At 44.9% G+C, this 141,568-nt stretch overlaps 4 protein-coding genes, 3 long non-coding RNA genes and 3 gene segments (V, D, J or C); 4 read left to right on the top strand and 6 right to left on the bottom strand.

Annotated features, from left to right (window-relative positions):
- LOC132323272 (T cell receptor beta constant 2-like) overlaps positions 1-1,273 on the bottom strand; it is a 5,834-nt gene extending 4,561 nt beyond the window's left edge. The window contains 1 exon segment of the C gene segment in view: positions 1,142-1,273. Within this exon segment, the coding sequence occupies positions 1,142-1,157 (16 nt within the window).
- A 6,742-nt stretch (positions 1,274-8,015) lies between these two features.
- LOC132323273 (T cell receptor beta constant 2-like) lies at positions 8,016-13,772 on the bottom strand. The segment is given in 5 exon segments: positions 8,016-8,338; positions 9,894-10,000; positions 11,131-11,148; positions 11,528-11,863; positions 13,622-13,772. Coding segments are annotated over 5 exon segments (504 nt in total).
- Positions 13,773-20,534: 6,762 nt separating this feature from the next.
- Positions 20,535-33,326, bottom strand: LOC132323274 (T cell receptor beta constant 2-like). The segment is given in 7 exon segments: positions 20,535-20,857; positions 22,413-22,519; positions 23,635-23,652; positions 24,033-24,368; positions 27,193-27,256; positions 32,804-33,114; positions 33,239-33,326. Coding segments are annotated over 7 exon segments (894 nt in total).
- Positions 33,327-44,466: 11,140 nt separating this feature from the next.
- LOC132323268 (trypsin I-P1-like) lies at positions 44,467-85,263 on the top strand. Of its 3 annotated transcripts, none has more exons than XM_059838297.1 (5): positions 44,467-44,622; positions 45,329-45,497; positions 46,107-46,360; positions 46,978-47,114; positions 47,511-47,766. In XM_059838297.1, the coding sequence occupies exons 1-5, from the start codon at positions 44,583-44,585 to the stop codon at positions 47,658-47,660; spliced, it is 750 nt and encodes a 249-aa protein (XP_059694280.1). In that variant the 5' UTR covers positions 44,467-44,582; the 3' UTR covers positions 47,661-47,766. The 3 variants fall into 3 exon arrangements, with proteins under 3 accessions (XP_059694280.1, XP_059694282.1, XP_059694281.1); XM_059838299.1 differs by lacking the exons at positions 45,329-45,497; positions 46,107-46,360; positions 46,978-47,114; positions 47,511-47,766 and adding exons at positions 82,827-82,995; positions 83,603-83,856; positions 84,475-84,611; positions 85,008-85,263 and having other exon boundaries at positions 44,568-44,622; XM_059838298.1 differs by lacking the exons at positions 44,467-44,622; positions 45,329-45,497; positions 46,107-46,360; positions 46,978-47,114; positions 47,511-47,766 and adding exons at positions 81,991-82,123; positions 82,827-82,995; positions 83,603-83,856; positions 84,475-84,611; positions 85,008-85,263.
- Positions 45,377-46,984, bottom strand: LOC132323277 (uncharacterized). Its single transcript, XR_009485305.1, has 2 exons — positions 46,581-46,984; positions 45,377-45,701 (listed from the first exon to the last, which is right to left on the bottom strand). It is a non-coding gene; the product is annotated as an uncharacterized LOC132323277 (long non-coding RNA).
- Positions 52,207-53,715, bottom strand: LOC132324232 (uncharacterized). Its single transcript, XM_059840334.1, has 2 exons — positions 53,567-53,715; positions 52,207-53,150 (listed from the first exon to the last, which is right to left on the bottom strand). Exons 1-2 carry the CDS (start codon positions 53,697-53,699, stop codon positions 52,207-52,209), a joined length of 1,077 nt encoding a protein of 358 aa, XP_059696317.1. The 5' UTR covers positions 53,700-53,715.
- LOC132323276 (uncharacterized) lies at positions 57,983-65,658 on the top strand. The gene is made up of 2 exons (XR_009485304.1): positions 57,983-59,567; positions 62,477-65,658. It is a non-coding gene; the product is annotated as an uncharacterized LOC132323276 (long non-coding RNA).
- LOC132323275 (uncharacterized) lies at positions 85,078-87,466 on the bottom strand. Its single transcript, XR_009485303.1, has 2 exons — positions 87,077-87,466; positions 85,078-86,637 (listed from the first exon to the last, which is right to left on the bottom strand). It is a non-coding gene; the product is annotated as an uncharacterized LOC132323275 (long non-coding RNA).
- A 19,823-nt stretch (positions 87,467-107,289) lies between these two features.
- LOC132323269 (trypsin I-P1-like) lies at positions 107,290-110,579 on the top strand. Its single transcript, XM_059838300.1, has 5 exons — positions 107,290-107,437; positions 108,142-108,310; positions 108,919-109,172; positions 109,791-109,927; positions 110,324-110,579. The coding sequence occupies exons 1-5, from the start codon at positions 107,398-107,400 to the stop codon at positions 110,471-110,473; spliced, it is 750 nt and encodes a 249-aa protein (XP_059694283.1). The 5' UTR covers positions 107,290-107,397; the 3' UTR covers positions 110,474-110,579.
- A 22,397-nt stretch (positions 110,580-132,976) lies between these two features.
- LOC132323270 (trypsin I-P1-like) lies at positions 132,977-136,249 on the top strand. Its single transcript, XM_059838302.1, has 5 exons — positions 132,977-133,107; positions 133,812-133,980; positions 134,589-134,842; positions 135,461-135,597; positions 135,994-136,249. Exons 1-5 carry the CDS (start codon positions 133,068-133,070, stop codon positions 136,141-136,143), a joined length of 750 nt encoding a protein of 249 aa, XP_059694285.1. The 5' UTR covers positions 132,977-133,067; the 3' UTR covers positions 136,144-136,249.
- The last annotated feature ends 5,319 nt before the right edge of the window (positions 136,250-141,568 follow it).

Below are 141,568 nucleotides of genomic sequence, written 5' to 3' on the forward strand. Positions count from 1 at the left end.
CATTTTTAAGAACATGAAACATGACTTTATGTAATGTAATTTGTAGGTTATTGTAGGTATGAGAAGCTCTGATCCTAGGCTACACGCCTTCCCAGAGTGATGCCAGATCCCATACACTTGCAAATCAAAAGTTCACTTTCCTAAAGTGTTTGATACCTACTTGTAAGATTAATGAGAACAAACTTCAGTCAAAAGGATGTACAAGGCAGACAGGAGAAATTACTCAGAAGCCAAGCAGAGACCCTAAAAGACAGGGGGGCTTCCATATACTATATCAAAATGCCTTTTGGACTCATCTAGTATGAGAAACCCATGAGGTCTGTAGAGTGCTGCTGGAAAAAGGAATGTAGGGAAAACTGTGGAGCCAAAGAGAAAATTATTACTCTGGGCTGGGTTTTTCTGTATGTAGGCACTATGAATTGTGGATGTTCTTCCCGATCACTCTCTCTTTTGCAGAGGAGGAGAGATAGCAGAATGAGCAGAAATTAATATCTTGCAGAGATCTTGTCGCCTAAGCCCTCGTGTTTGCGCTCAAATGATGTCTTAATTGTGTCCACCAGTGTTTGCTCTGCAAAGGTCCCTGGGCTGCTTCTGCATGAGCTTGTACAGACTTTAGACAACCTGGATATTTAACAGAGCTAACTCCCTGGAAAGTTTAGCTCTGCTCTGCTTTCCTTTTAGCAGGTATGAAGAGAGGTTGTTCGCTTCTACTTCTCCCGTACAGCATTTGGCGTTATGATTTTTTTCCTATCCTAGAAGTATCTCTGACAAATTCTTCAGCTCATTGCCTTATTGGCTAATGAGTGAAGATATAGAAACTGATAGGAGAACAAAATAAAAAGGAGAAATTTAATTGACTAACGAAAGAAAGGAACAACTAAAAAGCGGAAGGTAGGTGAAAAAGAGAAACAGAATGAAAGAATCATAAAACTACTGAAACTACTGGAAAGACAAAGAAAATCAGAAATTTAGCATGCCTGAAATGGAATAAAGGGATTGGCAAAAGCAAGAACTGGAACAAAAAGTCTGATCAGCAGCCCCTTGTGTTCTGGTCTTCCTTTCTGCTCATGGTAGACACTGAGCCAAAGCTCGATCACTTCCATGCATAAAACTCATTCCCTGTCACACAGACTTCACCCACCTGAGAGAAGAAGCATCTTAGTTCCTCCATTCCCTTCATCGCAAGGTCAGTTTCCTAATTTCTTGTTATCTTTCACTCCTACTCTCATTTTAAAATCATCTGTCTATAGGCTACATTTCATGAACACAGGGGCAATTTTCCAGTGTCCTCCACCCTGAGCACTTGGGTTAACAACAGCTCCTTACCTATGACTCTGAGCACAGTGCCGACTCCGAAGTGAAGCTGCTGGTTTGCACAGCTGTACAAAGTCAGGCTGTAACCCCCAGTGTCATTATGCTCTTCCTGCCAGCCACATAGCTCCTTAAAATGGTACTGTTTAAAGGAGCAGGCACCAGTGAGGATTTCTACAGTTTGCTATCAGATGGGGAAGGAGCCGATGGAAAAAGTTACTTTGCCCTGTGATTCCAACATGCCCTGATATAGGTGATGTTAAATCCTTTGCTGGGATGGGAGAAAACAGACAAAGAAAATGGAGAAAAAGAAAAAGAACAGAGGAAAAAAAGTATGCCGAGAGAAAAATAATACAGTCCTTGCTGAGCTGTAGATGTTATGCAAAGCATTGTTTGCAGAAGCCAGCATCCCAAAGCAACTTTAGACAGACTGCAAACCATCTGTGGAGAGGCAAGGAAAGTGCCAGCGAGATTGCTCCTTCCCTCCATGGTTCAGCACACAACGGGAATCCAGACTCTACGTCCAAAATGCTGCTGCTTTGGATCATTACACAGATAAACTGCAAAAGCCTGCAGACCAGAGAAGCATTTTTCATTCCCAACCTCTATAACATTTCCTTGAAAGACAGGTGAAAAAAAAAATTATTTATTCCCTTCTCCCTACATGAAGTTCCCAGAAATTAAAGACAAAGGCTGCAGACACGAGGACTTCAACATTTGTGCCTATAAATCTTTCGCTTCCATAATGGCACGTCTCATTTTAATTAGCAACCAATAAAGCATTAATCCTGTTCTCATGGCTGTATGAAAAATTATCATTAGCAAAATTTTAATTAAGAATGTTCTTGCCCCCTAAACCCGTATCACATGGATCACAGAGATCGGACTTACTTACCTATGACCGTAAGTTTTGTCCCACTGCCAAAGTACAGTCTACTATTATTCACACCATTTTTCAGCTGCAGAAAAACCTCTCCTCTACTCCCAGATCTCTGAGCCAAGCCTGTGGACTAACCCTGCCCGCATGTGGTACCAGCAAAAGAAGAAATACGGAGTATATTTCTCTCAGATCTCCAAGAAAACAGGTCTGTAAGGAAAACCACCAAATCTGTGTCTAAACAGCTCAATATCAGAAATACCCTGTCCAGTGCACTTCAATCAGCTGTTGGAGGTTCCACCATTTCTTTGGATGATATTTATCTATTTATCTAGGTGTCATATTAGAATATTAGAAAATATTTCCTATATGTCGACATTCCATAAGATCTCTTTCTCTTTGAATTGAACCATGTATTATTTTCCTGTGGTTTTCAGTGGTTTTTAGCACCTGTTCTGGAATAGTAAGACCATTGTCCTTTGTGATCTTTCTATCACCATCTTGGTGAGCCTGTTCAGTGCAAAGAAACTGGCTGTGCTGTGGAGAGCTACTTTCTGTAACAACAAGGACTTAAAAAGCTGCAGAGAGATTACAATATTGCTTAATATGTAGTTAGGTATATATTAGTGCCTTCTTTTATACAAATTAAAAATTCTAGCATTATTTTTCCCGGTCATCAGAGACAACACATTATTTAAATAATCCTTGGAAGATCAAAGGAAATTTAAGCTTATATCTTCGTGATTTTGTTTTCTAGACCCCTTCAAAGTGTAACTCCAAGTCAGTTCTCTTTCCAGACAGATAGACAGTTTTCCATTGACTTGTCCTTAATCATCTCTAGTCCCAGCAGAATCAGCGTTAAAGAGAGTCGCTATACTATTGAGGAATATTTTGCATGTGTTGATTCATTAGGACTTTTTTTTTACATCATACACACATTTTTTATCCCATTCCTTATCTTCATTCTTTCTAGGGACAGCTTTTTCTTTATTGAAAACACATTCATTGCGCTCTCCATACCTAGAGGACCCAGCTTCTACTATTCTCTGAAGTAGACAGGGTTACTAGCATACAGCAGTGTAATAAAGATAGGGAGGCTAATGATGATGTTCTCTAAAGAGAAGACATGGCATTTGAGGTGAATTAAAAGAAAAAACAAAAATTTCTTACCTATTACTGTAAACTTTGTGCCACTGCCAAAACGCATATCATCACTGCTCACAGTGACAAAGTGATGTATCATAAGCTAAGAGAAGGCATGTACTGCAGCTGCCTTACTATAAGCACAAGCTTTACAAACCATGACTCTTTTTGGAATCCCAAACATGACTCATTCTTTATTTGAGGTGGTTTGCCTTTGGCAGGGAACTAAAACAAATCCCATGGTTTTCCATTCCATGGCAGGCCAGCTGTCTGGAATAGTCTTTCAGGATCCCGTTCAGTTTTCTGACAGGTTAAAATGATCCACACAAGGAGAGCCCAGAAGAATCTGTAGACTGGTCGCAGACAAACCCTTCGTAGCCTTTAGGAAGAACTGCAGTGAGACAGCGGGAATAGGGATTACAGGCAACCTTTGTTCTCAGAGGGATGAGGCACTCAGCAGATATTGGAGGATTATTTAGGAGAGAAAAGCCCAGTGCCTTTTATGTAGTGCCTCTGAGAGATAACTGCTATATGTCAGAATTCTTTCTCTAACACTTGTATCATTTTAAAAAAGAACGATTTTGCCATCTATTGCAAACATTGGTGCATCAGGAAAAAAACAGTAATTCCAGCTTTGCACGGCTTTAGGTGCATCTGCAGTCACAGTTTGGTTTGGTGAAAATTAATTTTGATATCTCAGAATTTCCTAGCTTGCTTGCCACAGAGGGCAGGCTCAGTTCTCAGATGAGGAAAGTAAGTCCCAGCATGGAAGGTCTGTGAAGAGAAACCAAGGCAGAACCCGTCTGCTCTGCTGCAGGATTCTATGCAGCTGCCTGCACATGCTCTGCCACAGGCTCATGCACCCATGGGGTTTTTGTAAAGGCTTCCTGGGGGAATGTATCAACGTGGTCCCCCCCCGACTCTGCCACAATGATATAACCTGGTACAAAAACAATCCCACCAATGACTTCACCCCCTCTTTTTGTCACGCAGTCATGGAAGGAGAGTCATGATTACCTGTGCTGCTTTGGACTGTGGTACTGCTGGACTGTGGTTCAAAGTAATTTTCTTGAAAGAGGTTACAGTGGAGATGTGCTTTGGGCTTGTTCTGCAAATACTGTTAACATGAGAGAAATGTTTTTGTTATTCCTGAGCAGTGCTTACACAGCATTCAAGGGCTTTTCTGCTTCTCATACCACCAGGCTGGCAAGGAGGCTGATGGTGCATGGGAACTTGGAAGGAGGGACGGCAGGGAGAGCTGATCCCAAATGATCCAAGGGATATTCCATATCCCATGGTATCATGTTCAGCATGTGAAAGGGGCAAGTAGGGGAAAGAAGAAGGAAGAGAGAGATATTGGAAGAGATGGTGTTTGTCTTCCCAAGCACTGTTAAGTGTGATGGGGCCCATCCTTCCTGGGAATGGCTGAACACCTGCCGGCCCATGGGAAGTGGGGAATGAATTCCTTGTTGTCATTTGCTCGTGTGCAGAGTTTTTGCTTCACCTCTTAAACTGTCTTTATCTCAAGCCATGAGATTTTCACTTGTGTTTTCCCAATTCTCTCCCCAGTCCTGCTGGTGGGGAGTGAGCAAGCAGCTGCATGGGGCTTGATCCTGGCTGGGGCTAAACCATGACACAACCCCAGACCACATCCTTCCTTTGCCATTGCTGTTTCTATGTGATAGTCAAATTACCTCTCAGTGTATCCATTATCGCTCAATTTATAATCTCAAGATTTTGTTCTTATACTCAATAAGGTAACACTTTTTATTCTTTTATTGGTTGGCTTTAAATGCAGTAATTTTTCACTTGGTAGTGCCATACCAGTGTTCATGCTGCTTTCCTTTCTACTCTCTCTCCTGGCCCAGGATGACAAAAAACTTCAAGCTCACAGTTTGCAATTTTTGGTTTGCAAAGAGTAATTTTCTTATTATGGGCTGGTGTTTGTCTCTGCAGCTTGGTGTTGATGGAGAGCATCCTCCCAGGGCTTGTGACTCTGCCTATGAGAAGGCTTCATCTAGGAGGAAGAGCAAGCCTTCATTTTGCAGACTGTCTGAAGGGATGGGAACTGATGGGGAGAGGTAACAGGCTACATTTATCTCCCTCCCTTGTATGTAAGAGGGGCAGACTTGTCTCACAAAGTTTCAACACATAGTTAGCAACCGAACCTAAACCTGTTTTTCATATTGCTCTTTAAGAGCTTTGCTTGAATCTTTCTTTATATGAAAAATAGACAACAAAGCACAGAACACAATCCCTCAAAACAAAGTCATTCTGCTAGGAAAATAACTTTTTTTTTTCCTATTCTTTTCAGGTATCCCAGTTCTTCTGCATCCAAATTTACACTACCACTCCTCTACATTAGACTGTGTTATTCCTACATCTGTGCAGGAAACATTTATACATAAAGTGTATGGCACCATTCTTCATTTAGTCCTGTGTGTGCTACCACTGAACTACCAATGGTTTTACTTGAGGTATGGGGAAATAATGAGATGCAAAGTGGATGAAAGATCCCCAGAGAGACTCTCCACATTTACAAAGCCCTTAGGTTTATACTTTATGGAGCACAGAAAAGGTCACCACAAACACAGTTTTACAGAAACACACTCTGGTTCCCTTTGCTTCTCATCCACTACAGCACAGATTCTCTTCCCTATCTCTCAATTGTATTCTTTTTTCCTAATCTCTGAGTTGTGTCTTTTTTTTCATCCTTGGTTTGCTTTTCTTAGTCTTTATTTCCTTGTCTTCTTCCTCTCCCTAATTTTCGTTTTTGCTCCTTTCTGTAAAAGTTCAACACAAGTTTATCATACTTCATGCATTGTCAAGTGCACCTGGCATACTCTCCTTCTTTTTGCCTAAAATCCTCCACTTTATTCTCACAAGCTGGTTCTCTTCAAAACTCTAAGAGATACAGTCTAATTGTAGAGAAGTGGACCTACATAAATATCACCCTGAAGACATTACTTTGTCCAAAGAGATCTCCTGTGTGGCTAGAAGGAGTGACAACAAATGGGTGCAGAGCAGAATTGTGCTTCTCTCCTTGGACCTAAGCATCAGCCCCATCACAAACACCCTCTGTACAAAACACTCTTGGTGGACAAAAGCTTTCCTTTAAACATACTTCAATTAAAAAGAAAAAAAAAACAAAGGAGATATTATATGAACCCAGATATGTGTGTGTCTCTCTTTTAAAGTGCTGTCTTTGCACAATCCCCTGTAAAATAGCAGGAGTGTGTGGGAATGAGAATTACATGGCTTTTAGCAAGCTTGGAAAAGAACAGGATTGGATTGCTGACCTTGGTCTCAATTTCAGCGACTGAGAGAGATGAATTCAGTGGGGGAAAATACTTCTTATTCCAGAGTCTAAAGCAAAGTCTCTGTCATTTGCCAAATTATTTACTTAAATAGAATTGCTTAATTATGTCCCGCCTTACCATCACAGCTTGTCTGCTCCAAAATTCCTATGCCCAATTTTATCCTCTGCTCATTTTGACCAAGTTCTGCCATGACCACTCTGAAAGTCTCTGTGTGTGAGGACAAAATTAATCTGGGGTTTTTTCCTGACAGCCCTGAAAAATGCAGCCATTTTCACCAAATGTCCTAATAAATTACATTCATCTTAATGTGTTTCAGGCTGAGCTGGAATTATTTTTCAATACTCCATTCTGCTGTGCTCCAGTCTATTCTAACTTCACAGAGCACGAATAATGGGGCACCTTGGGAGAAGAGCCCATCATCAGAATCAAAAGATGCGTCTGTTTATCTTTGTTATGCCCCGGAAATGTGCCCCTTTGTACAACCTTCTCACAATTCCCATTGGCTGAGAACTGTTCCTTTTCTTTCTTCTTCTATGAGGAAGGGGACACCTATTCCTAGACCACGTAGTCCACATCTTGTGAATGTAAGACCCCTTGAAGCACTTTTGTAAAAAGTATTTTTCAGGAAAGAGTTCTCTGTTTTGTTTGAATCAGCCATGAGACTACTAAAGTAATTTCTGTTCTCCATATAAACAGAACACCAAAAAAATCTCTTGGTTCAGTAAGATATTTTCTCCTCTTCTGAAGTGATCTGAGGAGATTAAAAGAGTGACAAATGCAAAGCAGGAGAAGCAACTGCATTTAAAAGCATTATACCCATCTGTCCCCTAGCACTAAGATGCAGCTTTTTTCTTTAATGACATAGAGGTATGACAGATTCCTCTCAAGTATGACATCAGATCCCTTTGAAACAAATGGATTAAATGTTAGGTGACTCTTCATCTATTCACCAAATTTTTCTTCACTGCCACAGTGCATCTGGTGTCTTCACCAAGATAATCCCCCAAAAGAACTGAGTGAGAGAAAAGGCAGCTCTCATGCCTCTCCCAAGAGAATGGCACTTCTCATCTGGCTGGAGTGCTGTTTCCTTCTCTACCATCTTTGAAGTATGCAGCTGTTCGGGCTCAAAATCAGCCCCTAGCAAGGGCAAGCCTCCACAGCCTGCAGCCCTGCTCCGCTTCTTGGTACACAGTGGAAGTAGTGGATGAGTCGCTGCTGTTCCCATAACAGATAAGTTATTACTTACAGGGATTGTCAGTGAATGATCTTTAATGAGAGTTCCTCATGGCTCTATTCATCATTGAAAGTTGTGTGGTAGGACATTATCACTACAGAAGACCAAATTTAAATACAACTACTCATGCTTTTCAAAGGAAAAGAAGCAAAACCTTTATTCCTAAATCAAGGAGATGAGTTCTCAGCCTGTGTGCATTGAGAAGGTGCTACGTTTAAAGATGTGTTACAATGAAATATTATACATTAAATATGATATGGAAATACAGGGAAAGCTCAGCAGTGATTACAAAATAAAGAAGAACAGGATGGCAAAAGATAATGACAAAAAAATTATTTTCAGAAGTTTGTAGGAGAACAGATTTTTGCTGTGGAACGGTAGCGAACTTGTCATGTTCCTGCTGATGTGATGACAAGGGCTCTTCATTTATTCTCTAGATAACTTGACACCAGTCTAATTGAAAACAAAATGGGATAAAATTAGAAGAACAATAAAAGAGTATAGATAGCAACTACAACCACCAAACAACAGAAACAAATGCAGGAATTGGCTGGATGACCTTGCCCAAAGAGTTACCATCCATGCTTGGATGTCCAAGTGGCAGTCAGTCATGAACAGTTTCCCTCAAGGGTCTGTACTGGGGCCAAAAGCATTGTTTCAAATTTCATCAGTGTGTCTGTGTCACTGGGATCAAATGCACCCTCAGCAAGCCCACGGATGGCACAAAGCTGTGTGGCCATGGTGTGTTTGAGGGAAGGGATGCCAACCACAGGGACCTGGGCAGGAGACTCAGAGAGCGGGCCCATGTGAACCCCCCCAGTCCCACCTGCACTTCTGTGTCCAGCTCCGGAGACCCCAGCCCAGGAAACTCATGGCCATGCCGGAGCAGGTCCCGAGGAGGCCCACACAAACCAGCCACAGGGGCTCAGGGTGGGCAGACAGGCTGAGAGAACAACCCCTCTGGAGAGGGGAGAAGAGAAGCCTCCGGAGAGGCCTTCCCATGTACAGCAGTGGGGGACGTTTATGGAAAACAGAGATGTTTACCAAGGCCAGCAGTGACAGGATGAAGAGCCCTGGTTTTAAACTGAGACAGGGTAGCTTCAGATTAAAGGAAGACACTGGTTCTGGTGGGGATGCTGGGACAGTGGAACAGGTTTCCCAGAGAAGCCGCGCATGTCCCAGCCCAGGAAGAGTTTGAGGCCTGGCTGCAGGCGGCTTTCAGCGAGCTGGTCTAATGAAGGATATCCCTGCCCATTTCAGGGTGGGATGAAGCTAGGTAATCTCTAAATGTTCTTCCTAACTGAAACCATTCTGTGATTCTTTGTCTATGATCCAGAAATGGACAAATCTACCCCTTCCAGTATATCCTTGCAAAAGGACCAAAAATACAGGTGAGATTGTCCTCATCCTTGTCCCCAACTCTACCAGGTCACTTTTCAAATACATCTCCCTGTTCTGCTTTTATAGACTCAAGTGCTGAGACTTCTGCTGCCCTCATTACGTGGATGTTCCCGCCACAGGAAAAACCTACTGATAAAATGCATTTCCTAGCAGTTAGTCTAATTTATCCCATTAGTTCAGATTGATCCCACTCTCCATTATAAATCTTTGTAAATATTTGACCAGATTTATCTCCTGCCTCACCTCAAAAACCTGCTTAATATTTTCCCTGCAGATGTAAGCCCCTTTACAATTGTTAAACAACTGCATGATATATCTGCTATTTCCCTTATTTACTTTCTAGGCAACTTGTCCCTAATTCTCATTGTTTTCATGTGTTTTACCAGGATTGTGAGAAGGAATTTCTCTGCTAGATAGCATTGGTTTTATTTACGTTCTGGAACACAGAAAGAGGAAACCCATCCTTTGTGATTTTTCAAGCTGAACTGCACAAAGCCTGGCAGAGCACCTGCTGAACTGCCACACCTCTGCGAAGAGGTTTAGCCTGCCTCCACTGATCCTTGACTAGTGAGTAAAAGGCCAGCCTTCCAGGGCCACTCTGACTTACCTTGGCTGTCCACACCAGACCACTCACCAAAACTGCATAGACCAAGGCTTTGCCACAGAGGATGAGGTAAGTGAGCTTCAGGGAATTTCCATACCGCAAGTACGACTCTGCAAGTCAAACACCCATTTGTATTTGTGCATTCAGTTTTCATCATCATCATCATTACAAGATGGTGGCTCTAATGGAGCTTCCATCAAATGAGAACCTTTGAAATCTTTAGCTAAGTAACATAAAGGCACTAGAGCCAAACGAGTGGCTCAGTTGAGACCAGAGAACCAAGGAAGGGACAGAACACTGGGACTCAAAGAACCTAAAGAGAAAGCAAGTCAAGGAAAGACAGAGATTGGCTTTATGCTGGGAAAGTACTGAGTTCCACACCTACTGATGAACTGGGCTGTTCATCTCAGTTCCCCGTCAGGAATGCAAAATAGGCTGAATCAAAAGATACCAATGTTTTATTTTGTCTCCTAATCGTCAGAGGCCTTATGAGTGCTGCTGATGTATCAGGAAAGTTTTACAAAGCCCAGAATAACATGGCTTCTAGAAGTTTTATTCTTGAATATTTTTCCCTCTTACGGAGTTGCCCTGGAATTGAGATACAAGATCTGACTTGGTTCAGCCTTCAGATTCCTGAAGCCTTGAAGAAGTTCTGGAAAAACAAGAGTGTGCAAACGTGCATACAAAAAGGAAAAAGAAATGTAATTTGCAATATGGAAATTCTCCATACAGGACAGCAGTGTGGAGCGGAATGTGACTTGTCATGGGAATTTATTTGAGTTTGATATTGAGAAATATTATGAATATCATATGCTGAATATTGGTGTCAGAACCACTTAGATAATCATGGATCCTTTCTTTCCTTCCTGAGCAAGAACATTCCCAATGGAAGTCAGTTTCTAGGACTGGAGGATACGATAAAAAGTAAATTACAGTCTACAGGAAGGTATCATGATTTCTTCTATTTTCAAAATGGAATCATAAGGGAAAGCTAAACCCCAAAGTTGAGCTACATACAATATGCATAAACAGCCCTCCAAAAAAGTTTTCTTCTTTTGCTTTTGTTTTTGTTTGCTTAAGATCACATACAAATAACTTACAGGAGAAAGTAGAAGCTATTCCTACAGCAGATATCTCCCACACGTTGTACTTAATGTCAGTAAAAGTGGCATTAAAATGCACACTGATAATCGCCTGAGAGAAGAGGCAAAATTCCCTTTACGTGAGAAGCCGCACGTACCTTCTGTGAGTGCACAACCTGAAAGACAAAAATGAGCTGAAAGTCACATTTGTCTTCAGAGCAAACAGAATACAGATTTTAGAAGTGTCACTTTATAAAACAGTGCCTCATTCTTCCTACTACACTTGGTGTTTTATGATACTGTGCAGTTTACTCTACTACAGAGATTTCTCATTGGAAAGCCTGAAGAAATCTAGGTGTAGAATGGTAACGCAGGGACAAAGGCCCAGCAGTGGGAAGAGACCTATGCTAATACCTAGATATTGAGGTATGTATTTCTGCCAGAAGAACACCTTGTATGGAAGCTATATATAGATGTGGTTCATAGCATAGCACTTGCTCTTTTGATTTCTGCTTTCTCTCTTCTACAGCATGGTAAGAGATGTTTCTTACTCACCAGCATCACCATGGATAAATTTGTTAATTGATGCTGTTGTTCCATTCTGAAAAAAACTGGCAACACACTCGAAGCGATTCAGAGGGTTGAACCACTCCCAGGCTGGCATCCTCAGTCGGCTGGTCAGGGAGTAGGTGCTCCCATTCTGGGTGGAGGACTCGTCTGTGCCCACCCCTTCGGTCCTTTTCACACCATTCACCCTCCACACCAGAGTCAGGTGGTCAGGGTAGAAACCAGAGGCCAGGCACACCAGCGTGGCCTTGCTCTTCTGCTGGATCTCCTGCTTTGATGGGGAAAAGATGGCCACAGCTGGCGGGATGATTTCGTCATTCTTCCCTGAAACACAAAGCAACATGGTCCAGAGCCTGCCTCCCTTGTTCCAATCAGAAGCCCCTGGAAATGGTCCTGAGTTTGTGCCATGTTACTCCTGAAATACCTGCCCTTTTAACTGCTGTCTATTGGGCAATTACTGTCTATTGGATATGACACTCCTGGAAAGGGGAAGGATTTCTTTTCACTCATCACACAGAAACATAAAGGGTCTGGCCACAGAAATGCACAAGCACATGAATTTCTTCTATTGCCTCTGTCAGAAGAAGACAAAGCTGCAAAGAAACTGAGCAAACAGATGGGCAAAAAGTCCCCAGTTTTGCTGTATGTAAGGGCTGTATTTGTAATAGTGTATTAATAGTTAAGGGCGTCTCTTATAAGGCACAAACATCTTCAGCAAACTGGGTTGCATTCTTGGAGAGGGAGTTAAGACGTGGTGGTCATTGCAGTGTTCAGAATTACACTGTCATGGGATGCCCTACTTTGCCCCCCATGTGTGAGATGACCGGGAAGGAAGGAAGGAAACAAGGAAGGAGCTGTTCCTTCTCAATGTCTGAAGTGAATCAAAGCAGGTATCCTGGATCTGACAGGGATGGGTTTTGCCTTGGGTCTTAACCAAGCCATTTTTAACAATATTAGACATGACTTTATGCAATGTAATTTGTAGGTTATTGTAGGTATGAGAAGTTCTGATCCTAGGCTACACGCCTTCCCAGAATGATGCAAGATCCCATACACTTGCAAATCAAAAGTTCGCTTTCCTAAAGTGTTTGATACCTACTTGTAAGATTAATGAGTACAAACTTCAGTCAAAAGGATGTACAAGGCAGACAGGAGAAATTACTCAGAAGCCAAGCAGAGACCCTAAAAGACAGGGGGGCTTCCATATACTATATCAAAATGCCTTTTGGACTCATCTAGTAGGAGAAACCCATGAGGTCTGTAGAGTGCTGCTGGAAAAAGGAATGTAGGGAAAACTATGGAGCCAAAGAGAAAATTATTACTCTGGGCTGGTTTTTTTGTATGTAGGCACAATGAATTGTGGATGTTCTTCCTGATCACTCTCTCCTTTGCAGTGGAAGAGAGGTAGCAGAATGAGCAGAAATTAATATCTTGCAGAGATCTTGTCACCTAAGCCCTCGTGTTTGCGCTCAAATGATGTCTTAATTGTGTCCATCAGTGTTTGCTCTGCAAAGGTCCCTGGGCTGCTTCTGCATGAGCTTGTACAGACTTTAGACAACCTGGATATTTAACAGAGCTAACTCCCTGGAAAGTTTAGCACTGCTCTGCTTTCCTTTTAGCAGGTATGAAGAGAGGTTGTTCGCTTCTACTTCTCCTGTACAGCATTTGGCGTTATGATTTTTTTCCTATCCTAGAAGTATCTCTGACAAATTCTTCAGCTCATTGCCTTATCGGCTAATGAGTGAAGTGATGGAAACCGATAGGAGAACAAAATAAAAAGGAGAAATTTAATTGACTAACGAAAGAAAGGAACAACTAAAAAGCGGAAGGTAGGTGAAAAAGAGAGACAGAATGAAAGAATCATAAAACTACTGAAACTACTGGAAAGACAAAGAAAATCAGAAATTTAGCATGCCTGAAATGGAATAAAGGGATTGGCAAAAGTAAGAACTGGAACAAAAAGTCTGATCAGCAGCCCCTTGTGTTCTGGTCTTCCTTTCTGCTCATGGTAGACACTGAGCCAAAGCTCGATCACTTCCATGCACAAAACTTATTCCCTTCATCACAACAGACTTCACCCACCTGAGAGAAGAAGCATCTTAGTTCCTCCATTCCCATCATCGCAAGGTCAGTTTCCTAATTTCTTGTTATCTTTCACTCCTACTCTCATTTTAAAATCATCTGTCTATAGGCTACATTTCATGAACACAGGGGCAATTTTCCAGTGTCCTCCACCCTGAGCACTTGGGTTAACAACAGCTCCTTACCTATGACTCTGAGCACAGTGCCGACTCCGAAGTGAAGCTGCTGGTTTGCACAGCTGTACAAAGTCAGGCTGTAACCCCCAGTGTCATTATGCTCTTCCTGCCAGCCACATAGCTCCTTAAAATGGTACTGTTTAAAGGAGCAGGCACCAGTGAGGATTTCTACAGTTTGCTATCAGATGGGGAAGGAGCTGATGGAAAAATTACTTTGCCCTGTGATTCCAACATGCCCTGATATAGGTGATGTTAAATCCTTTGCTGGGATGGGAGAAAACAGACAAAGAAAATGGAGAAAAAGAAAAAGAACAGAGGAAAAAAAGTATGCCGAGAGAAAAATAATACAGTCCTTGCTGAGCTGTAGATGTTGTGCAAAGGATTGTTTGCAGAAGCCAGCATCCCAAAGCAACTTTTGAGAGACTGCAAACCATCTGTGGAGAGGCAAGGAAAGTGCCAGTGAGATTACTCCTTCCCTCCATGGTTCAGCACACAACGGGAATCCAGACTCTACCTCCAAAATGCTGCTGCTTTGGATCATTACACAGATAAACTGGCAAAAGCCTGCAGACCAGAGAAGCATTTTTCATTCCCAACCTCTATAACATTTCCTTGAAAGATGGGTGAAAATAAAATTATTTATTCCCTTCTCCCTACATGAAGTTCCCAGAAATTAAAGACAAAGGCTGCAGACACAAGGACCTCAGCATTTGTGCCTGTAAATCTTTCATTTCCATAATGGCACGACTCATTTTAATAAGCAACCAATAAAGCATTAATCCTGTTCTCATGGCTGTATGAAAAATTATCATTAGTAAGCTTTTAATTAAGAATGTTCTTTTCCCCTAAACCCGTATCACATAGATCACAGAGATCGGACTTACTTACCTATGACCGTAAGTTTTGTCCCACTGCCAAAGTACAGTCTACTATTATTCACACCATTTTTCAGCTGCAGAAAAACCTCTCCTCTACTCCCAGATCTCTGAGCCAAGCCTGTGGACTAACCCTCCCCTCATGTGGTACCAGCAAAAGAAGAAATACGGAGTACATTTCTCTCAGATCTCCAAGAAAACAGGTCTGTAAGGAAAACCACCAAATCTGTGTCTAAACAGCTCAATATCAGAAATGCCCAGTTCAGAGCCCTTTTGCTTCAGGCTCAATCAGCAGTTGGAGGTTCCACCATTTCTTTGGATGATATTTATCTATTTATCTAGGTGTCATATTAGAATATTAGAAAATATTTCCTATATGTCGACATTCCATAAGATCTCTTTCTCTTTGAATTGAACCATGTATTATTTTCCTGTGGTTTTCAGTGGTTTTTAGCACCTGTTCTGGAATAGTAAGACCATTGTCCTTTGTGATCTTTCTATCACCATCTTGGTGATCCTGTTCAGTGCAAAGAAACTGGCTGTGCTGTGGAGAGCTACTTTCTGTAACAACAAGGACTTTAAAAGCTGCAGAGAGATTATAGTATTGCTTAATATGTAGTTAGGTATATATAAGTGCCTTCTTTTTTATAACTTAAAAAATGCTAGCACATGTGTTCTTCCCGGTCATCAGACACAACACATTCTTTAATTTACCCTGGGAAGATCAAAGGTAATTTAATCTTGCATAATCTTGAATTTATTTTCTGGGCCCCTTCAAAGTGTAACACCAAGTCAGTTCTCTTTCCTGACAGATAGACAGTTTTCAGTTGACTTGTCCTTAATCATCTCTAGCCCCTGCAGAACCAGCGTTAAAGAGAGTCGCTATACTTTTGGGGTATTATTTGTATCTGGGGATTCACTAGGACAACTTTTATTACATCATACGCACATTTTTTATCCCATGCCTCATCTTCATTCTTTCTAGGGATAGCTTTTTCTTTATTGAAAACTCATTCATTGCATTCTCCAAAATGAAAGGTGTGTCCCGACTTAGAGGACCCAGCTGAAGTAGACAGGGTTACTAGCATACAGCAGTTTAGTAATGATAGGGAGGTTAAGGACGATGCCCTCTTAAGAGAAGACATGGCATTTGAAGTGATTTAAAAGAGGAAAGAAAAATTTCTTACCAATTACTGTAAGTTTTGTGCCACTGCCAAAATGCATTTCAGCACTGCTCACAGTGACAAAGTGATGTATCATAAGCTAAGAGAAGGCATGTACTGCAGCTGCCTTACTATAAGCACAAGCTTTACAAACATGACTCTTTTTGGAATCCCAAACATGACTCATTCTTTATTTGAGGTGGCTTGCCTTTGGCAGGGAACTAAAACAAATCCCATGGTTTTCCATTCCATGGCAGGCCAGCTGTCTGGAATAGTCTTTCAGGATCCCGTTCAGTTTTCTGATAGGCTAAAATGATCCACACAAGGAGGGCCCAGAAGAATCTGTAGACTGGTCGCAGACAAACCCTTTGTAGCCATTAGGAAGAACTGCAGTGAGACAGCGGGAATAGGGATTACAGGCAACCTTTGTTCTCAGAGGGATGAGGCGGTCAGCAGATATTGGAGGATTATTTAGGAGAGAAAAGCCCAGTGCCTTTTATGTAGTGCCTCTGAGAGATAACTGCTACATGTCACAATTCTTTCTCTAACACTTGTAGAATTTTAAGAAGGAACCATTTTGCAATCTATTGCAAACATTGGTGAATCTGGAAACAATAGTAATTCCAGCTTTGCATGGTTGATAGGCTTTAGGTGCATCTGCAGTCACAGTTTGGTTTGGTGAAAATTAATTTTGATATCTCGGAATTTCCTAGCTTGCTTGCCACAGAGGGCAGGCGCAGTTCTCAGATGAGGAAAGTAAGTCCCAGCATAGAAGGTCTGTGAAGAGAAACCAAGGCAGAACCCGCCTGCTCTGCTGCAGGATTCTATGCAGCTGCCTGCACATGCTCTGCCACAGGGCTCATGCACCCATGGGGTTTTTGTAAAGGCTTCCTGGGGGAATGTATCTTCGTGGCTCCCCTGCTGTTTGCCACAATGATATAACCTGGTACAAAAACAATCCCACCAATGACTCCACCCCCTCTTTTTGTCACGCAGTCATGGAATGACTGTCATGATTACCTGTGCTGGTTTGGACTGTGGTACTGCTGGACTGTGGTTCAAAGTATTTTTCTTGAAAGAGGTTACAGTGGAGATGTGCTTTGGGCTTGTTCTGCAAACATTGTTAACATGAGAGAAATGTGTTTGTTATTCCTGAGCAGTGCTTACACAGCATTCAAGGGCTTTTCTGCTTCTCATACCACCAGGCTGGAAAGGAGGCTGATGGTGCATGGGAACTTGGGAGGAGGGACGGCAGGGAGAGCTGATCCCATATGATCCAAGGGATATTCCATATCCCATGGTATCATGTTCAGCATGTGAAAGGGGCAAGTAGGGGGAAGAAGAAGAAAGAGAGAGATATTGGAAGAGATGGTGTTTGTCTTCCCAAGCACTGTTAAGTGTGATGGGGATGGGGCCCAGCCTTCCTGGGAATGGCTGAACACCTGCCGGCCCATGGGAAGTGGGGAATGAATTCCTTGTTGTCATTTGCTCGTGTGCACAGTTTTTGCATCACCTCTTAAACTGTCTTTATCTCAAGCCATGAGTTTTTCACTTGTGCTTTTCCAATTCTCTCCCCAGTCCTGCTGCTGGGGAGTGAGCAAGCAGCTGCATGGGGCTTGATCCTGGCTGGGGCTAAACCATGACCCAACCCCAGACCACATCCTTCCTTTGCCATTGCTGTTTCTATGTGATAGTCAAATTACCTCTCAGTGTATCCATTATCGCTCAATTTATAATCTCAAGATTTTGTTCTTATACTCAATAAGGTAACACTTTTTATTCTTTTATTGGTTGGCTTTAAATGCAGTAATTTTTCACTTGGTAGTGTCATACCAGTGTTCATGCTGCTTTCCTTTCTACTCTCTCTCCTGGCCCAGGATGACAAAAAACTTCAAGCTCACAGTTTGCAATTTTTGGTTTGCAAAGAGTAATTTTCTTATTATGGGCTGGTGTTTGTCTCTGCAGCTTGGTGTTGATGGAGAGCATCCTCCCAGGGCTTGTGACTCTGCCTATGAGAAGGCTTCATCTAGGAGTAAGATCAAGCCTTCATTTTGCAGACTGTCTGAAGGGATGGGAACTGATGGGGAGAGGTAACAGGCTACATTTATCTCCCTCCCTTGTATGTAAGAGGGGCAGACTTGTCTCACAAAGTTTCAACACATAGTTAGCAACCGAACCTAAACCTGTTTTTCATATTGCTCTTTAAGAGCTTTGCTTGAATCTTTCTTTATATGAAAAATAGACAACAAAGCACAGAACAAAATCCCTCAAAACAAAGTCATTCTGCTAGGAAAATAACTTTTTTTTTTCCTATTCTTTTCAGGTATCCCAGTTCTTCTGCATCCAAATTTACACTACCGCTCCTCTACATTAGACTGTGTTTTTCCTACATCTGTGCAGGAAACATTTATACATAAAGTGTATGGCACCATTCTTCTTTTAGTCCTGTGTGCGATTCCACTGAACTACCAATGGTTTTACTTGAGGTATGGGGAAATAATGAGATGCAAAGTGGATGAAAGATCCCCAGAGAGACTCTCCACATTTACAAAGCCCTTAGGTTTATACTTTATGGAGCACAGAAAAGGTCACCACAAACACAGTTTTACAGAAACACACTCTGGTTCCCTTTGCTTCTCATCCACTACAGCTTAGATTCTCTTCCCTATCTCTCAATTGTATTCTTTTTTCCTAATCTCTGAGTTGTGTCTTTTTTTTTCATCCTTGGTTTGCTTTTCTTAGTCTTTATTTCCTTGTCTTCTTCCTCTCCCTAATTTTCGTTTTTGCTCCTTTCTGTAAAAGTTCAACACAAGTTTATCATACTTCATGCATTGTCAAGTGCACCTGGCATACTCTCCTTCTTTTTGCCTAAAATCCTCCATCTTATTCTCACAAGCTGGTTCTCTTCAAAACTCTAAGAGATACAGTCTAATTGTAGAGAAGTGGACCTACATAAATATCACCCTGAAGACATCACTTTGTCCAAAGAGATCTCCTGTGTGGCTAGAAGGAGTGACAACAAATGGGTGCAGAGCAGAATTCTTCTTCTCTCCTTGGACCTAAGCATCAGCCCCATCACAAACACCTTCTATAAAAAAGACTCTTGATGGACAAAAGCTTTCCTTTAAACATACTTCAATTAAAAAGAAAAAAAATACAAAGGAGATATTTTATGAACCCAGATGTGTGTGTGTCTCTCTTTTAAAGTGCTCTCTTTGCACAATCCCCTGTAAAATAGCAGGAGTGTGTGGGAATGAGAATTACATGGCATTTAGCAAGCTTGGAAAAGAACAGGATTGGATTGCTGACCTTGGTCTCAATTTCAGCGACTGAGAGATATGAATTCAGTGGGGGAACATACTTCTTATTCCAGAGTCTAAAGCAAAGTCTCTGTCATTTGCCAAATTATTTACTTAAATAGAATTGCTTAATTATGTCCCGCCTTACCATCACAGCTTGTCTGCTCCAAAATTCCTATGCCCAAGTTTGTTCTCTGTTAACTTTGACCAAGTTCTGCCATGACCACTCTGAAAGTCTCTGTGTGTGAGGACAAGATTGATCTGGGGTTCTTCTGACAGCCCTGAAACATGCAGCCATTTTCACCAAATGTCCTAATAAATTATATTCATCTTAATGTGTTTCAGGCTGAGCTGGAATTATTTTTCAATACTCCATTCTGCTCTGCTCCAGTCTATTCTAACTTCACAGAGCACGAATAATGGGGCACCTTGGGAGAAGAGCCCATCATCAGAATCAAAAGATGTGTCTGTTTGTTTATCTTTGTTATGCCCCCGGAAATGTGCCCCTTTGTACAACCTTCTCACAATTCCCATTGGCTGAGAACTGTTCCTTTTCTTTCTTCTCCTAAGAGGAAGGGGACACCTATTCCTAGACCACATAGTCCACATCTTGTGAATGAAAGACCCCTTGAAGCACTTTTGTAAATGTATTTTTCAGGAAACAGTTCTCTGTTTTGTTTGAATCAGCCATGAGACTACTAAAGTAATTTCTGTTCTCCATATAAACAGAACACCAAAAAAATCTCTTGGTTCAGTAAGATATTTTCTCCTCTTCTGAAGTGATCTGAGGAGATTAAAAGAGTGACAAACACAGAGCAGGAGTAGTGACTGCATTTAAAAGCATTATACCCATCTGTCCCCTAGCACTAAGATGCAGCTTTTTTCTTTAATGACATGAATAGAGGTATGACAGATTCCTCTCAAGTATGACATCAGATCCCTTTGAAACAAATGGATTAAATGTTAGGTGACTCTTCATCTATTCACCAAATTTTTCTTCACTGCCACAGTGCATCTGGTGTCTTCACCAAGATAATCCCGCAAGAGAACTGAGTGAGAGAAAAGGCAGCTCTCATGCCTCTCCCAAGAGGATGGCACTTCTCATCTGGCTGGAGTGCTGTTTCCTTCTCTACCACCTTTGAAGTATGCAGCTGTTCTGGCTCAAAATCAGCCCCTAGCAAGGGCAAGCCTCCAAAGCCTGCAGCCCTGCTCCGCTTCTTGGTACACAGTGGAAGTAGTGGATGAGTCGCTGCTGTTCCCATAACAGATAAGTTATTACTACAGGGATTGTCAGTGAATGATCTTTAATGAGAGTTCCTCATGGCTCTATTCATCATTGAAAGTTGTGTGGTAGGACATTATCACTACAGAAGACCAAATTTAAATACAACTACTCATGCTTTTCAAAGGAAAAGAAGCAAAACCTTTATTCCTAAATCAAGAAGATGAGTTCTCAGCCTATGTGCATTGAGAAGGTGCTACGTTTAAAGATGTGTTACAATGAAATATGATACATTAAATATGATATGGAAATACAGGGAAAGCTCAGCAGTGATTACAAAATAGAGAAGAACAGGATGGCAAAAGATAATGACAAAAAAATTATTTTCAGAAGTTTGTGGGAGAACAGATTTTTGCTGTGGAACGGTAGCGAACTTGTCATGTTCCTGCTGATGTGATGACAAGGGCTCTTCATTTATTCTCTAGATAACTTGACACCAGTCTAATTGAAAACAAAATGGGATAAAATTAGAAGAACAATAAAATAGTATAGATAGCAACTACAACCGCCAAACAACAGAAACAAATGCAGGAATTGGCTGGATGACCTTGCCCAAAGAGTTACCATCCATGCTTGGATGTTCAAGTGGCAGTCAGTCATGAACAGTTTCCCTCAAGGGTCTGTACTGGGGCCAAAAGCACTGTTTCAAATTTCATCAGTGTGTCTGTGTCACTGGGATCAAGTGCACCCTCAGCAAGCTCACGGATGGCACAAAGCTGTGTGGCCATGGTGTGTTTGAGGGAAGGGATGCCAACCACAGGGACCTGGACAGGAGACTCAGAGAGCGGGCCCATGTGAACCCCCCCAGTCCCACCTGCACTTCTGTGTCCAGCTCCGGAGACCCCAGCCCAGGAAACTCATGGCCATGCCGGAGCAGGTCCCGAGGAGGCCCAGACACACCAGTCACAGGGGCTCAGGGTGGGCAGACAGGCTGAGAGAACAACCCCTCTGGAGAGGGGAGAAGAGAAGCCTCCGGAGAGGCCTTCCCATGTACAGCAGTGGGGGACGTTTATGGAAAACAGAGATGTTTACCAAGGCCAGCAGTGACAGGATGAAGAACCCTGGTTTTAAACTGAGACAGGGTAGCTTCAGATTAAAGGAAGACACTGGTTCTGGTGAGGGTGCTGGGACAGTGGAACAGGTTTCCCAGAGAAGCCGTGCATGTCCCAGCCCAGGAAGAGTTTGAGGCCTGGCTGCAGGCGGCTTTGAGCGAGCTGGTCTAATGAAGGATATCCCTGCCCATTTCAGGGTGGGATGAAGCTAGGTAATCTCTAAATGTTCTTCCTAACTTTAACCACTCTGTGATTCTAGGATTATGATCCAGAAATGGACAAATCTAACCCCTTCAGTATATCCTTGCAAAAGGACCAAAAATACAGGTGAGATTGTCCTCATCCTTGTCCCCAACTCTACCAGGTCACTTTTCAAATACATCTCCCTGTTCTGCTTTTATAGACTCAAGTGCTGAGACTTCTGCTGCCCTCATTACGTGGATGTTCCCGCCACAGAAAAAACCTACTGATAAAAAGCATTTCCTAGCAGTTAGTCTAATTTATCCCATTTGTTCAGATTGATCCCACTCTCCATTATAAATCTTTGTAAATATTTGACCAGATTTATCGCCTGCCTCACCTCAAAAACCTGATTAATATTTTCCCTGCAGATGTAAGCCCCTTTACAATTGTTAAACAACTGCATGATATATCTGCTATTTACCTTATTTACTTTCTAGGCAACTTGTCCCTAATTCTCATTGTTTTCATGTGTTTTACCAGGATTGTGAGAAGGAATTTCTCTGCTAGATAGCATTGGTTTTATTTACATTCTGGAACACAGAAAGAGGAAACCCATCCTTTGTGATTTTTCAAGCTGAACTGCACAAAGCCTGGCAGAGCACCTGCTGAACTGCCACACTTCTGAGAAGAGGTTTAGCCTGCCTCCACTGATCCTTGACTAGTGAGTAAAAGGCCAGCCTTCCAGGGCCACTCTGACTTACCTTGGCTGTCCACACCAGACCACTCACCAAAACTGCATAGACCAAGGCTTTGCCACAGAGGATGAGGTAAGTGAGCTTCAGGGAATTTCCATACCGCAAGTACGACTCTGCAAGTCAAACACCCATTTGTATTTGTGCATTCAGTTTTCATCATCATCATCATTACAAGATGGTGGCTCTAATGGAGCTTCCATCAAATGAGAACCTTTGAAATCTTTAGCTAAGTAACATAAAGGCACTAGAGCCAAACGAGTGGCTCAGTTGAGACCAGAGAACCAAGGAAGGGACAGAACACTGGGACTCAAAGAACCTAAAGAGAAAGCAAGTCGAGGAAAGACAGAGATTGGCTTTATGCTGGGAAAGTACTGAGTTCCACACCTACTGATGAACTGGGCTGTTCATCTCAGTTCCCTGTTAGGAATGCAAAATAGGCTGAATCAAAAGATACCAATGTTTTATTTTGTCAGAGACCTTATGAGTGCTGCTGATGTATCAGGAAAGTTTTACAAAGCCCAGAATAACATGGCTTCTAGAAGTTTTATTCTTGAAGATTTTTCCCTCTTAAGGGGTTGCCCTGGAATTGAGATACAAGATCTGACTTGGTTCAGCCTTCAGATACCTGAAGCCTTGAAGAAGTTCTGGAAAAACAAGACTGTGCAAACATACAAAAAGGAAAAAGAAATGTAATTTGCAATATGGAAATTCTCCATACAGGACAGCAGTGTGGAGCGGAATGTGACTTGTCATGGGAATTTAGTTGAGTTTGATATTGAGAAATATTATGAATATCATATGCTGAATATTGATGTCAGAACCACTTAGATAATCATGGATCATTTCTTTCCTTCCTGAGCAAGAACATTCCCAATGGAAGTCAGTTTCTAGGACTGGAGGAGACGATAAAGAGTAAATTACAGTCTACAGGAAGGTATCATGATTTCTTCTATTTTCAAAATGGAATCATAAGGGAAAGCTAAGCCCCAAAGCTGAGCTACATACAATATGCATAAACAGCCCTCCAAAAAAGTTTTCTTCTTTTGCTTTTGTTTTCGTTTGTTTAAGATCACATACAAATAACTTACAGGAGAAAGTAGAAGCTATTCCTACAGCAGATATCTCCCACACGTTGTACTTAATGTCAGTAAAAGTGGCATTAAAATGCACACTGATAATCGCCTGAGAGAAGAGGCAAAATTCCCTTTACGTGAGAAGCCGCACGTACCTTCTGTGAGTGCACAACCTGAAAGACAAAAATGAGCTGAAAGTCACATTTGTCTTCAGAGCAAACAGAATACAGATTTTAGAAGTGTCACTTTATAAAACAGTGCCTCATTCTTCCTACTACACTTGGTGTTTTATGATACTGTGCAGTTTACTCTACTACAGAGATTTCTCATTGGAAAGCCTGAAGAAACTCTAGATGTAGAATGGTAACGCAGGGACAAAGGCCCAGCAGTGGGAAGAGACCTATGCTAATACCTAGATATTGAGGTATGTATTTCTGCCAGAAGAACACCTTGTATGGAAGCTATATATAGATGTGGTTCATAGCATAGCACTTGCTCTTTTGATTTCTGCTTTCTCTCTTCTACAGCATGGTAAGAGATGTTTCTTACTCACCAGCATCACCATGGATAAATTTGTTAATTGATGCTGTTGTTCCATTCTGAAAAAAACTGGCAACACACTCGAAGCGATTCAGAGGGTTGAACCACTCCCAGGCTGGCATCCTCAGTCGGCTGGTCAGGGAGTAGGTGCTCCCATTCTGGGTGGAGGACTCGTCTGTGCCCACCCCTTCGGTCCTTTTCACACCATTCACCCTCCACACCAGAGTCAGGTGGTCAGGGTAGAAACCAGAGGCCAGGCACACCAGCGTGGCCTTGCTCTTCTGCTGGATCTCCTGCTTTGATGGGGAAAAGATGGCCACAGCTGGCGGGATGATTTCGTCATTCTTCCCTGAAACACAAAGCAACATGGTCCAGAGCCTGCCTCCCTTGTTCCAATCAGAAGCCCCTGGAAATGGTCCTGAGTTTGTGCCATGTTACTCCTGAAATACCTGCCCTTTTAACTGCTGTCTATTGGGCAATTACTGTCTATTGGATATGACACTCCTGGAAAGGGGAAGGATTTCTTTTCACTCATCACACAGAAACATAAAGGGTCTGGCCACAGAAATGCACAAGAACATGAATTTCTTCTATTGCCTCTGTCAGAAGAAGACAAAGCTGCAAAGAAACTGAGCAAACAGATAGGCAGGAAAGTCCCCAGTTTTGCTGTATGTAAGGGCTGTATTTGTAATAGTGTATTAATAGTTAAGGGTGTCTCTTACAAGGCACAAACATCTTCAGCAAACTGAGTTGCATTCTTGGAGAGGGAGTTAAGACATGGTGGTCATTGCAGTGTTCAGAATTACACTGTCATGGGATGCCCTACTTGGCCCCCCATGTGTGAGATGACCGGGAAGGAAGGAAGGAAAAAAGGAAGGAGCAGTTCCTTCTCAATGGTTGCAGTGAAAAACAATTAAGGCAGGTAACATGAATCTGCCAGGCATGGGTTTTGCCTTGGGTCTTAACCAAGCCATTTTTAAGAAAATTAGACATGACTTTATGCAATGTAATTTTTAGATTATTTTGGGCATGAGAAGCTCTGATCCTAGGCTACACGCCTTCCCAGAATGATGCAAGATCCCATACACTAGCAGATCAAGTGTTGTTCCCTGTACTAAAGTGTTTAATACCTACTTGTAATATTGGTGAGAACAAACTTCAGTCAAAAGGATGTACAAGGCAGACAGGAGAAGTTACTCAGAAGCCAAGCAGAGACCCTAAAAGACAGGGGGGCTTCCATATACTATATCAAAATGCCTTTTGGACTCATCTAGTTTGAGAAACCCATGAGGTCTGTAGAGTGCTGCTGGAAAAAGGAATGTAGGGAAAACTATGGAGCCAAAGAGAAAATTATTACTCTGGGCTGTTCTTTTGGAAGTAGGCACTATGAATTGTGGATGTTCTTCCTGATCACTCTCTCCTTTTCAGAGGAGGAGAGGTAGCAGAATGAGCAGAAATTAATATCTTGCAGAGATCTTGTCACCTAAGCCCTCGTGTTTGCGCTCAAATGATGTCTTAATTGTGTCCATCAGTGTTTGCTCTGCAAAGGTCCCTGGACTGCTTCTGTATGAGCTTGTACAGACTTTAGACAACCTGGATATTTAACAGAGCTAACTCCCTGGAAAGTTTAGCACTGCTCTGCTTTCCTTTTAGCAGGTATGAAGAGAGGTTGTTCGCTTCTACTTCTCCTGTACAGCATTTGGCGTTATGATTTTTTTCCTATCCTAGAAGTATCTCTGACAAATTCTTCAGCTCATTGCCTTATTGGCTAAGGAGTGAAGAGATGGAAACCGATAGGAGAACAAAATAAAAAGGAAAAATTTAATTGACTAACGAAAGAAAGGAACAACTAAAAAGCAGAAGGTAGGTGAAAAAGAGAGACAGAATGAAAGAATCATAAATCTACTGAAACTACTGGAAAGACAAAGAAAGTCAGAAAGTTAGCATGCCTGAAATGGAATAAAGGGATTGGCAAAAGTAAGAACTAGAACAAAAAGTCTGATCAGCAGCCCCTTGTGTTCTGGTCTTCCTTTCTGCTCATGGTAGACACTGAGCCAAAGCTCGATCACTTCTATGCATAAAACTTATTCCCTGTCACACAGACTTCGCCCACCTGAGAGAAGAAGCATCTTAGTTCCTCCATTCCCATCATCGCAAGGTCAGTTTCCTAATTTCTTGTTATCTTTCACTCCTACTCTCATTTTAAAATCATCTGTCCATAGGCTACATTTCATGAACACAGGGGCAATTTTCCAGTGTCCTCCACCCTGAGCACTTGGGTTAACAACAGCTCCTTACCTATGACTCTGAGCACAGTGCCGACTCCGAAGTGAAGCTGCTGGATTGCACAGCTGTACAAAGTCAGGCTGTAACCCCCAGTGTCATAATGCTCTTCCTGCCAGCCACATAGCTCCTTAAAATGGTACTGTTTAAAGGAGCAGGCACCAGTGAGGATTTCTACAGTTTGCTATCAGATGGGGAAGGAGCCGATGGAAAAAGTTACTTTGCCCTGTGATTCCAACATGCCCTGATATAGGTGATGTTAAATCCTTTGCTGGGATGGGAGAAAACAGGCAAAGAAAATGGAGATAAAGAAAAAGAACAGAGGAAAAAAAGTATGCCGAGAGAAAAATAATACAGTCCTTGCTGAGCTGTAGATGTTTTGCAAAGGATTATTTGCAGAAGCCAGCATCCCAAAGCAACTTTAGACAGACTGCAAACCATCTGTGTAGAGGCAAGGAAAGTGCCAGCGAGATTGCTCCTTCCCTCCATGGTTCAGCACACAACGGGAATCCAGACTCTACGTCCAAAATGCTGCTGCTTTGGTTCATTACACAGATAAACTGCAAAAGCCTGCAGACCAGAGAAGCATTTTTCATTCCCAACCTCTATAACATTTCCTTGAAAGATGGGTGAAAATAAAATTATTTATTCCCTTCTCCCTACATGAAGTTCCCAGAAATTAAAGACAAAGGCTGCAGACACGAGGACCTCAGCATTTGTGCCTGGAAATCCTTCACTTCCATAATGGCACGTCTCATTTTAATAAGCAACCAATAAAGCATTAATCCTGTTCTCATGGCTGTATGAAAAATTATCATTAGTAAGCTTTTAATTAAGAATGTTCTTTTCCCCTAAACCCGTATCACATAGATCACAGAGATCAGACTTACCTATGACCGTAAGTTTTGTCCCACTGCCAAAGGACAATTGCTCATTATTCACACCGTTTTTCAGCTGCAGAAAAATCTCTCCTCTACTCCCAGATCTCTGAGCCAAGCCTGTGGACTAACCCTCCCCTCATGTGGTACCAGCAAAAGAAGAAACAGAAAGTACTGAGGTCCCCTAAAAAAATAGCTTGTTAAGGGAACACCACGAAATCTGTGTCTAAACAGCTGTGATGAACATCAGATATACCCTCTCCAGAGCGCTTTTGCATTGGGCATAGGTGAATCAGTTATTGGAGTTTCTACCATTTCTTTAGAGGACATTTATCTATTTATCTAGGTGTCATATTACAATATTAGAAATTATTTCCCATATGCAGGCTGAGTAATTTCATTTTCTCAGCTAAGTGGCCACATTTGCTTTAAATTTTGTTCAGCATTCTGAATATTTTTCACTTATAAGATAAATGCTATTTTTAAACACGCAAAATAATTTTTAATATATAGCATAGTGCCCTGGTCCACTCTGCCCTTCTTAGAAGTTCCTAAACCTTCCCCCTTTGCCTTTCTTTTCCCCCTTCCCTTTCTCTGGAAGGCTTTCCTTGAAAGGAAGTCTCTGCTTTTATTCTCTGTCCTCCCTTGGTTATGATTATTTACATTTGCTGCATAAATGCCTATGGTCAATGAGGGGTCAGCATATTCATTTTTACCAGCTCAGGCACCTAAGATAAACTCTGGATTTCAAAAAATGTGCTGATCATTTTTTCCTATGGAGATTGAATTTCACCATTTGTTATCAATTAATTCTGTAGTGGCACAACGTGGCACAAATATCTGAGGCATCAATTATTTGAACTCCAGGAGCAACACAAGGAGTAGAAGAGATCACCATCATTTATCAGTGTCTGAGCAGCAGCCTTCTTTTCCCCACATCTGGACAATCCAAATGCATTAATGTGGCTCAGAAAGAAATATTCTCTGAGAGCTCCTTCCCCTTGAAATGAATAATATATTCTTCTTCTGTGGTTTTCAGTGGCTGTTTATCATCTATTCTGAAATAGTGAGACCATTGTCCTTAATGATCTTTTTATCATCATCCTGACAAGCCTGTTCAGTGGAAAAAAACTTTCTTTAGCAACAAGGACTTATAAAGCTGCAGAGAGATTTTAGTATTGCTTTTTATAAAGTTAAGCATTCATTTTTGCCTTCTGTTTTATCAACCAAAAATGCTAGCACACATGTTTTCCCCAGTTGTCTGAGACAACACATTATTTAATTTACCCTGGAAAGACGCAGGGAACTTTGAGTTTGTATCATCGTGATTTTGTTTCCTAGACCCCTTCAAATGTAACTCCAAGTCAGTTCTCTTTCCAGACAGATAGACAGCTTTTCACTGACTTGTCCTTAATCATCTCTAGCCCCAGCAGAACCAGCGTTATAGAGAGTAACTATACTTTTCAGGAAATTTTTGCATGTGTTGATTCATTAGGACAAATTTTTTATGTCATGCACTCATTATTTGTCCTGTTCCTTATGCTCGTTCTTTCTAGGGACAGCTTTTTCTTTACTGAAACACATTCATTGCATTCTCCAAAATGAAAGGTGTGTCCCTACCAAGAGGACACAACTTATTCTATTCTCTGAAGTAGACAGGGTTACTAGTACACCAGGAGAACACCAGTGTAATAATGTTAGGGAGGATAATAATGAAATTCTCTAAAGAGAAACCATGGCATTTGAAGTGAATCAAAAGAGGAAACAAAAATTTCTTACCTATTACTGTTAGTTTTGTGCCACTGCCGAAAGAGAACCCAGAGGTGTACACAGTGACAAAGTGATGTATCATAAGCTAAGAGAAGGGATGCACTACAGCTGCCTTACTATAAGATAAGCCTAAGAAATCATATTGGCATTTGGAATTCCAAACATCATTTAATCTTTGTCTAAAGGGATATGGCAGAAAACCAGCTTGAAATCAGTTGTATAGTGTGTAGAATTCATAAAAGCACTTTCCAGATTTGTTTGATAATTTGTCTACATTTCACCCCAAGTTGTCTTTGCAAACTTTCTCCATTCTCCATGTTACGTCAATGATTTTATCTGCTATTCTCAATTTGCAAATCTCGAAAATAGGCAGACACACCCAAAGGCTGTCACAGTCTAGGAAAAGAACCTTTCGACACTTAGCATTTCCTCACTGTAAGTCTTGCATTCAAAGCATTGCGACACCTTCTTTTCTATAACTTGTGAAGTTGTAAATAAAACATACGTGCTTTGTGGTTTGCATAGTCAAATGCAGGTGGTTTGCCTTTGGCAGGGAACTAAAACAAATCCCATTGTTTCCCTTTCCATGGCAGGCCAGCTGTCTGGAATAGTCTTTCATTAGGAAGAACTGCAGTGAGACAGCGGGAATAGGGATTACAGGCAACCTTTGTTCTCAGAGGGATGAGGCACTCAGCAGATATTCATGGAATATTTATGAGAGAAAGGCCCAGTGCATTTTATGTAGTGCCTCTGAGAGATACCTGCTACATGTCAGAATTGATTTCTAACACTAGTATCACTTTAGGAAAGAAACATTTTGTCATCTATTGCAATCATTGGTGCATCAGGAAAAAAACAGTAATTCCAGCTTTGCATGGTTGATAGGCTTTAGGTGCATCTGCAGTCACAGTTTGGTTTGGTGAAAATTAATTTTGATATCTCAGAATTTCCTAGCTTGCTTGCCACTGAGGGCAGGCTCAGTTCTCAGATGAGTAAAGTAAGTCCCAGCATGGAAGGTCTGTGAAGAGAAACCAAGGCAGAACCCGCCTGCTCTGCTGCAGGATTCTATGCAGCTGCCTGCACATGCTCTGCCACAGGCTCATGCAACCATGGGGTTTTTGTAAAGGCTTCCTGGGGGAATGTATCATCGTGGATCCCCCTGTCCCCACAATGATACAATCTCCTACAAAAACCGTCCCACCCATGACTCCACCCCCTCTTTTTGTCACCTAGGAATGATTGCCATGACTACCTGTGCTGGTTTGGACTGTTGTACCGTTAATTTCCTTCATGGTAGCTATGGTGAGGTTGTGTTTGGGCTTGTTCTGCAAATACTGTTAACATGAGAGAAATGTTTTTGTTATTGCTAAAGTCCTTACACAGCATTCAAGGGCTTTTCTGCTTTGCATACCCCCATGCTTGCAAGGCGGCTGGTGGTTTATGGGAACTTGGGAGGAGGGACAGCAGGGAGAGCTGATTCCAAATGATCCAAGGAATATTCCATATCCCATGGTATCATGTTCAGCATGTGAAAGGGGCAAGTAGGGGGAAGAAGAAGAAAGAGAGAGATATTGGAAGAGATGGTGTTTGTCTTCCCAAGTACTGTTAAATGTATGATGGGGCCCTGCCTTCCTGGGAATGCCTGAAGACCTGCCAGCCCAGTGGAAGTGGGGAATGAATTCCTTGGGTTCATTTGCTCGTGTGCACAGTTTTTGCTTCACTTCTTAAATCTCTTTATCTCAAGCCATGAGTTTTTCTCTCTCAAGTCCTGCTGGTGGGGAGTGAGCAAGCAGCTGCTGAGGCTTGATCCTGGCTGGGGCTAAACCATGACCCAACCCCAGACCACATCCTTCCTTTGCCATTGCTCTTCCTATGTGATAGTCCAATTACCTTTCAGTGTACCCATTATTGCTCAATTTATAATCTCAAGATTTTGTTCTGATACTCAATAAGGTAACACTTTTTATTCTTTTATTGGTTGGCTTTAAATGCAGTAATTTTTCACTTGGCAGTGCCATGGCAGTATTCATGCTGCTTTCCTTTCTACTCTTTCTCTCTTTTTCCCCCAGGATGAGAAGCAAACCTCAAGCTCACAGTTTGCAGGTTTTGGTTTGCAATGGGAATAATTTTCTTACTATGGGCTGGTGTTTGTCTCTGCAGCTTGGTGTTGCTTGAGAGCATCTTCCCAAGGCTTGTGACTCTGCCTATGAGAAGGCTTCATCTAGGAGTAAGAGCAAGCCTTCATTTTGCAGACTGTCTGAAGGGATGGGAACTGATGGGGAGAGGTTACAGGCTACATTTATCTCCCTCCCTTGTATGTAAGAGGTGCAGACTTGTCTCACAAAGTTTCACCACATAGTTAGACACCTGACCAAGTACCTGTAGTAAACCAGTTTTTCATATTGCTCTTTTGTGGCTTCCTTTGAGTCTGTCTGGATATAAAAAATAGACTGGAAATCACAGGACAAAATCCCTCAAAACAAGGTCATTCTACTAGGAAAATGACAAAATATTTTTTCTATTCTTTTCACATATCAGAGAAGAACCCATAATTTCTGATACAGCCTGTTTAGCTGGGAAGAGGTGTGAGTGTCCTAGAGAAGGGAATGAGAAACATAGACTAAGATGTAACATCTAGGACCAGGAGATAGGACTACAGAACATGAGGTATCAGGCTGGTCATCTCAGCATGCTTCTGGATTGTTCTCCCTTCTACAACAGTGAACAGAGTTCTTAGTCACTAATTATGTCTGTTTGTACAGAACTTCTGTTTGTATGTATTGAATTCTTCCATAAAATACATTTAGGATTCTTTTTGGCTGTCACTGCCTAAACAGTAAAACCAATAGTGGAATATTATTTTCCTACCTTGGTCTTAGTATGTCTGTGATCTTAACACTATTTATTCAGGGTCTTAACCCATTGGACTAAAATTCATTTAAAATCATTCTGCTGCATCTCCAGACTAGAGCTCCATTAGTGTCCTTACTGTCACGTAGAGGCTGTCTTCCATGAGGTGTCTTTCATTTAAAAAGAAGGAAGTCACCTCTCCACTAGTTTTGAAGGAGTATGTGGTGCTGGCAGCTCCTCAGGTCATGTTCAAAAGGCAATTTCCAAGACATGCCAGCAGAGACCAGTCTTGTTGCACCTTACTGTTCCTTTGGAACCTGTCAAAAGGACAGGACTTGCAGGCCAAGAATGCAAATAAATGTGAGTGACAGAACACAGGGGAGGGAGATCCTTGATTTTTATTTCCAAGTCTTTCAAAAGAGGCTTTTTGAGCTTTGGAGGCTATGCTGCCTAATACTTCAGACAAGGAAAAACAAGAATGTGTCAGGAAGAAACATTTAGAGATGTATTTTCTAACAATGATATTCTTTTGGTGGGAGAATTTCACAGGAAACTAGAGCTTGCAGCAGTCATACCTGTCCTGCATTCTTGGGAGTTTACAGAAGAAGCAGGTGCAAAGAAGCAGGCCATACTGCAGAGACTCCCTGAGCTTTACAGATTTGTTTTAGAGAACTAGGATGCTTCTCATTAATACCCAATGCTTTTGACCACAACCCCCTAAAGTTAAGCAACAGCTCTTCTTCAGGACGTATCTGTGCACTGAAAAGATATGATGGTGGAAGGAGGGATCTGATTAATAATTTGGCATTGAAGACCGAGGCTGCTGCACTGCTCTGTTGCTCTCCAGTTCAAACCATCCTGGGTCCATTGCCCCAGCCTCTACAGAGTCTTCTTTCTGCTCTTCCTCTTCCCCTCTCCTGACTGTCTCACATTTTTCAAAGACTCCATCTCTCACTCAGAGAAGGTGGGGATTTTATCTTGATGTTCAACCCCGTCGCTACACCGTGCGATCGCTCGCAGCACAGAAATATGTGGCTTCATCCTGGGGTGTCACATTCTTGATTGTCATCAGAGAGTAATCAGTATTCTGTCTGGTTACTTCAAACTTGGCCTCAGAGTAACCATCCTCATAAGAGTTATGACTCCATGTACTACTGCTGACAATTAACTTCAAACCAGTTCTTGGAGGCTGCTGGTACCAGAACATATAAGCAAGGTTACTGTAATTCTGGTAGCAGGAGATGGTCAAAGAGCCTCCAGGTCTCAGAAGGGTTTTGTCAGGCCACTGAGCAATGTAAGCTCCAATCCCAACACCTGCATTAATAAGAGATAACAAGAGAGAGTGATGAGCAGGAGTACAGATGGAGTTCACTACCTAGCAGTAGCCCTGCATGGCCTGGATGAGGGCCCTGCTGCAGATGGATCTGTTGTCTCTCACCAGGTAAAAGAGCAAGCACCACAGCCAGCATGGCCCTCCAGCTCTCCCAGGACAGTGTGCTCCTGCTCACTGTGAGACAAGAGCTAAGAGAGACCCATGCCCCTCCCCTTGCCCTGATTTGTCTCTCAAGTTTGGGCAGGGAAGAGAGAAGGGCCTGTCCAGCTGTCCTACTTTCTTTGGTGAGCCAGTAAAAGCAAAGCTAAATATTATTCACGGGGCACCAAGGCCTGCTTCAGCTTTTCCACAAGTCAGTGTTCTGAGCTGCTGACACAAATGTGCAATTTCTCACAGACCGGTTTATTGCTGGCTGAATGCTGAGCTGTCATTCCATGATTGAGAGAGTCTGGGTGTTGGAGGCCCGACAGGAACCTAGGATCAGTGGATTCATAAATAAATTATTTTTTTGACCCATTTACATCAGTGGATATAACTTGGGCCCTCTTTACAGAAGGATTTCCAGCAAAAGTACACCTGTATTGCTTCATTCTGAAGTGTTGTTCTTAATATCTGGAGCACGGCATTTCACAACTTGAATCTTGTTAGTCAGAAGCAATGATGATAGATCAAGATAGCAAAGGCACAAAAATTTTGTTTAATCATATCTTAATTTCTTCAGTTTTATAGACAGGGATGCATGTTCCATGCTGGTTAATCTTCCTGGGAGCTCAAATTTACTTTTACAAAACTCAGGACATCACCACCAGCTGTTTTTTTCTCAAAAAAAAAACTGTAGTTAAACATAAATCTCATGAACACTCTGTTTGTTTCTAGCCTCCCAGATACATCCTAGTTAGCCTATTCCATATATAGAATATATTCTCTACTATTTTATACAGCTCTATAAATAGAACCTACGCCACTCTCCATTCTTTTCTGAATATATAGGATTCAAAATTGTATTGCAACTGCTTCTTTTCTCCCTTGTACTTTTAAAGAAATACATGCATTTAATTCTAATGACGATATTGCATCTTGCAAATAATCGGGATACTTCTGGGGTTCTGTCTTCCTCTCTTTTTTCTCTTTTTCTTAATTTTTCTTTTTAGGCTCTTTTAATGCACTGAAAAGATAAGATAATTGAAGGAAGAATCTGGTTAATGATCTGAACAAATCTGAGGACAAGCAATGAGACAAGAAGGAGAGTAGCTGTTTCATGAGAAACTTTGTAGAATTGTGGCTTTTTGAGCCGATGCAATCCAGGGTGGCCAAAGAAGTACTGCATGGGAGAAAAATGTCCCTTAGAGCTGGAAGAGGGAACTGTAACCACAGATTTCACAATGGCAATGAACCTAGAGATCTCTGTGGTTTGCTATTGCCACTTGGAAATTGCACAGCTGTGAGCACTCAACAGCCATCTCATTAAACTGCTGTATGTTGAAGGTAACTGATAAGTTTGTTATCACAAGGCCTAAAAATTGATTTTGCCACTCAAAACTAAAAGTGCTCTGGAGGTGAGAAGTAAAAAGGACCCCTCCTCTGTTGTATTACCAGAGTTGAAAAGGTGGTTTGCAGTGCTTATGAAAAAGGTCTGAGCTAGGACTGTAACATGATTTTCAGGAATGGGTAACGTATTAAAACAGATCTTAGAAAAAAAAAAACCAAAACCCAAGAAAAAACTAAAAAATAAAAAATCACCCCAAAGTCTCCACCATAGTGTTTATATTTCTTCATGATTCCACCATGAACTAGTTTTCCTGAAACTTTCACAGGGAATTTGGATCAGCAGCAATAATTCAGTAATTCCAGACAGCACCAGCGTGAACATATTTTACAAAGATGATCTCTATGAAAAAGATAAGAGGCTGAAGAAAAAAGGAACTCAGTATGTCTCTGCTATGTGAGAGACAACACTTTCCTGTGCTTCCCTGATGTTTGTCTGTAGCCTGACATGAACAGGGAGGAGATCATGGACCTGAGGGTGTTCTGAGGAACAGAGGAGCACTCCTTGAGAGCAAGGAGTGGAGCGTTATGTTTGCTGCTGAGCAGTCCTTGAAGTCAGGAGAACATTGGCTCCAAGGGTGTCACACATCTGGATTTCCTGAGCTCAGAACAGTTTACTTTCTTTCAGAGCACAGGTAGGTTTATGTAGTGTGGTTGATCAGAAGACTTGGATGCTGCCATGAAACTCAGTGAACCATCTTGGAACTGCAGGAGTCTTCCAGCAATGCTGGTGACATGGAGCATGAGGATCTTTTACAGTACACGCTCCCAGCTGATTCCTGCTCCTTGCTCTCACCAGCTATTCTTATCACCTCCCATTCCTTTTCTTGCTGTGATCACACAGTGTGTGTCACTTCATCATATCCATATCCAGCTTTGCCACATCATGGAGCAGCACATTTGCTACGTGTGCTAGCCAAATGTTTCATATTCCATGCCCTCCACATGAGCACATGAGACAGTCAATTGGTTCATGCTCAGTGGTAGGTATGCAGACTGTCAGGGCCACAGCCTAAAAACAAAACCCAAAATACACAGGGTGTAGCCACACTTTCTTAAAAACACCTTTTGCTCTTTTATGGGCTGTTTGCCTTCCTTTGGAGAAAAGGTAAGCCCTAGGTTATGCAATAAAAGCAAGAGCATGGACAAGCAATGGCAGGTGAGGGAACCCTAATAACACCCTACCCTCAGCTTTCCAGGTCTATCACAGAAGAGCAATTAGTTCATCAAAAGTTCAGCTCTGCAAGCAATGGAGACAGAGGCACAATGGGAGGAAATTTCTGCCTTCAGCTGTTTCTCACAAGTAACAGCAGCTCTTTGTGGTTTCTCTTATCAGCCGATGAGGTTCTGCCCTGAAGGGATGACTGGGTCCAGCTCAGAACTGTATGCATTCCTGTGGCAAGGGAAGAAAGGGATCCTGCAATTAAGTAGCATATGAAGCAGGTGAATGAAATGCTGCAGTGCACACTGTTGCTTGTAAAGATGCCAAGGGACTGTTCCTTCCACAATGGGCAGGTATGCCTGGTACCCTGGGTATGTTTTCCTCCACTGTTACTGGCCGCATCATCCTAAGTCCATAATCAGGGGCTAAGCTCTTCTCACACACCAGTCAGTTACGCACTGGGAACCTCAGTTCTGTGTGGATCATGACTATGGGGAAGAACTTTGAATTCTTCTGCTGGTCTGTATTCTTTTACTGGTGCTGTGGGAGTATCTGTGGGGAACCAGTGCCCTGGGACATGACTGTGCTTCTGGAGTACGAATCATCAGAAATATCTGCTGCTTTATCTAACCATACCAGCCGTGCCTCAGTTCTCTAAGTAGATCTATAGGTTTGTATTTCTGATTGTCTTTGCCTCAAAAGAGAGAGGCTGCTGCACTGCTCTATCTCTCTCCAATTCAAAACATCTTGGGTCCATTGCCCCAGCCTCTACAGAGTCTTCTTTCTACTCTTCCTCTTCCCCTCTCCTGACAGTCTCACATTTTTCAAAGACTCCATCTCTCACTCAGAGAAGGTGGGGATTTTATCTTGGTGTTCAACCCCGTCGCTACACCGTGTGACCGCTCGCAGCACAGAAATACGTGGCTTCATCCTGGGGTGTCACATTCTTGATTGTCATCAGAGAGTAATTACTACTCTCTCTGATTACTTCAAACTTGGCCTCAGAGTAACCATCCTCATAAGAGTGATACTTCCAAGAAGTGCTGCTGACTATTAACTTCAAACCAGTTCTTGGAGGCTGCTGGTACCAGAACATATAAGCAAGGTTATTGTAATTCTGGTAGCAGGAGATGGTCAAAGAGCCTCCAGGTGTCAGAAGGGTTTTGTCAGGCCACTGAGCAATGTAAGCTCCAATCCCAACACCTGCATTAATAAGAGATAACAAGAGAGAGTGATGAGCAGGAGTACAGATGATGGCCAAAGGAGTTCCCTACCTAACAGTAGCCCTGCATGGCCTGTGTGAGGGCCCTGCTGCAGATGGATCTGTTGTCTCTCACCAGGTAAAAGAGCAAGCACAACAGCCAGCATGGCCCTCCAGCTCTCCCAGGACAGTGTGCTCCTGCTCACTGTGAGACAAGAGCTAAGAGAGACCCATGCCCCTCCCCTTGCCCTGATTTGTCTCTCAAGTTTGGGCAGGGAAGAGAGAAGGGCCTGTCCAGCTGTCCTACTTTCTTTGGTGAGCCAGTAAAAGCAAAGCTAAATATTATTCACGGGGCACCAAGGCCTGCTTCAGCTTTTCCACAAGTCAGTGTTCTGAGCTGCTGACACAAATGTGCAATTTCTCACAGACCAGTTTATTGCTGGCTGAATGCTGAGCTTTCATTCCATGTTTGAGAGAGTCTGGGTGTTGGAGGCCCGACAGGAACCTAGGATCAGTGGATTCATCAATAAATTGTTTTTTTGACCCATTTACATCAGTGGATATAACTTGGGCCCTCTTTGCAGAAGGATTTCCAGCAAAAGTACACCTGTATTGCTTCATTCTGAAGAGTTGTTCTTAATATCTGGAGCACGGCATTTCACAACTTGAATCTTGTTAGTCAGAAGCAATGATGATAGATCAAGATAGCAAAGGCACAAAAATTTTGTTTAATCATATCTTAATTTCTTCAGTTTTCTAGACAAGGATGCATATTCCATGCTGGTTAATCTTCCTGGGAGCTCTAATTCACTTTTACAAAACTCAAGACATCACCACCAGCTGTTTTTTCTCAAAAAAAAAAAACTGTAGTTAAACATAAACCTCATGAACACTCTGTTTGTTTCTAGCCTCCCAGATACATCCTAGTTAGCCTATTCCATATATGCAATGTATTCTATTCAGTTATATACAGCTCTACATATACAACCAAAAACACTCTCCATTCTTTTCTGAATGTATAAAATTCAAAATTGTTATTTCCACTGTTTCTTTTCTCCCTAGTACTTTTAATGAAATACACATATTTAATTCCAATGACCTTCAGTAATCCTGATATTGCAGATTCAAAACACTGTGGGATACTTCTGAGGTCTTCTCTTCTTCTTCACATTTTGTTGCTATCCCCTCTCCCATATTTGCTTGGTGCTCTAGAGAGATTTATATCTTCACTAGGCCTCTAGACATTTCTATAAAAGGCATGATTTTTCTATGAGCCTGGTAATATTGTACTTTCTTAGAGCCTGAGGCCTAGTTCCTGAATCCTCCGGGATTCAGAGCAGCAGAAATCTAAGAAATTTTGTACTGAATGTTCCCTTTCTCACTTTTTAAATCCTTCTTTTTAAGGGAGTTACCAGAAATTTTCTGAGAAGTTATAGCTTCATCCTAGTCAGGAATGAAAATGCATTTCATATGATATGTAAAAGTTATGTATTATCTCTAGTGTTGTGAACACTTTGCATCTAAGAAATAGGGGTTCTGCCAGTTCGTGGGTTTCTCAGAAGAAATTATTCCATACCTGGGCTGCCATGAGGTTGAACCCTGTGCTGGAGATATTACAGTTTCAGTGACTTGACAAGGAATTGCAAATGATTTGGACCTTTCTTTTGGTTTTTTTTTTAAAGATTTCTATTCAGATGAGCTTTTCTGTCTCAGGAAACAAAAGATGATTGCAGACTCTCCAAAGGAAGCAAGCAACTCGAAGATGTAACTCAGGACCTCTAGTGTGTCTCTTGGGAAATGCTTAATATGTTACTGCCTTTTGAGGAGTAGCTAAACTGACAGCCCTTTCATTTTTCAGTTTAAAATGTCTAATTCTCTCAGTCCGTTTTCTTTCAGGATTAAAGATGAAACAAGGGAAAACAAAAAAGTACCAAGATAATGGCAGGTATGGTCAAACTTCCCAAGTAAGACCCTGAACTGCTGTACTCAGGGAAGAGTAGATGCAGAAAAGTGGAGGAATACAGTTATAAAGTGGGCCATTCACAGGTAAACAGGACGCTAGTGAGTATGCTTGTCTGGCTATGCTTTGTACTGACTTAGCTCAGTCTTACTAAGCCCTGTCTTACTAAGTTCCATTTGTAAGTATTCACCTGAGGGAGGAACTGTCTATTCTATGTGCATGTGTTTTGTGTCTGGACATCTACAGGCTAGGAACTGGAGTCAGAGCACAGGCACCAGCAGCTGGAGAGAGCAGACTAGGTGAACTTAAGCAGCAGAGACTGGAGTAGGGCCCCAGGCTGTAGGGGCCAGGTGTTCCCTGTGGAGAGGGAGGGTGTGCAAGTGTGTCATCACTCCTGAATGTGAAGCCAGACTACCTGGCAGGTAGGTGAGGTGACCTGGGCTCCAGGTGTGTGTCTCTAATGGCAAGAACAGTGAGAGGTGGCAACAAGAGGAAGCAGGGGAGTCACAGGCATTTTTGGAGAAGGGGCTGTGTGAGAGGCGCGTGTGTGGACATAACGGCAACTGGACTGCAGTGCCGGGGGACTCAGAGGTCCAAGGGCTGGCACATGTGGCTGGCATCCAGTGACAGCCACTGGACTCAGTATCTCAGCACAGAAACTTGTGAAAAGCTTGCACACTGTTCATGTGGATACATATATTTCCCACTATTGAACCCTTGTCTAGAACCCTGATTTCCCACTGTGAACCCCAGCCAGAGAGGGACAAAAGATGAGGCCATCGGTGCTGTTCTGTGGCTGCATCTATGGTGATCCATGTGTTCACCTGTGTATAGATGAATGTATGCTTGGTATTTATTGGTACAAATACTGGGGAGACATTCTCATTCTTACTGCCAGCTGGGCCAGGGGGCCTGGAGCTGTGGTAGCTTCCCCTCTGTCAGCACAGCCTAACAGTGAGTCTTGGGGGAAAACTGTGAGATCTCCTCCCTAAGGGTAAAAGAGACCATAGAAGAATTATGACAATGAGGAAAGGGCTGAGGTACGCTGCCCATATGGAAGAGAACCAAGGGAATAAGGAAAAGATTCCTACTGAAGAGTGTTTAACATACACTGGAAACAGTAAGTACTGGCTTAGCAGAGGTTTGTGCTGGATTTGGAAACCAATGTCATGAAACAGAGCATCAGGCAAAGGTGGTCTTCCCTATCCCAAATGTTAGAGAAAAATGCCTACTGCAAAGCAAGGAAAGCACTGGAAACCCATTATCCGACCCACATGTAGGCTTAGTGCCTAAGGTCTGGACTAGAATTGCATCCAAGACAGTGGTGACTGTGAGCATCAGATGGCTCTGTAGTTTTAGGGGATTTAAGGCATCTTAGGCCAGTCCATTTCAGTAGTCTACACCAGTACAGGAAGGTCCTCCAGGGCCAATTCTTTGCAGACAATTCTTGGAGGACTCCTTCCTCCTCACACTTGTCATCCTTGCTCAGTTCGACCCATGTTGCTCCTTTCTTTACAGCTCTCACCCCCAAACAGTTCACTCAAATTCTGTTTCTAAGGGAAGAAGCTTTTCCTGCTTATTTGGTGAAAGTTCCATTTCCTCATCCATTCTATTTCACTGTGCCAGCCTTGCTTGCTGCCACCTCTAAGATTCTTCCCAAGTTTTTCAGACCATCAGACTTTCCACGTCACTACCTCTACAATTTTCCCAGTCCTGCCTTGTCTTCCTTTTTGTTTCCTAAACTCTCCATCCCATCTTTTCATAGCAAAGTGTGCGCTTCCAGGTTTAGAGATGTTAAGATTGCCCAGTTTGGATAGGCTTGGGGTACACAGACCCTCCAGGGAAGGTTCTTCAGCTCTTCTGCTCTCTTGCAGATCATGTGCTGGATGAGATGAATTAAATAAATATTGTATTTACCGGGACTCCCAACAAAGGCAGGAAGGATGCATCTGACTCCATGTTCTCAGAAGGCTAATTTATTACTTTATTATACTATATTCTGTTAAAGAATACTCTACTACACTCTACTAAAGAATACAGAAGAGATACTTACTCAATGCTAAAAAGACAATAATGAAAACTCCTGACTCTTTCCAGAGTCCCAACACAGCTTGGCCAATGAGTCAAAACAACTCACACCAGAATCCAAGCAGGCAATCACCTTTGGGTAAACAATCTCCAAACACATTCCACACATGAGCTCAACACAGGAGAAGCAAATGAGATAAGAACTGTTTTCCTTTTCTCTGAGGCCTCTCAACTTCCCAGGAGAAAAATCCTGGGCAAAAGAATTTTTCAGAGAATGTGAATGCCAAAAATAAATACTTGCAAATCTGATGTCTCCTTCTGCTATGTCCTTTCAAGGCTCTTCCTTCCTGGTCCAGACATTTGCTGAAGATTACTGGGATACAGTCTGTTTCCAACCTCAGAGGCTGAGGCTTTATATCCACATCTGGCTCAATGTGGGACCCCTGTTCATAGGATTTTCCTACCCTTCTTCCTAGTACCATGCTATTTTCCTCCTTTTTTATTCCCTCAGTGCCTCTGGCCACAGTCATCCAGAATTCCTTCCCAGTTCCTGAGCTCAGGCACGCTGAAAGAAGTTATAACTTTCCTTCTTCACCCTCCCTAAACTTAACAAAAACCAGAATGGCTTCAAGGTAGTGAAGAAATCAGAGAGGACATGAAGGCTCTGCAGAACTGGACACTTTTGGACACTGGATGTTATAGCAAAATGTAAGAAACCCCATGTGAAATACTCTCTGACAGTACTAGAACAGAGTTCTCCAAAAATTCTTCAATATACACCCCTTTTAGGGAAGTGTTTTTAAACCCATACACCCAGTATATGTACATTTAGTAGCTGATCATTAGATATGGGTAACACTAAAGTTCTAATGCTTCCACCTCACACCTCACTGCCCCATCTTGCACCCCACTTGGAAGACTTCTGCACAGGAACATCATAAGGCAGCAGCCTTCACTGAATATGGACTTCAGATGCAAAGTCTAGAAGATGCACAGCCCTTTACCAAACACTCTCCTGATCCCCAGCAAGTGTGGAGCTGACATTCCAAATCCTAGGGGTGCCTGTCCAGGAACACTTCACTGGCAGAAGATACAGGGGAAGAGAGGAGCAATTGCTCCTCCACCACAAAGCTCTGTGAGATCACAGAATCACAGAATATTCTGAGGTGGAAGGGACCCACAAGGATCAAGTTCAACTCCTAAGTGAATGGCTCATACAGGGATCAAAGCCATGACTGAGATGTAAAATGACTAAGCTCAGAAACTTCATGTTTTATGCTCATGGGAAGCTTTACCTCTGTCAGCCCAGAGTTTCAACAGGTTTCTCTTTCCCAGGATCTTGCATCAGCCTGGACAAACATATTTCCTTTATCCGAGTCCTGTGATGACACAGCTGACCAAAATACTTGAGCTAGGAACATGGAGTTCCAGAAAAACAAGCTGCCATTGCTTGTCCATTGGTAATATCTAACACAGCTACCCTTCAGTCACCATCCCTCCCCCTTCCTGCACCCCCAGGAGCCACCAGCTTTCTACTGCAGCATTACTGCCTGAAATGAGACACTTGTTTGCAGCAATGGATGAATATAAAAAATACAAAGAATACACCCTTGAGTGTATTCTTTGAAGGATACTACAAACATCTTTCAATTGGTTTGTAGGATGCTCAGCACCACTGGGCAGAAGGAGTTATTTATGTTTCAGACAGGGATTATTTCTCCAAAAGAAAGAAAGAAAGGAGGGTCATCAGAGGGTGTTCTAATTTCAGCTGTAATTCAAAGGGGTCTGTTCATCCTCCACAGTTCTCATGGAAAGACCTGAAGGGCTGCTCTGAGACTGCTTGCTGGATGACAGCTGAATCATCATGGTGTCAGGAAACACCATTTGCCTTCATTTGACATCAGTTTGCCCCATGAGCAGAACACCATGGAGTTCTGGGCTTTTTGGGAGCCTCTAGAAAGAGTGTCAGAGAGGCTGTTAGGAGAATGAGAGGGGCTTGGGTGAGGTATGTTCACTAGATACCTGCCATCAAAGACTTAGAAACACAAGAGCCACAGGAGCTATGATCCAGACCTTTGGCTGTGAGCTTTAGCAGTAGCCTAAGACAGATCAAATGAAACCCTTTTGTAAACTGGAAGTTTTTCTTGCTCCACTTAGTTAAGATGGGATTGGATAGCTTCTGTGATTTTTGACACTCTTAGTCCTGAGAATATTATCCTTTCCCAAAGGAAGCTTCTAATCCTTCTTTCTTTCACAGGATACAACAAGCTTGTAAGAAAGCTGTGCACTAACACCAGTTTAAAGCCCAACAGAATTCATACGCCACCCGGAAGAGGCTCTGGCTTTCCACTTCTACTTCAACATGAAGGAAAATTTCCCTCTAGACAGTGACACTGTGCGTATCAGTCCTCCAGGACCCACAAAAAAATTAATCAAGAGGAAGAGTATTCCTATTGAGTAAGAGTATGGAGAGGAAGAGTATTCCTGTTTAGTGTCTCAAGCTATTCCAGCAATTCCATACATAAGGCTTCTCTTAAATGCCTCTGGAGAGCATCCTGTGTCTTTCAGGAGCTAACATGATGAAGTTGGCAGCTGCTTGGAGAATGAACATGTTTGTTCATCAAAGCATTAAGCTTCAGTAAACTTTGTGTCATGACAGAAATCCCCACTCCTGCAGAGAGGGATTTCAGAAGATCTCACTATTTGTGTTCACAGCATTGTTGCTCATCTACATTACACTCATAACCATCAGCATTGTACAGAAATTCTGGTGTGGCAAAAATGAGTCTGTAGAACATTCCAAAGATGAATAAAAGCATGGTTTGGTACATAGGCAGATATTTTAGTACAGGTTAGGAGAGAGAAATTAGAAAAAGGAGATGCTGAGCATTCCCACATTTGAACTATTTAACTTGGGAAACAGCAGGGGACACAGGATCATTTTTCTGTCCTCCCTTTTGAAATTACAATGGAGGAACTTGATTTAGGAAAACACTGTCTTGCATATGATAAAAACAGACATTATTTAAGAAAAGGAATCTGCTAAAATAAATTCAACAAAGTAAACTACTGGGTTTGCTGGAGTTTTTGGGTTTTTTTACCCCAAAAAATACAGTGTATCTTTTTGTCCACGATCTAAAATATGCAACCTTGGGTAAAAACATGCATTTTTAAGAAAGATACCATCAGCACACACAGGAATCTGAAGAGGTTTGAAAGTTGTTATTCCTGTTATACAGGTGCTGTGTATAAGAATGAGACAGACAAACAACTACACTATCTTCCAAAACCAAGAGGTATTTTTAGATTGAAGGCTACCTCACAGAAAAATTAAAATAGCTCTCTATCTTAGCAGAGGTTTATGATTAACCTGTATGACATTTGTACAGTCTACCAATGCCTGTTAATGGCCACATTTGGATCTTCAAATTTTCCACTGTGTCCTTTTGCCTGGAGAAAACCTTGGACTAAAGATAAGACCATCACCAGAAACGTATTTCTAGCAGCTCCCACGTCCAGTCAGCCAGTCTGGGTTTGAGATCGAATCAAGACCATGAAGTGCCTGCTGCTTCTCGCCTTTATTGGGGTGGCTGGTGAGTATATCTTCTATTTCTCTTTCTGTCAATTTACAGGAAGCTGAGTTTCTGAGCAAAACTGCAAGGTAACCTGTTGTGGGAATGCCAAGTGCAGTTTTGACTTGCACAAGTCAGAGCCCGGAAACTTCCATCTTCTCTCTGCTAATAATGCCATGTGCCACAAGCTTGGGAATGAACACTTCATAGGGGTTCCCAACCCAGCTATAGAGATGTGGCCACAGCTTCAGAAAAAGGCTGCCTCCTCCTTCGGGACCAAGGAGTGCACAGGGAATAGCTCTGGCCCAGGAAGTCCTAAGGCAATTGCAAAATTTTGGACACTTGGTGGGTTCTCCAAGAAGATATCACTGCACAGTAGTTTTTGCTTTTTCCCTCAGTCAACCATTGACTGTTTCAGTAGATGGGAATCAGGGAAAGACACATCCATGATCTGACCCAACAAGAACATTTCTGTGTCCCTATGTTCCCTCAGGGAGTAGCCAGCAGGGCTTTAGTTGCAGATACGTGAGGCTCCTGTGTAAGTCTGATCCCCTTCTTTGAGGGTGCAGCAAACGCCTGTGCCTTAGACCTGCCCAGCAGCACTGACCTGAGTGTCCATAGAAGGGGAACCTACAAGTGAGGGGCTTCAGGCAGGCAGTCACAGGGCAGATTACAGGCCACATTACTTTAGGCCAGCTGTTGACACATGGCACTTCTTGTCCCCCAGTTGCCTTCCCCACCTTTGCTGAAGACGATGATGACAAGATTGTGGGAGGCTACACCTGTGCAAGGAACTCTGTGCCCTATCAGGTGTCCCTGAATTCTGGATATCACTTCTGTGGAGGTTCCCTCATCAGCAGCCAGTGGGTCCTGTCAGCTGCTCACTGCTACAAATCGTGAGTGGAAAAACTACATCTTTCTATAACCCACTTCTGTCTTCCAGTTCACTTCTAGCAGGAATTCTGAGCTATCAGATAGAAATATTTAAGTGCCTCCATTCTCACTAGAGATAGCCAAGGGATGGGTGGATCATTCAGGAAGCCAGGCATCCTCAAGGGCTTTCCACTTCTGCAAATGTTCCTGTGAATGACGAGCATTTTCTGGAAAAAAAAAAATGGGAAAATCAAGCAGAGAGTTCAGGGCCGTGATTCCTTATCAATGGCATGATTCTTGCTCAAGCATTCTCCCTGGAGAACAGGAAGAGGATCGAGGTCTGGCTGGAGCCGTTTGCCTTGTCCCAGAATATTTGTATCCAGTGCTGCTCTGTATTCAACTGCTGTCATGTATTCACAAACCCACACCCCCATGGGTGGTATTTACCACCCATGCATGGAGTGGGTTAAGATCTCAGTGTGGATCACCACGGCTCCCTGCAGGACAAGAAAGATCCCCTGCCCCAAAAGGTTCTGTGGCAGTGATGTTGGAGCGAGTGCACTCAGTGACAGGGAGGTTTCTCTCAGCCTGCCCATAGCACTAAAGGACACACTGTGCCTTCTCTTTTCCAGTCGCATCCAAGTGCGTCTTGGGAAACACAACCTGGAGCTCTCTGAATCCACACAGCAGTATATCAACTCTGCTAAAGTCATCCGCCACTCTGGCTTCAGCTCCTCCACCCTGAACAATGACATCATGCTCATCAAGCTGGCCACCCCAGCCAAGCTCAGCAGTGCTGTGCAAACCATTCCTCTCCCTACCAGCTGCGTGGCCACCGGCACCACCTGCCTGATCTCCGGCTGGGGCAACACTCTCAGCAGTGGCAGTGAGTACTCTGGGGGAACGTACAGACCCTTGGGGGCCCAGGACAGTCTCTAAGACCTGGCCATGAACCCCAAGAGGACAGGCTAAAACACAGGGATGTGCTGGGGGACAGCTTTTTTGAGTGATGCATCAGTGTAGGGATGGCACAGTTAATGCCAACAGAGTTGTCAGTTCTCTGAGAATAAGCGTGAGCTCTGAGACTGTGGATCTTGAATTCCTACCTGAGATCTCTGCTCTCTCACACCGATGGACGGAGATGTGCATGGCCAGTGGTGTCTATTCCACAGATGACATCTAAACCTGCACCAGAGGAGAGGATGGTTTTCCTGAGGCTCAGGTTTCTTCCAGTGTATGTATCACATGAGTGGCCCCTCCCTTGCCAATTGATGAACTGCCAGGTACCAGAAAAGTTAAGGTGGCTGCAGTGTAGAATGGTGGGCCCACGGGTAGAATTTGTTCCATCTCTACAGAAGGGACCCGTGCTGTGCTTACTGTTGACAGGAAGCAGGATGGCTGCTAGAACAGGGTGTCCAGCATTTCCTTTTCTGCTAAGGTCTTCCCCGAGCTCTGAAAAGGACTCAGCAATGCCATCAACCATCTCTCCCTATTTCTTTGCAGCTAACTACCCCGACCAACTGCAGTGCCTGAAGGCTCCAGTCCTTTCTGCCAAGCAGTGCTCTGCTGCCTACCCTGGGAAAATCACCAAGAACATGATGTGTGTAGGATTCGTGGAGGGAGGAAAAGACTCCTGCCAGGTAACTCATCTGCCTCTCCTTTCCCAGTCATTTCTCTCCCGCCTTTTCCCAGCTGAAGAGGCCTTCACATTACGGAGTCAGCTAGACTCACTGCACTGGTAAATTTGAGTTTTTGAGCGACAGCAGAGGCTTCAGGCACACATATCCTGAAGGTTTGCCAAGTACCACATCTGGCAAAAGCAGGCAGCTGACTCATCCTTAGCTGTGGTGCCCCTGGAGCTCAAGTCAGGCACAGGAGCATCAGGTGGAGAGTGTGAATCAGGAACAGCCTTTGTAGAACTTTTGTGCAGAGCACGCCCGGCAGGGCTTCCTCCAGGGTCAGTGATCTCAGGGATCTCTGGCTCGTTGCTTAGGCTGATGCCATTTGCTGAATATCCATCCCCTTTGTGTGCACAGGGAGATTCTGGCGGTCCCGTGGTCTGCAATGGAGAGCTCCAGGGCATTGTCTCCTGGGGTTATGGATGTGCCCAGAAGGGCCTACCTGGAGTTTACACCAAGGTTTGCAACTACGTCTCCTGGATCCAGTCCACCATTGCCTCCAACTGAGATGCTCGCTTGGCGTGGCCTGTATTTTCTCATCATCATTTCTATTCATTTGGGTTTGGACAAGCAAAAAATATGAGAAATCAATAAAGACTTTCAGGCACCCCTACTTTGTGCACTGTTTCTCTGGAAACTCCCAAAGACTGATTTATGGAGCACAGTAGCAGTGAACATCAGTCAAGAGAAAATATTTATTATTTGTAGTTCCTCTCAATTGACAGGGTCTTGGAACACTTTGCAGACTCATATCAGGATTCTTTCAGTCAGTTACATGCTCTTGTTTCTGAACCAGAACATCATTTCTATTCTTTTTGAACAGGAAAAGTAGTAGCCTATATTGCAACAGTTCTTGTTATGATTCTGAAATTCATCCTCAAACGTTGCCTGTCCCAATTCCTCTTGGAACACTAGAGCAGCAGCATGTCATCCTTTCTTTGAGCCTGCTTATATCACCCTGAGGAATGGAAGAGGGATGAGGGTGGTGAGGGCCGGGATGTCAGCAGAAGGCAGGGCATTGCAGTAGAGTATTTGGATCTGCCGTGTTGAAGAGTTGGTCCTTGCCAGGAGGCTGATTGGGATGTCATGTTTTGTGCTTGCAGAGTCTCAGAATGAGGCTTGTGTGTCCCAAATCCCAAGATGAAGTGAATGTCAGGAGAGAGGAAGGAGGGAAGTGAGGAGGGAAGGCAAAAAAGCTGCAGGAAGAAAGGAATTATAGGTGGTAGGGAAGCAGGAACACGAGCCAGGAAGAGAGGAAGGTAAGGAAGAGAGCAGTAGAGAAGGAAGGAAGATAAAAAAATCATGAGTTGACATAGCAGATGGAAATAAAGGAGAGATGGATAGAGAATGGAATAGGGAATATGGAAAAATAGGTGTAACAGGACAGAAAGGAAAGGACAAGGGGATAGACAGACTTGGAAGGAGGAAAGTGCGAAGCTGTCTGTGAATGGCAGAGAATGATGTGAGACAGTGATGACAAGAAGAAACGAGAGTGAGAAGGTGATTCAGAGATGGGAAAGAACAGAAAAGCAGACAGAGACCATGCTGAAGACAGGCACATGGACAGACAGACATACACCGTCTTTCCTGAAGAGCTGGAGGGCAAGTAAAAAAACAGGGTTCTGTCAAACACAGGGCTCAGTGTGCTGGTGGCACATCCCTGTTTGCCTGGAAAGGTTTGTGCTATGCTGCTCCAGCCTTTGACTCACTGTGGATCTTGTTCAGCACAGAAATATGTGCCTGAGTCATTGAGTAGGGCATGCTGTATCTTCACAGATAAATGGTTGTTCTTGGTCCCATTACTCTGGAAGCGATTTTTGAATTCCTTCTCAATATCTGCTTTGCCTCCTTCCACTGAATATACAACCAACTGCAGACTGGCATTCTTCTCCATGGGTAACTTGTACCAGTACATGGTCTTGACAGCATTCCCCAGTCCAGAACATTCCAGAGTGACGGTGTCTCCTACCCGGACTACTGTATCTGGAGATTGCTGAAGGGCCCAGCCTGGAGAGACAGGAGATGAAAGGTGGGAAGTCAAATGCATTGAAGAGGCCAAAAATGCACATCCTTGAAGTAGGCCATGGGGTGGAATGCCACCGGGATATCAGAAAGCTATGGGACAGTGCCCTGCTTCTCTGAAAAAGATGGGTAGGTTCGAAAAACCCCAATAATCAGCTTTAAATGCAAGAGTGAATCTGTTTTGGGAAAGAATGACTTTGGTACTCTCAAGTGACGTATTAAAATGGGGCAGGAAAAAGCAGATCTGCAGCTTTGCAGAGATTTGTGATTCAATAGGTGGTAGAAAAGTTCACCTGGTTCATTGCCAACCCTCCCCTTGGAAGCCTTGGGAAAGGTGCACTGCCAGCAATGGGAGCCCAGCTGAGGATGCAGCAGCAGCTCCAGTGCAGCTGCTCAAGAGGAAGGGAAGCCCACTTACCCACAGGGAGCAGCATGGCCACAAGGAACCGGTGGAAATCCATAGAGAAAGGCCCCATCCTTCCAGCCACCTGCCCCTGGTGACAGCACAGACACAGAGGTGTGGAAAGAGGAGAGGTGGAGAGGAAGAGATACGTCTCTCTATGGGTGGGCAGGGGAGTGAGCAGGAGTCTGAAATGTCACAAAGGCTGTTGGCTGCCCAGGAATGGAGGGGAAGGACACCTGCAGGCAGTCATGAGGTGCTTGTACTCTGCTCCTCTGGCTTCCTGCTGTGTCTGAGCGTGGGTGTGCAAGAGTAGGTGGGACTTCAGTAGGTGCCATACTTCAGAGCTATCATGGAGCAGGATGGGGCTGTGTGGCAGCCTAAGAGTGTGCACAGGAATGCACAAACTGGCAGAAATTGTTGGGAAGAGAAGGAGATCTCAGAAGTGCATGTTCGTTTCTGTCTGCTGCTGTTTGTCTCCTTCTGAGACTCCCTCAAACTCAGAGATTCCCAACCCTGCAAGCTGCAATGCGGAATCACTGCTTCTCCCAGTCAGGCCTGAGGTGTTGTCCAGGTATGCGAGAAACTGATGACCTGCAGAGCTGGTGTCTCTTGGAGGCTGAGAGAGAATACTTCTGTAGGTGTTCTTTTCTAACTCCAGAGGGGGATCTCAAGGAGAGAACAGGCTGCCTTTGCTTCTGAACCGGGATTATTCTGCACTGGGAGACCCTTCACTTCAGAGAGATTTCTAATGAGAAATTTGTGCCCCACAGTATGTGCTGCTACACACGCAGCATGTGACTTTCTCAACGCTAGAGAAGAGTGGGTAGTCCCCTTTCCTCTCTTTTGAAGCACTCTGCAAAAGAGCACCAGGGCACAAATGGACAAAGCTGGAGAAAACCATGTCTTCTTCCCTTCACACATCCTTGTTTACCTGCCCAAGGCAGTGGGAAATCCCTGTAGGCAGGAAGAGACACTCATAGTTTGTGTGCACTGAGTTTGGATACAGAGGTCTTACAGAGACTCTGCACATCCGTGCTGTGCTGTGTGCACAGGAGTGTGAGGCCAGCCCATACAGGACATCAAATGATCCCACGGCTCATGGCTCTGAAGGGCTTTGCACTGAAGAAGTTCCCCTGTCTCCTATCAGCAGAGGAGAGCAGCAATGAACCAGCTGCTCTCCTCTGCTGATAGGAGACAGGGGAACTCCTCAATGCCTACCAAATCCTCTGCTGCACATCTAAGTGTGTCCCATTGCATTCATTTCCCAGGCTGCCTAGAGAAGATTCAGGAAGACCTCAGATTCCTCTAAAGCAGTTGGAGAAAAAAGCCAGGAGATTGGGCTACATTGTACAAACCCCAAATCCTCCCACCAGCAGCAGCATTCCGGCAGAGCAGGAGGCTGTGCCTGATGTGTCAATGCAAAGGGTCTCCAATTCCCTGGGGTGAGCAGAGGGCAGGGCAGTGCATGGGGAGCCTTGCAGAAGACACAGGATTGGATGTTGAGCCAGCATGGCTGCTATGTGGGGCCCTGTGTGTAGGTCCTGGGATGCTTGGACGTTAGCATGGCAATCTGCATGGTGGGAACCACCTGGTGTTCCTTGCAGGCCTGTGCTGTGCACGGGTTTGTGTTGTGCAGGACCGAGTCATGGGATGGGTCAGCTAAGAAGGGACCTCAAGGAGATCACTGATCCAACCTCCCTGCTCAAGCAGAATTATCCCAGGGTACATGGCACACGACTGTCTCCACAGGGTTCTGGAATATCTCCAGAGAGAGAGGCTCCACAGCTTCTTTAGACAGTTTCTTCCTTTGCATGGTCTTCAACTCTGCAAAGCTCTTACCACAGATTCAGGTGGAACTTCCTGTGCATCATTTTTTACCTCTTGTCCGAGTGCTTCGCATCACAGTGAAGAAACTGGATCCACCTCTTGGAACCCCCCTGTTCTGATCCTTGTAGACATTGATGAGGTGGCCACGTTATTTATTTCTTCTCATGGCAGAACTGCCTGAGCTCCCTCAGCCTTTATTGACTAAAGACGTGCCCCACTTTATTAATCATCTTTCTGCTCCTCTCCAGGATGTTCTCCAGGATGTCCATGTCTCCTTTGCACCCAGAGGCCCAAAATGGGACACAGCACTCCGTATTCCCCTCACCATGGCTGAGTAGAGCTTCACCCCCCTCAGCCTGTTGGCAATGCTCTTCCTAATGCATCCCAGGACACCAGAGGCTTTGTGGCTATCAGGACAAATTGCCAGTTCATTGAAAGCATCTTGTCCACCAGGACCCCCAGGTCCTTCTCTGAAGAGCTGCTTCCCAGCTGGACTGCACCCAACCTGTGCTGCTGCATGGGGCAATTCCTCCCCAGGTGCAGAACCCTGCAAGTGCCTTTGCTGAATTTCAAAAGGTTCCTCACTGGCCATCTCTCCAACCTCTCAAGGCCCATCTAAAGGGCTGCACAGCCCTCTCAGGTATCACAAACTCCTCCTAACTTGGTTTTATCAGGGAACTTCATACAGAGACTCTCTACCCTCCATCTGAGTCACTGATGTATAGAATGCTGTAACCTGTGGGAAATTTGTGTTATCTGCACAACTTTCTAATGTACCCTGTAATTTTTAAAATATGTTTGCTAAAGATAAACTGTATGTGGATCAAGGGCTGGAAGGAAAGTGTTTCCTGCCCCGGACACCACTCTACATGGAGGAGTTAGGGATCCACATAACACTTTACCTGAGTTAGCACAGGCTTGTGCTCTGCTGTTCATATTCCTTGGCCACAAAACAACCACAGAACAGGCGTTGTAACAGAGGAGCATGTGGGCAGCTCCCTCATGCTGCTGGCTACTTCCACACCTGCCAGGCCTGCCTTTATCTACAGGTGCACCAAGAACTTCCCACACAAGCACTCCTTCCTTTTCACAGTGAGAAGTATATGCAGGGTTGACTGGAGTTAGGTAAGAGGAAGTCAGTGGAGTGCAGATTGAAGACAGAAAGGAGAAGGTGGAGAAGGGAAGGGAGACATAGAGGAGAAGAAGGGCTGATTGAAGTATAGTGCAAATAAGAGTTAAATGCAGAGGGAGGCCTGGAGAGGCATGGAGACAATAATGGACAAATAAACTGTATGCATGTGAGAAGAGGAGAAAGGCAAGGCAAGGAAGCAGAGCAGCTAATGAGTGAGAAGTGATCATCCTGCCTCGTGCAGCACCCACAAGGTGGAAAGCAGGTCCTGGTTGTGCAGGGACAAGTTTGTGCTCAGCTCCCTCAGCAGTCTCACCACTGTGATCACTCTCAGCACAGTAGTATGTGCCAGAGTCATTGAGAAAGGCATGTTCTATTGAGAGGGTGATACTGTCTCCTTGTATATTGCTGCTCTTGAAATGGCTCTCAAAACCTTTCTCCACCACTGCAGTAGCACCTTCGAATGCATAAACCATCTGGGTCAAACTGGAATTCTTCTCTGAAGGCAGCATGAACCAGTACATAGCTCTGTTGGAGGATTTCTTCTTGGAACATTCCAGATTCACAGACTGGCCTTCTTTTATCACCATGTCTGGAGACTGTTCCAGGGCTAACACTGGAAAGGAAAAGAAGGAGCAGTGAGGAGGATGGAAAAAATTGGGAAAAATCTCAACTAGGCACTGTGAGATGGTAGGGAAAGGGTGAGAAGACATAAGACAGCCAAGGGAGCAGTTCAAGGCATGGGACAGCTCTTCAGATCAGCAGGTGAATTTCCAATATCTCCTCAATTGGCAAGATGCATTCCTGGGCAGCCTGAGACCAAACCCAGGAACCATCTATGGGCTGCACAAAGAATGACAAATAGATGGCCATTGTAGAAGATTTCAGGGATTCCCATTTCCACCACATTCACTGCTTATCCTCCATGCAGAAAGCTCTGCAGAATGAAGCACTGCCAGGAACTGGTTACACAGCTGGGAGAGCAGCAGGAGGATCAGTGCAGGTGCTCAGGGCTGGATTGAGTTCACTTACCCAGAGGGGCCAGCATGGCCACCAAGAAACAGCAGGGAACCATGGAAGGAAAGGCCCCTACCCCCTCAGCAACCTGCCTCTTGTAGCTGCCCAAAGGTATGTGCAGAGGGAGCAGTGAGTGAGGGTGAGACATCTCGGGGTGGGGCTGGCCAGGAAATGAGAGAAGGCATTGGCTGGCTGGAAACCCTGGGGAGTGACACAAACTCTGTGTCAGCACAAACTCTGTTTCTGCAGGAAAGCAGAAACCCTGCACAGATGCTGCAGGTGGAAGGGTCAGGCTGGGTGTGGGTGGGTGTGGAGGGAAGGATGGTGTTTGGAAGGACAGGATTGTGCTGAGCCTGCAGGGGAGTGTGAGTGAGTGCAAGGCAGAGGACTGCTGGCTGCTCCCCTCCTGCTTCTGTAGGCCTTGGGAGAGGGTGGAATGAGGGATAAAGGCCCCAGCGAGGTGCCTTGCATTTTCCCATGCACTCTCCCTGTCTTCCCCAGACATGGCTGCTTCAGTCCCTGCCTGGCCACCCCACGTCCCAGCCAGTTGTGTGACAGCTCTTCTTCTCTATGCAGCCCCGTGAGCACAGCAAATGCCATCCTTGAGAGGGAGGCAGGACCCCAAAAGGCACCGGAGCAGCCCAAGCCCTCAGAGCTGTGAGGGCCCTCATGGGCGTTGCAGTGAGAGCGGCAGGAGAGGAAGGGGAATACCTGTGGGGAGCTGGGGGACAGTCAGTGCCCTGGCATGGGAAGAGAGAAGGGATTGACTGTGGCCCACAGGGACAGCCATGAGGGTGACAAAGAGCTGGGATGGGGATCAGGGTGACCTTTCCTTGGTGACAGGAAATAGGCTGAGTACCTCCAGAGATGGCTTCTCCCTGGCACCTGGGGCCTAGCTGGGGCGTACAGGCAGGGTCAGACTGGTGCTGCCCGTGGCACAAGGGCTTCTGGAGGTTGGAATCCAGAAACACACTTCATTTGGCAAATTCAGGGATTCCTCAGGGACAGAGAGCATCTGTTTCATTGTCCCCCTCTGCCCTGAGAAATGGCCTCTGCAAGGAGATTTGCTCTCCTGGCAGGACTGAGCCTGTCCTCCAGTGGGGTGTGCAGGCTGCCCCTGGGATTCAGGCAGTGAGAGCACTGTGGGCTGGAAAGCAGCTGTACAGTGCAATTGCCTTCACTCATGCTCTGCCAGGGACACCTCTGTGCTGCTCTGCTCACAGGCTGAGCAGACCCAGGCCCCTACAGCCTCTCCACTGTGCCCTCAGGTGTTTCTGCTCTGAAGAAAATGCACGTGTCTTCTGCTGCATGGGACAAAATCTGCATGGGATAGCTGGGGAACCCCAGGAGAACATGGATAAATAACATCTGGCACTGTGTCAAAGGGTGAAAGGGACACAGGGAAGGAGTGACTGGCCATTCTGCTGAGCTCTGCTGGCAGCACATTTCCCTCATCCTTCTCCTTCCTGTGCCTAGAGCTCTTCCTGACAATAGGGAAGGAGAAACAAGTGGAAATGGGTGAGGATCTCTAGTGGAACTTCTGCCTCATAACGCTGGGAAGGAGAAGGCTCATGGGGTGTCACCCAATTCAGTGTTTCACTGAAGGAGAAATTTCAATGGAAGTCCCGAGGAAATCTGTGTGCAAGTGCTAAACTGGAGACAGGATCAACCAGTGGAGACTGTGGCACAGTGCTGTGTGCTGAATTCACTATGAGAATAATGGTGATAACAGAGTTTCAGTAGTAGTTAAGCACTGCTTACCCCAAATCCAGGATCTTACAATGTCTCATGCTCTGCCAGAGAGCAGCTGCACAAGCAGCTGGAAGGGAGCATTTCCAGAACAGCAGACCCAAACTGGCTAAAAAAATATTTGCTCCCATTCAGCCTGATGCTCAGCATGGAAACGGAGGGGAGCTGGCCAGCTGCTGCCTGTCACTGCTCAAGGCACCCGGTCAGTGGGTGCTGAGTGACCATAATGTGTATCCCAAGGATTTTTTTCAGTTTCACTTCTCTCTCTTTTCCTTGTTATTTACTCCTGTTTTCTCTCTGTTTGGATCTCAATCTGTCAGTCCTACCCTTTTTCCCATCCCACCAGGGGAAGGGGGTACTGAGGGAGTGTCTCTAACACCCAGGGGCTGACTGGGCTTTAACCAAAACAGCTTGAGCACCAGACAGCATTTCCATGTCCCCACTACTATGGCATGAGCTGCAGCTCCCCTGACCAAGCCTGTGCTTCACACTCCAGCAAGGAATTTCCAGCTCTGTTCTTGATGGATTATGAGGATTTAGGTGAGGATTCTGCTGGGCCCTTGTGCTGTGCTTTAAATTGGAGATAAAGAGGAATGAGCAAGTCAGGGCAGCCCTTGAGACTTTCAGCAAGCAGCAGGAGATGTAGTGGATGGGCCAGACAAGGTGCTCGGAAACACCAACAAGCCCTGCTGAAAACTCCACTAGGACTTCTTCCTCCTGGTCCTTGTCCTGGTCACCAGGGACATTCTGTGGCAACCCAGGGCAGTCTCCTGCTGTGGGCAGGGACAATTCTCAAACATCAGAGAGTTCAGGTCACAGGGCAGTGATGTAACTCGGGCTGTGTGTCGATTCCCTGGAGACCAGTGGGGCCAAGGACCAGTGGGCTTTGTCTTTCCAGCTGGTGGAGAGGGAATGCGCAGTGTGAACTATTCCACATCCAGCTTCCCAAGCCATGAATTGATGAAACAAATTGCAAGGAAGGAGAGATGGATTAGGAAGGCAGTAAGAAATAGGAAGGGACTAGGTATGAGAGGACAAAGAGGAATGGCTAAGGGGATGGGCAGAAAGATCTTCAAGAAGGAAAATGAGAAGGAGTCTGTGAATGGAAGAGAATGAGAGGACAAGAAGAAACAAGAATCAGAAGATGATTCTGATATGGGAATAACCAGAAAAGCAGCTAGACAAAAATTTAAAGAAAGATAGACAAACAGATAGATGGACAGAAGAGCAGAGAGTCATACTGTATTGTTCCTAAAGAGCAGGAGGGCAAGTAAGAAAATGGGTCTCTGTAAAACACAGGGCTCATTGTGTGCTGGTGGCACATCCCTGTTTGCCTGGAAAGGTTTGTGCTGTGCTGCTCCAGCCTTTGACTCACTGTGGATCTTGTTCAGCACAGAAATATGTGCCTGAGTCATTGAGAAGGGCATGCTGTATCTTCACAGATAAATGGTTGTTCTTAGTCCCATTACTCTGGAAGCGATTTTTGAATTCCTTCTCAATATCTGCTTTGCCACCTTCCACTGAATATACAACCAACTGCAGACTGGCATTCTTCTCCATGGGTAACTTGTACCAGTACATGTAAAAGAAATCTTTCCCTGATGCAGAACATTCCAGAGTGACAGTGTCTCCTACCCGGACAACTGTATCTGGAGATTGCTGAAGGGCCCAGCCTGGAGAGAAAGGAGATGAAAGGTGGGAAGTGAAATGCATTGAAGAGGACAAAAATACACATCCTTGAAGTAGGCCATGGGGTGGAATGCCACCAGGGTATCAGAAAGCTATGGGACAGTGCCCTGCTTCTCTGCCAAAGCCACATGGGATAAAAAAATCCCTAAACAAATAACTAAATGCAACAGTGAATCTGTTTTGAGAAGAAATGTATTTGGTACACTCAAGAGAAGTATTAGAATGGGGAAGGAAAATAGAAATTTTTAGCTTTGCAGAGTTTTCTGATTCAGCAGGTTTGGGAAAAATCATCTGGTTCATTGCCAACCCTCCCCTGGAGGCCCCACGGAAGTTGCACTGCCAGCAATGGGAGCCCAGCTGAGGATGCAGCAGCAGCTCCAGTGCAGCTGCTCAAGAGGAAGGGAAGCCCACTTACCCACAGGGAGCAGCATGGCCACAAGGAACCGGTGGAAATCCATAGAGAAAGGCCCCCTCCTTCCAGCCACCTGCCCCTGGTGACAGCACAGACACAGAGGTGTGGAAAGAGGAGAGGTGGAGAGGAAGAGATACGTCTCTCTGTGGGTGGGCAAGGGAGTGAGCAGGAGTCTGAAATGTCACAAAGGCTGTTGGCTGCCCAGGAACGGTGGGGAAGGACACCTGCAGGCAGTCATGAGGTGCTTGTACTCTGCTCCTCTGGCTTCCTGCTGTGTCTGAGCGTGGGTGTGCAAGAGTAGGTGGGACTTCAGTAGGTGCCATACTTCAGAGCTATCATGGAGAAGGATGGGGCTGTGTGGCAGCCTAAGAGTGTGCACAGGAATGCACAAACTGGCAGAAATTGTTGGGAAGAGAAGGAGATCTCAGAAGTGCATGTTCGTTTCTGTCTGCTGCTGTTTGTCTCCTTCCGAGACTCCCTCAAACTCAGAGATTCCCAACCCTGCAAGCTGCAATGCGGAATCACTGCTTCTCCCAGTCAGGCCTGAGGTGTTGTCCAGGTATGCGAGAAACTGATGACCTGCAGAGCTGGTGTCTCTTGGAGGCTGAGAGAGAATACTTCTGTAGGTGTTCTTTTCTAACTCCAGAAGGGGATCTCAAGGAGAGAACAGGCTGCCTTTGCTTCTGCACTGGGATTATTCTTTGGGAGACACTTCATCTCAGAGAGATTTCTGTGCAGAAGCGTGTGCCCACAGGATGTGCTGCTACACACGTAGCGTGTGACTTTCTCAATGCTAGAGAAGAATAGATACTGTCCTTGCCTCTTTATTGCAGCAATCTGTAAAAGAGCACCAGGACACAAATGGACAAAGCTGGAGAAAACCCTGTGTTCTTCTCTGCATATAGCCTTGTTCACCTGCATAAGGCAGTGGGAAATCTCTGTGTTTAGGCCCTGAGAAGGTTGGGTGTTAGCATGGGAATCTACAGGGTTGGAACCACCTGGAGTGCCCTGAGCAGGCCTGTGCTGTGCATGGGTGTGTGTTATGCAGGACAGAGTCATGGGATGGGTCAGCTAAGAAGGGACCTCAAGGGGTCACTGCTCCAACCTCCCTGCTCAAGCAGAGTCATCCCAGAGCACATGGCACACGACTGTCTCCACAGGGTTCTGGAATATCTCCAGAGAGGGAGGCTCCACAGCTTCTTTAGACAGTCTCTTCCTTTGCATGTTCTTCAACTCTGGAAAGCTCCTACCACAGATTCAGGTGGAACTTCATGTGCATCATTTTCTGCCTCTTGTCCTAGTGCTTGGCATCACAGTGACGAACCTGGATCCAGCTCTTGGAACCCTGCCTTCAGATTCTGGTGGGCATTGATGAGGGGGCCACTTAGTTGTTTCTTCTCAAGGCAGAACAGGCCAAGCTCCCTCAGCCTTTATTCACTAAAGATGTGCTCTGTGGTGGAACCTGGTGTGTTTTGTTCATGTTCTGTTCACTAAAGGGCTAAAGATAGAGGGAATAAAACACTTAGACCTAAAACCATGTGTAACCAAAACCGCATACAATCACAAGTATATTTTTGCTTAATAAATGCTTGCTTAAAATATTTTTGCTTAATAAATGCTTGCTCAATAAACCATAAGTTCTAGAATTTTAGGTATGACCACTAGATGAGGAGGAGTCGACTGGAGGACGGCCGGGGAGGACTAGCAGCCTTCATCAGACAACTACCAGCAGAGGACGACCCCTTAGCAACAAGAAGACACATGCGCAGAGTACTTTCTGGACACGTCACCAACGAGAAGAGATACAGTATAAAAGTTAGACTACATCGAATAGTGGGTGCAGCAGTCCTTGGCGAGCGGAGGCTCCCCTGTCGCCCAGCACTGATTTTGCTTATGCCTTGCTTGCTGTAATTAATAAATTCCAATTGGACTAAGCTTATTGGAGTTCGCTTCAATTCATAACAATTTGGTGCCGTGACTCGGATGGGATAGCTTCGGTAGAACCGACCTGCCGAGGAGGCGCCCCACCACTGGTTCTGGTGGCCTCGGTAGTTCCGAACTCTGCCCCACTCCCACCGACGAACCTAAATTCAAGGCAGTAAGCAAAGGAAACCGGTTGGCCCTTTAAACTTTGTGCACAAAGGTCCGGACGAAGACGCAGGACGCGTGAGTATCTGTGCAGGGGATCCGTTCGGTCTGGGCCGGGTATCCTGGCGTGTTGCGACTGGTGGTGTGCGTGAGAGGGGAGCTGGCAGCTTGAACTCCCCAAGTGAGTGAGGACCCTCAGTAGTGCGGTTCCCATTGTCCGCGAGGACGTGGGCCACGAACCAGGGGAAGCGAGTGAATTTGCAAACACCAGCGTCTGAGTGCACTCCAGAAGATGGGACAGGGGAAGAGCAAGCCCTCTGTGCCTGTGAGGTTACCCCCAGTGCTGAGATATAGTCCACTGGGATGTATGTTAGATAAGGTTACCCCAGTGCCGAAATGATAGTTCACTGGGATGTATGTTAGACAATTGGAAACATTATCCTAGCACAGGGGATAAAGACAAAGTAAAGATGATTCACTATTGTATAGAAATATGGGGAGGAAGACAAATTTCAAAAGGTGTTTACTGGCCTATATTTAGTTCAGCCGAAGATTGGGTGAGACAATTTTTGAATATGTGGGTTAACGACAAGACTCCCTTTAATCAGGAGGAGAGTGCAAAAGTTTGGTTGGAGAAACCTGGTAGTGAAGTACGTTTATTTACTTTAAAAGAGAAAATTGGAAACTCAGAGCCCAGAAAACGGAATAAGAGGGAGGAGGACATTCCATGCATTCCACCCCATATGTACTCCCGCAAGTTCCCAATGCACCCCCTGCACAAGATCAGGCAGAAGGATTAGAGGAAGATCCCCTTCCTTTCCGAGAGGAGAACCCAGGGGTCTTAGAACAAGGAGGGCCAAGAACAAGGAGTAAAACAAGACACCTAAACCTCTATCCTTTAAGGGAAATTCCTATGGGAGGAGCACAACTGGGAATAGGCTTCATTTCTGTTCCTCTTAACTCAGGGGATGTAAGAGAATTTAAGAGGGAAATGGGGAAACTGTTGGAAGACCCCCTTGGAGTTGCAGAAAGATTAGATCAGTTTTTGGGCCCTAATACTTATACCTGGGAAGAGTTACAAGCAATCTTGGGTATTCTTTTCACTAGAGAAGAGAAGAATATGATTCGGCGGGCAGGCATGAGTATTTGGGATACACAACATGCTCAGGGTCCGCAGGCAGATACAAAATGACCTCTACAAAATCCCAATTGGAATCACCAAGATCTGGCACATAGAACTCATATGCAGGATCTAAGAACAATAATAATTCAAGGAGTTAGAGAGGCAGTTCCGAGAGGACAGAATATTAACAAAGCCATAAATGAAAGGCAGAAGAAAGATGAGACTCCTACAGAATGGCTAGAGAGACTAAGGAGAAATATGCAAATGTACTCAGGGCTGGATCCAGACAGCCCAGCGGGCCAGTCCTTTTTGAAAATGCACTTTGTTGTTAGATCGTGGGATGGCATTCGGAAGAAACTAGGAAAGTTGAGAAGGCTGGGAGGATGTAGTATTAGAAGAATTGTTGGGGAGATTCAGAAGTTGTTCAGAAGGGATGAGAACTGGGGGAGGGGAGCCATGCGGCCAGAGGAGGTAGGCCGCCAGGCCGGGCCTGGGACAGAGAAGGGAGGTGAAGGCCCCTGAGAGATAGAAGGGTGGAGGAGCACAGCGAGGCTTCGGGCAGCCACCCCCCACCCCCCACCATCCCCCCCCCCCCCCCTCGGAGGGAGAGAGAGGGAGAGAACCTGTGCCTGTGATAGCTCAGCCGGTGTGAAGGAGAAGGGGGGTGCCTGGCAGGAAGCCAGCCGTGGGAGTTCATGGACAGGCAGAGCCTGAGACTTTTAACCCTTCTCGTGGATGATGGAAACCTTAGATGACAGCAGCTGAGATGGACGGTATTACCCCAGGGGTTTACAGAATCACCAAATTTGTTCAGTCAGGCATTAGAACAAATCCTCCAGGAATATAAAGTGGGACATGGAGTGACTTTGATTCAGTACGTAGATGATTTGCTGGTTGCGGGGAAAGAAGAAGAAAAGGTGAGGGAGGAAAGTATCAAGTTACTTAACTTTTTAAGCCTAAAAGGATTGAAAGTGTCAAAAGCAAAGTCGCAGTTTGTGGAGGAGGAGGTGAAGTATTTGGGCCACTATTTGAGTAAAGAAGAGGATTGATCCTGAAAGAGTAAAGGGGATTCTTTCACTCCCTCCCTAGAAGCAAGAAGCAGGTTAGACAATTGCTGGGATTGGTGGGGTACTGTGGACAATGGATTGAGAATTACAGTAACAAAGTAAAATTCTTATACAACAAACTCAGCCAGGAGGGGTTAATAAAATGGGATGTAAGTGATCAACAACAAGAGGAGCAATTGCAGCAGGAATTAGTAAATGCTCCTGTTTTAAGTCTGCCAGACCTAAAAAGACCATTTCATTTATTCATTAATACTGAGAATGGCACAGCGTATGGGGTTTTAACCCAAGATTGGGCTGGTAAAAAGAAACCGATTGGCTATTTGTCTTAATTGCTAGACCCGGTGAGCAGGGGGTGGCCTACCTGCCTTCAAGCAGTATCATACCCCGTGGCACCCCCAAAGCTCAGGAAGGGTTGAAAGAATGAATGGGGAAATAAAAAAGCAGCTCACTAAGCTGATGCTGGAAACCAAGTTATCGTGGGTTGAATGCTTGCCATTAGCACTATTGAACATCCGCACTCAGCCGAGGGCGGACATGGGAATATCACCATTTGAAATGATGTATGGGATGCCCTATAATTTGGAAGAGCCGCAGGACCATCCGAATTTTAAAGACCAGCAATTAAACTCTTATATTACTAGCTTAATGAAGTATAGAGAGAAGTTGTGGAAAAGGGCATGATAGCACAGAGACCCCCATTAGAGTTGAAAATACATCAGATCCAGCCTGGGGACTGGGTATTGAAACCTCGCACACTCCACAGTGGGAGGGTCCTTACCTTGCATTACTTACTACAGAAACCGCAGTTAGAATGGCGGAGAAGGGATGGACACATGCTAGCAGAATCAAAGGACCGGTCGATGAACCAACTTCCGAGTGGAAAGTAACCAGTCCTCCTGGAGACTTAAAACTGAAGATCCAAAAGGACAATTGTAAATGAACAAGTATAATGTAGATTATGCATCAAAGGTCTACTTTACTGAAGAAGGGTTAATTTGTAACTCAGATGTTAGAATAAGGTGTAGAAATCCCCAGTGTAATTGCTACCCTTTTGTGTGTTATATTTGTAAAGTATGCGGGGACAAGTGGTGGGGCCATTGTAGGCGGGGAATACCACCGAGGGAGGTTTGCACCCCTTGCTGGAAGCTTCAGCGAGATATAACAGATTGGGTCTTAGCTTATAAAGTTTCTCATGAGAATTTAGTTAAAGAATCAGAGGAGTGGTGGAAAATTTTTGCATATGGGATCGAGCCAAAATACTATTGTTATCACTCAAACGAACCGATCCCCTTTGTAATTGATATAGTCAATTGTACCTGTCGTACTCGTCTTAAGGGAATCCGATGTGGTGCACCTGGCATTAAGAATTGCCATTGGGACTCCTATGTTACGAGGCAAAGGGCACGGCAAACCCACTTCCAAGGGCCTCCTGAAGAATACCCCTGCTGCCGAGAAGATGGTATCCCTCGTGACTCGAAGCAACCGAGTCGACAAGCGAGGCAGAGGACTAAACAACTGTGGAGGAAAGAATCCCCAAAGTGGGATAACAAGGCCATGTTTATGGAATTGCCTCAGGAATGGGAGTAAAAATAAAGATCCTTGGCGAGGAAGCAGGCTGTGGGGCTTAGAGGAAAGGAAAACTAAATCACACCCTTGGGCCTTCAATGACATCCTACACTTGACCTGGCATACTACCTATATTACCCTCTTTTTCTTTGTTCTGTGTCTGAAAGGGGGTAGTGCTGAAATTTCTCATCAACCGTTTAAATGGTCATTGATAAGGTGGGAGGACCAACAAGTAGTTAAAACAATCACCACCCCAGGAAGCCCATCCTTCCAAGTCACTTTGCCAGAACTTGTCACCTTTTGGGAATACCCTGGTATGAAATATGCACCGTTCTATATGTGTCCAGCATCAAACTCTGGGAAGGGATATTGTAATTACCCAGGATACAATTTTTGTGGGTATTGAGGTTGTGAGACAATTGCCTTGGCATGGACTGAGATACAGGAAGACAAGTTCTTAAAAGTGGGGAGGGGGCCTCCAGGGTGCATACAACCTGTCCATGATCATCCGGCAATAACACCGAAGATAAATCAGGGCCGATTTACTAAAGGATGGTGTCAATATCTGTATTTTAACATAACTCAGCCAGATGATGCTGCATGGTTAGTTGGTAAGATGTGGGGAATTTTATTATGGGAATCGGGAACTGATAGGGGAGGACGTGTACTCATAAAAAAAGAGTTAGTACTGCAAGATAGTACTGGGAATAACACATGGGAAAATGTGGTGCAAGCAAATGATTCAAGGGTAACATCAGAGTCTTTTTGGAGAATAATGCAAGTTAGCTTCAATATCTTGAACAAAACAAACCCAGAGTTAACTGAGGAATGCTGGCTGTGTTACAATATTCGGCCTCCCTTCTATGAGGCCATAGGAGTTGCCACTAAAATAAAGAGAGTTAATGAAACTAATCCTGCAGGGTGTCTTTAGAAACAGAACAAAGAAATCTCTCAAGGGATAACACTCTCACAAGTCACCGGCCAGGAGAGATATGTAGGAGAAGTTCCCAAGGACAAGCAGCATCTGTGTAACATAACTATAACAAAGAAGGAATTGAAAGAAAAACCAGCTGACTGGCTTCTGCCAGCTGCAAATACCAAATGGATGTGCCGGAGCATAGGAGTAACTCCTTGTTTGTCACTTAAATTGTTTGACTACTCACATGACTACTGTATTCAGGTAACTGTTATACCCAGAATTACATACCATCCCAAAGATTATGTGCTTGAACAACTTAGCACTACAGAACACCATTTAACAAAAAGAGAACCCCTCACAGTTCTGACCATAGCTACTCTTCTCACACTAGGAGGAGTAGGAGCAAGTACGGGAGTGGCTTCCTTTGTGACTCAGTATAAAGAGTTTAGAGAGTTAAGGATTACTGTAGATGAAGATATCAGTAGGATAGAACAGGCCATTTACGAATTAGTGAAGTCAGTAAGATCTTTGTCCGAAGTGGTTTTGCAAAACAGGAGGGGACTAGATTTGGTGTTCCTACAGCAAGGGGGGCTATGTGTGTCATTAAAAGAAGAATGCTGTACTTATGCTGATCATACTGGAGTAGTCATGGATACTATGGCAGAGTTAAGGAGACGATTGGAACAAAGAAAGAAAGAAAGGGAAACACATCAAAATTGGTATGAATCATGGTTCAACTACTCCCCATGGCTAACCACTCTTGTCAACCATTGCAGGTCCCTTGATTCTACTAATACTTGTACTTACCTTCGGACCCTGTATACTTAATAGGTTAGTTGACATAGTAAAAGGACGACTGGAAGCTGCACATCTGATGCTTATTAGTACTGAGTATGAACAGGAACCGGGGGATGAGACATTGGATACGCTTGAACTAGCGAGACAGGAGTTGCAAAGATTTGAGTTGCAAAGATTTAGTGAACAAAAATGAACAAGAGAAAAAGGGGGGATTGTGGTGGAACCTGGTGTGTTTTGTTCATGTTCTGTTCACTAAAGGGCTAAAGATAGAGGGAATAAAACACTTAGACCTAAAACCATGTGTAACCAAAACCGCATACAATCACAAGTATATTTTTGCTTAATAAATGCTTGCTTAAAATATTTTTGCTTAATAAATGCTTGCTCAATAAACCATAAGTTCTAGAATTTTAGGTATGACCACTAGATGAGGAGGAGTCGACTGGAGGACGGCCGGGGAGGACTAGCAGCCTTCATCAGACAACTACCAGCAGAGGACAACCCCTTAGCAACAAGAAGACACATGCGCAGAGTACTTTCTGGACACGTCACCAACGAGAAAAGATACAGTATAAAAGTTAGACTGCATCGAATAGTGGGTGCAGCAGTCCTTGGCGAGCAGAGGCTCCCCTGTCGTCCAGCGCTGATTTTGCTTATGCTTGCTTGCTGTAATTAATAAATTCCAATTGGACTAAGCTTATTGGAGTTTGCTTCAATTCATAACATGCTCCACTTTATTTATCATCTTTCCACTTGTTTACTGGACATTCTCCAGGAGCCCCATGCCTCCTTTGCAAGGAGCACATAATAGGACACAGCACTGCAGATGAATTTCACTAGGGATGAGTGGAGCCTCAATTCCCTCCCGCTGCTGGCAATGCATCCCTGCAATGCACTCCTAATGCATCCCAGGACACCTCTGGCTTTCTGGCAACCAGGAAAAACTGCTGGCTCATGGAGAGCTTCTTGTCCACCAGGACCCCCAGGTCCTTCGCTGAAGAGCTGCTTCCCAGCTGGTCTGCACCCAACCTGTGCTGCTGCATGGGGCAGTTTCTCCCCAGGTGCAGAACCCTGCAAGTGCCTTTGCTGAATTTCAAAAGGTTCCTCTCTGGCCATCTCTCCAACCTCTCAAGGCCCATCTAAAGGGCTGCACAGCCCTCTCAGGTATCAGAAACTCCTCCTACCTTGGTTTTATCAGGGAACTTCATACAGAGACTCTCTACCCTCCATCTGAGTCACTGATGTATAGAATGCTGTAACCTGTGGGAAATTTGTGTTATCTGCACAACTTTCTAATGTACCCTGTAATTTTTAAAATATGTTTGCTAAAGATAAACTGTATGTGGATCAAGGGCTGGAAGGCAGGTGTTTCCTGCCCCAGACACCACTCTACATGGAGGAGTTAGGGATCCACATAACACTTTACCCGAGTTAGCACAGGCTTGTGCTCTGCTGTTCATATTCCTTGGCCACAAAACAACCACAGACAAGGAGTTGTAACAGAGGAGCATGTGGGCAGCTCCCTCATGCTGCTGGCTACTTCCACACCTGCCAGGCCTTGCCTTTATCTACAGGTGCACCAAGAACCTCCCACACAAGCACTCCTTCCTTTTCACAGTGAGAAGTATATGCAGGGTTGAAGGGAGTTAGGTAAGAGGAAGTCAGTGGAGTGCAGATTGAAGACAGAAGGAAGAAGGTGGAGAAGGGAAGGGAGACATAGAGGAGAAGAAAGGCTGACAGAAGCAAGGGTAGTGCAAATAAGAGTTAAATGCAGAGGGAGGCCTGGAGTGGCATGGAGACAATGATGGACAAATAAACTGTCAGCATCTGAAAAGAGAAAGAAGGCAAGGCAAGGAAGCAGAGCAGCTAATGAGTGAGAAGTGATCACCCTGCCTCGTGCAGCACCCACAAGGTGGAAAGCAGGTCCTGGTTGTGCAGGGACAAGTTTGTGCTCAGCTCCCTCAGCAGTCTCACCACTGTGATCACCCTCAGCACAGTAGTATGTGCCAGAGTCATTGAGAAAGGCATGTTCTATTGAGAGGGTGATACTGTCTCCTTGTATATTGCTGCTCTTGAAATGGCTCTCAAAACCCTTCTCCACCACTGCAGTAGCACCTTCGAATGCATAAACAACCCGTGTCAGACTGGAATTCTTCTCTGAAGGCAGCATGAACCAGTACATAGCTGTGTTGGAGGATTCCTTCTTGGAACATTCCAGATTCACAGACTGGCCTTCTTTTATCACCATGTCTGGAGACTGTTCCAGGGCTAACACTGCAAAGGAAAAGAAGGAGCAGTGAGAAAGAGGGAAAAATTAGAAAAATTTGACTTAGGCACTTTGGGTTAGTAGGAAAAGGGTGAGAAGACATAGGGCAGCCAAGAGAGCAGTTCAAGGCATGGGACAGCTCTTCAGATCAGCAGGTGAATTTCCAATCTCTTTTCAATTGGCAAGATGCATTCCTGGGCAGCCTGAGACCAAACCCAGGAACCATCTATGGGCTGCAAAAAGAATGACAAATAGATGGCCATTGCAGAAGATTTCAGGGATTCCCATTCCCACCACATTCACTGCTTATCCTCCATGCAGAAAGCTCTGCAGAGTGAAGTACTGCCAGGAACTGGTTACACAGCTGGGAGAGCAACAGCAGGATCAGTGGAGGTGCTCAGGGCTGGGTTGAGTTCACTTACCCAGAGGGGCCAGCATGGCCACCAAGAAACAGCAGGGAACCATGGGGGGAAAGGCCCCTACCCCCTCAGCAACCTGCCTCCTGTAGCTGCCCAAGGGTATGTGCAGAGGGAGCAGTGAGTGAGGGCGAGACATCTCGGGGTGGGGCTGGCCAAGAAATGAGAGAAGGCATTGGCTGGCTGGGAACCCTGGGGAGTGACACAAACTCTGTGTCAGCACAAACTCTGTTTCTGCAGGAAAGCAGAAACCCTGCACAGATGCTGCAGGTGGAAGGGTCAGGCTGGGTGTGGGTGGGTGTGGAGGGAAGGATGCTGTTTGGAAGGATAGGATTGTGCTGAGCCTGCAGGGGATTGTGAGTGAGTGCAAGGCAGAGGACTGCTGGCTGCTCCCCTCCTGCTTCTGAAGGCCTTGGGAGAGGGTGGAATGAGGGATAAAGGCCCCATCGAGGTGCCTTGAATTTTCCCATGCACTCTCCCTGTCTTCCCCAGACATGGCTGCTTCAGTCCCTGCCTGACCACCCCACATCCCAGCCAGTTGTGTGACAGCTCTTCTTCTCTATGCAGCCCTGTGAGGGCAGCAAATGCCATCCTTGAGAGGGAGGCAGGACCCCAAAAGGCACCGGAGCAGCCCAAGCACTCAGAGCTGTGAGGGCCTTAATGGGCGTTGCAGTGAGACCTGTAGGAGAAGAAGGGGAATACCTGTGGGGAGCTGAGGGACAGTGGGCCTTGTCTTTGCAGATGGTGGAAAGAGAAAGCACTGTGTGGGCTATTCCACATCTGGCTTCCCAGGCCATGAATTGATGTTACGGATTGCAAGGAAGGAGAGATGGAAGAGGAAGAGATTAGGAAATAGGAAGGGAATAGGTATCATCCTCATGAGAGGATTACAGTGGCACCCTAGAAAATGCTAAGATAAACTCTGAAATGTTAAGCCTTGTGTTTTACCTACGTAAGTAGTAGTAATTAAAATAATTATTGTATAATCATAAGAAGAACAACGTGAAACTGTATGTTCCTAGTCTAAGGTAGCTATGCTTGGTTGAAATCTATGTATACTATAGAACAATGTAAGTTTAATAATTAACATGAAAGTTATATAACGATAGAATATAAAAGCATATCCATCCCGAACCTATGTCGGAGTCAGATTTGGGTTTTACCCCTGGCACCCAGAGCTCTTCAATAAAAGCACCTGCATATAATCATTTCTCGTGATTATGTGTTCCTGAATGCTAACAAGGACAGAGAGGAAAATTCATGGGGACAGACAGAAGGACATGAAAAGAAGAAAGTGAGAAGCAGTCTGTGAATGGCAGAGAAATGTGTGGAGACAGTGAGGACAAGAAGAATTGAGAGTTGGAATGTGATTCAGAGATGAGAAAGAATAAAAAAGCAGCTAAAGACCAAGCTAAAGATAGATAGACAGACAGACAGATAGATAGATAGAAGAACAGATAGATGGACAGAAGGACAGACAGACAGCCATAGAGTTTTTCTCTTGAAGGGCTGCAGGGCAACTAAGAACATGCGTCTCTGTCAAACACAGGGCTCACTGTGTGCTGGTGGCACATCCCTGTTTGCCTGGAAAGGTTTGTGCTATGCTGCTCCAGCCTTTGACTCACTGTGGATCTTGTTCAGCACAGAAATATGTGCCTGAGTCATTGAGTAGGGCATGCTGTATCTTCACAGATAAATGGTTGTTCTTAGTCCCATTACTCTGGAAGCGATTTTTGAATGCCTTCTCAATATCTGCTTTGCCACCTTCCACTGAATATACAACCAACTGCAGACTGGCATTCTTCTCCATGGGTAACTTGTACCAGTACATGTGTATGAAATCTTTCCCTGATGCAGAACATTCCAGAGTCACACTGTCTCCCACCTGGACAACTGTATCTGGTGATTGCTGAAGGGCCCAGCCTGGAGAGAAAGGAGATGAAAGGTGGGAAGTGAAATTGAAGAGGTCAAAAATACACATCCTTGAAGTAGGCCGTGGGGTGGAATGCCACCAGAGTATCAGAAAGCTATGGGACAGTGCCCGGCTTCTCTGAAAAAGGCACATGGGATCCAAATACCCCAAACAAATAAATGTCAAATGCAGGAGTGAATCTGTTTTTAGAAATAATGACTTTGGTACTCTTAAGTGAAGTATTAAAATGGGGCAGGAAAAAGCAGATCTGTAGCCTTGGGAAAGGGCACTGCCAGACACGGGGAGCACAGCTGAGAATGCAGCAGCAGCTCCAGTGCAGCTGCTCAAGAGGAAGGGAAGCCCACTTACCCACAGGGAGCAGCATGGCCACAAGGAACCGGTGGAAATCCATAGAGAAAGGCCCCCTCCTTCCAGCCACCTGCCCCTGGTGACAGCACAGACACAGAGGTGTGGAAAGAGGAGAGGTGGAGAGGAAGAGATACGTCTCTCTGTGGGTGGGCAAGGGAGTGAGCAGGAGTCTGAAATGTCCCAAAGGCTGTTGGCTGCCCAGGAATGGTGGGGAAGGACACCTGCAGGCAGTCATGAGGTGCTTGTACTCTGCTCCTCTGGCTTCCTGCTGTGTCTGAGCGTGGGTGTGCAAGAGTAGGTGGGACTTCAGTAGGTGACATACTTCAGAGCTATCATGGAGCAGGATGGGGCTGTGTGGCAGCCTAAGTGTGTGCACAGGAATGCACAAACTGGCACAAATGGATGGGAAAAGAAGGAGATCTCAGAAATGCATGTTCGTTTCTGTCTGCTGCTGTTTGTCTCCTTCCGAGACTCCCTCACACTCACAAATTCCCAACCCTGCATGTTGCAATGTGGAACCACTGCTTCTCCCACTCAGGCCTGTCCTATACCTGTCCAGGTATGGGAGAAACTGCTGACCTGCAGAGCTGGGGCCTCTTGGAGCCTGGCAGAGGATATTTCTCTAGCTGTTCTTCATAATTCCAGAGGGGGATCTCAAGGAGAGAACAGGCTGCCTTTGCTTCTGCACTGGGATTATTCTTTTGGAGACACCTCGCTTCGGAGACATTTCTGAGGAGAAGGGTGTGTCCCACAGGATGTGCTGTGACTTTCTCGACGCTAGAGAAGAAAAGATATTCTGTTGACAAGAGAGAAATGTTTTTGTTATTGCTGAGCAGTGCTTACACAGCATCCAAGGACTTTTCTGCTTCTCATACCCCCATGCAGGCAAGGAGGCTGGTGGTGCACAGGAACTTAGGAGGAGGGACAGATGGGAGAGCTGATCCCAAATGATTCAATGGATATTCCATATCCAATGGTGTCATGTTCAGGGGCGAGTAGGGGGAAGAAGAAGGAAGAGAGAGATGTCTGGAATGATGGTGTTTCTCTTTCCAAGTCACGGTTTTGTGTGATGGGGCCCTGCCTTCCTGGGAATGGCTGAAGACCTGCCTGCCCATACGGAAGTGGGGAATGAATTCCTTGTTGTCATTTGCTTGTGTACAGAGTTTTTGCTTCACCTCTTAAACTCTTTATCTCAAGCCATGAGTTTTTCACTTGTGCTTTTCCCAATTCTCTCTCAAGTCCTGCTGGTGGGGAGTGAGCAAGCAGCTGGTGGAGCTTGATCCTGGCTGGGGCTAAACCATGACCCAACCCCAGACCACATCCTTCCTTTGCCATTGCTGTTCCTATGTGATAGCCCAATTACCTTTCAGTGTACCCATTATTGCTCAATTTATATTCTCAAGATTTTGTCCTGATACTCAATAAGGTAACACTTTTTATTCTTTTATTGGTCGGCTTTAAATGCAGAAGTTTTCCACTTGGTAGTGTCATGGCAGTATTCATGCTGCTTTCCTTTCTACTGTTTCTCTTTTTTTCCCCCAGGATGAGAAGCAAACCTCAAGCTCACAGTTTGCAGGTTTTGGTTTGCAATGGGAGTAATTTTCTTACTATGGGCTGGTGTTTGTCTCTGCAGCTTGGTGTTGCTTGAGAGCATCTTCCCAAGGCTTGTGACTCTGCCTATGAGAAGGCTTCATCTAGGAGGAAGAGCAAGCCTTCATTTTGCAGATTGTCTGAAGGGATGGGAACTGATGGGGAGAGGTTACAGGCTACATTTATCTCCCTCCCTTGTATGTAAGAGGCGCAGACTTGTCTCACAAAGTTTCAACACATAGTTAGCAACCTGACCAAGTACCTGTAGTAAACCTGTTTTTCGTATTGCTCTTTAATGGCTTCCTTTGAGTCTGTCTGGATATGAAAAATAGACTGGAAATCACAGGACAAAATCCCTCAAAACAAGGTCATTCTACTAGGAAAATGACAAAATATTTTTTCTATTCTTTTCACATATCAGAGAAGAACCCATAATTTCTGATACAGCCTGTTTAGCTGGGAAGAGGTGTGAGTGTCCTAGAGAAGGGAATGAGAAACATAGACTAAGATGTAACATCTAGGACCAGGAGATAGGACTACAGAACATGAGGTATCAGGCTGGTCATCTCAGCATGCTTCTGGATTGTTCTCTCTTCTACAACAGTGAACAGAGTTCTTAGTCACTAATTATGTCTGTTTGTACAGAACTTCTGTTTGTATGTATTGAATTCTTCCAAAAAATACATTTAGGATTCTTTTGGCTATCACTGCCTAAACAGTAAAACCAATAGTGGAATATTATTTTCCTACCTTGGTCTTAGTATGTCTGTCATCTTAACACTATTTATTCAGGGTCTTAACCCATTGGACCAAAATTCATTTAAGATCATTCTTTCTGCATCTCCAGTCTAGAGCTCCATCAGTGTCCTTACTGTCATGTAGAGGCTGTCTTCCATGAGGTGTCTTTCATTTAAAAAGAAGGAAGTCACCTCTCCACTAGTTTTGAAGGAGTATGTGGTGCTGGCAGCTCCTCAGGTCATGTTCAAAAGGCAATTTCCAAGACATGCCAGCAGAGACCAGTCTTGTTGCACCTTACTGTTCCTTTGTAACCTGTCAAAAGGACAGGACTTGCAGGCCAAGAATGCAAATAAATGTGAGTGACAGAACAAAGGGGAGGGAGATCCTTGACTTTTGTTTCCATGTCTGTCATAGGAGGCTTTTTGAGCTTTGGAGGCTATGCTGCCTAATACTTCAGACAAGGAAAAACAAGAATGTGTCAGGAAGAAACATTTAGAGATGTATTTTCTAATAATTATATTCTTTTGGTGGGAGAATTTCACAGGAAACTAGAGCTTGCAGCAGTCATACCTGTCCTGCATTCTTGGGAGTTTACAGAAGAAGCAGGTGCAAAGAAGCAGGCCATACTGCAGAGACTCCCTGAGCTTTACAGATTTGTTTTAGAGAACTAGGATGCTTCTCATTAATACCCAATGCTTTTGACCACAACCCCCTAAAGTTAAGCAACAGCTCTTCTTCAGGACATATCTGTGCACTGAAAAGATATGATGGTGGAAGGAGGAATCTGATTAATAATTTGACATTGAAGACAGAGGCTGCTGCACTGCTCTGTTGCTCTCCAGTTCAAACCATCCTGGGTCCATTGCCACAACCTCTACGGAGTCTTCTTTCTGCTCTTCCTCTTCCCCTCTCCTGACTGTCTCACATTTTTCAAAGACTCCATCTCTCACTCAGAGAAGGTGGGGATTTTATCTTGGTGTTCAACCCCGTCCCTACATCGTGCGATCGCTCGCAGCACAGAAATATGTGGCTTCATCCTTGGGTGTCACATTCTTGATTGTCATCAGAGAGTAATTACTACTCTCTTTGGTTACTTCAAACTTGGCCTCAGAGTAAGCATCCTCATAAGAGTTATGACTCCATGTACTACTGCTGACTATAAACTTCAAACCAGTTCTTGGAGGCTGCTGGTACCAGAACATATAGGCAAGGTTACTGTAATTCTGGTAGCAGGAGATGGTCAAAGAGCCTCCAGGTGTCAGAAGGGTTTTGTCAGGCCACTGAGCAATGTAAGCTCCAATCCCAACACCTACATTAATAAGAGATAACAAGAGAGAGTGAGGAGCAGGAGTACAGATGATGGCCAAAGGGGTTGCCTACCTAACAGTAGCCCTGTAGCCCTGCATGGCCTGGATGAGAGCCCTGCTGCAGATGGATCTGTTGTCTCTCACTAGGTAAAAGAGCAAGCACAACAGCCAGCATGGCCCTCCAGCTCTCCCAGGACAGTGTGCTCCTGCTCACTGTGAGACAAGAGCTGAGAGAAACCCATGCCCCTCCCCTTGCCCTGATTTGTCTCTCAAGTTTGGGCAGGGAAGAGAGAAGGGCCTGTCCAGCTGTCCTACTTTCTTTGGTGAGCCAGTAAAAGCAAAGCTAAATATTATTCACGGGGCCCCAAGGCCTGCTTCAGCTTTTCCACAAGTCAGTGTTCTGAGCTGCTGACACAAATGTGCAATTTCTCACAGACCAGTTTATTGCTGGCTGAATGCTGAGCTTTCATTCCATGTTTGAGAGAGTCTGGGTGTTGGAGGCCCGACAGGAACCTAGGATCAGTGGATTCATGAGCGATTTTTAGACCTATTTACATCAGTGGATATAACATGGGCCCTCCTTGCAGAAGGATTTCCAGCAAAAGTACACCTGTATTGTGTGTAGTGATGGCTACATGACAAAAGCCACGTAGACATGCCCTAGATAGCTGACCAAGAATTGGAAAAGTAATGGACCCAGCTAATCTGAGTCTCTGCACCTGCAAAGACACTGTGGCCTTAAGCATAGCTGCATTACGATAACAGGATGCTGTAGTTGAGAGAGAGAGATGAGAAAAAGAAGATGTAAGTCGAAAGGAATGAGAAAGTAAGAGGGGAATTGCTATCTATAGTATAACCAATAGATTACTTAGCTTACAGAATATGTATGAGCTTATTACTTATTGTGCATAAATGTCTGATGCTCTCATCAATAAATTAAGCTTGCTGATCCCTCATATTGAGCGTCCGAGTATTCCCTCACCACGACAGTATTGCTTCATTCTGAAGAGTTGTTCCTAATATCTGGAGCATGGCATTTCACAACTTGAATCTTGTTAGTCTGAAGGAATGATGATAGATCAAGATAGCAAAGGCACAAAAATTTTGTTTAATCATATCTTAATTTCTTCAGTTTTCTAGACAGGGATGCATATTCCATGCTGGTTGATCTTCCTGGGAGCTCTAATTCACTTTTACAAAACACAAGACATCACCACCAGCTGTTTTTTCTCAAAACAAAAACTGTAGTTAAACATAAACCTCATGAACACTCTGTTTGTTTCTAGCCTCCCAGATACATCCTAGTTAGCCTATTCCATATATGCAATGTATTCTATTCAGTTATATACAGCTCTACATACACAACCGAAAACACTCTCCGTTCTTTTCTGAATGTATAAAATACAAAATTGTTATTTCCACTGTTTCTTTTCTCCCTAGTACTTTTAATGAAATACACATAATTAATTCCAATGTCCTTCAGTAATCCCGATATCGCAGATTCAAAACACTGTGGGATACTTCTGAGGTCTTCTCTTCTTCTTCACATTTTGTTGCTATCCCCTCTCCCATATTTGCTTGGTGCTCTAGAGAGATTTATATCTTCCCTAGGCCTCTAGACATTTCTATAAAAGGCATGATTTTTCTATGAGCCTGGTAATATTGTACTTTCTTAGAGCCTGAGGCCTAGTTCCTGAATCCTCCGGGATTCAGAGCAGCAGAAATCTCAGAAATTTGGTAGCGAATGTTCCCTGTCTCACTTTTTAAATCCTTCTTTTTAAGGGAGTTACCAGAAATTTTCTGAGAAGTTACAGCTTCTTCCCAGTCAGGAATGAACATGCATTTCATATGATGTGTAAAAGTTATGTATTATCTCTAGTGTTGTGAACACTTTGCATCTAAGAAATAGCGGTTCTGCCAGTTCGTGGGTTTCTCAGAAGAAATTATTCCGTATCTGTGCTGCCATGAGGTTGAACCCTGTGCTGGAGATATTACAGTTTCAGTGACTTGTCAAGGAATAGCAGATGATTTGGACATTTCTGGTTTTTTAATTACCTTCCATAACTTTTCCATTTTTCTTTGAATTTTTATGCCGTTTTCAAAGTCAATACATCAGTTAGCAAATCAGTTTGAACAAATTTAATATACTTCCATATCCTTTTACATTTCAATACTGATTACTCTTTGTTACATATTTTTAGCTTTTACTCCTCACAAGTTTTTCATCTTTTTATGGAGGTATATTTTGATTTTACTAGTTCTTAATTCTATTTTGTTGATATTTTGCCCTTTTACCTTACTGCTAGGATGGGACACTTTTAGACACTTCCATGGACCCTGCTGAGACAGTTCCATAGGACACTGCTGCTTGGATCAATGCCCCAAAACGGGTGCCATTGCATGAAGACAGTAGAGGATTTTTAGTTTGATTATTGACCATCATGCCAAACCTGTCAAAAGCATTTTTTTCCAGTATTAATCAGACCTTAAATCCTGGAGGGAGAAACTGTTTGAGACTTGATGGGAAATTAAACAGATAGTGGAGGCTGTGGGAATTAATTCTAAGATTGTTCTGTGAAAAAACTCTGAGACAAGGTAAAAAACATTTCAATGCTGTTGGGCTACACCTTCTTCTTTAATCACTTATGTTAGAATTTATTACTCCTTCTAGGATGAAGATTTCTATTCAGATGAGCTTTTCAGTCTCAGCAAACAAAAGATGATTGCAGACTCTCCAAAGGAAGCAAGCAACTCGAAGATGTAACTCAGGACCTCTAGTGTGTCTCTTGGGAATTGCTTAATATGTTACTGCCTTTTGAAGAGTAGCTAAACTGACAGCACTTTCATTTTTCAGTTTAAAATGTCTAATTCTTCCAGTCTGTTTTCTTTCAGGATTAAAGATGAAACAAGGGAAAACAAAAAAGTACCAAGATAATAGCAGGTATGGTCAAACTTCCCAAGTAAGACCCTGAACTGCTGTACTCAGGGAAGAGTAGATGCAGAAAAGTGGAGGAATACAGTTATAAAATGGCCCATTCAGAGGTAAACAGGACGCTAGTGAGTATGCTTGTCTGGCTATGCTTTGTACTGACTTAGCTCAGTCTTACTTAGCCCTGTCTTACTAAGTTCCATTTGTAAGTATTCACCTGAGGGAGGAACTGTCTATTCTATGTGCATGTGTTTTGTGTCTGGACATCTGCGGGCTAGGAACTGGAGTCAGAGCACAGGCACCAGCAGCTGGAGAGAGCAGACTAGGTGAACTTAAGCAGCAGAGACTGGAGTAGGGCCCCAGGCTGTAGGGGCCAGGTGTTCCCTGTGGAGAAGGGAGGGTGTGCGAGTGTGTCATCACTCGTGAATGTGAAGCCAGACTACCTGGCAGGTAGGTGAGGTGACCTGGGCTCCAGGTGTGTGTCTCTAATGGCAAGAACAGTGAGAGGTGGCAACAAGAGGAAGCAGGGGAGTCACAGGCATTTTTGGAGAAGGGGCTGTGTGAGAGGCGCGTGTGTGGACATAACGGCAACTGGACTGCAGTGCTGGGGGACTCAGAGGTCCAAGGGCTGGCACATGTGGCTGGCATCCAGTGACAGCCACTGGACTCAGTATCTCAGCACAGAAACTTGTGAAAAGCTTGCACACTGTTAATGTGGATACATATATTTCCCACTATTGAACCCTTGTCTAGAACCCTGATTTCCCACTGTGAACCCCAGCCAGAGAGGGACAAAAGATGAGGCCATCGGTGCTGTTCTGTGGCTGCATCTGTGTTGATCCATGTGTTCACCTGTGTATAGATGAATGTATGCTTGGTATTTATTGGTACAAATACTGGGGAGACATTCTCATTCTTACTGCCAGCTTGGCCAGGGGGCCTGGAGCTGTGGTAGCTTCCCCTCTGTCAGCACAGCCTAACAGTGAGTCTTGGGGGAAAACTGTGAGATCTCCTCCCTAAGGGTAAAAGAGACCATAGAAGAATTATGACAATGAGGAAAGGGCTGAGGTACACTGCCCATATGGAAGAGAACCAAGGGAATAAGGAAAAGATTCCTCCTGAAGAGTGTTTAACATACACAGGAAACAGTAAGTACAGGCTTAGCAGAGGTTTGTGCTGGATTTGGAAACTAATGTCATGAAACAGAGCATCAGGCAAAGGTGGTCTTCCCTATCCCAAATGTTAGAGAAAAATGCCTGCTGCAAAGCAAGGAAAGCACTGGAAACCCATTATCCGACCCACATGTAGGCTTAGTGCCTAAGGTCTGGACTAGAATTGCATCCAAGACAGTGGCGACTGTGAGCATCAGATGGCTCTGTAGTTTTAGGGGATTTAAGGCATCTTAGGCCAGTCCCTTTCAGTAGTCTACACCAGTACAGGAAGGTCCTCCATGGCCAATTCTTTGCAGACAATTCTTAGAGGACTCCTTCCTCCTCACACTTGTCATCCTTGCTCAGTTAGACCCATGTTGCTTCTTTCTTTACAGCTCTCACCTCCAAACAGTTCACTCAAATTCTGTTTCTAAGGGAAGAAGCTTTTCCTGCTTATTTGGTAAAAGTTCCATTTCCTTATCCATTCTATTTCCCTGTGCCAGCCTTGCTTGCTGCCACCTCTAAGCTTCTTCCCAAGTTTTTCAGAACATCTCACTTTCCGCATCACTACCAATACAATTTTCCCAGTCCTGCCTTGTCTTCCTTTTTGTTTCCTAAACTCTCCCCCCCCTCTTTTCATAGCAAAGATTGCGCTTCCAGGTTTAGAGATGTTAAAATTGCCCAGTTTGGATAGGCTTGGGGTACACAGACCCTCCAGGGAAGGTTCTTCAGCTCTTCTGCTCTCTTGCAGATCATGTGCTGGATGAGATGAATTAAATAAATATTGTATTTGCAGGGAGCCCCAACAAAGGCAGGAAGGATGCATCTGACTCCATGTTCTCAGAAGGCTAATTTATTACTTTATTATACTATATTATATTAAAGAATACTCTACTACTCTCTACTAAAAAATACAGAAGAGATACTTACTCAATGCTAAAAAGACAATAATGAAAACTCCTGACTCTTTCCAGAGTCCCAACACAGCTTGGCCAATGAGTCAAAACAACTCACACCAGAATCCAAGCAGGCAATCACCTTTGGGTAAACAATCTCCAAACACATTCCACACATGAGCTCAACACAGGAGAAGCAAATGAGATAAGAACTGTTTTCCTTTTCTCTGAGGCCTCTCAACTTCCCAGGAGAAAAATCCTGGGGAAAAGAATTTTTCAGAGAATGTGAATGCCACAAATAAATTCTTTCAAATCTGATGTCTCCTTCTGCAATGTCCTTTCAAGGCTATTCCTTCCTGGTCCAGCCATTTGCTGAAGATTACTGGGACACAGTCTGTTTCCAGCCTCAAAGGCTGAGGCTTTATATCCACATCTGGCTTAATGTGGGACGCCTGTTCATAGGATTTTCCTACCCTTCTTCCTAGTACCATGCTCTTTTCCTACTTTTTTATTCCCTCAGTGCCTCTGGCCGCAGTCATCCAGAATTCCTTCCCAGTTCCTGAGCTCAGGCATGCTGAAAGAAGTTATATCTTTCCTTCTTCACCCTCCCAAAACTTAAGAAAAAACCAGAATGGCTTCAAGGTAGTGAAGAAATCAGAGAGGACATGAAGGCTCTGCAGAACTGGACACTGTTGGACACTGGATGTTATAGCAAAATGTAAGAAACCCCATGTGAAATACTCTCTGACAGTACTAGAACAGAGTTCTCCAAAAATTCTTCAATATACACCCCTTTTAGGGAAGTGTTTTTAAACCCATACACCTAGTATATGTACATTTAGTAGCTGATCATTAGATATGGGAAACACTAAAGTTCTAATGCTTCCACCTCACACCTCACTGCCCCATCTTGCACCCCACTTGGAAGACTTCTGCACAGGAACATCATAAGGCAGCAGCCTTCACTGAATATGGACTTCAGATGCAAAGTCTAGAAGATGCACAGCCCTTCACCAAACACTCTCCTGATCCCCAGCAAGTGTGGAGCTGATGTTCCAAATCCTAGGGGTGCCTGTCCAGGAACACTTCACTGGCAGAAGATACAGGGGAAGAGAGGAGCAATTGCTCCTCCACCACAAAGCTCTGTGAGATCACAGAATCACAGAATATTCTGAGGTGGAAGGGACCCACAAGGATCAAGTTCAACTCCTAAGTGAATGGCTCATACAGGGATCAAAGCCATGACTGAGATGTAAAACGACTAAGCTCAGAAATTTCATGTTTTATGCTCATGGGAAGCTTTACCTCCGTCAGTGCAGAGTTTCAACAGGTTTCTCTTTCCCAGGATCTTGCATCAGCCTGGACAAATATATTTCCTTTATCCGAGCCCTGTGATGACACAGCTGACCAAAATACTTGAACTAGGAACATGGAGTTCCAGAAAAACAAGCTGCCACTGCTTGTCCATTGGTAATATCTAACACAGCTACCCTTCAGTCACCATCCCTCCCCCTTCCTGCACCCCCAGGAGCCACCAGCTTTCTACTGCAGCATTACTGCCTGAAATGAGACACTTGTTTGCAGCAATGGATGTACACCCTTGAGTGTGTTCTTTGAAGGATACTACAAACACCTTTCAATTGGTTTGTGGGATGTTCAGCACCACTGGGCAGAAGGAGTTATTTATGTTTCAGACAGGGATTATTTCTCCAAAAGAAAGAAAGAAAGGAGGGTCATCAGAGGGTGTTCTTATTTCCGCTGTAATTCAAAGGGATCTGTTCATCCTCCACAGTTCTCATGGAAAGACCTGAAGGGCTGCTCTGAGACTGCTTGCTGGATGACAGCTGAATCATCATGGTGTCAGGAACACCATTTGCCTTCATTTGACATCAGTTTGCCCCATGAGCAGAACACCATGGAGTTCTGGGCTTTTTGGGAGCCTCTAGAAAGAGTGTCAGAGAGGCTGTTAGGAGAATGAGAGGGGCTTGGGTGAGGTATGTTCACTAGATACCTGCCATCAAAGACTTAGAAACAAAAGAGCCACAGGAGCTATGATCCAGACCTTTGGCTGTGAGCTTTAGCAGTAGCCTAAGACAGATCAAATGAAACCCTTTTGTAAACTGGAAGTATTTCTTGCTCCAATTAGTTATAATGGGATTGGATAGCTTCTGTGATTTTTGACACTCTTAGTCCTGAGAATATTATCCTTTCCCAAAGGAAGCTTCTAATCCTTCTTTCTTTCACAGGATACAACAAGCTTGTAAGAAAGCTGTGCACTAACACCAGTTTAAAGCCCAACATAATTCATACACCACCCGGAAGAGGCTCTGGCTTTCCACTTGTACTTCAACATGAAGGAAAATTTCCCTCTAGACAGTGACACTGTGCGTATCAGTCCTCCAGGACCCACAAAAAAATTAATCAAGAGGAAGAATATTCCTATTGAGTAAGAGTATGGAGAGGAAGAGTATTCCTGTTTAGTGTCTCAAGCTATTCCAGCAATTCCATACAAAAGGCTTCTCTTAAATGCCTCTGTAGAGCATCCTGTGTCTTTCAGGAGCTAACATGATGAAGTTGGCAGCTGCTTGGAGAATGAACATGATTGTTCAGCAAAGCATTAAGCTTCAGTAAACTTTACATCATGACAGAAATCCCCACTCCTGCAGAGAGGAATTTCAGAAGATCTCACTATTTGTGGTCACAGCATTGTTGTTCATCTACATTACACTCAAAACCATCAGCATTGTACAGAAATTCTGGTGTGGCAAAAATGAGTCTGTAGAACATTCCAAAGATGAATAAAAGCATGGTTTGGTACATAGGCAGATATTTTAGTACAGGTTAGGAGAGAGAAATAAGAAAAAGGAGATGCTGAGCATTCCCACATTTGAACTATTTAACTTGGGAAACAGCAGGGGACACGGGATCATTTTTCTGTCCTCCCTTTGGAAATTACAATGGAGGAACTTGATTTAGGAAAACACTGTCTTGCATATGATAAAAACAGGCATTATTCAAGAAAAGGAATTTGCTAAAAAAAATTAACAAAGTTAAACTACTGGGTTTGCTGGAGTTTTTGGGTTTGTTTCTTTCTTCCCAAATAAATGCAATGTATCTTTTTGTCCACTACCTAAAACATGCAACTTTGTGTAAAAACATGCATTTTTAAGAAAGATACCATCAGCACAGTGGAATCTGAAAGAGGATTGAGAGTTGTTACTTCTGTTATACAGGTGCTGTGTATAAGAATGAGACAGACAAACAACTACACATCTTCCAAAACCAAGAGGTATTTTTAGATTGAAGGCTACCTCACAGAAAAATTAAAACAGCTCTCTATCTTAGCAGTGGTTTATGATTAACATGTATGACATTTGTACAGTCTACCAATGCCTGTTAATGCCCACATTTGGATCCTCAAATTTTCCACTGTGTACATTTTGTCTGGAGAAAACCTTGGACTAGAGATAAGACCATCACCCGAAATGTATTTCTAGCAGCTCTCACGTCCAGTCAGCCAGTCTGGGCTTGAGATCGAATCAAGACCATGAAGTGCCTGCTGCTTCTTGCCTTTATTGGGGTGGCTGGTGAGTATATCTTCTATTTCTCTTTCTGTCAATTTATAGGAAGCTGAGTTTCTGAGCAAAACTGCAAGGTAACCTATTGTGGGAATGCCAAGTGCAGTTTTGACTTGCACAAGTCAGAGCCCTGCAACTTCCATCTTCTGTCCGCTCATAACGCCTTGGGCCACAAGCTGGGGAATGAACCCTTCATAGGGGTTCCTAACCCAACTATGGAGATGTGGCCACAGCTTCAGAAAAAGGCTACCTTCTCCTTCGGGACTAACGAGTGCACAGGGAATAGCTCTGGCCCAGGAAGTCCTAAGGCAATTGCAAAATTTTGGACCCTCGGTGAGTGCTCCAAGAAGATATCACTGCCAGTAGTTTTTGCTTTTTCCCTCAGTCAACCATTGACTGTTTCAGTAGATGGGAATCAGGGAAAGACACATCCATTATCTGACCCAACAAGAACATTTCTGTGTCCCTATGTTCCCTGGGAGTAGCCAGCAGGGCTTTAGTTGCAGATACGTGAGGCCCCCGTGTAAGTCTGATCCCCTTCTTTGAGGGTGCAGCAAACGCCTGTGCCTTAGACCTGCCCAGCAGCACTGCCCTGAGTGTCCATAGAAGGGGAACCTACAAGTGAGGGGCTTCAGGCAGGCAGTCACAGGGCAGATTACAGGCCACATTACTTTAGGCCAGCTGTTGACACATGGCACTTCTTGTCCCCCAGTTGCCTTCCCCACCTTTGCTGAAGATGATGATGACAAGATTGTGGGAGGCTACACCTGTGCAAGGAACTCTGTGCCATATCAGGTGTCCCTGAATTCTGGATATCACTTCTGTGGAGGTTCCCTCATCAGCAGCCAGTGGGTCCTGTCGGCTGCTCACTGCTACAGATCGTGAGTGGAAAAACTACATCCTTCTATAACCTACTTCTGTCTTCCAGTTCACTTCTAGCAGGAATTCTGAGCTATCAGATAGAAATATATAAGTGCCTCCATTCTCACCGGAGATAGCCAAGGGATGGGTGGACCATTCAGGAAGCCAGGCATCCTCAAGGGCTTTCCACTTCTGCAAATGTTCCTGTGAATGACGAGCAATTTCTGAAAAAACAAATGGGATAATCAAGCAGAGAGTTCAGGGCAGTGATTCTTTATCAATTGCATGATTCTTGCTCAAGCATTCTCCCTGGAGAACAGGAAGAGGATCGAGGTCTGGCTGGAGCCGTTTGCCTTGTCCCAGAATATTTGTATCCAGTGCTGCTCTGTATTCAACTGCTGTCACGTATTCACAAACCCACACCCCCATGGGTGGTATTTACCACCCATGCATGGAGTGGGTTAAGATCTCAGTGTGGATCCCCAGGACTCCCTGCAGGACAAGAAAGATCCCCTGCCCCAAAAGGTTCTGTGGCAGTGATGTTGGAGTGAGTGCACTCAGTGACAGGGAGGTTTCTCTCAGCCTGCCCATAGCACTAAAGGACACACTGTGCCTTCTCTTTTCCAGTCGCATCCAAGTGCGTCTTGGGAAACACAACCTGGAGCTCTCTGAATCCACACAGCAGTATATCAACTCTGCTAAAGTCATCCGCCACTCTGGCTTCAGCTCCTCCACCCTGAACAATGACATCATGCTCATCAAGCTGGCCACCCCAGCCAAGCTCAGCAGTGCTGTCCAAACCATTCCTCTCCCTACCAGCTGCGTGGCCACCGGCACCACCTGCCTGATCTCCGGCTGGGGCAACACTCTCAGCAGTGGCAGTGAGTACTCTGGGGGAATGTACAGACCCTTGGGGGCCCAGGACAGTCTCTAAGACCTGGCCATGAACCCCAACAGGACAGGCTAAAACACAGGGAAGTGCTGGGGGACAGCTTTTTTGAGTGATGCATCAGTGTAGGGATGGCACAGTTAATGCCAACAGAGTTGTCAGTTCTCTGAGAATAAGGGTGAGGTCTGGGACTGTCGACCTTGAATTCCTACCAGAGATCTCTGCTCTCTCACACCAATGGCCAGAGATGTGCATGGCCAGTAGTGTCTATTCCACAGATGACATCTAAACCTGCACCAGAGGAGAGGATGGTTTCCCTGAGGCTCAGGTTTCTTCCAGTGTATGTATCACATGAGTGGCCCCTCCCTTGCCAATTGACGAACTGCCAGGTACCAGTAAAAGTTATGGTGGCTGCAGTGTAGAATGGTGGGCCCATGGGTAGAATTTGTTCCATCTCTACAGAAGGGACTCATGCTGTGCTTACTGTTGACAGGAAGCAGGATGGCTGCTAGAACAGGGTGTCCAGCATTTCCTTTTCTGCTAAGGTCTTCTCCAAGCTCTGAAAAGGACTCAGCAATGCCATCAACCATCTATCCCTATTTCTTTGCAGCTAACTACCCAGACCAACTGCAGTGCCTGAAGGCTCCAGTCCTGACTGCCAAGCAGTGCTCTGCTGCCTACCCTGGGAAAATCACCAAGAACATGATGTGTGTAGGGTTCCTGGAGGGAGGAAAAGACTCCTGCCAGGTAACTCATCTGCCTCTCCTTTCCCAGTTATTTCTCTCCTGCCTTTTCCCAGCTGAAGAGGCCTTCACATTACACAGTCAGCTAGACTCACTGCACTGGTAAATCTGAGTTTTTGAATGACAGCAGAGGCTTCAGGCACACATATCCTGAAGGTTTGCCAAGTACCGCATCTGGCAAAAGCAGGCAGCTGACTCATCCTTAGCTGTGGTGCCCCTGGAGCTCAAGTCAGGCACAGGAGCATCAGGTGGAGAGTGTGAATCAGGAACAGCCTTTGTAGAACTTTCGTGCAGAGCACGCCAGACAGGGCTTCCTCCAGGGTCAGTGATCTCAGGGATATCTGGCTCGTTGCTTAGGCTGATGCCATTTGCTGAATATCCATCCCCTTTGTGTGCACAGGGAGATTCTGGCGGTCCCGTGGTCTGCAATGGAGAGCTCCAGGGCATTGTCTCCTGGGGTTATGGATGTGCCCAGCAGGGCCTACCTGGAGTTTACACCAAGGTTTGCAACTACGTCTCCTGGATCCAGTCCACCATTGCCTCCAACTGAGATGCTCGCTTGGCGTGGCCTGTATTATCTCATCATCATTTCTATTCATTTGGGTTTGGACAAGCAAAAATTATGAGAAATCAATAAAGACTTTCAGGCACCCCTACTTTGTGCACTGTTTCTCTGGAAACTCCCAAAGACTATGGAGCACAGTAGCAGTGAACATCAGTCAAGAGAAAATATTTATTATTTGTAGTGCCTCTCAATTGACAGGGTCTTGGAACACTTTGCAGACTCATATCAGGATTCTTTCAGTCAGTTACGTGCTCTTGTTTCTGAAGCAGAACATCATTTCTATTCTTTTTGAACAGGAAAAGTAGTAGCCTATATTGCAACAGTTCTTGTAATGATTCTGAAATTCATCCTCAAACTTTGCCTGTCCCCCTTCCTCTTGGAACACTAGAGCAGCAGCATGTCATCCTTTCTTTGAGCCTGCTTATATCACCCTGAGGAATGGAAGAGGGATGAGGGTGGTGATGGCCAGCAGAAGGCAGGGCATTGCAGTAGAGTATTTGGATCTGCCGTGTTGAAGAGTTGGTCCTTGCCAGGAGGCTGATTGGAATGTCATGTATTGTGCTTGCAGAGTCTCAGAATGAGGCTTGGGTGTCCCAAATCCCAAGAAGAAAAGAATGTCAGGAGAGAGGAAGGCGGGAAGTGAGGAGGGAAGACAGAAAAGCTGTAGGAAGAAATGAGTTATAGCTGGGAGGGAAGCAGGAACGCGAGCCAGAAAGAGAGGAAGAAAGCCGTAGAGAAGGAAGGAAGATAAAAACCATGAGTTGACATAGCAGATAGAAATAAAGGAGAAATGGATAGAGAACAGAATAAGGAATACAGAAAGAATAGGTGTAACAGGACAGAAAGGAAAGGACAGGGGGACAGACAGACATGGAACGAGGAAAGTGCGAAGCTGTCTGTGAGTGGCAGAGAATAAGCGGAGACAGTGAGGACAATAAGAAACCAGAGTCAGAAGTTGATTCAGAGATGGGAAAGAACAGACAAGCAGACAGAGACCATGCTGAAGACAGGCAAGTGGACAGACAGACATACACCATCTTTCCTGAAGAGCTGCAGGGCAAGTGAAGAATACAGGGCTCTGTCAAACACAGGGCTCAGCGTGTGCAGGTGGCACATCCCTGTTTGCCTGGAAAGGTTTGTGCTGTGCTGCTCCAGCCTTTGACTCACTGTGGATCTTGTTCAGCACAGAAATATGTGCCTGAGTCATTGAGTAGGGCATGCTGTATCTTCACAGATAAATGGTTGTTCTTAGTCCCATTACTCTGGAAGCGATTTTTGAATTCCTTCTCAATATCTGCTTTGCCACCTTCCACTGAATATACAACCAACTGCAGACTGGCATTCTTCTCCATGGGTAACTTGTACCAGGACATGGAAAAGAAATTTTTCGCTGATGCAGAACATTCCAGAGTGACGGTGTCTCCTACCCGGACAACTGTATCTGGAGATTGCTGAAGAGCCCAGCCTGAAAAGACAGGAGATGAAAGGTGGGAAGTGAAGTGCATTGAAGAGGACAAAAATACACATCCTTGAAGTAGGCCATTGGTGGAAGGCCACCAGGATATCAGAAAGCTATGGGACAGTGCCCTGCTTCTCTGAAGAAGGCATATTGGATCCAAACAACCCAAACCAACCAGCTTCAAATACAACAGTGAATCTGTTTTGAGAAATAATGACTTTGGTACTCTCAAGTGAAGTATTAAAATGGGGCAGGAAAAAACACATTTGTGGGTTTGCAGGGTTTCCTGATTCAATAGGTCCTGGGAAAAATTCACCTGGTTCATTGCCAAACCTTCCCCTGGAAGCCTTTGGGAAGGGGCACATTCAGCAATGGGGAACGCATCTGGGAATGCAGCAGCAGCAGCTCCAGTGCAGCTGCTCAAGAGGAAGGGAAGCCCACTTACCAACAGGGAGCAGCACGGCCACAAGGAACTGGTGTAAATCCATAGAGAAAGGCCTCCTCCTTCCAGCCACCTGCCCCTGGTGACAGCACAGACACAGAGGTGTGGAAAGAGGAGAGGTGGAGAGGAAGAGATACGTCTCTCTGTGGGTGGGCAGGGGAGTGAGCAGGAGTCTGAAATGTCACAAAGGCTGTTGGCTGCCCAGGAACGGTGGGGAAGGACACCTGCAGGCAGTCATGAGGTGCTTGTACTCTGCTCCTCTGGCTTCCTGCGTGGGTGTGCAAGAGTAGGTGGGACTTCAGAAGACGCCATAGTTCAGAGCTATCACGGAGCAGGATGGGGCTGTGTGGCAGCCTGAGAGTGTGCACAGGAATGAACATAATGGCAGAAATTATGGGAAGGCATGGAGATCTCAGGAGTGAATATTTGTGTCTGTGTCCCACTGTGCGTCTCCTCTCTAGCCTCCCTCACACTCACAGACTCCCAACCCTGCGAGCTGCAATGTGGAATCTCTGCTTATCCCACTCAGGCCTGAAGGGTTGTCCAGGTACGGCAGAGGCTGCTGACCTGCAGAGTTGGTGTCTCTTGGAGCCTGGCAGAGAATACTTCTGTATCTGTTCTTCTCTAACTCCAAAGGGGGCGGACAGGCTTCTCTTAACTCACGGAGAGAACCGGCTGCCTTTGCTTCTGCACTGGGATTATTCTTTGGGAGACACTTCATCTCAGAGAGATTTCTGAGGAGAAGCTTGTGCCCCACAGGATATGCAGATACACACTGACCTTCTCCATGCCAGAGAAGAAGGGATATAATCCTTGCCACTTTCTTGCTGCACTCTGCAAAAGAGCACCAGGGCACAAATGGACAGAGATGGAGAAAACCATGTCCTCTTTTTTCTGTGTCCACACAACCTTGTTCATGCCCATACAGTGGGAAATCCCTGTAGGCAGGAAGAGACACTCATAGTTTGTGTGCACTGAGTTTGGTTACAGAGGTCTGACAGAGACTCTGCACATCCGTGCTGTGCTGTGTGCACAGCAGTGTGAGGCTGGCCCATACAGGACATCAAGCTATCCCACTGCCCAGAGCTCTGAAGGGCTTTGCACTGAAGATGTTCCCATGTGTCCTGTCAGCAGAGGAGAGCAGCAATGCCTCCAGCTCCTCCCAAATCCTCTTCTGCACATCTGTGTCCAATTGCATTTATTTCCCCAAGCTGCCTAGAGAAGATTCAGGAAAGATCCCAGATTCCTCTGAAGCAGTTGGAGAAAAAAGCCAAGAGATTGGGCTACATTGTAGAAACCCCAAATCCTCCCACCAGCAGCAGCAGCATTCCAGCAGAGAGGAGGCTGTGCCTGATGTGTCCATGCAAAGGATCTCCAATTCCCTGGGGTGAGCAGAGGGCACGGCAGTGCATGGGGAGCCTTGCAGAAGACACAGTATTGGAGGAGTTAGTGATGTTGAACAGGCATGGCTGCTGTGTGGGGCCCTGTGTGTAGGTCCTGAGAAGCTTGGACGTTAGCACAGGAATCTGCAGGGTGGGAACTGTGTTGGTGTTGTTCTCTTTTCACAAATGAGACAGGACTTCTCGAGTACCCTACTTGAGCCTTATTTGCAGCATTAGCCCCATTACCTGGCTGAGACAGTAGGAAGATGGTAAAGCTCATGTACAGCCAGCTGTAGCCAAAGATTTCTTTGTTACCCAGCGTCTTGAAACATTTTTGGCTAATAGCATATTGCTAAAGCTTACAGACAGTTGTTTTAGCCAGTTATGAAAAGTACATGTACACCTGCTTCACAGAATGCTTGCTTGGCTTCCTTCTATTAACAATACACAGTACTCCATTATTAAGCTTAAAACCTTCTACCATCTTCCTAAGCATATTTTCCTGCAGTCTTAAGGTTTATCTTAGCCAAACCTGAGGCTCGAGCTATTGTTTAATGTTCTTGCTTGCTATACTCCTGTAACTTTTTCTACTTTCAGACTCTGTAGCTGCAGCTAGTTTTGAGTTTCTCTGCTCTTTCTGTTTCTGAGGCCAGCTTTTGCAGCTTTCTGAAATCTATTTGCCACATTTCCCCCTTGGTCTACCTAAAAAGAAACTCCAACAACTTTGTCACAAGTTATAGCTTTCATTTATGTTTATGCTTCCATTTATTATCCCTGTAAGGTCTTGAGAACTTTCTGTGGTTTTATTTCTTGTATTTCCGTCTTGTATGAGAAAAACCCCTTTGACAGTTTTGTCTATCATTTGTGGCACACACTGAAGTATACGTTACTACTACTAATATCACTATTAAAATGCTCGACAAATATAAACTTATTTTATAAAGTTTTTTTAACTAAGGTGTAAAGTTCTATCTTTTGAAAAAATTGTCTAACTATGATTAACTGTCTTCTTTGATTTGATCTGGTAAATTTATAGCTTTTACGTGCTTTTGTGGATGGATTCAGAATGATCAGATAAATTTATACAACATAATTTTCAAATTCCTCACAACTGTGCTAATGTTTTAATAAAAGAAAATCAATTGCTGTTCCATTTTGAAGGGTAGCATCTTTACCACTGTTGATGTCTGTGAGTATATCACTGATTGTAATGGATGTGGTATTGGTTTGTTTACTTAGCTAACATCTAACTCAATCTAACTGTTTAAATGCTATGGCAGAATTAAGTTGGGGTAAGAACAAACTCACTGAAACTTTTTTTGCAACTCTCTAGGGCCTAAAATTACTGTTACAATTTTCATCAGATTGATGGGCAAATCTTTTTCTTCTATGTTTTTTCTTAATGACTGTTTTAGCACTAGAGGTTAGTATAGTAAGTTGTCTCATATTGTATGGACTACATTAAGGCATGATGGAATGCTTTGCTAAGCCCTGTCTCTACAAAGGAATTCATATCTTTTTGGTAATTGTTGTGGATATTGATCGAGCTTGGAAAGCCTACCTTTACTCTCTGAGTGATTGCACCAAAAACTCAAGTTTCTTTAAGTAGGGTAATTGGGGCTGATATTGTATTTTGGAAGATCATTCTCTTACTAAGTGTTATCAAGTATCAAAGGCCCTGTGTTTAGGTCCTGAGAAGTTTGGACATTAGCATGGGAATATGCCGGGTGGGAACCACCTGCAGTGCCCTGAGCAGGCCTGTGCTGTGCACGGGTTTGTGTTAGGCAGGACAGAGTCATGGGATGGGTCAGCTAAGAAGGGACCTCAAGGGGTCACTGCTCCAACCTCCCTGCTCAAGCAAAGTCTTCCCACAGCACATGGTGCACGACTGTCTCCACATGGTCCTGGATTATCTCCAGAGAGAGAGGCTCCACAGCTTCTTTAGCCAATCTGCTCCATTACATGGTCTTCAACACTGCAAAGCTCTTATCTCAGATTCAGGTGGAACTTCCAATGCATCATCTTCTGCCCTTTGCCTCTTGTCCTAGTGCTTGGTGTCACAGTGAAAAACCTGGATCCACCTCTTGGAACCCTCCGTCTTGATACTTGTAGACATAGATGGGGTGGCCACTTAGTTGTTTCTTCTCAAGGTAGAGCAGGCCTGGCTCCCTCAGCCTTGGTACACTAATGAGTGTGCACCATTCTGGTATTTGCCCTTTTCGTCCAGAGGACCTGCTCCAGGAGCTCCATGCCTCTTTTCTCCTTAAAATGTCACAGATGTATAGAATGCTGTAATCTGTGGGAAATTTGTGTTATCTGCTCAGCTTGCTAGTGTAACCTGTAATTTTTATATTATGTTTGCTGAAGATAAACTGTATGTGGATCAAGGGCTGGAAGGCAGGTGTTTCCTGCCCCAGACACCACTCTACATGGAGGAGTTAGGGATCCACATAACACTTTACCCGAGTTAGCACAGGCTTGTGCTCTGCTGTTCATATTCCTTGGCCACAAAACAACCACAGACAAGGAGTTGTAACAGAGGAGCATGTGGGCAGCTCCCTCATGCTGCTGGCTACTTCCACACCTGCCAGGCCTTGCCTTTATCTACAGGTGCAGCATGAACTTCCCACACAAGCACTCCTTTTTTTTCACAGTGAGAAGTATATGCAGGGTTGACTGGAGTTAGGTAAGAGGAAGTCAGTGGAGTGCAGATTGAAGACAGAAGGAAGAAGGTGGAGAAGGGAAGGGAGACATAGAGGAGAAGAAGGGCTGACAGAAGCAAGGGTAGTGCAAAAAACAGTTAAATGCAGAGGGTGGCCTAGAGTGGCATGGAGACAATGATGGACAAATAAACTGTATGCATATGAGAAGAGGAGAAAGGCAAGGCTAGGAAGCAGAGCAGCTAATGGGTGAGAAGTGATAACCCTGCCTCATTCAGCACCAACAAGGTGGAAAGCAGGTCCTGGTTGTGCAGGGACAAGTTTGTGCTCAGCTCCCTCAGTAGTCTCACCACTGTGCTCACCCTCAGCACAGTAGTATGTGCCCGAGTCATTGAGAAAGGCATGTTCTATTGAGAGGGTGATACTGTCTCCTTGTATATTGCTGCTCTTGAAATGGCTCTCAAAACCCTTCTCCACTGCTCCGGTACCACCTTGTACTGCAGAAGCCAGTAGGGTCAGACTGGAATTCTTCCTTGAAGGCAGAATGAACCAATACATAGCTGTGCTGGTAGATTTCTTCTTGGAGCATTCCAAGTTCACAGACTGGCCTTCTTTTATCACCATGTCTGGAGACTGTTCCAGGGCTAACACTGCAAAGGAAAAGAAGGAGCAGTGAGGAGAAGGAAAAAATGGGAAAAATCTCAACTAAGCACTATGGGATAGGCGGGAAAGGGTGAGTAGACATAGGGCAGCCAATGGAGCAGTTCAAGTCATGGAACAGCTCTTCAGATCAGCAGATCAGTTTCCAATCTCTTTTCAGTAGGCAAGATGCATTCCTGGGCAGCTTGAGTCTAAACCCAGGAACCATCTACGGGCTGCACAAAGAATGACAAATAGATGGCCATTGCAGAAGATTTCTGGTATTCCCATTCCCACCACATTCACTGCCTATCCTCAGTGCAGAAAGCTCTGCAGAATGAAGTACTGCCAGGAACTGGTTACACAGCTGTGAGAGCAGCAGCGGGATGAGTGGCGGTGCTCAAGGCTGGGTTGAGTTCACTTACCCAGAGGGGCCAGCATGGCCACCAAAAAACAGCAGGGAACCATGTGGGGGAAGGCCCCTACTGTCCCCTACTGAGCAACCTGCCTCTTGTAGCTGCCCAAAGGTATGTGCAGAGGGAGCAGTGAGGGTGAGACATCTCGGGGTGGGGCTGGCCAAGAAATGAGAGAAGGCATTGGCTGGCTGGGAACCCTGGGGAGTGATAGAGGGCATCTCTGTCATTGTCCTCTCTGCCTTGAACATTGGCCTCTGCATGGAGATTTGCTCTCCTGGCATGACTGAGCCTGTCCTCCAGTGGGGTGTGCAGGCTGCCCCTGGGATTCAGGCAGTGAGAGCACGGGGGGCTGGAAAGCAGCTGTACGGTGCAATGCCTTCACTCATGCTTTGCCAGGGACACCTCTGTGCTGCTCTGCTCACAGGCTGAGCAGACCCAGGCCCCCACAGCCTCTCCCCTGTGCCCTCAGGTGTTTCTGCTCTGAAGAAAATGCACGTGTCTTCTGCTGCATGGGACAAAATCTGCATGGGATAGCTGGGGAACCCCATGAGCACAGGGATAAATAACATCTGGCACTGTGTCAAAGGGTGAAAGGGACACAGGGAAGGAGTGACTGGCCATTCTGCTGAGCTCTGCTGGCAGCAGAATTCCCTCATCCTTCTCCTTTGTGTGCCTAGAGATCTGCCTGACAATAGGGAAGGAGAAACAAGTGGAAATGGGTGAGGATCCCTGGTGGAATTTCTGTCCCATAAAAAAGAGATGGATAAGTGGAGGACAAGACCCAATTCAGTGTATCACTGACGGAGAAATTTCAATGGAAGTCCTGAGGAAATCTGTGTGCAAGTGCTAAGCAGGAGACAGGATCAACCAGTGGAGACTGTGGCACAGTGCTGTGTGCTGAATTCACTATGAGAATAATGGTGATAACAGAGTTTCAGTGGTAGTTAAGCACTGCTTACCCCAAATCCAGGATCTTACAATGTCTCATGCTCTGCCAGAGAGCAGCTGCACAAGCAGCTGGAAGGGAGCATTTCCAAGACAGCAGACCCAAACTAGCTAAAAGGATATTTGCTCCCATTCAGCCTGATGCTCAGCATGGAAATGGAGGGGAGCTGGCCCGCTGCTGCCTCTCCCTGCTCAAGGCACCCGGTCAGTGGGTGCTGAGTGACCATAATGTGTATCCCAAGAATTTTTTTCAGTTTCACTTCTCTCTCTTTTCCTTGTTATTTACTGCTATTATTGTTCTGTTTGGATCTCAGTCTGTCAGTCCTACCCTTTTTCCCATCCCACCAGGGGAAGGGGGTACTGAGGAAGTGTCTGTAACACCCAGGGGCTGACTGGGCTTTAACCAAAACAGCTTGAGCACCAGACAGCATTTCCATGTCCCCACTACTATGGCATGAGCTGCAGCTCCCCTGTCCAAGCCTGTGCTTCACACTCCAGCAAGGAATTTCCAGCTCTGTTCTTGATGGATTATGAAAATTTAGGTGAGGATTCTGCTGGACCCTTGTGCTGTGCTTTAAAATGGAGATAAAGATTAATGAGCAAGTCAGGGCAGCCCTTGAGACTTTCAGCAAGCAGCAGGAGATGTAGTGGATGGGCCAGACAAGGTGCTCGGAAACACCAACAAGCCCTGCTGAAAACTCCACTAGGACTTCTTCCTCCTGGTCCTTGTCATGGTCACCAGGCACATTCAATGGCTAACCTGGGCAGTCTCCTGCTGTGGGCAGGGACAATTCTCAAACATCAGAGTGTTCAGGTCACAGGGCAGTGGTGTAACTTGTGGTCCTTAGTGCACAGCAGTGTGCCCTTTCCTTGGATTCCCGTGGGGCCAAGGACCAGTGGGCTTTGTCTTTCCAGCTGGTGGAGAGGAAAAGCGCTGTGTGAACTATTCCACATCCAGCTTCCCAAGCCACGAATTGATGTAACAGATTGAAAGAAAGAAGAAAGGAGAGATGGATTAGGAAATTGGAAAAGGGCCTGTATGAGAGTACAAAGAGGAATGGGCAAGGGGACAGACAGAAAGACAGGCAAGAAGGAATAGGAGAAGCAGTCTGTGAATGGCAGAGAATTATGTGAGACAGTGAGGACAAGAAGAAATGAGAGTGAGAAGGTGTTTTAGGGATGGAAAAAAACAGAAAAGTGCTAGCGACCAATCTAAAGACAGAAAGATGGATAGAGAGATGGACAGAAACACAGTCATTCTGAATTTTTCCTGAAGAGAAAGAAAGTAAGGGCATGAAAGGGCAAGAAAGAAAACAGGGTTCTACCAAACACAGGGCTCAGTGTGTGCAGGTGGCACATCCCTGTTTGCCTGGAAAGGTTTGTGCTATGCTGCTCCAGCCTTTGACTCACTGTGGATCTCGTTCAGCACAGAAATATGTGCCTGAGTCATTGAGTAGGGCATGCTGTATCTTCACAGATAAATGGTTGTTCTTAGTCCCATTACTCTGGAAGCGATTTGTGAATTCCTTCTCAATATCTGCTTTGCCACCTTCCACTGAATATACAACCAACTGCAGACTGGCATTCTTCTCCATGGGTAGCTTGTACCAGTACATGTTTACAAAAGTCTTCCCTGATGCAGAACATTCCAGAGTCACAGTGTCTCCCACACGGACAACTGTATCTGGTGATTGCTGAAGGGCCCAGCCTGGAGAGACAGAAGAAGAAAGGTGGGAAGTGAAATGCATTGAAGAGGCCAAAAATGCACATCCTTGAAGCAGGCCATGGGGTGGAATGCCACCGGGATATCAGAAAGCTATGGGACAATGCCCTGCTTCTCTGAAAAAGGCACATGGGATCCAAACAACCCAAACTAACCAGCTTCAAATACAACAATGAATCTGTTTTGAGAAATAATGACTTTGGTACTCTCAAGTGAAGTATTAAAATGGGGCAGGAAAAAGCAGATCTGCAGCTTTGCAGAGATTTGTGATTCAATAGGTCCTGGGAAAAGTTCACCTGGTTCATTGCCCATCCCCACCCTGGAAGCCTTGGGAATGGGGGAGTGCCAGACACGGGGAGCCCAGCTGAGGATGCAGCAGCAGCTCCAGTGCAGCTGCTCAAGAGGAAGGGAAGCCCACTTACCCACAGGGAGCAGCATGGCCACAAGGAACCGGTGGAAATCCATAGAGAAAGGCCCCCTCCTTCCAGCCACCTGCCCCTGGTGACAGCACAGACACAGAGGTGTGGAAAGAGGAGGAGTGGAGAGGAAGAGATACGTCTCTCTGTGGGTGGGCAGGGGAGTGAGCAGGAGTCTGAAATGTCACAAAGGCTTTTGGCTGCCCAGGAATGGTGGGGAAGGACACCTGCAGGCAGTCATGAGGTGCTTGTACTCTGCTCCTCTGGCTTCCTGCTGTGTGTGAGCATGGGTGTGCAAGAATAGGTGGGACTTCAGTAGGTGCCATACTTCAGAGCTATCATGGAGAAGGATGGGGCTGTGTGGCAGCCTAAATGTGTGCACAGGAATGCACAAACTGGCAGAAATGTATAGGAAGAGAAGGAGATCTCAGGAATGAATATTTGTGTCTGTGTCCTGCAGTTTGTCTCCTCTCAAGCCTCCCTCACACTCACACACTCCCAACCCTGCATGTTGCAATGTGCAATCACTGCTTCTCCCACTCAGGCCTTTCCCATACCTGTCCAGGTATGGGAGAAACTGCTGACCTGCAGAGCTGGGGCCTCTTGGAGCCTGGCAGAGGATATTTCTCTAGCTGTTCTTCACTAACTCCAGAGGGGGATCTCAAGGAGAGAACAGGCTGCCTTTGCTTCTGCACTGGGATTATTCTTTGGGAGACACATCGCTTCGGAGACATTTCTGAGGAGAAGGGTGTGTCCCACAGGATGTGCTGTGACTTTCTCAATGCTAGACAAGAAAAGATATTCTGTTGACAAGAGAGAAATGTTTTTGTTATTGCTGAGCAGTGCTTACACAGCATCCAAGGACTTTTCTGCTTCTCATACCCCCATGCAGGCAAGGAGGCTGGTGGTGCAGGAGAACTTGGGAGGATGGACAGCAGCGAGAGCTGATCCCAAATGATCCAATGGATATTCCATATCCAATGGTGTCATGTTCAGGGGCGAGTAGGGGGAAGAAGAAGGAAGAGAGAGATGTCTGGAATGATGGTGTTTCTCTTTCCAAGTCACGGTTTTGTGTGATGGGGCCCTGCCTTCCTGGGAATGGCTGAAGACCTGCCCGCCCATAGGGAAGTGGGGAATGAATTCCTTGTTGTCATTTGCTCGTGTACAGAGTTTTTGCTTCACCTCTTAAACTCTTTATCTCAAGCCATGAGATTTTCACTTGTGTTTTCCCAATTCTCTCCCCAGTCCTGCTGGTGGGGAGTGAGCAAGCAGCTGCTGGGGCTTGATCCTGGCTGGGGCTAAACCGTGACCCAACCCCAGACCACATCCTTCCTTTGCCATTGCTGTTCCTATGTGATAGTCCAATTACCTTTCAGTGTACCCATTATTGCTCAATTTATATTCTCAAGATTTTGTTCTTATACTCAATAAGGTAACACTTTTTATTCTTTTATTGGTTGGCTTTAAATGCAGTAAATTTTCACTTGGTAGTGTCATGGCAGTATTCATGCTGCTTTCCTTTCTACTGTTTCTCTTTTTTTCCCCCAGGATGAGAAGCAAACCTCAAGCTCACAGTTTGCAGGTTTTGGTTTGCAATGGGAGTAATTTTCTTACTATGGGCTGGTGTTTGTCTCTGCAGCTTGGTGTTGCTTGAGAGCATCTTCCCAAGGCTTGTGACTCTGCCTATGAGAAGGCTTCATCTAGGAGGAAGAGCAAGCCTTCATTTTGCAGACTGTCTGAAGGGATGGGAACTGATGGGGAGAGGTTACAGGCTACATTTATCTCCCTCCCTTGTATGTAAGAGGTGCAGACTTGTCTCACAAAGTTTCACCACATAGTTAGCAACCTGACCAAGTACCTGTAGTAAACCTGTTTTTCATATTGCTCTTTAATGGCTTCCTTTGAGTCTGTCTGGATATGAAAAATAGACTGGAAATCACAGGACAAAATCCCTCAAAACAAGGTCATTCTACTAGGAAAATGACAAAATATTTTTTCTATTCTTTTCACATATCAGAGAAGAACCCATAATTTCTGATACAGCCTGTTTAGCTGGGAAGAGGTGTGAGTGTCCTAGAGAAGGGAATGAGAAACATAGACTAAGATGTAACATCTAGGACCAGGAGATAGGACTACAGAACATGAGGTATCAGGCTGGTCATCTCAGCATGCTTCTGGATTGTTCTCTCTTCTACAACAGTGAACAGAGTTCTTAGTCACTAATTATGTCTGTTTGTACAGAACTTCTGTTTGTATGTATTGAATTCTTCCAAAAAATACATTTAGGATTCTTTTGGCTGTCACTGCCTAAATAATAAAACCAATAGTGGAATATTATTTTCCTACCTTGGTCTTAGTATGTCTGTGATCTTAACACTATTTATTCAGGGTCTTAACCCATTGGACTAAAATTCATTTAAGATCATTCTGCTGCATCTCCAGTCTAGAGCTCCATTAGTGTCCTTACTGTCACGTAGAGGCTGTCTTCCATGAGGTGTCTTTCATTTAAAAAGAAGGAAGTCACCTCTCCATTAGTTTTGAAGGAGTATGTGGTGCTGGCAGCTCCTCAGGTCATGTTCAAAAGGCAATTTCCAAGACATGCCAGCAGATACCAGTCTTGTTGCACCTTACTGTTCCTTTGTAACCTGTCAAAAGGACAGGACTTGCAGGCCAAGAATGCAAATAAATGTGAGTGACAGAAGAAAGGGGAGGGAGATCCTTGATTTTTATTTCCATGTCTGTCATAGGAGGCTTTTTGAGCTTTGGAGGCTATGCTGCCTAATACTTCAGACAAGGAAAAACAAGAATGTGTCAGGAAGAAACATTTAGAGATGTATTTTCTAACAATGATATTCTTTTGGTGGGAGAATTTCACAGGAAACTAGAGCTTGCATCAGTCATACCTGTCCTGCATTCTTGGGAGTTTACAGAAGAAGCAGGTGCAAAGAAGCAGGCCATACTGCAGAGACTCCCTGAGCTTTACAGATTTGTTTTAGAGAACTAGGATGCTTCTCATTAATACCCAATGCTTTTGACCACAACCCCCTAAAGTTAAGCAACAGCTCTTCTTCAGGACATATCTGTGCACTGAAAAGATATGATGGTGGAAGGAGGGATCTGATTAATAATTTGGCTTTGAAGACCGAGGCTGCTGCACTGCTCTGTTGCTTTCCAATTCAAACCATCCTGGGTCCATTGCCACAACCTCTACGGAGTCTTCTTTCTGCTCTTCCTCTTCCCCTCTCCTGACTGCCTCACATTTTTCAAAGACTCCATCTCTCACTCAGAGAAGGTGGGGATTTTATCTTGGTGTTCAACCCCGTCGCTACACCGTGTGACCGCTCGCAGCACAGAAATACGTGGCTTCATCCTGGGGTGTCACATTCTTGATTGTCATCAGAGAGTAATTACTACTCTCTTTGGTTACTTCAAACTTGGCCTCAGAGTAAGCATCCTCATAAGAGTTATGACTCCATGTACTACTGCTGACTATTAACTTCAAACCAGTTCTTGGAGGCTGCTGGTACCAGAACATATAGGCAAGGTTACTGTAATTCTGGTAGCAGGAGGTGGTCAAAGAGCCTCCAGGTGTCAGAAGGGTTTTGTCAGGCCACTGAGCAATGTAACCTCCAATCCCAACACCTGCATTCGTAAGAGATAACAAGAGAGAGTGAGGAGCAGGAGTACAGATGATGGCCAAAGGGGTTCCCTACCTAACAGTAGCCCTGTAGCCCTGCATGGCCTGGATGAGGGCCCTGCTGCAGATGGATCTGTTGTCTCTCACCAGGTAAAAGAGCAAACACCACAGCCAGCATGGCCCTCCAGCTCTCCCAGGACAGTGTGCTCCTGCTCACTGTGAGACAAGAGCTGAGAGAGGCCCATGCCCCTCCCCTTGCCCTGATTTGTCTCTCAAGTTTGGGCAGGGAAGAGAGAAGGGCCTGTCCAGCTGTCCTACTTTCTTTGGTGAGCCAGTAAAAGCAAAGCTAAATATTATTCACGGGGCCCCAAGGCCTGCTTCAGCTTTTCCACAAGTCAGTGTTCTGAGCTGCTGACACAAATGTGGAATTTCTCACAGACCAGTTTATTGCTGGCTGAATGCTGAGCTTTCATTCCATGATTGAGAGAGTCTGGGTGTTGGAGGCCCAACAGGAACCTAGGATCAGGGGATTCATAAGCGATATTTTGACCTATTTACATCAGTGGATATAACATGGGCCCTCCTTGCAGAAGGATTTCAAGCAAAAGTACACCTGTATTGTGTGTAGGGATGGCTACATGACAAAAGCCACGTAGACATGCTCTAGATAGCTGACCAAGAATTGGAAAAGTAATGGACCCAGCTAATCTGAGTCCCTGCACCTGCAAAGACACTGTGGCCTTAAGCATAGCTGCATTACGACAACAGGATGCTGTAGTTGAGAGAGAGAGATGAGAAAAAGAAGATGTAAGTCGAAAGGAATGAGAAAGTAAGAGGGGAATTGCTATCTATAGTATAACCAATAGATTACTTAGCTTACAGAATATGTATGAGCTTATTACTTATTGTGCATAAATGTCTGATGCTCTCATCAATAAATTAAGCTTGCTGATCCCTCATATTGAGCGTCCGAGTATTCCCTCACCACGACAGTATTGCTTCATTCTGAAGAGTTGTTCCTAATATCTGGAGCATGGCATTTCACACTTTGAATCTTGTTAGTTAGAAGCAATGATGATAGATCAAGATAGCAAAGGCACAAAAATTTTGTTTAATCATATCTTAATTTCTTCAGTTTTCTAGAAAGGGATGCATATTCCATGCTGGTTAATCTTCCTGGGTGCTCAAATTCACTTTTACAAAACACAAGACATCACCACCAGCTGTTTTTTCTCAAAACAAAAACTGTAGTTAAACATAAACCTCATGAACACTCTCTTTGTTTCTAGCCTCCCAGATACATCCTAGTTAGCCTATTCCATATATGCAATGTATTCTTTTCAGTTATATACAGCTCTACATACACAACCGAAAACACTCTCCGTTCTTTTCTGAATGTATACAATACAAAATTGTTATTTCCACTGTTTCTTTTCTCCCTAGTACTTTTAATGAAATACACATAATTAATTCCAATGTCCTTCAGTAATCCTGATATCGCAGATTCAAAACACTGTGGGATACTTCTGAGGTCTTCTCTTCTTCTTCACATTTTGTTGCTATCCCCTCTCCCATATTTGCTTCATGCTCTAGAGAGATTTATATCTTCCCTAGGCCTCTAGACATTTCTATAAAAGGCATGATTTTTCTATGAGCCTGGCAATATTGTACTTTCTTAGAGCCTGAGGCCTAGTTCCTGAATCCTCCGGGATTCAGAGCAGCAGAAATCTCAGAAATTTGTTAGCAAATGTTCCCTGTCTCACTTTTTAAATCCTTCTTTTTAAGGGAGTTACCAGAAATTTTCTGAGAAGTTACAGCTTCTTCCCAATTAGGAATGAACATGCATTTTATATGATATGTAAAAGTTATGTATTATCTCTAGTGTTGTGAACACTTTGCATCTAAGAAATAGCGGTTCTGCCAGTTCGTGGGTTTCTCAGAAGAAATTATTCCATATCTGTGCTGCCATGAGGTTGAACCCTGTGCTGGAGATATTACAGTTTCAGTGACTTGTCAAGGAATAGCAGATGATTTGGACATTTCTGGTTTTTTAATTACCTTCCATAACTTTTCCATTTTTCTTTGAATTTTTATGCTGTTTTCAAAGTCAATACATCAGTTAGCAAATCAGTTTGAACAAATTTAATATACTTCCATACCCTTTTACGTTTCAATACTGATTATTCTTTGTTGCATATTTTTAGCTTTTACTCCTCACAAGTTTTTCTTCTTTTTATGGAAGTTTATTTTGATTTTACTTGTTCTTAATTCTATTTTGTTGATATTTTGCCCTTTTACCTTACTGCTAGGATGGGACACTTTTAGACACTTCCATGAATCGTGCTGAGACAGTTCCATAGGACACTGCTGCTTGGATCAATGCCCCAAAATGGGTGCCATTGCATGAAGACAGTAGAGGATTTTTAGTTTGATTATTGACCATCATGCCAAACCAGTTAAAAGCGTTTTTTTCCAGTATTAATCAGACCTTAAATCCGGGAGGGAGAAACTGTTTGCGACTAGATGGGAAATTAAACAGATAGTGGAGGCTGTGGGAATTAATTCTAAGATTGTTCTGTGAAAGAACTCTGAGACAAGGAAAAAAACATTTCAATGCCGTTGGGCTACACCTTCTTCTTTAATCACTTCTGTTAGAATTTATTACTCATTCCAAGATGAAGATTTCTATTCAGATGAGCTTTTCTGTCTCAGCAAACAAAAGATGATTGCAGACTGTCCAAAGGAAGCAAGCAACTCGAAGATGTAACTCAGGACCTCTAGTGTGTCTCTTGGGAAATGCTTAATATGTTACTGCCTTTTGAGGAGTAGCTAAACTGACAGCACTTTCATTTTTCAGTTTAAAATGTCTAATTCTTCCAGTCTGTTTTCTTTCAGGATTAAAGATGAAACAAGGAAAAACAAAAAAGTACCAAGATAAAGGCAGGTATGGTCAAACTTCCCAAGTAAGACCCTGAACTGCTGTACTCAGGGAAGAGTAGATGCAGAAAAGTGGAGGAATACAGTTATAAAATGGGCCATTCAGAGGTAAACAGGACGCTGGTGAGTATGCTTGTCTGGCTATGCTTTGTACTGACTTAGCTCAGTCTTACTAAGCCCTGTCTTACTAAGTTCCATTTGTAAGTATTCTCCTGAGGGAGGAACTGTCTATTCTATGTGCATGTGTTTTGTGTCTGGACATCTGCGGGCTAGGAACTGGAGTCAGAGCACAGGCACCAGCAGCTGGAGAGAGCAGACTAGGTGAACTTAAGCAGCAGAGACTGGAGTAGGGCCCCAGGCTGTAGGGGCCAGGTGTTCCCTGTGGAGAGGGAGGGTGTGCAAGTGTGTCATCACTCCTGAATGTGAAGCCAGACTACCTGGCAGGTAGGTGAGGTGACCTGGTCTCCAGGTGTGTGTCTCTAATGGCAAGAACAGTGAGAGGTGGCAACAAGAGGAAGCAGGGGAGTCACAGGCATTTTTGGAGAGGGGGCTGGGTGAGAGGTGCGTGTGTGGACATAATGGCAACTGGACTGCAGTGCTGGGGGACTCAGAGGTCCAAGGGCTGGCACATGTGGCTGGCATCCAGTGACAACCACTGGACTCAGTATCTCAGCACAGAAACACTTGAAAAGCTTGCACACTGTTCATGTGGATACATATATTTCCCACTATTGAACCCTTGTCTAGAACCCTGATTTCCCACTGTGAACCCCAGCCAGAGAGGGACAAAAGATGAGGCCATCGGTGCTGTTCTGTGGCTGCATCTGTGTTGATCCATGTGTTCACCTGTGTATAGATGAATGTATGCTTGGTATTTATTGGTACAAATACTGGGGAGACATTCTCATTCTTACTGCCAGCTGGGCCAGGGGGCCTGGAGCTGTGGTAGCTTCCCCTCTGTCAGCACAGCCTAACAGTGAGTCTTGTGGGAAAACTGTGAGATCTCCTCCCTAAGGGTAAAAGAGACCATAGAAGAATTATGACAATGAGGAAAGGGCTGAGGTACGCTGCCCATTAGGAAGAGAACCAAGGGAATAAGGAAAAGATTCCTCCTGAAGAGTGTTTAACATACACAGGAAACAGTAAGTACAGGCTTAGCAGAGGTTTGTGCTGGATTTGGAAACCAATGTCATGAAACAGAGCATCAGGCAAAGGTGGTCTTCCCTATCCCAAATGTTAGAGAAAAATGCCTACTGCAAAGCAAGGAAAGCACTGGAAACCCATTATCCAACCCACAGGTAGGCTTAGCGCCTAAGGTCTGGACTAGAATTGCATCCAAGACAGTGGCGACTGTGAGCATCAGATGGCTCTGTAGTTTTAGGGGATTTAAGGCCAGTCCATTTCAGTAGTCTACACCAGTACAGGAAGGTCCTCCAGGGGCAATGATTGCAGACAATTCTTAGGGGAATCCTTCCTCCTCAGGCTTGTCATCCTTGCTCAGTTAGACCCATGTTGCTCCTTTCTTTACAGCTCTCACCCCCAAACAGTTCACTCAAATTCTGTTTCTAAGGAAAGCAGGTTTTCTGCTTATTTGGTGAAAGTTCCATTTCCTCATCCATTCTATTTCACTGTGCCAGCCTTGCTGGCTGCCACCTCTAAGCTTCTTCCCAAGTTTTTCAGACCATCAGACTTTCCACGTCACTACCAATACAATTTTCCCAGTCCTGCATTGTCTTCCTTTTTGTTTCCTAAACTCTCCATCCCATCTTTTCATAGCAAAGTGTGCGCTTCTAGGTTTAGAGATGTTAAGATTGCCCAGTTTGGATAGGCTTGGGGTACAGAGACCCTCCAGGGAAGGTTCTTTAGCTCTTCTGCTTACTTGCAGATCATGTGCTGGATGAGATGGATTAAATGAATATTGTATTTACAGGGAGCCCCAACAAAGGCAGGAAGGATGCATCTGACTCCATGTTCTCAGAAGGCTAATTTATTACTTTATTATACTATATTCTATTAAAGAATACTCTACTACACTCTACTAAAGAATACAGAAGAGATACTTACTCAATGCTAAAAAGATAATAATGAAAACTCCTGACTCTTTCCAGAGTCCCAACACAGCTTGGCCAATGAGTCAAAACAACTCACAACAGAATCCAAGCAGGCAATCACCTTTGGGTAAACAATCTCCAAACACATTCCACACATGAGCTCAACACAGGAGAAGCAAATGAGATAAGAACTGTTTTCCTTTTCTCTGAGGCCTCTCAACTTCCCAGGAGAAAAATCCTGGGCAAAAGAATTTTTCAGAGAATGTGAATGCCACAAATAAATACTTGCAAATCTGATGTCTCCCTCTGCTATGTCCTTTCAAGGCCCTTCCTTCCTGGTCCCGCTATTTGCTGAAGATTACTGGGATACAGTCTGTTTCCAACCTCAAAGGCTGAGGCTTTATATCCACATCTGGCTCAATGTGGGACCCCTGTTCATAGGATTTTCCTACCCTTTTTCCTAGTACCATGCTCTTTTCCTACTTTTTTATTCCCTCAGTGCCTCTGGCCACAGTCATCTAAAATTCCTTCCCAGTTCCTGAGCTTAGGCCCTCTGAAAGAAATTGTAACTTTCCTTCTTCACCCTCCCAAAACTTAACAAATCCAGAATGGCTTCAAGGTAGTGAAGAAATCAGAGAGGACATGAAGGCTCTGCAGAACTAGACACTGTTGGACACTGGATGTTATAGCAAAATGTAAGAAACCCCATGTGAAATACTCTCTGACAGTACTAGAACAGAGTTCTCCAAAAATTCTTCAATATACACCCCTTTTAGGGAAGTGTTTTTAAACCCATACACCTAGTATATGTACATTTAGTAGCTGATCATTAGATATGGGTAACACTAAAGTTCTAATGCTTCCACCTCACACCTCACTGCCCCATCTTGCACCCCACTTGGAAGACTTCTGCACAGGAACATCATAAGGCAGCAGCCTTCACTGAATATGGACTTCAGATGCAAAGTCTAGAAGATGCACAGCCCTTCACCAAACACTCTCCTGATCCCCAGCAAGTGTGGAGCTGATGTTCCAAATCCTAGGGGTGCCTGTCCAGGAACACTTCACTGGCAGAAGATACAGGGGAAGAGAGGAGCAATTGCTCCTCCACCACAAAGCTCTGTGAGATCACAGAATCACAGAATATTCTGAGGTGGAAGGGACCCACAAGGATCAAGTCCAACTCCTAAGTGAATGGCTCATACAGGGATCAAAGCCATGACGGAGATGTAAAATGACTAAGCTCAGAAATTTCATGTTTTATGCTCATGGGAAGCTTTACCTCCGTCAGTGCAGAGTTTCAACAGGTTTCTCTTTCCCAGGATCTTGCATCAGCCTGGACAAACATATTTCCTTTATCCGAGTCCTGTGATGACACAGCTGACCAAAATACTTGAACTAGGAACATGGAGTTCCAGAAAAACAAGCTGCCACTGCTTGTCCATTGGTAATATCTAACACAGCTACCCTTCAGTCACCATCCCTCCCCCTTCCTGCACCCCCAGGAGCCACCAGCTTTCTACTGCAGCATTACTGCCTGAAATGAGACACTTGTTTGCAGCAATGGATGTACACCCTTGAGTGTGTTCTTTGAAGGATACTACAAACACCTTTCAGTTGGTTTGTGGGATGTTCAGCACCACTGGGCAGAAGGAGTTATTTATGTTTCAGACAGGGATTATTTCTCCAAAAGAAAGAAAGAAAGGAGGGTCATCAGAGGGTGTTCTTATTTCAGCTGTAATTCAAAGGGATCTGTTCATCCTCCACAGTTCTCATGGAAAGACCTGAAGGGCTGCTCTGAGACTGCTTGCTGGATGACAGCTGAATCATCATGGTGTCAGGAACACCATTTGCCTTCATTTGACATCAGTTTGCCCCATGAGCAGAACACCATGGAGTTCTGGGCTTTTTGGGAGCCTCTAGAAGGGGTGTCAGAGAGGCTGTTAGGAGAATGAGAGGGGCTTGGGTGAGGTATGTTCACTAGATACCTGCCATCAAAGACTTAGAAACACAAGGGCCACAGGAGCTATGATCCAGACCTTTGGCTGTGAGCTTTAGCATTAGCCTAAGACAGATCAAATGAAACCCTTTTGTAAACTGGAAGTTTTTCTTGCTTCACTTAGTTATGATGGGATTGGATAGCTTCTGTGATTTTTGACACTCTTAGTCCTTAGAATATTATCCTTTCCCAAAGGAAGCTTCTAATCCTTCTTTCTTTCACAGGATACAACAAGCTTGTAAGAAAGCTGTGCACTAACACCAGTTTAAAGCCCAACAGAATTCATACACCACCCGGAAGAGGCTCTGGCTTTCCACTTGTACTTCAATATGAAGGAAAATTTCCCTCTGTACAGTGACACTGTGCGTATCAGTCCTCCAGGACCCACAAAAAAATTAATCAAGAGGAAGAGTATTCCTATTGAGTAAGAGTATGGAGAGGAAGAGTATTCCTGTTTAGTGTCTCAAGCTATTCCAGCAATTCCATACATAAGGCTTCTCTTAAATGCCTCTGGAGAGCATCCTGTGTCTTTCAGGAGCTAACATGATGAAGTTGGCAGCTGCTTGGAGAATGAACATGATTGTTCAGCAAAGCATTAAGCTTCAGTAAACTTTACATCATGACAGAAATCCCCACTCCTGCAGAGAGGGATTTCAGAAGATCTCACTATTTGTGTTCACAGCATTGTTGCTCATCTACATTACACTCATAACCATCAGCATTGTACAGAAATTCTGGTGTGGCAAAAATGAGTCTGTAGAACATTCCAAAGATGAATAAAAGCATGGTTTGGTACATAGGCAGATATTTTAGTACAGGTTAGGAGAGAGAAATTAGAAAAAGGAGATGCTGAGCATTCCCACATTTGAACTATTTAACTTGGGAAACAGCAGGGGACACAGGATCATTTTTCTGTCCTCCCTTTGGAAATTACAATGGAGGAACTTGATTTAGGAAAACTCTGTCTTGCATATGATAAAAACAGGCATTATTCAAGAAAAGGAATTTGCTAAAAAAATTTGACAAAGTTAAACTACTGGGTTTGCTGGAGTTTTTGGGTTTTTTTACCCAAAAAAATACAGTGTATCTTTTTGTCCACTATCTAAAATATGCAACTTTGGGTAAAAACATGCATTTTTAAGAAAGATACCATCAGCACAGGGGAATCTGAAAGAGGATTGAGAGTTGTTACTTCTGTTATACAGGTGCTGTGTATAAGAATGAGACAGACAAACAACTACACATCTTCCAAAACCAAGAGGTATTTTTAGATTGAAGGCTACCTCACAGAAAAATTAAAACAGCTCTCTATCTTTGCAGACGTTTATGATTAACGTGTATGACATTTGTACAGTCTACCAATGCCTGTCAATGCCCACATTTGGATCCTCAAATAATCCACTGTGTACATTTTGTCTTGAGAAAACCTTGGACTAGAGATAAGACCATCACCAGAAATGTATTTCTAGCAGCTCCCATGTCCAGTCAGCCAGTCTGGGCTTGAGATCGAATCAAGACCATGAAGTGCCTGCTGCTTCTCGCCTTTATTGGGGTGGCTGGTGAGTATATCTTCTATTTCTCTTTCTGTTAATTTACAGGAAGCTGAGTTTCTGAGCAAAACTGCAAGGTAACCTATTGTGGGAATGCCAAGTGCAGTTTTGACTTGCACAAGTCAGAGCCCTGCAACTTCCATCTTCTCTCTGCTAATAATGCCATGTGCCACAAGCTTGGGAATGAACACTTCATAGGGGTTCCCAACCCAGCTATAGAGATGTGGCCACAGCTTCAGAAAAAGGCTGCCTCCTCCTTCGGGACCAAGGAGTGCACAGGGAATAGCTCTGGCCCAGGAAGTCCTAAGGCAATTGCAAAATTTTGGACACTTGGTGGGTGCTCCAAGAAGATATCACTGCACAGTAGTTTTTGCTTTTTCCCTCAGTCAACCATTGACTGTTTCAGTAGATGGGAATCAGGGAAAGACACATCCATTATCTGACCCAACAAGAACATTTCTGTGTCCCTATGTTCCCTGGGAGTAGCCAGCAGGGCTTTAGTTGCAGATACGTGAGGCCCCCGTGTAAGTCTGATCCCCTTCTTTGAGGGTGCAGCAAACGCCTGTGCCTTAGACCTGCCCAGCAGCACTGCCCTGAGTGTCCATAGAAGGGGAGCCTACAAGTGAGGGGCTTCAGGCAGGCAGTCACAGGGCAGATTACAGGCCACATTACCTTAGGCCAGCTGTTGACACATGGCACTTCTTGTCCCCCAGTTGCCTTCCCCACCTTTGCTGAAGACGATGATGACAAGATTGTGGGAGGCTACACCTGTGCAAGGAACTCTGTACCCTATCAGGTGTCCCTGAATTCTGGATATCACTTCTGTGGAGGTTCCCTCATCAGCAGCCAGTGGGTCCTGTCGGCTGCTCACTGCTACAGATCGTGAGTGGAAAAACTACATCTTTCTATAACCCACTTCTGTCTTCCAGTTCACTTCTAGCAGGAAGTCTGAGCTATCAGATAGAAATATTTAAGTGCCTCCATTCTCACTAGAGATAGCCAAGGGATGGGTGGATCATTCAGGAAGCCAGGCATCCTCAAGGGCTTTCCACTTCTGCAAATGTTCCTGTGAATGACAAGCATTTTCTGGAAAAAAAAAATGGGATAATCAAGCAGAGAGTTCAGGGCAGTGATTCCTTATCAATTGCATGATTCTTGCTCAAGCATTCTCCCTGGAGAACAGGAAGAGGATCGAGGTCTGGCTGGAGCCGTTTGCCTTGTCCCAGAATATTTGTATCCAGTGCTGCTCTGTATTCAACTGCTGTCATGTATTCACAAACCCACACCCCCATGGGTGGTATTTACCACCCATGCATGGAGTGGGTTAAGATCTCAGTGTGGATCCCCAGGACTCCCTGCAGGACAAGAAAGATCCCCTGCCCCAAAAGGTTCTGTGGCAGTGATGTTGGAGTGAGTGCACTCAGTGACAGGGAGGTTTCTCTCAGCCTGCCCATAGCACTAAAGGACACACTGTGCCTTCTCTTTTCCAGTCGCATCCAAGTGCGTCTTGGGAAACACAACCTGGAGCTCTCTGAATCCACACAGCAGTTTATCAACTCTGCTAAAGTCATCCGCCACTCTGGCTTCAACGCCTCCACCCTGAACAATGACATCATGCTCATCAAGCTGGCCACCCCAGCCACGCTCAGCAGTGCTGTCCAAACCATTCCTCTCCCTACCAGCTGCGTGGCCGCTGGCACCACCTGCCTGATCTCCGGCTGGGGCAACACTCTCAGCAGTGGCAGTGAGTACTCTGGGGGAACGTACAGACCCTTGGGGGCCCAGGACAGTCTCTAAGACCTGGCCATGAACCCCAACAGGACAGGCTAAAACACAGGGAAGTGCTGGGGGACAGCTTTTTTGAGTGATGCGTCAATGTAGGGATGGCACAGTTAATGCCAACAGAGTTGTCAGTTCTCTGAGAATAAGCGTGAGGTCTGAGACTGTGGATCTTGAATTCCTACCTGAGATCTCTGCTCTCTCACACCGATGGTCAGGGATGTGCATGGCCAGTGGTGTCTATTCCACAGATGACATCTAAGCCTGCACCAGAGGAGAGGATGGTTTTCCTGAGGCTCAGGTTTCTTCCAGTGTATGTATCACATGAGTGGCCCCTCCCTTGCCAATTGACGAACTGCCAGGTACCAGTAAAAGTTATGGTGGCTGCAGTGTAGAATGGTGGGCCCATGGGTAGAATTTGTTCCATCTCTACAGAAGGGACCCGTGCTGTGCTTACTGTTGACAGGAAGTAGGATGGCTGCTAGAAGAGGGTGTCCAGAATTTGCTTTTCTGCTAAGGTCTTCTCCAAGCTCTGAAAAGGACTCAGCAATGCCATCAACCATCTATCCCTATTTCTTTGCAGCTAACTACCCCGACCAACTGCAGTGCCTGAAGGCTCCAGTCCTTTCTGCCAAGCAGTGCTCTGCTGCCTACCCTGGGAAAATCACCAAGAACATGATGTGTGTAGGATTCGTGGAGGGAGGAAAAGACTCCTGCCAGGTAACTCATCTGCCTCTCCTTTCCCAGTCATTTCTCTCCTGCCTTTTCCCAGCTGAAGAGGCCTTCACATTACAGAGTCAGCTGGACTCATTGCACTGGTAAATCTGAGTTTTTGAATGACAGCAGAGGCTTCAGACACACATATCCTGAAGGTTTGCCAAGTACCGCATCTGGCAAAAGCAGGCAGCTGACTCATCCTTAGCTGTGGTGCCCTTGGAGCTCAAGTCAGGCATAGGAGCATCAGGTGGAGAGTGTGAATCAGGAACAGCCTTTGTAGAACTTTTGTGCAGAGCACGCCCGGCAGGGCTTCCTCCAGGATCAGTGATCTCAGGGATCTCTGGCTCGTTGCTTAGGCTGATGCCATTTGCTGAATATCCATCCCCTTTGTGTGCACAGGGAGATTCTGGCGGTCCCGTGGTCTGCAATGGAGAGCTCCAGGGCATTGTCTCCTGGGGTTATGGATGTGCCCAGGAGGGCCTACCTGGAGTTTACACCAAGGTTTGCAACTACGTCTCCTGGATCCAGTCCACCATTGCCTCCAACTGAGATGCTCTCTTGGCGTGAGCTGTATTTTCTCATCATCATTTCTATTCATTTGGGTTTGGACAAGCAAAAAATATGAGAAATCAATAAAGACTTTCAGGCACCCCTACTTTGTGCACTGTTTCTCTGGAAACTCCCAAAGACTGATTTATGGAGCACAGTAGCAGTGAACATCAGTCAAGAGAAAATATTTATTATTTGTAGTGCCTCTCAAGTGACAGGGTCTTGGAACACTTTGCAGACTCATATCAGGACTCTTTCAGTCAGTTACATGCTCTTGTTTCTGAAGCAGAACATCATTTCTGTTCTTTTTGAACAGGAAAAGTAATAGCCCATATTACAACAGTTCTTGAAGTGATTCTGAAATTCATCTTTAATTGCTGCCTGTCCGCTTTCCTCTTGGAACACTAGAGCTGCAGCATGTCATCCTTTCTTTGAGCCTGCTTATATCAGCCTGAGGAATGGAAGAGGGATGAGGGTGGTGATGGCCAGCAGAAGGCAGGGCATTGCAGTAGAGTATTTGGATATGCCGTGTTGAAGAGTTGGTCCTTGCCAGGAGGCTGATTGGGATGTCATGTTTTATGCTTGCAGAGTCTCAGAATGAGGCCTGGGTGTCCCAAATCCCAAGATGAAGAGAATGTCAGGAGAGAGGAAGGAGGGAAGTGAGGAGGGAAGGCAGAAAAGCTGTAGGAAGAAAGGAATTATAGCTGGGAGGGAAGCAGGAACACGAGCCAGAAAGAGAGGAAGAAGGCAGTAGAGAAGGAAGGAAGATAAAAACCATGAGTTGACATAGCAGATGGAAATAAAGTAGAAATGGATAGAGAATGGAATAAGGAATACAGAAAGAATAGGTGTAAGAGGACAGAAAGGAAAGGACAGGGGGACAGACAGACTTGGAAGGAGGAAAGTGCGAAGCTGTCTGTGAGTGGCAGAGAATAAGTGGAGAAAGTGAGGACAATAGCAAACCAGAGTGAGAAGTTGATTCAGAAATGGGAAAGAACAGACAAGCAGACAGAGACCATGCTGAAGACAGGCAAGTGGACAGACAGACATACACCATCTTTCCTGAAGAGCTGCAGGGCAAGTGAAGAATACAGGGCTCAGTCAAACACAGGGCACAGTGTGTGCTGGTGGCACATCCCTGTTTGCCTGGAAAGGTTTGTGCTATGCTGCTCCAGCATTTCACTCACTGTGGATCTTGTTCAGCACAGAAATATGTGCCTGAGTCATTAAGTAGGGCATGCTGTATCTTCACAGATAAATGGTTGTTCTTAGTCCCATTACTCTGGAAGCGATTTGTGAATTCCTTCTCAATATCTGCTTTGCCACCTTCCACTGAATATGCAACCAACTGCAGACTGGCATTCTTCTCCATGGGTAACTTGTAAAAGGACATGTGTATGAAATCTTTCCCGGATGCAGAACATTCCAGAGTGAAGGTGTCTCCCACCTGGACAACTGTATCTGGTGATTGCTGAAGGGCCCAGCCTGGAGAGAAAGGAGATTAAAGGTGGGAAGTGAAGGGCATTGAAGAGGCCAAAAACACACATCCTTGAAGTAGGCCATGGGGTGGAATGCCACCGGGATATCAGAAAGCTATGGGACAGTGCCCTGCTTCTCTGAAAAAGGCACATGGGATCCAAACAACCCAAACCAACCAGCTTCAATTACAACAGTGAATCTGTTTTGAGAAATAATGACTTTGGTACTCTCAAGTGAAGTATTAAAATGGGGCAGGGAAAACCAAATTTGTGGCTGTACAGGGTTTCCTGATTCAATAGATCCTAGGAAAAGTTCACCTGGTTCATTGCCAAACCTCCCCCTGGAAGCCTTTGGGAAGGAAAACTGTCAGCAATCCGGAACACATTTGGGAATGCAGCAGCAGCAGATCCAGTGCAGCTGCTCAAGAGGAAGGGAAGCCCACTTACCCACAGGGAGCAGCATGGCCACAAGGAACCGGTGGAAATCCATAGAGAAAGGCCCCCTCCTTCCAGCCACCTGCCCCTGGTGACAGCACAGACACAGAAGTGTGGAAAGAGGAGAGGTGGAGAGGAAGAGATACATCTCTCTGTGGGTGGGCAGGGGAGTGAGTAGGAGTCTGAAATGTCACAAAGGCTGTTGGCTGCCCAGGAACGGTGGGGAAGGACACCTGCAGGCAGTCATGAGGTGCTTGTACTCTGCTCCTCTGGCTTCCTGCTGTGTGTGAGCATGGGTGTGCAAGAGTAGGTGGGACTTCAGTAGGTGCCATACTTCAGAGCTATCATGGAGCGGGATGGGGCTGTGTGGCAGCCTGAGAGTGTGCACAGGAACGCACATAATGGCGGAAATTATGGGAAGGCATGGAGATCTCAGGAGTGAATATTTGTGTCTGTGTCCCACTGTGTGTGTCTCCTCTCTAGCCTCCCTCACACTCACAGACTCCCAACCCTGCGAGCTGCAATGTGGAATCTCTGCTTATCCCACTCACGCCTGATGTTTTGTCCAGGTACGGCAGAAGCTGCTGACCTGCAGAGTTGGTGTCTCTTGGAGCCTGGCAGAGAATACTTCTGTATCTGTTCTTCTCTAACTCCAAAGGGGGCGAACAGGCTTCTCTTAACTCACGGAGAGAACCGGCTGCCTTTGCTTCAGCACTGGGATTATTCTTTGGGAGACACTTCATCTCAGAGAGATTTCTGAGGAGAAGTTTGTGCCCCACAGGATATGCAGATACATGCTGACCTTCTCCATTCTAGAATAGAATGGATACTCTCCTTGCCACTGTCTTGCTGCACTCTGCAAAAGAGCACCAGGGCACAAATGGACAGAGATGGAGAAAACCATGTCCTCTTTTTTCTGTGTCCACACAACCTTGTTCATGCCCATACGGTGGGAAATCCCTGTAGGCAGGAAGAGACACTCATTGTTTGTGTGCACTGAGTTTGGGTACAGAGGTCTGAGAGAGACTCTGCACATCCGCGCTGGGCTGTGTGCACAGCAGTGTGAGGCCAGCCCATACAGGACATCAAGCGTTCCCACTGCTCAGAGCTCTGAAGGGCTTTGCACTGAAGATGTTCCCATGTGCCCTGTCAGAAGAGGAGAGCAGGAAAAAACTCTGCTGCAGATCTGAGTGTGTCCCATTGCATTCATTTCCCAGGTTGCCTAGAGAAGATTCAGGGAAGACCCCAAATTCCTCTGAAGCAGTTGGAGAAAAAAGCCAAGAGATTGGGCTACATTGTAGAAACCCCAAATCCTCCCACCAGCAGCAGCAGCATTCCAGCAGAGAGGAGGCTGTGCCTGATGTGTCCATGCAAAGGATCTCCAATTCCCTGGGGTGAGCAGAGGGCACGGCAGTGCATGGGGAGCCTTGCAGAAGACACAGTATTGGAGGAGTTAGTGATGTTGAACAGGCATGGCTGCTGTGTGGGGCCCTGTGTGTAGGTCCTGAGAAGCTTGGACGTTAGCACAGGAATCTGCAGGGTGGGAACTGTGTTGGTGTTGTTCTCTTTTCACAAATGAGACAGGACTTCTCGAGTACCCTACTTGAGCCTTATTTGCAGCATTAGCCCCATTACCTGGCTGAGACAGTAGGAAGATGGTAAAGTTCATGTACAGCCAGCTGTAGCCAAAGATTTCTTTGTTACCCAGCGTCTTGAAACATTTTTGGCCAATAGCATATTGCTAAAGCTTACAGTTGTTTTAGCCAGTTATGAAAAGTACATGTACACCTGCTTCACAGAATGCTTGCTTGGCTTCTTTCTATTAACAATACACAGTACTCCATTATTAAGCTTAAAACCTTCTACCATCTTCCTAAGCATATTTTCCTGCAGTCTTAAGGTTTCTCTTAGCCAAACCTGAGGCTCGAGCTATTGTTTAATGTTCTTGCTTGCTATACTCCTGTAACTTTTTCTACTTTCAGACTCTGTAGCTGCAGCTAGTTTTGAGTTTCTCTGCTCTTTCTGTTTCTGAGGCCAGCTTTTGCAGCTTTCTGAAAATCTTTTTACCTTTACTATTTGCCCACATTTCCCCCTTGGTCTACCTAAAAAGAAACTCCAACAACTTTGTCACAAGTTATAGCTTTCATTTATGTTTATGCTTCCATTTATTATCCCGGTAAGGTCTTGAGAACTTTCTGTGGTTTTATTTCTTGTATTTCCGTCTTGTATGAGAAAAACCCCTTTGACAGTTTTGTCTATCATTTGTGGCACACACTGAAGTATACAAGTTACTACTACTAATATCACTATTATAATGCTCAACACATATAAACTTATTTTATACAGTTTTTTTAACTAAGGTGTAAAGTTCTATCTTTTGAAAAAATTGTCTAACTATGATTCACTGTCTTCTTTGATTTGATCTGGTAAATTTATAGCTTTTACGTGCTTTTGTGGATGGATTCAGAATGATCAGATAAATTTATACAACATAATTTTCAAATTCCTCACAACTGTGCTAATGTTTTAATAAAAGAAAATCAATTGCTGCTCCATTTTGAAGGGTAGCATCTTTACCACTGTTGATGTCTGTGAGTATATCACTGATTGTAATGGATGTGGTATTGGTTTGTTTACTTAGCTAACATCTAACTCAATCTAACTGTTTAAATGCTATGGCAGAATTAGGTTGGGGTAAGAACAAACTCACTGAAACTTTTTTTGCAACTCTCTAGGGCCTAAAATTACTGTTACAATTTTCATCAGATTGATGGGCAAATCTTTTTCTTCTATGTTTTTTCTTAATGACTGTTTTAGCACTAGAGGTTAGTATAGTAAGTTGTCTCATATTGTATGGACTACATTAAGGCATGATGGAATGCTTTGCTAAGCCCTGTCTCTACAAAGGAATTCATATCTTTTTGGTAATTGTTGTGGATATTGATCGAGCTTGGAAAGCCTACCTTTACTCTCTGAGTGATTGCACCAAAAACTCAAGTTTCTTTAAGTAGGGTAATTGGGGCTGATATTGTATTTTGGAAGATCATTCTCTTACTGAGTGTTATCAAGTATCAAAGGCCCTGTGTTTAGGTCCTGAGAAGTTTGGACATTAGCATGGGAATATGCCGGGTGGGAACCACCTGCAGTGCCCTGAGCAGGCCTGTGCTGTGCACGGGTTTGTGTTAGGCAGGACAGAGTCATGGGATGGGTCAGCTAAGAAGGGACCTCAAGGGGTCACTGCTCCAACCTCCCTGCTCAAGCAAAGTCTTCCCACAGCACATGGTGCACGACTGTCTCCACATGGTCCTGGATTATCTCCAGAGAGAGAGGCTCCACAGCTTCTTTAGCCAATCTGCTCCATTACATGGTCTTCAACACTGCAAAGCTCTTATCTCAGATTCAGGTGGAACTTCCAATGCATCATTTTCTGCCCTTTGCCTCTTGTCCTAGTGCTTGGTGTCACAGTGAAAAACCTGGATCCACCTCTTGGAACCCTCCGTTTAGATACTTGTAGACATAGATGGGGTGGCCACTTAATTGTTTCTTCTCAAGGTAGAACAGTCTTGGCTCCCTCAGCCTTTGTTCACTAATGAGTGTGCACCATTCTGGTATTTGCCCTTTTCGTCCAGAGGACCTGCTCCAGGAGCTCCAGGCCTCTCTTCTCCTTAAAAGCCCAGAACAGTACACAGCACTCCAGATATGCCTCACCAGGGCTGAGCACAGCCTCACTTCCCTCCCCCTGCTGGCAATGCTCTTCCTAATGCATCTCAGGACACCACTGACTTGTTAGACAGCAGGACACACTGCTGGGTCATGGAGAGCTTCTTGTCCACCAGGACCCCCAGGTCCTTCTCTGAAGAGCTGCTTCCCAGCTGGTCTGCCCCCAGCCTGTGCTGCTGCATGGGGCAATTCCTCCCTTGATGCAGAACCCTGCAATTGTCTTTGCTGAATTTCAAAAGGTTCCTCACTGGCCATCTCTCCAACCTGTCAAGGTCCATCTGAAGGGCTGCACAGCCCTCTCAGGTATCACAAACTCCTCCTACCTTGCTGTTATCAGATAACTTCATACAGAGACTCTCTACCCTCCATCTGAGTCACAGATGTATAGAATGCTGTAACCTGTGGGAAATTTGTGTTATCTGCTCAGCTTGCTAATGTACCCTGTAATTTTTAAAATATGTTTGCTGAAGATAAACTCTATGTAAATCAAGGGCTGGAAGGAAAGTGTTTCCTGCCCCAGACACCACTCTACATGGAGGAGTTAGGGATCCACATAACACTTTACCTGAGTTAGCACAGGCTTGTGCTCTGCTGTTCATATTCCTTGGCCACAAAACAACCACAGACAAGGAGTTGTAACAGAGGAGCATGTGGGCAGCTCCCTCATGCTGCTGGCTACTTCCACACCTGCCAGGCCTTGCCTTTATCTACAGGTGCACCAAGAACTTCCCACACAAGCACTCCTTCCTTTTCACAGTGAGAAGCATGAGCAGGGTTGAAGGTAGTTAAGTAAGAGGAAGTCAGTGGAGTGCAGATTGAAGACAGAAGGAAGAAGGTGGAGAAGGGAAGGGAGACATAGAGGAGAAGAAGGGCTGACAGAAGCAAGGGTAGTGCAAATAAGAGTTAAATGCAGAGGGTGGCCTGGAGTGGCATGGAGACAATGATGGACAGATAAACTGTATGCATCTGAGAAGAGAAAGAAGGCAAGGCAAGGAAGCAGAGCAGCTAATGAATGAGAAGTGATCACCCTGCCTCGTGCAGCACCCACAAGGTGGAAAGCAGGTCCTGGTTGTGCACGGACAAGTTTGTGCTCAGCTCCCTCAGCAGTCTCACCACTGTGATCACTCTCAGCACAGTAGTATGTGCCCGAGTCATTGAGAAAGGCATGTTCTATTGAGAGGGTGATACTGTCTCCTTGTATATTGCTGCTCTTGAAATGGCTCTCAAAACCCTTCTCCACTACTGCATTAACACCTTCATAAGCATAGACCATCTGGGTCAGACTGGAATTCTTCTCTGAAGGCAGAATGAACCAGTACATAGCTCTGTTGGAGGATTTCTTCTTGGAACATTCCAGGTTCACAGACTGGCCTTCTTTTATCACCATGTCTGGAGACTGTTCCAGGGCTAACACTGCAAAGGAAAAGAAGGAGCAGTGAGAAAGAGGGGAAAATCTCAACTAGGCTCTTTGGGTTAGGAGGGAAAGGGTGAGTAGACATAGGGCAGCCAATTCAAGGCATGGGACAGCTCTTCAGATCAGCAGGTGATTTTCCAATATCTCCTCAATAGGCAAGCTGCATTCCTGGGCAGTTTGTATCGAAAACCAGGAACCATCTATGGGCTGCACACAGAATGACAAATAGATGGCACTGCAGAAGATTTCAGGGATTCCTGCCCACCACATTCACTGCTTATCCTCCATGCAGAAAGCTCTGCAGAATGAAGTACTGCCAGGAACTGGTTACAAAGCTGGGAGAGCAGCAGCGGGATGAGTGCTGGTGCTCAAGGCTGGGTTGAGTTCACTTACCCAGAGGGGCCAGCATGGCCACCAAGAAACAGCAGGGAACCATGTGGGGGAAGGCCCCTACTGTCTCAGCAACCTGCCTCTTGTAGCTGCCCAAAGGTATGTGCAGAGGGAGCAGTGAGTGAGGGTGAGACATCCCAGGGTGGGGCTGGCCAAGAAAAGAGAGAAGGCATTGGCTGGCTGGAAACCCTGGGGACTGATAGAGGGCATCTCTGTCATTGTCCTCTCTGCCTTGAACATTGGCCTCTGCATGGAGATTTGCTCTCCTGGCATGACTGAGCCTGTCCTCCAGTGGGGTGTGCAGGCTGCCCCTGGGATTCAGGCAGTGAGAGCACGGGGGGCTGGAAAGCAGCTGTACAGTGCAATTGCCTTCACTCATGCTCTGCCAGGGACACCTCTGTGCTGCTCTGCTCACAGGCTGAGCAGACCCAGGCCCCTACAGCCTCTCCGCTGTACCCTCAGGTGTTTCTGCTCTGAAGAAAATGCATGTGTCCTCTGCTGCATGGGACAAAATCTGCATGGGATAGCTGGGAAACCCCATGAGCACAGGGATAAATAACATCTGGCACTGTGTCAAAGGGTGAAAGGGACACAGGGAAGGAGTGACTGGCCATTCTGCTGAGCTCTGCTGGCAGCAGAATTCCCTCATCCTTCTCCTTCCTGTGCCTAGAGATCTGCCTGACAATAGGGAAGGAGAAACAAGTGGAAATTGTTGTAGATCCCTGGTGGAATTTCTGTCTCATAAAAAAGAGATGGATAAGTGGAGGACAACGCACGTGTGGTATCACCCAATTCAGTGTTTCACTGAAGGAGAAATTTCAATGGAAGTCCTGAGGAAATCTGTGTGCAAGTGCTAAGCAGGAGACAGGATCAACCAGTGGAGACTGTGGCACAGTGCTGTGTGCTGAATTCACTATGAGAATAATGGTGATAACAGAGTTTCAGTGGTAGTTAAGTACTGCTTACCCCAAATCCAGGATCTTACAATGTCTTATGCTCTGCCAGGGAGAGTGTACAAGAATCTGAAAAGGAGCATTTCTGAGAGAGCTGACCCAAACTGGCTAAAAAAATATTTGCTCCCATTCAGCCTGATGCTCAGCATGGAAACGGAGGGGAGCTGGCCAGCTGCTGCCTCTCACTGCTCAGGGCACCCAGTCAGTGGGTGCTGAGTGACAGTATTTTGCATCCCATGGATTTACTTGAGTTTCATTTCTCTCTCTTCTCCTTATTATTTACTCCTATTATTGTTCTGTTTGGATCTCAGCCTTTCTGTTTTACCCTTTTCCCATCCCACCAGGTTAAAGTGGTACTGAGGGAGTGTCTGTAACACCCAGGGGCTGACTGGGCCTTAACCACAAGGACATAAGCACCAGACAGCATCTCCATGTCCCCACTGCTATGGCATGAGCTGCAGCTCCCCTGACCAAGCCTGTTCTTCACAGTCCAGCAAGGAATTTCCAGCTCTGTTCTTGATGGATTATGAAAATTTAGGTGAGGATTCTGCTGGGGCCTTGTGCTGTGCTTTAAATTGGAGATAAAGAGGAATGAACAAGTCAGAGCAGTCTTTGAGACTTTCAGCAAGCAGCAGGAGATGTAGTGGATGGGCCAGACAAGATGCTCAGAAACACCAACAAGCCCTGCTGAAAACTCCACTTGGACTTCTTCCTCCTTGTCCTTGTCATGGTCACCAGGCACAATCCGAGGCTAACCAGGGCAGTCTCCTGCTGTGGGCAGGGACAATTCTCAAACATCAGAGTGTTCAGGTCACAGGGCAGTGGTGTATCTTGGGCTCTGTGTCGATTCCCTGGAGAATAGTGGAGCCAATACACAGTGGGGTTTTTCTTTCCAGCTGGTGGAGAGGGAAGTGCTGTGTAAACTATTCCACATCCTGCTTCCCACGCCATGAATTGATGTAACAGATTGTAAGGATGAAGACATAGATGAGAAAGGGTAGAGGAAATAGGAAGAGACTAGGTATGAGAGGACAGGAGAGTCAGGGGGACAGTCCAAAAAGGACTGTGGAAGGAGGAAAGTGAGAAGCTGTCTGTGAGTGGCAGAGAAATGTATGAGGACCAGAGGAAAAAAGAGTGAGAAGTTGATTCAAGGAATGGGAAAAGAACACAAAAGAAGACAGAGACCAACCTGAAGACAGACAGTTGGACAGACAGACATACTAAAGAGCTGGAGGGCAAGTGAAGAATTATAGGATCCTCTCAAACAATGGGCACAGTGTGTGCTGGTGGCACATCCCTGTTTGCCTGGAAAGGTTTGTGCTATGCTGCTCCAGCCTTTGACTCACTGTGGATCTCGTTCAGCACAGAAATATGTGCCTGAGTCATTGAGTAGGGCATGCTGTATCTTCACAGATAAATGGTTGTTCTTAGTCCCATTACTCTAGAAGCGATTTTTGAATTCCTTCTCAATATCTGCTTTGCCATTTTCCACTGAATATACAACCAACTGCAGACTGGCATTCTTCTCCATGGGTAGCTTGTACCAGTACATGTTTACAAAAGTCTTCCCTGATGCAGAACATTCCAGAGTCACAGTGTCTCCCACCCAGTCAACTGTATCTGGTGATTGCTGAAGGGCCCAGCCTGGAGAGAAAGGAGATGAAATGTGGGAAGTGAAGTGCATTGAAGAGGTCAAAAATGCACATCCTTGAAGAAGGCCATGGGGTGGAATGCCACCAGGATATTAGAAAGTTATGGGACAGTGCCCTGCTTCTCTGAAAAAGGCACATGGGATCCAAACAACCCAAACCAACCAGCTTCAAATACAACAGAGAATCTGTTTTGAGAAATAATGACTTGGGTACTCTCAAGTTAAGTATTAAAATGGGGCAGGGAAAACCAAATTTGTGGCTGTGCAGGCTTTCCTGATTCAATAGGTGGTGGGAAAGTCCACCTTCTTCATTGCCCATCCCCACCCTGGAAGCCTTGGGAATGGGGGAGTGCCAGACACGGGGAGCCCAGCTGAGGATGCAGCAGCAGCTCCAGTGCAGCTGCTCAAGAGGAAGGGAAGCCCATTTACCCACAGGGAGCAGCATGGCCACAAGGAACCGGTGGAAATCCATAGAGAAAGGCTCCCTCCTTCCAGCCACCTGCCCCTGGTGACAGCACAGACACAGAGGTGTGGAAAGAGGAGGGGTGGAGAGGAAGAGATACGTCTCTCTGTGGCTGGGCAGGGGAGTGAGCAGGAGTCTGAAATGTCACAAAGGCTGTTGGCTGCCCAGGAACGGTGGGGAAGGACACCTGCAGGCAGTCATGAGGTGCTTGTACTCTGCTCCTCTGGCTTCCTGCTGTGTGTGAGCATGGGTGTGCAAGAGTAGGTGGGACTTCAGTAGGTGCCATACTTCAGAGCTATCATGGAGCGGGATGGGGCTGTGTGGCAGCCTGAGGGTGTGCACAGGAATGCACAAACTGGCAGAAATGGATGGGAAAAGAAGGAGATCTCAGAAATGAATATTTGTGTCTGTGTCTCCCCTCTAGCCTCCCTCACACTCACACACTCCCAGCCCAGGAAGCTGGAATGTGCAATCACTGCTTCTCCCACTCAGGCCTTTCCCATACCTGTCCAGGTATGGGAGAAACTGCTGACCTGCAGAGCTGTGGCCTCTTGGAGCCTGGCAGAGGATATTTCTCTAGCTGCTCTTCACTAAGTGCAGAGGGGGATCTCAAGGAGAGAACAGGCTGCTTTTGCTTCTGCACTGGGATTATTCTTTGGGAGACACCTCTCTTCGGAGAAATTTCTGAGGAGAAGGGTGTGTCCCACAGGATGTGCTGTGACTTTCTCAATGCTAGACAAGAAAAGATATTCTGTTGACAAGAGAGAAATGTTTTTGTTATTGCTGAGCAGTGCTTACACAGCATCCAAGGACTTTTCTGCTTCTCATACCCCCATGCAGGCAAGGAGGCTGGTGGTGCATGAGAACTTGGGAGGATGGACAGCAGCGAGAGCTGATCCCAAATGATCCAGTGGATATTCCATATCCAATGGTGTCATGTTCAGGGGCGAGTAGGGGGAAGAAGTAGGAAGAGAGAGATGTCTGGAATGATGGTGTTTCTCTTTCCAAGTCACGGTTTTGTGTGATGGGGCCCTGCCTTCCTGGGAATGGCTGAAGACCTGCCCGCCCATAGGGAAGTGGGGAATGAATTCCTTGTTGTCATTTGCTCGTGTACAGAGTTTTTGCTTCACCTCTTAAACTCTTTATCTCAAGCCATGAGATTTTCACTTGTGTTTTCCCAATTCTCTCCCCAGTCCTGCTGGTGGGGAGTGAGCAAGCAGCTGCTGGGGCTTGATCCTGGCTGGGGCTAAACCATGACCCAACCCCAGACCACATCCTTCCTTTGCCATTGCTGTTCCTATGTGATAGTCCAATTACCTTTCAGTGTACCCATTATTGCTCAATTTATATTCTCTAGATTTTGTCCTGATACTCAATAAGGTAACACTTTTTATTCTTTTATTGGTTGGCTTTAAATGCAGTAATTTTTCACTTGGCAGTGTCATGGCAGTATTCTTGCTGCTTTCCTTTCTACTGTTTCTCTCTTTTTCCCCCAGGATGAGAAGCAAACCTCAAGCTCACAGTTTGCAGGTTTTGGTTTGCAATGGGAGTAATTTTCTTACTATGGGCTGGTGTTTGTCTCTGCAGCTTGGTGTTGCTTGAGAGCATCTTCCCAAGGCTTGTGACTCTGCCTATGAGAAGGCTTCATCTAGGAGGAAGAGCAAGCCTTCATTTTGCAGACTGTCTGAAGGGATGGGAACTGATGGGGAGAGGTTACAGGCTACATTTATCTCCCTCCCTTGTATGTAAGAGGTGCAGACTTGTCTCACAAAGTTTCACCACATAGTTAGCAACCTGACCAAGTACCTGTAGTAAACCTGTTTTTCATATTGCTCTTTAATGGCTTCCTTTGAGTCTGTCTGGATATGAAAAATAGACTGGAAATCACAGGAGAAAATCCCTCAAAACAAGGTCATTCTACTAGGAAAATGACAAAATATTTTTTCTATTCTTTTCACATATCAGAGAAGAACCCATAATTTCTGATACAGCCTGTTTAGCTGGGAAGAGGTGTGAGTGTCCTAGAGAAGGGAATGAGAAACATAGACTAAGATGTAACATCTAGGACCAGGAGATAGGACTACAGAACATGAGGTATCAGGCTGGTCATCTCAGCATGCTTCTGGATTGTTCTCTCTTCTACAACAGTGAACAGAGTTCTTAGTCACTAATTGTGTCTGTTTGTACAGAACTTCTGTTTGTATGTATTGAATTCTTCCAAAAAATACATTTAGGATTCTTTTGGCTGTCACTGCCTAAATAATAAAACCAATAGTGGAATATTATTTTCCTGCCTTGGTCTTAGTATGTCTGTGATCTTAACACTATTTATTCAGGGTCTTAACCCATTGGACTAAAATTCATTTAAGATCATTCTGCTGCATCTCCAGTCTAGAGCTCCATTAGTGTCCTTACTGTCACGTAGAGGCTGTCTTCCATGAGGTGTCGTTCATTTAAAAAGAAGGAAGTCTCCTCTTTATTAGTTTTGAAGGAGTATGTGGTGCTGGCAGCTCCTCAGGTCATGTTCAAAAGGCAATTTCCAAGACATGCCAGCAGAGACCAGTCTTGTTGCACCTTACTGTTCCTTTGTAACCTGTCAAAAGGACAGGACTTGCAGGCCAAGAATGCAAATAAATGTGAGTGACAGAAGAAAGGGGAGGGAGATCCTTGATTTTTATTTCCATGTCTGTCATAGGAGGCTTTTTGAGCTTTGGAGGCTATGCTGCCTAATACTTCAGACAAGGAAAAACAAGAATGTGTCAGGAAGAAACATTTAGAGATGTATTTTCTAACAATGATATTCTTTTGGTGGGAGAATTTCACAGGAAACTAGAGCTTGCATCAGTCATACCTGTCCTGCATTCTTGGGAGTTTACAGAAGAAGCAGGTGCAAAGAAGCAGGCCATACTGCAGAGACTCCCTGAGCTTTACAGATTTGTTTTAGAGAACTAGGATGCTTCTCATTAATACCCAATGCTTTTTACCACAACTCCCTAAAGTTAAGCAACAGCTCTTCTTCAGGACATATCTGTGCACTGAAAAGATATGATGGTGGAAGGAGGGATCTGATTAATAATTTGGCTTTGAAGACCGAGGCTGCTGCACTGCTCTGTTGCTTTCCAATTCAAACCATCCTGGGTCCATTGCCACAACCTCTACGGAGTCTTCTTTCTGCTCTTCCTCTTCCCCTCTCCTGACTGCCTCACATTTTTCAAAGACTCCATCTCTCACTCAGAGAAGGTGGGGATTTTATCTTGGTGTTCAACCCCGTCGCTACACCGTGTGACCGCTCGCAGCACAGAAATACGTGGCTTCATCCTGGGGTGTCACATTCTTGATTGTCATCAGAGAGTAATTACTACTCTCTTTGGTTACTTCAAACTTGGCCTCAGAGTAAGCATCCTCATAAGAGTTATGACTCCATGTACTACTGCTGACTATTAACTTCAAACCAGTTCTTGGAGGCTGCTGGTACCAGAACATATAGGCAAGGTTACTGTAATTCTGGTAGCAGGAGGTGGTCAAAGAGCCTCCAGGTGTCAGAAGGGTTTTGTCAGGCCACTGAGCAATGTAACCTCCAATCCCAACACTTGCATTCGTTAGAGATAACAAGAGAGAGTGATGAGCAGGAGTACAGATGATGGCCAAAGGAGTTCCCTACCTAACAGTAGCCCTGTAGCCCTGCATGGCCTGGATGAGGGCCCTGCTGCAGATGGATCTGTTGTCTCTCACCAGGTAAAAGAGCAAGCACAACAGCCAGCATGGCCCTCCAGCTCTCGCAGGACAGTGTGCTCCTGCTCACTGTGAGACAAGAGCTAAGAGAGGCCCATGCCCCTCCCCTTGCCCTGATTTGTCTCTCAAGTTTGGGCAGGGAAGAGAGAAGGGCCTGTCCAGCTGTCCTACTTTCTTTGGTGAGCCAGTAAAAGCAAAGCTAAATATTATTCACGGGGCCCCAAGGCCTGCTTCAGCTTTTCCACAAGTCAGTGTTCTGAGCTGCTGACACAAATGTGGAATTTCTCACAGACCAGTTTATTGCTGGCTGAATGCTGAGCTTTCATTCCATGATTGAGAGGGTCTGGGTGTTGGAGGCCCAACAGGAACCTAGGATCAGGGGATTCATAAGCGATATTTTGACCTATTTACATCAGTGGATATAACATGGGCCCTCCTTGCAGAAGGATTTCAAGCAAAAGTACACCTGTATTGTGTGTAGGGATGGCTACATGACAAAAGCCACGTAGACATGCTCTAGATAGCTGACCAAGAATTGGAAAAGTAATGGACCCAGCTAATCTGAGTCCCTGCACCTGCAAAGACACTGTGGCCTTAAGCATAGCTGCATTACGACAACAGGATGCTGTAGTTGAGAGAGAGAGATGAGAAAAAGAAGATGTAAGTCGAAAGGAATGAGAAAGTAAGAGGGGAATTGCTATCTATAGTATAACCAATAGATTACTTAGCTTACAGAATATGTATGAGCTTATTACTTATTGTGCATAAATGTCTGATGCTCTCATCAATAAATTAAGCTTGCTGATCCCTCATATTGAGCGTCCGAGTATTCCCTCACCACGACAGTATTGCTTCATTCTGAAGAGTTGTTCCTAATATCTGGAGCATGGCATTTCACAACTTGAATCTTGTTAGTTAGAAGCAATGATGATAGATCAAGATAGCAAAGGCACAAAAATTTTGTTTAATCATATCTTAATTTCTTCAGTTTTCTAGAAAGGGATGCATATTCCATGCTGGTTAATCTTCCTGGGTGCTCAAATTCACTTTTACAAAACACAAGACATCACCACCAGCTGTTTTTTCTCAAAACAAAAACTGTAGTTAAACATAAACCTCATGAACACTCTCTTTGTTTCTAGCCTCCCAGATACATCCTAGTTAGCCTATTCCATATATGCAATGTATTCTTTTCAGTTATATACAGCTCTACATACACAACCGAAAACACTCTCCGTTCTTTTCTGAATGTATAAAATACAAAATTGTTATTTCCACTGTTTCTTTTCTCCCTAGTACTTTTAATGAAATACACATAATTAATTCCAATGTCCTTCAGTAATCCTGATATCGCAGATTCAAAACACTGTGGGATACTTCTGAGGTCTTCTCTTCTTCTTCACATTTTGTTGCTATCCCCTCTCCCATATTTGCTTCATGCTCTAGAGAGATTTATATCTTCCCTAGGCCTCTAGACATTTCTATAAAAGGCATGATTTTTCTATGAGCCTGGTAATATTGTACTTTCTTAGAGCCTGAGGCCTAGTTCCTGAATCCTCCGGGATTCAGAGCAGCAGAAATCTCAGAAATTTGGTAGCGAATGTTCCCTGTCTCACTTTTTAAATCCTTCTTTTTAAGGGAGTTACCAGAAATTTTCTGAGAAGTTATAGCTTCTTCCCAATAAGGAATGAACATGCATTTTATATGATATGTAAAAGTTATGTATTATCTCTAGTGTTGTGAACACTTTGCATCTAAGAAATAGCGGTTCTGCCAGTTCATGGGTTTCTCAGAAGAAATTATTCCATATCTGTGCTGCCATGAGGTTGAACCCTGTGCTGGAGATATTACAGTTTCAGTGACTTGTCAAGGAATAGCAGATGATTTGGACATTTCTGGTTTTTTAATTACCTTCCATAACTTTTCCATTTTTCTTTGAATTTTTATGCTGTTTTCAAAGTCAATACATCAGTTAGCAAATCAGTTTGAACAAATTTAATATACTTCCATACCCTTTTACGTTTCAATACTGATTATTCTTTGTTGCATATTTTTAGCTTTTACTCCTCACAAGTTTTTCTTCTTTTTATGGAAGTTTATTTTGATTTTACTTGTTCTTAATTCTATTTTGTTGATATTTTGCCCTTTTACCTTACTGCTAGGATGGGACACTTTTAGACACTTCCATGAATCGTGCTGAGACAGTTCCATAGGACACTGCTGCTTGGATCAATGCCCCAAAATGGGTGCCATTGCATGAAGACAGTAGAGGATTTTTAGTTTGATTATTGACCATCATGCCAAACCAGTTAAAAGCGTTTTTTTCCAGTATTAATCAGACCTTAAATCCTGGAGGAAGAAACCGTTTGCGACTAGATGGGAAATTAAACAGATAGTGGAGGCTGTGGGAATTAATTCTAAGATTGTTCTGTGAAAGAACTCTGAGACAAGGAAAAAAACATTTCAATGCCGTTGGGCTACACCTTCTTCTTTAATCACTTCTGTTAGAATTTATTACTCATTCCAAGATGAAGATTTCTATTCAGATGAGCTTTTCTGTCTCAGCAAACAAAAGATGATTGCAGACTGTCCAAAGGAAGCAAGCAACTCGAAGATGTAACTCAGGACCTCTAGTGTGTCTCTTGGGAAATGCTTAATATGTTACTGCCTTTTGAGGAGTAGCTAAACTGACAGCACTTTCATTTTTCAGTTTAAAATGTCTAATTCTCTCAGTCTGTTTTCTTTCAGGATTAAAGATGAAACAAGGAAAAACAAAAAAGTACCAAGATAAAGGCAGGTATGGTCAAACTTCCCAAGTAAGACCCTGAACTGCTGTACTCAGGGAAGAGTAGATGCAGAAAAGTGGAGGAATACAGTTATAAAATGGGCCATTCAGAGGTAAACAGGACGCTAGTGAGTATGCTTGTCTGGCTATGCTTTGTACTGACTTAGCTCAGTCTTACTAAGCCCTGTCTTACTAAGTTCCATTTGTAAGTATTCTCCTGAGGGAGGAACTGTCTATTCTATGTGCATGTGTTTTGTGTCTGGACATCTGCGGGCTAGGAACTGGAGTCAGAGCACAGGCACCAGCAGCTGGAGAGAGCAGACTAGGTGAACTTAAGCAGCAGAGACTGGAGTAGGGCCCCAGGCTGTAGGGGCCAGGTGTTCCCTGTGGAGAGGGAGGGTGTGCAAGTGTGTCATCACTCCTGAATGTGAAGCCAGACTACCTGGCAGGTAGGTGAGGTGACCTGGGCTCCAGGTGTGTGTCTCTAATGGCAAGAACAGTGAGAGGTGGCAACAAGAGGAAGCAGGGGAGTCACAGGCATTTTTGGAGAGGGGGCTGTGTGAGAGGTGCGTGTGTGGACATAACGGCAACTGGACTGCAGTGCTGGGGGACTCAGAGGTCCAAGGGCTGGCACATGTGGCTGGCATCCAGTGACAACCACTGGACTCAGTATCTCAGCACAGAAACACTTGAAAAGCTTGCACACTGTTCATGTGGATACATATATTTCCCACTATTGAACCCTTGTCTAGAACCGTGATTTCCCACTGTGAACCCCAGCCAGAGAGGGACAAAAGATGAGGCCATCGGTGCTGTTCTGTGGCTGCATCTGTGTTGATCCATGTGTTCACCTGTGTATAGATGAATGTATGCTTGGTATTTATTGGTACAAATACTGGGGAGACATTCTCATTCTTACTGCCAGCTGGGCCAGGGGGCCTGGAGCTGTGGTAGCTTCCCCTCTGTCAGCACAGCCTAACAGTGAGTCTTGGGGGAAAACTGTGAGATCTCCTCCTTAAGGGTAAAAGAGACCATAGAAGATTTATGACAATGAGGAAAGGGCTGAGGTACGCTGCCCATTAGGAAGAGAACCAAGGGAATAAGGAAAAGATTCCTCCTGAAGAGTGTTTAACATACACAGGAAACAGTAAGTACAGGCTTAGCAGAGGTTTGTGCTGGATTTGGAAACCAATGTCATGAAACAGAGCATCAGGCAAAGGTGGTCTTCCCTATCCCAAATGTTAGAGAAAAATGCCTACTGCAAAGCAAGGAAAGCACTGGAAACCCATTATCCAACCCCAGGTAGGCTTAGTGCCTAAGGTCTGGACTAGAATTGCATCCAAGACAGTGGCGACTGTGAGCATCAGATGGCTCTGTAGTTTTAGGGGATTTAAGGCCAGTCCATTTCAGTAGTCTACACCAGTACAGGAAGGTCCTCCAGGGGCAATGATTGCAGACAATTCTTAGGGGAATCCTTCCTCCTCAGGCTTGTCATCCTTGCTCAGTTAGACCCATGTTGCTCCTTTCTTTACAGCTCTCACCCCCAAACAGTTCACTCAAATTCTGTTTCTAAGGAAAGCAGGTTTTCTGCTTATTTGGTGAAAGTTCCATTTCCTCATCCATTCTATTTCACTGTGCCAGCCTTGCTGGCTGCCACCTCTAAGCTTCTTCCCAAGTTTTTCAGACCATCAGACTTTCCACGTCACTACCAATACAATTTTCCCAGTCCTGCATTGTCTTCCTTTTTGTTTCCTAAACTCTCCATCCCATCTTTTCATAGCAAAGTGTGCGCTTCTAGGTTTAGAGATGTTAAGATTGCCCAGTTTGGATAGGCTTGGGGTACACAGACCCTCCAGGGAAGGTTCTTTAGCTCTTCTGCTTACTTGCAGATCATGTGCTGGATGAGATGGATTAAATGAATATTGTATTTACAGGGAGCCCCAACAAAGGCAGGAAGGATGCATCTGACTCCATGTTCTCAGAAGGCTAATTTATTACTTTATTATACTATATTATATTAAAGAATACTCTACTACACTCTACTAAAGAATACAGAAGAGATACTTACTCAATGCTAAAAAGATAATAATGAAAACTCCTGACTCTTTCCAGAGTCCCAACACAGCTTGGCCAATGAGTCAAAACAACTCACAACAGAATCCAAGCAGGCAATCACCTTTGGGTAAACAATCTCCAAACACATTCCACACATGAGCTCAACACAGGAGAAGCAAATGAGATAAGAACTGTTTTCCTTTTCTCTGAGGCCTCTCAACTTCCCAGGAGAAAAATCCTGGGCAAAAGAATTTTTCAGAGAATGTGAATGCCACAAATAAATACTTGCAAATCTGATGTCTCCCTCTGCTATGTCCTTTCAAGGCCCTTCATTCCTGGTCCCGCTATTTGCTGAAGATTACTGGGATACAGTCTGTTTCCAACCTCAAAGGCTGAGGCTTTATATCCACATCTGGCTCAATGTGGGACCCCTGTTCATAGGATTTTCCTACCCTTTTTCCTAGTACCATGCTCTTTTCCTACTTTTTTATTCCCTCAGTGCCTCTGGCCACAGTCATCTAAAATTCCTTCCCAGTTCCTGAGCTTAGGCCCTCTGAAAGAAATTGTAACTTTCCTTCTTCACCCTCCCAAAACTTAACAAATCCAGAATGGCTTCAAGGTAGTGAAGAAATCAGAGAGGACATGAAGGCTCTGCAGAACTAGACACTGTTGGACACTGGATGTTATAGCAAAATGTAAGAAACCCCATGTGAAATACTCTCTGACAGTACTAGAACAGAGTTCTCCAAAAATTCTTCAATATACACCCCTTTTAGGGAAGTGTTTTTAAACCCATACACCTAGTATATGTACATTTAGTAGCTGATCATTAGATATGGGTAACACTAAAGTTCTAATGCTTCCACCTCACACCTCACTGCCCCATCTTGCACCCCACTTGGAAGACTTCTGCACAGGAACATCATAAGGCAGCAGCCTTCACTGAATATGGACTTCAGATGCAAAGTCTAGAAGATGCACAGCCCTTCACCAAACACTCTCCTGATCCCCAGCAAGTGTGGAGCTGATGTTCCAAATCCTAGGGGTGCCTGTCCAGGAACACTTCACTGGCAGAAGATACAGGGGAAGAGAGGAGCAATTGCTCCTCCACCACAAAGCTCTGTGAGATCACAGAATCACAGAATATTCTGAGGTGGAAGGGACCCACAAGGATCAAGTCCAACTCCTAAGTGAATGGCTCATACAGGGATCAAAGCCATGACGGAGATGTAAAATGACTAAGCTCAGAAATTTCATGTTTTATGCTCATGGGAAGCTTTACCTCCGTCAGTGCAGAGTTTCAACAGGTTTCTCTTTCCCAGGATCTTGCATCAGCCTGGACAAACATATTTCCTTTATCCGAGTCCTGTGATGACACAGCTGACCAAAATACTTGAACTAGGAACATGGAGTTCCAGAAAAACAAGCTGCCACTGCTTGTCCATTGGTAATATCTAACACAGCTACCCTTCAGTCACCATCCCTCCCCCTTCCTGCACCCCCAGGAGCCACCAGCTTTCTACTGCAGCATTACTGCATGAAATGAGACACTTGTTTGCAGCAATGGATGTACACCCTTGAGTGTGTTCTTTGAAGGATACTACAAACACCTTTCAATTGGTTTGTGGGATGTTCAGCACCACTGGGCAGAAGGAGTTATTTATGTTTCAGACAGGGATTATTTCTCCAAAAGAAAGAAAGAAAGGAGGGTCATCAGAGGGTGTTCTAATTTCAGCTGTAATTCAAAGGGATCTGTTCATCCTCCACAGTTCTCATGGAAAGACCTGAAGGGCTGCTCTGAGACTGCTTGCTGGATGACAGCTGAATCATCATGGTGTCAGGAACACCATTTGCCTTCATTTGACATCAGTTTGCCCCATGAGCAGAACACCATGGAGTTCTGGGCTTTTTGGGAGCCTCTAGAAGGGGTGTCAGAGAGGCTGTTAGGAGAATGAGAGGGGCTTGGGTGAGGTATGTTCACTAGATACCTGCCATCAAAGACTTAGAAACACAAGGGCCACAGGAGCTATGATCCAGACCTTTGGCTGTGAGCTTTAGCAGTAGCCTAAGACAGATCAAATGAAACCCTTTTGTAAACTGGAAGTTTTTCTTGCTTCACTTAGTTATGATGGGATTGGATAGCTTCTGTGATTTTTGACACTCTTAGTCCTTAGAATATTATCCTTTCCCAAAGGAAGCTTCTAATCCTTCTTTCTTTCACAGGATACAACAAGCTTGTAAGAAAGCTGTGCACTAACACCAGTTTAAAGCCCAACAGAATTCATACACCACCCAGAAGAGGCTCTGGCTTTCCACTTGTACTTCAACATGAAGGAAAATTTCCCTCTGTACAGTGACACTGTGCGTATCAGTCCTCCAGGACCCACAAAAAAATTAATCAAGAGGAAGAGTATTCCTATTGAGTAAGAGTATGGAGAGGAAGAGTATTCCTGTTTAGTGTCTCAAGCTATTCCAGCAATTCCATACATAAGGCTTCTCTTAAATGCCTCTGGAGAGCATCCTGTGTCTTTCAGGAGCTAACATGATGAAGTTGGCAGCTGCTTGGAGAATGAACATGTTTGTTCAGGAAAGCATTAAGCTTCAGTAAACTTTACATCATGACAGAAATCCCCACTCCTGCAGAGAGGGATTTCAGAAGATCTCACTATTTGTGTTCACAGCATTGTTGCTCATCTACATTACACTCATAACCATCAGCATTGTACAGAAATTCTGGTGTGGCAAAAATGAGTCTGTAGAACATTCCAAAGATGAATAAAAGCATGGTTTGGTACATAGGCAGATATTTTAGTACAGGTTAGGAGAGAGAAATTAGAAAAAGGAGATGCTGAGCATTCCCACATTTGAACTATTTAACTTGGGAAACAGCAGGGGACACAGGATCATTTTTCTGTCCTCCCTTTGGAAATTACAATGGAGGAACTTGATTTAGGAAAACTCTGTCTTGCATATGATAAAAACAGGCATTATTCAAGAAAAGGAATTTGCTAAAAAAATTTGACAAAGTTAAACTACTGGGTTTGCTGGAGTTTTTGGGTTTTTTTACCCAAAAAAATACAGTGTATCTTTTTGTCCACTATCTAAAATATGCAACTTTGGGTAAAAACATGCATTTTTAAGAAAGATACCATCAGCACAGGGGAATCTGAAAGAGGATTGAGAGTTGTTACTTCTGTTATACAGGTGCTGTGTATAAGAATGAGACAGACAAACAACTACACATCTTCCAAAACCAAGAGGTATTTTTAGATTGAAGGCTACCTCACAGAAAAATTAAAACAGCTCTCTATCTTTGCAGACGTTTATGATTAACGTGTATGACATTTGTACAGTCTACCAATGCCTGTCAATGCCCACATTTGGATCCTCAAATAATCCACTGTGTACATTTTGTCTTGAGAAAACCTTGGACTAGAGATAAGACCATCACCAGAAAAGTATTTCTAGCAGCTCTCACGTCCAGTCAGCCAGTCTGGGCTTGAGATCGAATCAAGACCATGAAGTGCCTGCTGCTTCTCGCCTTTATTGGGGTGGCTGGTGAGTATATCTTCTATTTCTCTTTCTGTCAATTTATAGGAAGCTGAGTTTCTGAGCAAAACTGCAAGGTAACCTGTTGTGGGAATGCCAAGTGCAGTTTTGACTTGCACAAGTCAGAGCCCTGCAACTTCCATCTTCTCTCTGCTAATAATGCCATGTGCCACAAGCTTGGGAATGAACACTTCATAGGGGTTCCCAACCCAGCTATAGAGATGTGGCCACAGCTTCAGAAAAAGGCTGCCTCCTCCTTCGGGACCAAGGAGTGCACAGGGAATAGCTCTGGCCCAGGAAGTCCTAAGGCAATTGCAAAATTTTGGACACTTGGTGGGTGCTCCAAGAAGATATCACTGCACAGTAGTTTTTGCTTTTTCCCTCAGTCAACCATTGACTGTTTCAGTAGATGGGAATCAGGGAAAGACACATCCATGATCTGGCCCAACAAGAACATTTCTGTGTCCCTATGTTCCCTGGGAGTAGCCAGCAGGGCTTTAGTTGCAGATACGTGAGGCCCCCGTGTAAGTCTGATCCCCTTCTTTGAGGGTGCAGCAAACGCCTGTGCCTTAGACCTGCCCAGCAGCACTGCCCTGAGTGTCCATAGAAGGGGAGCCTACAAGTGAGGGGCTTCAGGCAGGCAGTCACAGGGCACATTACAGGCCACATTACCTTAGGCCAGCTGTTGACACATGGCATTTCTTGTCCCCCAGTTGCCTTCCCCACCTTTGCTGAAGATGATGATGACAAGATTGTGGGAGGCTACACCTGTGCAAGGAACTCTGTACCCTATCAGGTGTCCCTGAATTCTGGATATCACTTCTGTGGAGGTTCCCTCATCAGCAGCCAGTGGGTCCTGTCGGCTGCTCACTGCTACAGATCGTGAGTGGAAAAACTACATCCTTCTATAACCCACTTCTGTCTTCCAGTTCACTTCTAGCAGGAAGTCTGAGCTATCAGATAGAAATATATAAGTGCCTCCATTCTCACTAGAGATAGCCAAGGGATGGGTGGATCATTCAGGAAGCCAGGCATCCTCAAAGGCTTTCCACTTCTGCAAATGTTCCTGTGAATGACAAGCATTTTCTGGAAAAAAAAAATGGGATAATCAAGCAGAGAGTTCAGGGCAGTGATTCCTTATCAATGGCATGATTCTTGTTCAAGCATTCTCCCTGGAGAACAGGAAGAGGATCGAGGTCTGGCTGGAGCCGTTTGCCTTGTCCCAGAATATTTGTATCCAGTGCTGCTCTGTATTCAACTGCTGTCACGTATTCACAAACCCACACCCCCATGGGTGGTATTTACCACCCATGCATGGAGTGGGTTAAGATCTCAGTGTGGATCCCCAGGACTCCCTGCAGGACAAGAAAGATCCCCTGCCCCAAAAGGTTCTGTGGCAGTGATGTTGGAGTGAGTGCACTCAGTGACAGGGAGGTTTCTCTCAGCCTGCCCATAGCACTAAAGGACACACTGTGCCTTCTCTTTTCCAGTCGCATCCAAGTGCGTCTTGGGAAACACAACCTGGAGCTCACCGAATCCACACAGCAGTATATCAACTCTGCTAAAGTCATCCGCCACTCTGGCTTCAACGCCTCCACCCTGAACAATGACATCATGCTCATCAAGCTGGCCACCCCAGCCACGCTCAGCAGTGCTGTCCAAACCATTCCTCTCCCTACCAGCTGCGTGGCCGCTGGCACCACCTGCCTGATCTCCGGCTGGGGCAACACTCTCAGCAGTGGCAGTGAGTACTCTGGGGGAACGTACAGACCCTTGGGGGCCCAGGACAGTCTCTAAGACCTGGCCATGAACCCCAACAGGACAGGCTAAAACACAGGGAAGTGCTGGGGGACAGCTTTTTTGAGTGATGCATCAGTGTAGGGATGGCACAGTTAATGCCAACAGAGTTGTCATTTCTCTGAGAATAAGGGTGAAGTCTGGGACAGTGGATCTTGAATTCCTACCAGAGATCTCTGCTCTCTCACACCAATGGTCAGGGATGTGCATGGCCAGTGGTGTCTATTCCACAGATGACATCTAAACCTGCACCAGAGGAGAGGATGGTTTTCCTGAGGCTCAGGTTTCTTCCAGTGTATGTATCACATGACTGGCCCCTCCCTTGCCAATTGACGAACTGCCAGGTACCAGTAAAAGTTATGGTGGCTGCAGTGTAGAATGGTGGGCCCATGGGTAGAATTTGTTCCATCTCTACAGAAGGGACCCATGCTGTGCTTACTGTTGACAGGAAGCAGGATGGCTGCTAGAACAGGGTGTCCAGAATTTGCTTTTCTGCTAAGGTCTTCTCCAAGCTCTGAAAAGGACTCAGCAATGCCATCAACCATCTATCCCTATTTCTTTGCAGCTAACTACCCCGACCAACTGCAGTGCCTGAAGGCTCCAGTCCTGACTGCCAAGCAGTGCTCTGCTGCCTATCCTGGGGAAATCACCAAGAACATGATGTGTGTAGGATTTGTGGAGGGAGGAAAAGACTCCTGCCAGGTAACTCATCTGCCTCTCCTTTCCCAGTCATTTCTCTCCCGCCTTTTCCCAGCTGAAGAGGCCTTCACATTACAGAGTCAGCTAGACTCACTGCACTGGTAAATCTGAGTTTTTGAATGACAGCAGAGGCTTCAGGCACACAAATCCTGAAGGTTTGCCAAGTACCGCATCTGGCAAAAGCAGGCAGCTGACTCATCCTTAGCTGTGGTGCCCTTGGAGCTCAAGTCAGGCATAGGAGCATCAGGTGGAGAGTGTGAATCAGGAACAGCCTTTGTAGAACTTTTGTGCAGAGCACGCCCGGCAGGGCTTCCTCCAGGGTCAGTTATCTCAGGGATCTCTGGCTCGTTGCTTAGGCTGATGCCATTTGCTGAATATCCATCCCCTTTGTGTGCACAGGGAGATTCTGGCGGTCCCGTGGTCTGCAATGGAGAGCTCCAGGGCATTGTCTCCTGGGGTTATGGATGTGCCCAGGAGGGCCTACCTGGAGTTTACACCAAGGTTTGCAACTACATCTCCTGGATCCAGTCCACCATTGCCTCCAACTGAGATGCTCGCTTGGCGTGACCTGTATTTTCTCATCATCATTTCTATTCATTTGGGTTTGGACAAGCAAAAATTATGAGAAATCAATAAAGACTTTCAGGCACCCCTACTTTGTGCACTGTTTCTCTGGAAACTCCCAAAGACTGATTTATGGAGCACAGTAGCAGTGAACATCAGTCAAGAGAAAATATTTATTATTTGTAGTGCCTCTCAAGTGACAGGGTCTTGGAACACTTTGCAGACTCATATCAGGATTCTTTCAGTCAGTTACATGCTCTTGTTTCTGAAGCAGAACATCATTTCTGTTCTTTTTGAACAGGAAAAGTAATAGCCCATATTACAACAGTTCTTGAAGTGATTCTGAAATTCATCTTTAATTGCTGCCTGTCCCCTTTCCTCTTGGAACACTAGAGCTGCAGCATGTCATCCTTTCTTTGAGCCTGCTTATATCAGCCTGAGGAATGGAAGAGGGATGAGGGTGGTGATGGCCAGCAGAAGGCAGGGCATTGCAGTAGAGTATTTGGATATGCCGTGTTGAAGAGTTGGTCCTTGCCAGGAGGCTGATTGGGATGTCATGTTTTATGCTTGCAGAGTCTCAGAATGAGGCCTGGGTGTCCCAAATCCCAAGATGAAGAGAATGTCAGGAGAGAGGAAGGAGGGAAGTGAGGAGGGAAGGCAGAAAAGCTGTAGGAAGAAAGGAATTATAGCTGGGAGGGAAGCAGGAACACGAGCCAGAAAGAGAGGAAGAAGGCAGTAGAGAAGGAAGGAAGATAAAAACCATGAGTTGACATAGCAGATGGAAATAAAGTAGAAATGGATAGAGAATGGAATAAGGAATACAGAAAGAATAGGTGTAACAGGACAGAAAGGAAAGGACAGGGGGACAGACAGACTTGGAAGGAGGAAAGTGCGAAGCTGTCTGTGAGTGGCAGAGAATAAGTGGAGAAAGTGAGGGCAATAAGAAACCAGAGTGAGAAGTTGATTCAGAGATGGGAAAGAACAGACAAGCAGACAGAGACCATGCTGAAGACAGGCAAGAGGACAGACAGACATACACCATCTTTCCTGAAGAGCTGCAGGGCAAGTGAAGAATACAGGGCTCATTCAAACACAGGGCACAGTGTGTGCTGGTGGCACATCCCTGTTTGCCTGGAAAGGTTTGTGCTATGCTGCTCCAGCATTTCACTCACTGTGGATCTTGTTCAGCACAGAAATATGTGCCTGAGTCATTGAGTAGGGCATGCTGTATCTTCACAGATAAATGGTTGTTCTTAGTCCCATTACTCTGGAAGCGATTTGTGAATTCCTTCTCAATATCTGCTTTGCCACCTTCCACTGAATATGCAACCAACTGCAGACTGGCATTCTTCTCCATGGGTAACTTGTACCAGGACATGTGTATGAAATCTTTCCCGGATGCAGAACATTCCAGAGTGAAGGTGTCTCCCACCTGGACAACTGTATCTGGTGATTGCTGAAGGGCCCAGCCTGGAGAGAAAGGAGATGAAAGGTGGGAAGTGAAGTGCATTGAAGAGGACAAAAACACACATCCTTGAAGTAGGCCATGGGGTGGAATGCCACCGGGATATCAGAAAGCTATGGGACAGTGCCCTGCTTCTCTGAAAAAGGCACATGGGATCCAAACAACCCAAACCAACCAGCTTCAAATACAACAGTGAATCTGTTTTGAGAAATAATGACTTTGGTACTCTCAAGTGAAGTATTAAAATGGGGCAGGGAAAACCAAATTTGTGGCTGTACAGGGTTTCCTGATTCAATAGATCCTAGGAAAAGTTCACCTGGTTCATTGCCAAACCTCCCCCTGGAAGCCTTTGGGAAGGAAAACTGTCAGCAATCCGGAACACATTTGGGAATGCAGCAGCAGCAGATCCAGTGCAGCTGCTCAAGAGGAAGGGAAGCCCACTTACCCACAGGGAGCAGCATGGCCACAAGAAACCGGTGGAAATCCAGAGAGAAAGGCCCCCTCCTTCCAGCCACCTGTCCCTGGTGACAGCACAGACACAGAAGTGTGGAAAGAGGAGGGGTGGAGAGGAAGAGATACATCTCTCTGTGGGTGGGCAAGGGAGTGAGCAGGAGTCTGAAATGTCCCAAAGGCTGTTGGCTGCCCAGGAACGGTGGGGAAGGACACCTGCAGGCAGTCATGAGGTGCTTGTACTCTGCTCCTCTGGCTTCCTGCTGTGTGTGAGCATGGGTGTGCAAGAGTAGGTGGGACTTCAGTAGGTGCCATACTTCAGAGCTATCATGGAGCGGGATGGGGCTGTGTGGCAGCCTGAGAGTGTGCACAGGAACGCACATAATGGCGGAAATTATGGGAAGGCATGGAGATCTCAGGAGTGAATATTTGTGTCTGTGTCCCACTGTGTGTGTCCTCTCTAGCCTCCCTCACACTCACAGACTCCCAGCCCAGGAAGCTGCAATGTGGAATCTCTGCTTATCCCACTCACGCCTGATGTTTTGTCCAGGTACGGCAGAAGCTGCTGACCTGCAGAGTTGGTGTCTCTTGGAGCCTGGCAGAGAATACTTCTGTATCTGTTCTTCTCTAACTCCAAAGGGGGCGAACAGGCTTCTCTTAACTCACGGAGAGAACCGGCTGCCTTTGCTTCTGCACTGGGAATATTCTTTGGGAGACACTTCATCTCAGAGACATTTCTGAGGAGAAGTTTGTGCCCCACAGGATATGCAGATACACACTGACCTTCTCCATTCTAGAATAGAATGGATACTCTCCTTGCCACTTTCTTGCTGCACTCTGCAAAAGAGCACCAGGGCACAAATGGACAGAGATGGAGAAAACCATGTCCTCTTTTTTCTGTGTCCACACAACCTTGTTCATGCCCATACGGTGGGAAATCCCTGTAGGCAGGAAGAGACACTCATTGTTTGTGTGCACTGAGTTTGGGTACAGAGGTCTGACAGAGACTCTGCACATCCGCGCTGTGGTGTGTGCACAGCAGTGTGAGGCCAGCCCATCCAGGACATCAAGCGATCCCACTGCTCAGAGCTCTGAAGGGCTTTGCACTGAAGATGTTCCCATGTGCCCTGTCAGAAGAGGAGAGCAGGAAAAAACTCTGCTGCAGATCTGAGTGTGTCCCATTGTATTCATTTCCCAGGTTGCCTAGAGAAGATTCAGGAAAGATCCCAGATTCTTCTGAAGCAGTTGGAGAAAAAAGCCAAGAGATTGGGCTACATTGTAGAAACCCCAAATCCTCCCACCAGCAGCAGCAGCATTCCAGCAGAGAGCCGGCTGTGCCTGATGTGTCCATGCAAAGGGTCTCCAATTCCCTGGGGTGAGCAGAGGGCACGGCAGTGCATGGGGAGCCTTGCAGAAGACACAGTATTGGAGGAGTTAGTGATGTTGAACAGGCATGGCTGCTGTGTGGGGCCCTGTGTGTAGGTCCTGAGAAGCTTGGACGTTAGCACAGGAATCTGCAGGGTGGGAACTGTGTTGGTGTTGTTCTCTTTTCACAAATGAGACAGGACTTCTCGAGTACCCTACTTGAGCCTTATTTGCAGCATTAGCCCCATTACCTGGCTGAGACAGTAGGAAGATGGTAAAGCTCATGTACAGCCAGCTGTAGCCAAAGATTTCTTTGTTACCCAGCGTCTTGAAACATTTTTGGCTAATAGCATATTGCTAAAGCTTACAGACAGTTGTTTTAGCCAGTTATGAAAAGTACATGTACACCTGCTTCACAGAATGCTTGCTTGGCTTCTTTCTATTAACAATACACAATACTCCATTATTAAGCTTAAAACCTTCTACCATCTTCCTAAGCATATTTTCCTGCAGTCTTATGGTTTATCTTAGCCAAACCTGAGGCTCGAGCTATTGTTTAATGTTCTTGCTTGCTATACTCCTGTAACTTTTTCTACTTTCAGACTCTGTAGCTGCAGCTAGTTTTGAGTTTCTCTGCTCTTTCTGTTTGTGAGGCCAGCTTTTGCAGCTTTCTGAAAATCTTTTTACCTATACTATTTGCCACATTTCCCCCTTGGTCTACCTAAAAAGAAACTCCAACAACTTTGTCACAAGTTATAGCTTTCATTTATGTTTATGCTTCCATTTATTATCCCTGTAAGGTCTTGAGAACTTTCTGTGGTTTTATTTCTTGTATTTCCGTCTTGTATGAGAAAAACCTCTTTGACAGTTTTGTCTATCATTTGTGGCACACACTGAAGTATACGTTACTACTACTAATATCACTATTAAAATGCTCAACAAATATAAACTTATTTTATAAAGTTTTTTTAACTAAGGTGTAAAGTTCTATCTTTTGAAAAAATTGTCTAACTATGATTAACTGTCTTCTTTGATTTGATCTGGTAAATTTATAGCTTTTACGTGCTTTTGTGGATGGATTCAGAATGATCAGATAAATTTATACAACATAATTTTCAAATTCCTCACAACTGTGCTAATGTTTTAATAAAAGAAAATCAATTGCTATTCCATTTTGAAGGGTAGCATCTTTACCACTGTTGATGTCTGTGAGTATATCACTGATTGTAATGGATGTGGTATTGGTTTGTTTACTTAGCTAACATCTAACTCAATCTAACTGTTTAAATGCTATGGCAGAATTAGGTTGGGGTAAGAACAAACTCACTGAAACTTTTTTTGCAACTCTCTAGGGCCTAAAATTACTGTTACAATTTTCATCAGATTGATGGGCAAATCTTTTTCTTCTATGTTTTTTCTTAATGACTGTTTTAGCACTAGAGGTTAGTATAGTAAGTTGTCTCATATTGTATGGACTACATTAAGGCATGATGGAATGCTTTGCTAAGCCCTGTCTCTACAAAGGAATTCATATCTTTTTGGTAATTGTTGTGGATATTGATCGAGCTTGGAAAGCCTACCTTTACTCTCTGAGTGATTGCACCAAAAACTCAAGTTTCTTTAAGTAGGGTAATTGGGGCTGATATTGTATTTTGGAAGATCATTCTCTTACTGAGTGTTATCAAGTATCAAAGGCCCTGTGTTTAGGTCCTGAGAAGTTTGGACATTAGCATGGGAATATGCCGGGTGGGAACCACCTGCAGTGCCCTGAGCAGGCCTGTGCTGTGCACGGGTTTGTGTTAGGCAGGACAGAGTCATGGGATGGGTCAGCTAAGAAGGGACCTCAAGGGGTCACTGCTCCAACCTCCCTGCTCAAGCAAAGTCTTCCCACAGCACATGGTGCACAACTGTCTCCACATGGTCCTGGATTATCTCCAGAGAGAGAGGCTCCACGGCTTCTTTAGCCAATCTGCTCCATTACATGGTCTTCAACACTGCAAAGCTCTTATCTCAGATTCAGGTGGAACTTCCAATGCATCATTTTCTGCCCTTTGCCTCTTGTCCTAGTGCTTGGTGTCACAGTGAAAAACCTGGATCCACCTCTTGGAACCCTCCGTTTAGATACTTGTA

Source organism: Haemorhous mexicanus, chromosome 2, assembly GCF_027477595.1.
Source record: "Haemorhous mexicanus isolate bHaeMex1 chromosome 2, bHaeMex1.pri, whole genome shotgun sequence".
Lineage (NCBI taxonomy): Eukaryota > Metazoa > Chordata > Aves > Passeriformes > Fringillidae > Haemorhous > Haemorhous mexicanus.

What these genes read in the sequence shown, in the direction of transcription:
- LOC132324232 (XM_059840334.1), bottom strand. Translation starts at nt 53,699, where the DNA reads ATGTCTCACCCTCACTCACTGCTCCCTCTGCACATACCTTTGGGCAGC. An exon ending in GGCCATGCTGGCCCCTCTGG is followed by an intron (nt 53,151 to 53,566) that starts GTAAGTGAACTC and finishes TTTCCTTTCCAG; the next exon opens with TGTTAGCCCTGGAACAGTCT.
- LOC132323268 (XM_059838297.1), top strand. Translation starts at nt 44,583, where the DNA reads ATGAAGTGCCTGCTGCTTCTCGCCTTTATTGGGGTGGCTG. An exon ending in CGCCTTTATTGGGGTGGCTG is followed by an intron (nt 44,623 to 45,328) that starts GTGAGTATATCT and finishes CTTGTCCCCCAG; the next exon opens with TTGCCTTCCCCACCTTTGCT. An exon ending in CAACACTCTCAGCAGTGGCA is followed by an intron (nt 46,361 to 46,977) that starts GTGAGTACTCTG and finishes ATTTCTTTGCAG; the next exon opens with CTAACTACCCCGACCAACTG.
- LOC132323270 (XM_059838302.1), top strand. Translation starts at nt 133,068, where the DNA reads ATGAAGTGCCTGCTGCTTCTCGCCTTTATTGGGGTGGCTG. An exon ending in CGCCTTTATTGGGGTGGCTG is followed by an intron (nt 133,108 to 133,811) that starts GTGAGTATATCT and finishes CTTGTCCCCCAG; the next exon opens with TTGCCTTCCCCACCTTTGCT. An exon ending in GAGGAAAAGACTCCTGCCAG is followed by an intron (nt 135,598 to 135,993) that starts GTAACTCATCTG and finishes TTGTGTGCACAG; the next exon opens with GGAGATTCTGGCGGTCCCGT.
- LOC132323269 (XM_059838300.1), top strand. Translation starts at nt 107,398, where the DNA reads ATGAAGTGCCTGCTGCTTCTCGCCTTTATTGGGGTGGCTG. An exon ending in CGCCTTTATTGGGGTGGCTG is followed by an intron (nt 107,438 to 108,141) that starts GTGAGTATATCT and finishes CTTGTCCCCCAG; the next exon opens with TTGCCTTCCCCACCTTTGCT. An exon ending in GAGGAAAAGACTCCTGCCAG is followed by an intron (nt 109,928 to 110,323) that starts GTAACTCATCTG and finishes TTGTGTGCACAG; the next exon opens with GGAGATTCTGGCGGTCCCGT.